Source organism: Oncorhynchus masou, chromosome 31 (assembly GCF_036934945.1).
Source record: "Oncorhynchus masou masou isolate Uvic2021 chromosome 31, UVic_Omas_1.1, whole genome shotgun sequence".
NCBI lineage: Eukaryota > Metazoa > Chordata > Actinopteri > Salmoniformes > Salmonidae > Oncorhynchus > Oncorhynchus masou.
Genome location: NC_088242.1, coordinates 57,077,051 through 57,221,229, shown reverse-complemented (window position 1 = coordinate 57,221,229; position 144,179 = coordinate 57,077,051). Strand labels below are relative to the sequence as shown.

Here is a 144,179-nt window from a genome sequence, read left to right as displayed (position 1 = left end):
GGCTGAAAAATCAAAGCAAACCCATCAGAGAGAAAACATCAAGTGTGGTCAAATCCACTATTTGGTACATTCTTAAAAAGAAAGAATGCACCGGTGAGCTCAGGAACACCAAAAGGCCTGGAAGACCATGGATAACAACTGTGGTGGATGACAGAAAAATTCTTTCCTTGGTGAAGAAAAACCCCTTCACAACAGTTGGCCAGATCAAGAACACCCTCCAGGAGGCAGGTGTATCTGTGTCAAAGTCAACAGGAAAGAGAAGACTTCACCAGAGTAAATACTGATGGTTTACCACAAAATGTAAACCGTCGGTAAGCATCAAAAACAGGAAGACCAGATTAGAGTTAGCCAAACAACATCTGAAAAAGCCTGTACAGTTCTGGAACAACATCCTATGGACAGATGAGACAAAGATCAACTTGTACCAGAATGATGGGAAGAGAAGGGAAGAAACTGCTCATGATTTGAAGCATACAACCTCATCTGTGGAAGTAGTGTTATGGCGTGGGCATGTATGGCTGCCAATGGAACTTGTTCCCTTGTATTTATTGATGACATGACTGCTGACAAAAGCAGCAGGATGAATTCTGAAGTGTTTAGGGCTATATCTGCTCAGATTCAGCCAAATGCTTCAAAACTCATTGGACGGCGCTTCACATTGTAGATGGAGAATGGCACGAAGCATACTGCGAAAGCCACCCAATACTTTTTTAAGGCAAAGAAGTGGAATGTTCCGCAATGGCCAAGTCAATCACCTGACCTGAATCCAATTGAGCATGCATTTCACTTGTAAAACTGAATGTAAAACACCCCAAGAACAAGCAGAAATTGAAGACCGCTGCAGTAAAGGCCGGGCAGAGCATCACAAGGGAAGAAACACAGCATCTGGTGACGTCTATGGGTTCCAGACTTCAGGCAGTCATTGACTGCAAAGGATTTGCAAACAAGTATTAAAACTCACAATTTAACAATTTAATAATTCAATAATTTTGACAACTCTTAAATTAAAGATGAAAGTCTGCACTTAAAGCACATCTTGATTGTTTCCTTTCAAATCCATTGTGGCGGCGTACAGAGACAAAATTACGCAAATTGTGTCACTGTCCAAATACTTATGAACCTGACTGTACATCTGAATCTCACTGTTGCTGTGCCACAAGAAAACATGTGTTTGCATGGTTCAAAACAGTTCAACTAAATTCAGATAGGATTATTAGAAGTGTTATTGAAAGTCCTCTTGAAACATTCAGCGAAACCTCAAAAACCTTTACATTTTGTTTAAGACATACACAACATTTAGAGAATGTTCTCCGAACGGTATATAATATCTTAAACTATCATTTCCGTTCTCAGAATGTTATAAAAGTTTCAGGGAACCAAAGCAAAACATTCTCAGAACCTGCCGGCAACTGCCGGCAAAAACTAACATTCCCAGAACAGGCAAAATTTTCAAAATGTTCAGAATGTTTAAAAAATCATTCTGTTTTACCAGTCAGTAAACTTATGGCTTCATTACCAGAACCAATAAGAAACTAAAAACATATGTTCCCACAACTTCCAAGAAACAAAATGTGCTAGCTGGGCAGTAACTGTGTACAAAGAAGGTATAATGCTGTAATGAGCTATTTTCAAAAGAAATTAACGAGTTGAACCTGTTTGTTTTGTATTCCAAATGTATCTCTCAGCTTTGTTTAATATATTTACAAATTTTTTCAATGGTGAATCCAAAGACCATAATAAGAACTGTGACGAGTGGATTATATGTATTAGGGAAAGATTAGTGACAAAATACTGGAATATGATAATGAGTTCAATCACTTTTACCTGCAATGATGTCATCCATTTGCTCCAAGGCCGCCTCCAACATGTGACTTGCATCTGAGGCCATGGCGACAGACTACTGCATCGGCCTCTATGCTTGATGTCCTAGGAAAGGAAGACCATTGTTAAATTCTAAGAATTAAGAATACTAGAAGAGTTCAAATCTAATATATGCTAGCTATGTTAGCTTTGTACACATTAAACAGTAAATAACATAGAAAAAAAGGTTTAAAAAAACAAAAAGATTAAAGATGCGCTGTGAAATACATTTTCCATAACCAAAAATATTGTATTTTCAGCTGTTTGAAGCTGGCGTACAAAAGTGAAAGTAAAAGACACAAAAACAAAACTTAAAAGCACACAGAACCGATCTACCGCTTCTTAGACTTGCTTTCAATGACAAAGACAGATCTGTAACTCATTAATATATGAATTTGGTTGGGTCGCCCAAAAAGTGACATATTGCAGCTTTAAGGAATGTCATATGGTACGATTACCCACATATACAGTGCCTTGCAAAAGTATTCGGCCCCCTTGAACTTTGCGACCTTTTGCCACATTTCAGGCTTCAAACATAAAGATATAAACTGTATTTTTTTGTGAAGAATCAACAACAAGTGGGACAAAATCATGAAGTGGAATGACATTTATTGGATATTTCAAACTTTTTTAACAAATCAAAAACTGAAAAATTGGGCGTGCAAAATTATTCAGCCCCTTTACTTTCAGTGCAGCAAACTCTCTCCAGAAGTTCAGTGAGGATCTCTGAATGATCCAATGTTGACCTAAATGACTAATGATGATAAATACAATCCACCTGTGTGTAATCAAGTCTCCGTATAAATGCACCTGCACTGTGATAGTCTCAGAGGTCCGTTAAAAGCGCAGAGAGCATCGTGAAGAACAAGGAACACACCAGGCAGATCCGAGATACTGTTGTGAAGAAGTTTAAAGCCGGATTTGGATATAAAAAGATTTCCCAAGCTTTAAACATCCCAAGGAGCATTGTGCAAGCGATAATGTTGAAATGGAAGGAGTATCAGACCACTGCAAATCTACCAAGACCTGGCCGTCCCTCTAAACTTTCAGCTCATACAAGGAGAAGACTGATCAGAGATGCAGCCAAGAGGCCCATGATCACTCTGGATGAACTGCAGAGATCTACAGCTGAGGTGGGAGACTCTGTCCATAGGACAACAATCAGTCGTATATTGCACAAATCTGGCCTTTATGGAAGTGTGGCAAGAAAGCCATTTCTTAAAGATATCCATAAAAAGTGTTGTTTAAAGTTTGCCACACGCCACCTGGGAGACACACCAAACATGTGGAAGAAGGTGCTCTGGTCAGATGAAACCAAAATTTAACTTTTTGGCAACAATGCAAAACGTTATGTTTGGCGTAAAAGCAACACAGCTCATCACCCTGAACACACCATACCCACTGTCAAACATGGTGGTGGCAGCATCATGGTTTGGGCCTGCTTTTCTTCAGCAGGGACAGGGAAGATGGTTAAAATTGATGGGAAGATGGATGGAGCCAAATACAGGACCATTCTGGAAGAAAACCTGATGGAGTCTGCAAAAGACCTGAGACTGGGATGGAGATTTGTCTTCCAACAAGACAATGATCCAAAACATAAAGCAAAATCTACAATGGAATGGTTCAAAAATAAACATATCCAGGTGTTAGAATGGCCAAGTCAAAGTCCAGACCTGAATCCAATCGAGAATCTGTGGAAAGAACTGAAAACTGCTGTTCACAAATGCTCTCCATCCAACCTCACTGAGCTGTTTTGCAAGGAGGAATGGGAAAAAATTCGATGTGCAAAACTGATAGAGACATACCCCAAGCGACTTACAGCTGTAATCGCAGCAAAAGGTGGCGCTACAAAGTATTAACTTAAGGGGGCTGAATAATTTTGCATGCCCAATTTTTCAGTTTTTGAATTGTTAAAAAAGTTTGAAATATCCAATAAATGTCGTTCCACTTCATGATTGTGTCCCACTTGTTGTTGATTCTTCACAAAAAAATACAGTTTTATACGAATACTTTCGCAAGGCACTGTACATACCTAAATGGAGTACTGAGGACCAATTGTACTGTTGTGATACATTCTCCATTGAAATGTTTTCAGATATTGTCTGTCTTCTTCCTAGGCATACATTTCAGTGTGATTGGCTTGGCCTGGTATAGCGAGTACTGGTATTTTCCCTGGATCATCACCGTCAGTAAGACAGGGCATGGCTTAGAGGCTGGTTCCCCCCACCCCTATGATGACTGTATAGCACAGATGACTGTATAGCCCTGTTCTAATGAGGCCTCCGAGCTACCCAGCAGGGTCTCCTCCCTCTGTCATTCTGCTTTACAGCCGTCAGCATCTACCCTCTTAAACAGAGAGAACAGCACGTCCCCTGAGTAAACCCCCAGGTTACAGGATTTAAACACAATGTGAATGTCTTTGTTCTTTCAGCTGTTGACAGAGTTGATGGTTTGTGGGCTTGGGGCAATGCTTCCTCTATACTAATTTAGCAGCTAAATTGTTGCCACTGCTGCAAGCAATCTGATTTTTCAGATTTTTTATATATACATTTACAGTTGAAGTCGGAGGTTTACATACACCTTAGCCAAACACATTTAAACTCAGGTTTTCACAATTCCTGACATTTAATCCTAGTAAAAAAATCCCTGTTTTAGGTCAGTTAGGATCACCACTTTATTTTAAGAATGTGATGTTGAGGTGTAGACCTTACAGTTAAATGCTTACTTGCAGGCTCTAACCAATAGTGCAAAAAAGGTATTAGGTGAACAATAGGTAGGAAAATAGATAAACAACAGTAAAAAGACAGGCTTTATACAGTAGCGAGGCTATAAAAGCAGCGAGGCTACATACAGACACCGGTTAGTCAGGCTGATTGAGGTAGTATGTACATGTAGATAGGTTAAAGTGACTACACATATATGATGAACAGAGAGTAGCAGTAGTGCAAAAGAGGGGTTGGTGGGTGGCGGGACACAACGCAGATAGCCCGGTTAGCCAATGTGCGGGAGCACTGGTTGGTCGGCCCAATTGAGGTCGTATGTAAATGAATGTATAGTTAAAGTGACTATGCATATATGATAAACAGAGAGTAGCAGCAGAATAAAAGAGTGGTTGGGGGGGCACACAATGCAAATAGTCTGGGTAGCCATTTGATTACCTGTCAGGAGTCTTATGGCTTGGGTGTAAAAACTGTGGAGAAGCCTTTTTGTCCTAGACGTGGCACTCCGGTACCTCTTGCCATGCGGTAGGAGAGAGAACAGTCTATGACTGGGGTGGCTGGGGTCTTTGACAATTTCTCCAACACCGCCTGGTGTAGAGGTCCTGGAAGGCAGGCAGCTTAGCCCCAGTGACGGGCTGTACGCACTACCCTCTGTAGTGCTTTGTGGTCAGAGGCCGAGCAATTGCCGTACCAGGCAGTGATGCAACCAGTCAGGATGCTCTCGATGTTGCAGCCGTAGAACTTTTGAGGATCTCAGGACCCATGCCAAATCTTTTTAGTTTCCTGAGGGGGAATAGGCTTGGTCGTGCCCTATTCACGACTGTCTTGGTGTGTTTGGACCATTCTAGCTTGTTGTTGATGTGGACACCAAGGAACTTGAAGCTCTCAACCTGCTCCACTACAGTCCCGTCAATGAGAATGGGGGAGTGCTTGGTCCTCCTTTTCCTGTAGTCCACAATCATCTCCTTAGTCTTGGTTACGTTGAGGGATAGGTTGTTATTCTGGCACCACCCGGCCAGGTCTCTGACCTCCTCCCTATAGGCTGCCTCGTCATTGTCGGTGATCAGGCCTACCATTGTTGTGTCATATGCAAACTTAATGATGGTGTTGGAGTCGTGCCTGGCCATGCAGTCGTGCGTTAACAGGGAGTACAGGAGGGGACTGAGCACGCACCCATGGGGAGCTCCAGTGTTCAGGATCAGCGTGGCAGGTGTGTTACTACCTACCCTCACCACCTGGGGGTGGCCCATCAGGAAGTCCAGGATCCAGTTGCAGAGGGAGGTGTTTAGTCTCAGGATCCTTAGCTTAGTGATGAGCTTTGAGGGTACTATGGTGTTGAACGCTGAGCTGTAGGCAATGAATAGCATTCTCACATAAGTTTTCCTTTAGTCCAGGTGGGAAAGGACAGTGTGGAGTGCAATAGAGATTGCATCATCTGTGGATCTGTTTGAGCGGTATGCAAATTAAAGTGGGTCTAGGGTTTCTGAGATAATGGTGTTGATGTGAACCATTACCAGCCTTTCAAAGCACTTCTTGGCTACGGACCGGTGCGCTAAGGGTTTGTAGTCATTTAGGCAGGTTGCCTTTGTGTTCTTGGGCACAGGGACTATAGTGGTCTGCTTGAAACATGTTGGTATTACTTGTGTCATGTACAAAGTAGATGTCCAAACTGACTTGCCAATACTATAGTTTGATAACAATAAATTTGTGGAGTAGTTGAAATACAAGTTTTAATGACTCCAACGTAAGTGTATGTAAACTTCCGACTTCAACTGTATATTTCTACCGAGACACGCTTTTAAATGGATAGTCGTTGGCTCAATGACTGGAAGTCTATGGGAAACGCTGGCATGTCATTGCACTAACTCTGTTAGCAATGCAACCCCCCCCCTTGCATCCGATGCTGAAAAGTACCAGGTTTGTCTTCAATACAGTTCAAAAAGGATCAGAGTAAAGCGTGACTGATCATTTGATTGTTGTGCCAAGAAATACATCTGTCTCACACATCAACCTATGATGAGTTCCAATTATCAAAGTCAATGGAAATATCTTGAACAGGGCTTTAAATACTTAAGTATTTAATTCCCCCAAACTATCATATGACAGAATGGAAACATATCTATTATTATTCAAGTAATCTTCTCTGGAAAAATTATAGATGTGACCATTGACTGTGAGACGTTGGTGAAACACAGGCATAGGCCTCTGAGACAAAAGGCAACTGTAGACGTCGGACAGGCAGGCAGGGACAAGCAGGCAGCGCGTTGAAAGGAGCCAGGCATCAACAGTGTTAATTATGTGGCTGTTCAGATTTAGCTGGACACGGCTGAGGGTGATGGCTCCATTTATTCAGAGCCTCTGTAGTGACAGCTCCTCTGTGTAACAGCAGCACAGTGGGCAGCAGACAGTAGTATTATAATAACTGGCCTGATTATACAAACCCAATTAAAGCCTGCAGTTAAAGGCCATGAGGACCTCAGGACTCCCTTGTACTGCAAACCTCTAATGGACAGGCCAGAGAGAATAATACAGTCTACTACCCCTATAATCAACTGGCACAGTGGGCAGCAGACATGGGGTCAATAGGGTCCGCGGGTCCCAAAAAAAATAATACAAATAAACATATATATATACAGTGGGGCAAAAAAAGTATTTAGTCAGCCACCAATTGTGCAAGTTATCCCACTTAAAAAGATGAGAGAGGCCTGTAATTTTCATCATAGGTACACTTCAACTATGACAGACAAAATGAGAAGACAAAAATCCAGAAAATCCCATTGTAGGATTTTTTATTAATTTATTTGCAAATTATGGTGGAAAATAAATATTTGGTCAATAACAAAAGTTTCTCAGTACTTTGTTATATACCCTTTGTTGGCAATGACAGAGGTCAAACAAGGTTTTCACACACTGTTGCTGGTATATATAGTATCGATCAAAATTTTGGACACACCTACTCATTTACTATTTTCTACATTGTAGAATAATAGTGAAGACATCAAAACTATGAAATAACACATACGGAATCATGTAGTAAACAAAAAACTGTTAAACAAATGAAAATATATTTTAGATACTTCAAAGCAGCCACCCATTGCCTTGAGCCAGCTTTGCACACTCTTGGCATAATCTCAACCAGCTTCACCTGGATTGCTTTTCCAACAGTCCTGAAGGAGTTCAGTTATGTTATGGGTCTCATTACCATCCCCCCTAGACTGTCGGGCCAAAAGGGATTCGTAACAGTCACCGATAAAAGACAGTACTGTGCAGCCTTATTCATCGACCTGGCCAAGGCTTTCGACTCTGTCAATCACCACATTCTTATCGGCAGACTCATTAGCCTTGGTTTCTCTAATGACTGCCTCACCTGGTTCACCAACTACTTTGCAGACAAAGTTCAGTGTGTAAAATCGGAGGGCCTGTTGTCCGGACCTCTGGTAGTCTCTATGGGGGTACCACAGGGTTCAATTCTCGGGCCGACTCTTTTCTCTGTATATATCAATGATGTTGCTCTTGCTGCGGGTGATTCCCTGATCCACCTCTACGCAGACGACACCATTTTGTATACTTCTGGCCCTTCCTTGGACACTGTGCTAACTAACCTCCAAACGAGCTTCAATGCCATACAGCACTCCTTCCGTGGCCTCCAACTGCTCTTAAACAATAGTTAAACCAAATGCATGCTTTTCAACCGTTTGCTGCCCGCACCCACTCGCCCGACTATCATCACCACCCTGGACGGTTCTGACCTAGAGTAAGTGAACAACTATAAATACCTAGGTGTCTGGCTAGACTGTAAACTCGCCTTCCAGACTCATATTAAACATCTCCAATCCAAAATCAAATCTAGAATCGGCTTTCTATTTCGCAACAAAGCCTCCTTCACTCACGCCTCCAAATGTACCCCAGTTAAATTGACTATCCTACCGATCCTCGACTTCGGCGATGTCATCTACAAAATAGCTTCCAATACTCTACTCAGCAAACTGGATGCAGTCTATCACAGTGCCATCCGTTTTGTTACTAAATCACCTTATACCACCCACCACTGCGACCTGTATGCTCTAGTTGGCTGGCCCTCGCTACATATTTGTCGCCAGACCCACTGATTCCAGGTCATCTATAAGTCTTTGCTAGGTAAAGCTCCTCCTTATCTCAGCTCACTGGTCACGATAACAACCCCCACCCGTAGCACACGTTCCACCAGGTATATCTCACTGATCATCCCCGAAGTCAACACCTCATTTGGCCGCCTTTCCTTCCAGTTCTCTGCTGCCAGTGACTGGAACGAATTGCAAAAATCTCTGAAGCTGGAGACTTATATTTCCCTCACCAACTTTAAACATCAACTATCTGAGCAGCTAACCAATCGCTGCAGCTGCACATAGTCCATCTGTAAATAGCCCACCCAATCTACCTACCTCGTCCCCATACTGTTTTTATTTAACTTTCTGCTCTTTTTCACACCGGTATCTCTACTTGCACATCATCATCTGCTCATTTATCACTCCAGTGTTAATCTGCTAAATTGTAATTCTTTGCTACTATGGCCTATTTATTGCCTACTTCCTCATGCCTTTTGCACACTGTATATAGACTTTATTTTTTTCTACTGTGTCATTGACTTGTTTATTGTGTTACTGGCTTGTTTATTGTTTATTCCATGTTATTCCTTTTGTAACTCTGTGTTGTTGTCTGTGTCACACTGCTTTGTTTTATCTTGGCCAGGTCACAGTTGTAAATGAGAACTTGTTCTCAACTAGCCTACCTGGTTAAATGAAGGCAAAATAAAAAATAAATAAATAAAAGTAACAAGATCTGATGAAACCAAGATTAAACTCTTTGGTCTGAATGCCAAGTGTCACTTCTAAATAAAACATATGCTAATGTTTCAATGCAATTCTATCTTAAATGGTGTAAGCGTAGTGCTCCAAATAATAATAACAAGTCAGAAATAATTCTTACAATATTTAAAGTGTGGCTGCTGTCACAAGACACATTGATAACATGGTTATATACAGGAAGTACCAGTACCAAGTTGATCAGTGGAAGCTCCTCAGAGGAGGGAGGGGAGGACCATCCTCCTCAGTGAATATTATAAAAAATAAAATGTTTAAAACATTTAAAAAGTTCATTTTGGGATAACACTATACAAAATATATTCACGTCACCAAATAATTGATTAACATGCACAGCTCTTGCAGCATTAACTGACATGTTGTCCACCCAATCAAACGATCCGGAGAATGAATCTAGTAGTGAAAATATAAGCTACAGCTAGCTAACACTGCAGTGCATAAAATGTGGTGAGTAGTTGACTCAAAGAGAGAGAAAGACAATAGCTGAACAGTTTTGAACAAATTGATTTATTCATAAATGAAGGAGAAGAAAGAGAGAAATAGAGAGAGAAATGTCATAATTTTCATTCACTTTCAAATTCAATTGCTTAGCTAGCAAATGCAGCTAGTGAATGAAAAAAGTGATTGAAATAAAGCTAGTTAGCCTACTCAAACACACTGCTCATGATGCTATGTTAAATAACTAGCTATGACTATCCAACAAAACACTGGAACTCTTCCAAGTCAAGGTAAGCTTTTGGTTTTACTAATTTATGTGCTAAACTGCTTACTGACTGTACAATATAACATTACTGCATGATTGTAGCGGGTTTACTAACGTGTTAGATTCTATATTGACTATGACGTTACTTTAGCTAATATGGAGAGAACGATGTAGGCTGTGTGTAGCATTTAGGATGTAGTTTGGCTTAGAATGGCTTTTTTGGCTGGTCACATACACCTAATGCGCTGTGCATTGAAGTCCACAAGTGAAGGGAAAAGGTGAGAGGAGGAGAGCGCATAAATGCAAGAAGGAATACAACGTGGCTGCCATGAAAGGTAACTGTGTTTACGCGTTGATTCTGTTTAAAGGAGTTTCTTTAATGGAAGCAAACGGAACAAAACGGAGATAAACATACCTGAATTTGTCCAACAGAAACTATAATTTGCAACTGTTGGACTAATGATTACACCCTAGATCAGATAGATGCAAGAGTGTGCAAAGCTGTATTGAATGTGTCACTATCTGTCACCTCAAATTTTTCTCCTGACCTGTGTGTACCTACGTTGTAAACCTGAATTCATAGGTTATGTTGTAGCAATCTCATGATGGGTATAGGGAAAATTAGAGGTTGCCTAAACCTATCGCTGTTACATTGAACTGGGTGAATGGAATATGAATGAGTCATCCAATATGCTGTAATTGAAATAATTCCATGCTTATGAAATAAAAAATTGTCCTCCTTCATCTTAAATGGCACCGACCGCCACTGGAGTCGATATGCAGAGGTACCAGGTAATTTAGGTAGCTATATACAGTTGAAGTCGAAAGTTTACATACATTTAGGTTGGAAATATTAAAACTTGTTTTTCAACCGCTCCACAAATTTCTTGTTAACAAACTATAGAATTGGCAAGTCAGTTAGGACAACTATTTTGTGCATGACACAAGTAATTTTTCCAACAATGGTTTACAGACAGATTATTTTACTTATAATTCACTGTATCACAATTTCAGTGGGTCAGAAGTTTACATACACTGAGTTGACTGTGCCTTTAAACAGCTTGGACAATTCAAGAAAATGATGTCATGGCTTTAGATTTTTCTGATAGGCAAATTGACATCATTTGAGTCAATTGGAGGTGTACCCGTGGATGTATTTCAAGGTCTACCTTCAAACTCAGTGCCTCTTTGCTTGACATCATGGGAAAATCAAAAGAAATCAGCCAAGACCTCAGAAAAAAAATTGTAGACCTCCACAAGTCTGGTTCATCCTTGGGAGCAATTTCCAAATGACTGAAGGTATCACATTCATCTGTACAAACAATAGTACGCAAGTATAAACACCATGGGACCACGCAGCCATCATACCGCTCAGGAAGGAGACGCGTTCTGTCTCCTAGAGAAGAATGAACTTTGGTGCGAAGTGCAAAGTGCAAAGTGCAAATCAATCCCAGCACAACAGCAAAGGACCTTGTGAAGATGCTGGAGGAAACAGGTACTAAAGTATCTATATCCACAGTAAAACGAGTCCTATATCGAAATAACCTGATAAGCTGCTCAGAAATGAAGAAGCCACTGCTGCAAAACCACCATAAAAAAGCCAGACTACGGTTTGAACCTGCACATGGGGACAAACATCGTACTTTTTAGAGAAATGTCCTCTGGTCTGATGAAACAAAAATATAACTGTTTGGTCATAATGACCATCATTATGTTTGGAGGAAAAAGGGGGACCGTGAAGCATGGGGGTTGCCTGCATCATGTTGTGGGGGTGCTTTGCTGCAGGAGGGATTGGTGCACTTCACAAAATAGATGGCATCATGGGGGAGGAAAATTATGTGGATATATTGAAGCAACATGTCAAGACATCAGTCAGGAGGTTAAAGTTTGGATGCAAATGGACAATGACCCCAAGCATACTTCCTGCATACTTGCAAAGTTTTGGCAAATTGGCTTAAGGACTACAAATTCAAGGTTTTGGAGTGGCCATCACAAACCCCTGACCTCAATCTCATAGAACATTTGTGGACAGAACTAAAAAAGCGTGTGCGAGCAAGGAAGCCCACAAACCTGACTGTTACACCAGCTCTGTCAGGAGGAATGGGCCAAAATTCACCCAACTTATTGTGGGAAGCTTGACCCACTGGGAATGTGATGAAAGAAATAAAAGCTGAAATAAATCATTCTCTCTACTATTATTCTGACATTTCACATTCTTAAAATAAAGTGGTGATCCTAACTGACCTAAAACAGGGCATTTTTACTCGGATTAAATGTCAGGAATTGTGAAAAACTGAGTTTAAATGTATTTGGCTGTAGTGTATGTAAACTTCTGACTTCAAATTTAGGTTTGGGTGAAATTACTAAGCAACAGAGTAGATTATATACAGTAGTAGCAGCATATGTGGTGTGTCTGAAAGTGTATGTGTGTGTGTGTGTGTGTGTGTGTGTGTGTGTGTGGAGTCAGTATACGTGTGTACCTATGTATGTGCGTGTTGGGGTGTAAGTATGTGAGTGTGTGGGTAGAGTCCAATGTGTGTGTATAGAGTCAGTGCAACAGAGTTAGTGCAAAACAGGGTCAATGCAGGTAGTCTGGGTAGCCATATGATTAGCTTTTGAGCTGTCTTGTTCAGCAGTTTTATGGCTTGGGGTAGAAGCTGTTCGAGGGCTGTTGGTTCCAGACTTGGCGCACTGGTAATGCTTGCCGTGAGGTAGCAGACAGAACAGTCTAGGGCAGGGATCATCAACTAGATTCAGCTGTGGGCCGATTCTTTCTTGAGTGGATGGTCGGGGGGCCAGAACATAATTACAAATCATTTGTACACTGCAAATTGACCACAATAAGCCCAAACAGATACAGTGGCAAGAAAAAGAATGTGGGTCCTTTTGAATTACCTGGATTTCTGCATAAATTTGTCATAAAATTTGATCTGATCTTCATCTAAGTCACAACAATAGACAAACACAGTCTGCTTAAACTAATAACACAAACAATTATACGTGTTTATTGAACACACTGTGTAAACATTCACAGTGCAGGGTGGGAAAAGTATGTGAACCCTTGGATTTAATAATTGGGTGACGAGCAATAACCTCAACCAAACATTTTCTGTGGTTACGGATCAGACCTGCCAACGGTCAGGAGGAATTTTGGACCATTCCTCTTTACAAAACTGTATCAGTTCAGCAATATTCTTGGGATGTCTGGTGTGAACTGCTCTCTTGAGGTCATGCCACAGCATCTCAATCGGTTTGAGGTCAGGACTCTGACTGGGTCACTCCAGAAGGCGTATTTTCTTCTGTTGATTTACGTCTGTGTTTTTGCCGTTGTCTTGTTGCATCACCCAACTTCTGTTGAGCTTCAATTGGTGGACAGATAGCCTTACATTCTCCTGCAAAAATGTTCCATCAATGATAGCAAGCTTTCCAGGCCCTGAGGTAGTAAAGCAGCCCCAAACCATGATGCTCCCACCACCATACTTTACCTTGGGGATAAGGTTTTGATGTTGGCGTGCTGTGTCTTTTTTTTTCTCCACACATAGTGTTGTGTGTTCCTTCCAAACAACTCAACTTTAGTTTAATCTGTCCACAGAATATTTTTCCAGTGTGCTCTTTTGTGAACCTCAGACATGCAGCAATGTTTTTGTTGGACATCAGTGGCTTTTTCCATGGTGTCTCCTGATGAATGGACTCCACTGTGAGGGTGAGTGGTTGGGTGATGCGTGTGATGGTTAAGGATCCTAGTGGCCGATTATCGAGGGCTTGAACCGGGAAAGGAGAGGAGAGCAGGTATGAGATGATGTTATGAGAGGAGGCAAGGGTCTGGTCAATAAAGTTCCCAACAGCACCGGAATCCACTAACGCTGTAGACACAGTATATGAGGGACAGTCAACTAGTGTTATGGACACCAAAAAGAGTTTTGCAGAAAGTGATGAAGATGTAATTCTCACTCCTGTCCCAGGAGGTTGAAGATCACGTGACTGTCTCTCTGCTCTTTTGGATCCCGGATTGGAAGTGCCGGACACCGCTGGAGCTGGTGCCCTCTTTAACCAAAATACAGACAAAGCCCCAGCTGTCTCCATCTGGGTCGCTCTGCTGCGGGGAGGCGTGTGACCCCTACCCCACAGTCTCTGATCCAGAGTGTTCACTTGAGGGAGGGAGAAAAGCGATGAGAGTACCGACGCTCCCGAAGTATGTTATCCAGACGGATAGTCATCGCAATGAGTGCTTCCAAGGAGAGGCTGTCATCGCGACAAGCCAGTTCCGTCTGGACCTACTCGCGCAGACCTCTTCTTAATAGTGTACGAAGCACCGACTTGTTCCATCTGCTGGATGCTGCTACTGTCCGGAAGGTGAGTGCTTACTCGGCAGCCGTCTGGTCCCCCTGCTGTAATTGGAGTAGGCGCTCACCCCTGTCTCTGCAATCCAGGGGATAATCAAAGAGTTATTTGAACAGAGCCATGAACCCCTCATATAAATCTATCTCCTCCTCTCCTCTCTCCCAGACTGCCGTGGCACATTTCAACGCCCGCCTAGTCAGCAGAGAAATAACCGTGGCAACCTTGGACCTCTCATCTGGTGCGTAAAGTAGAGGGAGCACTGATGTAGGAAGCCACAGCATTTAGATGGGGTGCCGTCATATTTATCCGGGAGGGACAAACGGGCATCACTGACCTGAGAGGGTTGCTGAATGGGAGGTTGTGCAGGCTCGCTGGGTCCACTGGTTGTAGAGTGTCCTTCGCTAGTTGACGGCAACACCTCCCGGGTATGTTCAAAATGTTGCACACTGCAAAGAACCTCTTCTATAGCCATCCCCAGTTGTGCCAGCTGGTCATGGTGTTGACGTAGAAGGTATCCCTGCTCGTCGACCGAGATTTTCTGTTGTCCTGCTGCTTCCCTTGTTGGGAGTCAGTATTCTGTAACAGAGATGCTGAGAGTCAAGAAGCAGGTGCAATGTTTAATAAAAACAACAAACATGGAACAAGACAGCGTAGCGTCTACGCATAAACACCAGAACAATACTGACTGGGGAAAGAACCTAAGTGAGTGCAAGATATAGGGGAGATAATAAGTGAGGTAGTGGAGTCCAGGTGTGCCTCATGATGACGTGCAGGTGTACGTAATGATGCCAGGTGTGCGTAATGATGGATCCCAGGAACGTTGGATAGTATACCGGTGACGTCGACCGCCGGAGGGGAGGAGCAGGAGTAGACGTGACAGGAGGAGCGAAAACCCACAGACACTCAGCCCTGCACATTTGACACGTGCAGTACACAAATAATCAATAATAAAATCATGAAATGTCGGAGGAAATATAATTAAGAAACCAAATAGCACTGTAAGAGTAATCCAAATGCAATCTATATGAATATACAGAGGATGCATTTAAACAAGATACACGACAAACCACTTCTGTATGGACCTCGCTTTGTGCATGGGGGCATTGTCATGCTGAAACAGGAAAGGGCCTTCCCCAAAATGTTGCCAAAAAAAGAAAACGCATAGGCTATTCTCATTGAGTGTGGAAACTTTTATCCACAACTCTCTGTCCATTGGTGTTGCATTATACTGGAGATTTAACCGATGATGCAGGATCCTCCAATTCCGGTTTATCGACCCCACCACTCGCCATTGTACAAAAGGACAGTTTGAAATGTTACTTTTAATTACAATGTGCTCATCTATTTTCTTTTCTGTTTAAAGAAAAATGTTTTTCAGCTCAGATTTACTCAAAAGAGGCATATAACATAGTGCAGGCATAGTCTATAGGTCTAGTGTTTTATTAATTTGTGTTCACAGTGTGGACAGAACCAAATAAATGTACTGTTAAAATCAGCCCCTTCGCGCCACCGACAATAATTCCGGTTGTGAAAATAGCTAAAATATTTCTGACCCACCCCCAAACGTATAACGCTACCACAAGCACTAAGATTTACCATTCCGTTAAGTCTTTAACATAGAGTCCATTATATGCCATCTGTAATAATAAACCTACAATTCCCTGGTATTCATAATCATAGTAAAACTATCTACTACTTTTTTCTCAACATTAGTCAACTCATATTTTATGTAGAAACTGCCAGTAAAACAAGTTTGACAACAGTCTGTTTCCTCCTAATACGTCCTGTCATGACACCAGTTATTTATAAGAATGGCATTTTCTGGCAGATTTGAAAATTATTTCTTGCTGTGAAAAGCATTGATGTTGTACTTACCAAATATGACTAATATTGTCACGTTCTGACCATCGTTCGTGTGTGTTTTCCTTGTTTTGGTGTTGGTCAGGACGTGAGCTGGGTGGGCATTCTATGTTGTGTGTCTGGTTTGTCCATTTCTATGTTAGGCTTGATATGGTTCTCAATCAGAGGCAGGTGTTAGTCATTGTCTCTGATTGGGAACCATATTTAGGTAGCCTGTTTTGTGTTGGGTTTTGTGGGTGATTGTTCCTGTCTTTGTGTTTGTGGCACCAGATAGGACTGTTTTGGTTTTTGCACGTTTCTTGTTTTGTAGATTGTCGTACTTTCATCTTTATTAAAGATGCATAAAACTAACCACGCTGCATTTTGGTCCGCCTCTCTTTCCCCACAAGAAAACCATTACAAATATACACTCACAAATATTACTAATATACACTCATATTACTAATATACACTAATATACATCCAGTATTTTAGGTACACCTATCTAGTACCAGGTCGGAGAGCCCTTTGCCTCCAGAACAGCCTGAATTATTCGGGGCATGGAAATGTTGCTCAATTGGTATCAAGGGACCTAACATGTGCCAGGAAAACATTCCCCACAACATAACACCACCACCACCAGCCGGTACCATTGACAACTGGCAGTATGGGGCCATGGACTCATGCTGCTTATTTCAAAACCTGACTCTGCCATTAGCATGACTCAACAGGAACTGGGATTCGTCAGACCATGCAATATTTTTCCACTCCTCAATTGTCCAGTGTTGGTGATCGCATGCCCATTAGAGACGCTTCTTCTTGTTTTTAGCTGATAGGAGTGAAACCCGGTGTGGTCGTCTGCTGCAATAGCCCATCTGTGACATCGCTGTTGTACTTTTCAATTATTTGCCTATTTGTGACCCGCCTGTTATTTTGCACGATTCTTGCCATTCTCCTTTGACCTCTCATTAACCTGTTGAAACTCTGGGGGCGCTATACCATTTTTTGGATAAAAAGACGTGCCCGTTTTAAGCGCAATATTTTATCACAAAAAGATGCTCGACTATGCATATAATTGGTAGCTTTGGAAAGAAAACACTCTGACGTGTCCAGAACTGCAAAGATATTCTCTGTGCGTGCCCTAGAACGTGAGCTACAGGCAAAACCAAGATGAAACGGCATCCAGGAAATGAGCAGGATTTTTGAGGCCCCGTTTTCCATTGTCTCCTTATATTGCTGTGAATGCGAGAGGAGTGAGTCTGCCCTTTCTGTCGTTTCCCCAAGGTGTCTGCAGCATTGTGACGTATTTGTAGGCATATCATTGGAAGATTGACCATAAGAGACCACATTTACCAGGTGTCCGCCCGGTGTCCTGCGCCGAAATTGGTGCGCAAAACTCAGCTGCAAGTATTTTTCCATGGAATTCAGAGAAGAATGCAGGCTTCCACGAACGATATATCAATGAAGAGATATGTGAAAAAACACCTTGAGGATTGATTCCAAACAGCGTTTGCCATGTTTCGGTCGATATTATGGAGTTAATTCGGAAAAAGTTTGACGTTGATGGTGACTGAATTTTCGGTTCGTTTCGGTAGCCAAATGTGATGTACAAAACGGAGCGATTTCTCCTACACAAAGACGCTTTCAGGAAAAACTGCACATTTGCTATGTAACTGAGAGTCTCCTCATTGAAAACATCCGAAGCTCTTCAAAGGTAAATTATTTTATTTATTTGGTTATCTGGTTTTTGTGAAAATGTTGCGTGCTAAAAGCTACTCAAAATGCTAAGCTAGCTTAGCATACTCTTACACAAATTAGTGAATTGCTATGGTTCAAAAGCAGATTTTGAAAATCTGAGATGACAGTGTTGTTAAGAAAAGGCTAAGCTTGAGAGTAGGCGCATTATTTTCATTTTATTTGCGATTTTCAGAAATCGTTAACGTTGCGTTATGCTAATGAGCCTGAGGCTTTATTCACGATCCCGGATCCGGGATGGGGAGTTTCAAGATTAATGAGCTGTTTTCGCCCACAGGACTGCTGCTGACTGGAGGTTATTTGTTTTTCACACCATTCTCGGTAAACCCTAGACACTGTCGTGCGTGAAAAGCTCAGGAGAACGGCCATTTCTAAGATACTGCAACCAGCTCGCCTGGCACCGACGAACATACAGTAGGTCACTCGTTTCGCCCATTCTAACATTCAATCGAACAGTAATGGAATGCCTCGATGCCTGTCTCCCTGCTTTATATAGCAAGCCACGGCCACATGACTCCCTATCTGTAGGATCTAATCCCTTTTCGTGAACTGCATGGTGTAACTAATAAACTGGCCACTGAGTGTATAACACAGCAATAAGACCTATCAATAACCTGACAGCACCTAGACCCAAACCCTTCTATTTAGCCCCATTCTCACCAGTCGGCTATCACAGGCATTCTTCCCACAGAGAAGAGGAGTACGCTGAGACTGTTTGAAGAGGATAACATTAGCCAACAGTTCAGTCTTGCAGTTTCTCATAATATTGTTCCATGGGTGAGCACCTTTCTCTGCCACGAGGTGTCTTCTCCATTCAAACACCTGCACATGCTGCTCACTGGATAAGCCATTGACTCGACAAATAGTGAGATCCAGCCCAGTGCCAATAAAGCACATTTATTTAAAATAATCCAACATTTCAGCAGTGGCTACATTTCAAAATGCAGAAAAGAACAGGTTCAGAACAATGTTTAGCTGTCTGGGGAAGGTATAAAGGACTTTCAACTACTCCAAATAACACATCAAATGTTGCATAACCTTGAGGTTCGGTGCTGAGCCAAACTGAGCTGCTGGCGCATTTTTGTGGTGTGCCTAAAAACTTTGAAGGTTAAAACGACAAACCTCCCCTATCCTGAAGCACATCATCCCCCTAAACAAACTCTGAATCAGATCTGGTTTGGATAAACATACATTACCCTACCATACACAACCCCTTTTAACTTCTCTGAGGTCAAGTTACATCTGTAGCCTAATACAATCATATCGGTTGTATGCTGTTGAAAATGATTAAATCTGGGCTAAACGAAAACCACTTATCAAGAATATGATATAAAGATTTTATCATCTCTTGCCGCTGTTTTAAAAAATGTGTGAACTGTAACACTATAACTTCCTAAAATATATCTTAAGAGGTTGTTGGCCTGGACGAACATATATACAAATCCATTGCACCTGTGCACAGTGCGTACAGCCCCAAACCGCTGTTTCTCCTATGTTTATTTTGTCCTGCTGCTCGGTCAGTGGCTTGCATAAGTGCATTTCTGAGCCACCCACAGTTTGGAGAGTCACCAAGCAGCTGAGTGCTTCTGCTGCTATCAGTAAAATGAGTAGTGACATCAGAAAACATCACATGCCGAACAGTGTCCTAAGTACATTACAGACATCCAAATCTGTATCTGGTTTCTGCAAATCATCCATTTGGAGAACTCTGATAAGCACTGTACGGGACATGGTTAAAAAGGTTGAAAACTTTCCTCGAAGGGGCAAAAATCAACATTCCTACAAGGGAGAAGGGCTGAACCTCTAAATAGTTCTTTGCATTTTCCATGACTCTGCCTAATACAAACAAACAAAAAATTGCCAGATTATTTTCTGTTTATTTTCCCTCCAGTCCTATCGAAGCACTATAAAAAGCAGCATATTTGAGCTCCCAGTTTGAAAAAAGAAACCCGGGTTTAATGCTGGTCAGATCCTCGTGGCCCTCTCTCTGTCCCCTGCCTGGTACGGTTTGCTGATGTAATTAAAGTGTTGTCCTGAGGCGGTCCTTCACGCTGGCCAAGAACTACTGTAGCCTTGTGAGTGTGTTTAGAGTCCTGTTCACACAGCACTAAAGTGATACTGCCCCCCCCCCCATGAACCTTGTTTTTTATCTGCAAGGACTAGGGTGTTTTTTGGGATAAAAAGAAACGGAATACAGCTATAAGCACAGGCAAAATCCTAGAGGAAAACCTGGTTATTTATTATCCCCAGCACAAGGTGCACCTGTGTAATAATCATGCTGTTTAATCAGCTTCTTCATATGCCACACCTGTCAAATGGATTATCTTGGCAAAGGATATATGCTCACTAACAGGGATATAAACACATTTCTGCACAAAATTTGAGAGAAACAAACATTTTTGCGCTTATGGAATATTTCTGGGATCTTTAATTTCAGCTCAATAAACATGGGACCAACACTTGACATGTTGCCTTTATATTTTTGGTCAGTGTGGTGGATGTCTAGCAATGATCAACAATCAACTTCACAGAGCTTGAAGAATTTTGAAAAGAATAATGGCCCAAAAAAGGTGTTTCTACAATGTATTGACTCAAGGGTGGAACTACTTATGTAAATGAGATATTTCTGTATTTAATCTTCAATAAATGTGCAAAAATGTCTAAAAACATTTTCACTTTCATTATGGGGTATTTTGTGGAGATGCGTGAGAAACAATGATATATTTCATCCTTTTTGAATTCAGTCTGTAACACAACAAAATGTGGAATAAGTCAAGGGGTATGAATACTTTCTGAAGGCACTGTATAAGGGCTTGTTTTTAATCAAACAAAATATATAAATACAAGTGTCACCAGACCATCTTATCTCTCGTTCCATGATGGGCATACAGCCTACATGGTAGGGTTTTTATGCACACCCAAAATAATAACTGGAGCTGGTTAAAATAATGTACAGTAGCCCACCTACATAGATAATAAAGGGGATGCTCCCAATTTAGGATTAGGATTTAGGATTTATTTCAAAGCGGTCTCATGAACCAAATCCTTTATGATAGATTTGACTACTTGGCGAATGCAGTGGACAGGACAAAAAAAACTGACTTCATTGAGAGGAGGTATTGCTATGCTTGGTTTTAAATCAATCAAATGAAATTGAATTTGTTACACTTTTTTTACACTTCCGTTGTCACCTCAGCACAAGTGAGCTCTTATAAAACAAGTAAATTGCCAATCCTGGCGTTAGGGTTTGAAAACGGAAGAGCGCCGGCTTTAACAGGTCGAAGTTGCAAACAAGCGTGCACTTGACAATTGCGCTGGGTTCACGCCATCCCCTTGTCTTTATCACTAGTTACCACAGGAATAAAGACATGGCACCTTTATCTGTAGGAGGAACAGTCAGATCTTATGGCTGGGCCTAAGAAGTGGTTCTTCTGTTTGAACAATTAGTCTGGTGGGAAATGTGAGCAGAAATGTCTGAGCAACCTGCACTTTTGTGAAGTCAGTTGAGAATTGATTTTTACTGTTTTCCCTCATTGACTCTGGCCTGTTTGGAGAGAGAAAGAGAGAACCCTGGAGGCCTGGCTGTCACAAACACAAATATAAGCGGGCTGAGCAGGAAACAGGAAGATGCAGGAAGAATTTAGACCACAAATGCAGAAGAGATGAACAGAAGATGACCGCACTGCCAAATTTTATGGATTCATTATATATGTTAGTGTTCTTGAAAAAATATTTATATTGGAAAAACATCCCAAGCATTAAAAGTACGCCTTGTAGAACATACATCCACTATTGGACGTCAAGATATCACCTCGCCAGTTGCGAGACACTTTATAGAACAAAATAATTCAATGAATGAATTGTGTCGCATTGGGATTGAAAAAGATCCTCCACCACGTAGAGGAGGTGATTACGACAATAAATTACTCCACAGAAAAGCCACGTGGATATACAGTGCCTTGCGAAAGTATTCGGCCCCCTTGAACTTTGCGACCTTTTGCCACATTTCAGGCTTCAAACATAAAGATATAAAACTGTATTTTTTTGTGAAGAATCAACAACAAGTGGGACAGAATCATGAAGTGGAACGACATTTATTGGATATTTCAAACTTTTTTAACAAATCAAAAACTGAAAAATTGGGCGTGCAAAATTATTCAGCCCCTTTACTTTCAGTGCAGCAAACTCTCTCCAGAAGTTCAGTCAGGATCTCTGAATTATCCAATGTTGACCTAAATGACTAATGATGATAAATACAATCCACCTGTGTGTAATCAAGTCTCCGTATAAATGCACCTGCACTGTGATAGTCTCAGAGGTCCATTAAAAGCGCAGAGAGCATCATGAAGAACAAGGAACACACCAGGCAGGTCCGAGATACTGTTGTGAAGAAATTTAAAGCCAGATTTGGATACAAAAAGATTTCCCAAGCTTTAAACATCCCAAGGAACACTAATACAAGCGATAATATTGAAATGGAAGGAGTATCAGACCACGAGTATCAGACCACAAGGCACTGTATACATTTAATTCTGTATCTCCACACGGTTTAAACGAAGAATTAGATTTCACCTCCTTCCTATAAGCCACATTTAGACTGTTATACAAAAACACTGTCCATATCAGATTTTCCATATCCGTTGTTCTTTGCAATTGCTGTTTTGAATTCAAATCAAATTGTACCTACACAATGAAGAAGGCTTTAAAGCCAAAACGTTTGTGTACGCTATCCCTGATGCAGTGAAAATTATTTGTAAAAAAAAATTGGAATAATGAAGTAAGCTTTATTTGACATTTCTTTTGAGTACGAGCCCGTTACACCTGTTTTGTTTGAGGATTTTCCCTTGTCTGACTTTTACCAACATTTCTTCACATGCTAAATCAAGCTCACAGAAAAGTAGGTCATCTTCAACCTTTAAAATGTGTAAATATCAAATCTAGAATATTAGTTTACAGTCAATTACATGGAAAAAGAAAAGTCCTCACACATTTGGCAATGCCTCCAATTCACACATCACAACTCTTAAGGCAGAAAAGACTGCTATGTGGTACTCTTGCTTTGCCTGTCAACAGAACCATGCATCCTCAGCAAATGTATTACAAATCACGAGGCATGACTATTCAATGATCAAATCTCTAACAGCAGCCTACAGAAGCTCTCCCTATAGGTGAGGATTGAAACATTCATTAACTAATAACTAACCAACATAATAACTAAGCTCTCAGTTAACTGATATGTTTTCAAAACGTGGGAAACCCTGCTGTAACCTTGGGTTTTCTTGACTTAGTCAGCCTTATATTTAGCCCCTCCACCTCTCCCCTCGCTGACGAAGCTTCGTTAGCTCGCTGAAATGTCAACATCAGACGGCCCGAGTGTAATCGTCCTGGCAGTGGATGTTACGTGGCCCTGTCATACTCATATCAGCAATCAAGCACAATCATGACAGAGCCTGTCAAGCAAACGTGAGATCTCAGCCACCTCACAACTGCATTGCTCCTTTCAGTGGCAGATAAAGCTACCTCCAACACTATAAAATAAAGTCAAGAAAACTCCGCAGCAATAAACACTACCTCATTGGTACCACACATGTAAGAGAACCCGGGAGAGTATGTGTGGACCAGGTTTTTACATGTTTCAGGTTTTACTAGCTCAGGAAAGTAGGAAAACATTTTAATCACATGGTTTGCATACTACAATAGTTTCACATTTTTTTATTTAAAATGCACTATGCAGAAATTGCTCCGCCATTGTCCTGGTTCTGCCATTCTAATGGATTACCTAAATTCAGTTTTTGAGACAAAACAAACAAGTATAGTGTAGAGAATCATTGTACCATCTAAACCGCTGTGAAATATATTTTCCATAACCAAAAATATTGTATTTTAAGCTGTTTGAAGCTGCTGTACAAAAAAAGTAAAATACACAAAAACAAAACTTAAGAACAAGAAGCATAGAAATAGCGCACATAGAACAGATCTACCACTTTTTTTGACTTGCTTATAATGAGAATTATTGGTTGGGCTGTACAACATGCAAAAAGGTAGGGAGCCTGGGTCTAAAAATGACTGGAGGGATTAAACTAGCAAAAGGGTGGGTGGGATGTACAGTAAATTAACATCCTATGCTTCAAACATTGAAAGAAACAACAGAAAGAAGGTTTTTGAACATACCCGAACTTCGGCGCATACTTGGTTGTACCTGGATTATGTACCAATTTCAGTTCAACAAAGGCTTTCTGCAAAGCAATGAAGGCAGATTGAAGCTCCGAAAAAGCCTGGTCAACCGTGGGGGCAATAGTACACATAACAGTGTCATTTGCATACAGGTGTATGTTACAATTTTTGCAGATAGATGAACATTGTTTATAAAGACAGCAAAAAGTACAGGACCTAAAATCGTTCCTTGTTGGACGCCTTTCCTAATATCAAGGAAACCTGAATTAACTCCATCAGAAAAAACAGTGTCCTCTCTGTCAAGTCATTTTCGAACCAATTACATGACGCCGGATTGCCTGCGGAAAAAGTCGACACCATAAAAAAAAAAATATGATCACACTAAACATTCTTTATTTTCAAACATAAAATATTTATCATGCGTTTAAAACTTTGCGTTTCAAATCTCTCTCACCTTCTGCCAACACAGCTTAATATACACTGCTCAAAAAAATAAAGGGAACACTTAAACAACACAATGTAACTCCAAGTCAATCACACTTCTGTGAAATCAAACTGTCCACTTAGGAAGCAACACTGATTGACAATAAATGTCACATGCTGCTGTGCAAATGGTATAGACAACAGGTGGAAATTATAGGCAATTAGCACCCCCAATAAAGGAGTGGTTCTGCAGGTGGTGACTACAGACCACTTCTCAGTTCCTATGCTTCCTGGCTGATGCTTTGTTCACTTTTGAATGCTGGCGGTGCTTTCACTCTAGTGGTAGCATGAGACGGAGTTTACAATCCACACAAGTGGCTTAGATAGTGCAGCTCATCCAGGAAGGAACATCAATGCGAGCTTTGCCAAGAAGGTTTGCTGTGTCTGTCAGCGTAGTGTCCAGAGCATGGAGGGGCTACCAGGAGACAGGTCAGTACATCAGGGGACATGGAGGAGGCCGTAGGAGGGCAACAACCCAGCAGCAGGACCACTACCTCCGCCTTTGTGCAAGGAGGAGCAGGAGGAGCACTGTCAGAGCCCTGCAAAATGACCTCCAGCAGGCCACAAATGTGCATGTGTCTGCTCAAACGGTCAGAAACAGACTCCATGAGGGTGGTATGAGGGCCCGACGTCCACAGGTGGGGGTTGTGCTTACAGCCCAACACCGTGCAGGACGTTTGGCATTTGCCAGAGAACACCAAGATTGGCAAATTCGCCACTGGCGCCCTGTGCTCTTCACAGATGAAAGCAGGTTCACACTGAGCACATGTGACAGACGTGACAGTCTGGAGACGCCGTGGAGAACTCCAGCATGACCGGTTTGGCGGTGGGTCAGTCATGGTGTTGGGTGGCATTTCTTTGGGGGGCCGCACAGCCCTCCATGTGCTCGCCAGAGGTAGCCTGACTGCCATTAGGTACCGAGATGAGATCCTCAGACCCTTTGTGAGACCATATGCTGGTGCGGTTGGCCCTGGGTTCCTCCTAATGCAAGACAATGCTAGACCTCATGTGGCTGGAGTGTGTCAGCAGTTCCTGCAAGAGGAAGGCATTGATGCTATGGACTGGCCCGCCCGTTTCCCAGACCAATTGAGCACATCTGGGACATCATGTCTCGCTCCATCCACCAACGCCACGTTGCACCACAGACTGTCCAGGAGTTGGCGGATGCTTTAGTCCAGGTCTGGGAGGAGATCCCTCAGGAGACCATCCACCTCATCAGGAGCATGCCCAGGCATTGTAGGGAGGTCATACAGGCACGTGGAGGCCACACACACTACTGAGCCTCATTTTGACTTGTTTTAAGGACATTACATCAAAGTTGGATCAGCCTGTAGTGTGGTTTTCCACTTTAATTTTGAGTGTGACTCCAAATCCAGACCTCCATGGGTTGACAAATTTGATTTCCATTGATCATTTTTGTGTGATTTTGTTGTCAGCACATTCAACTATGTAAAGAAAAGCATTTAATAAAAATATTTCATTAATTCAGATCTATGATGTGTTATTTTAGTGTTCCCTTTATTTTTTTGAGCAGTGTATAAGTACCAAAGCCAGAGGCCCGCTGACAGCTCCAACATCCTATCAGGGCCTCATTCTGCCACTTACATGTGTTCATGTGTAGTTGACAAGATGACTCGTCGGAGGGGTCTAGCTGCCTGCAGGCCTTTAGTTTAAACAGCCTTCCATTTCAACTGGTCCTGGTCAGTTCCTGGATGGGAGACCATATGCTGCTGGAAGTGGTGTTGGAGGGCCAGTAGGAAGCACTCTTTCCTCTGGTATAAAAAAATATCCCAATGCCCCAGGGCAGTGATTGGGGACACTGCCTTGTGTAGGGTGCTGTCTTTCAGATGGGACGTTAAACGGGTGTCCTGACTCTCTGAGGTCATTAAAGATTCCATGGCACTTATCGTAAAAGTAGAGGTGTTAACCCCAGTGTCCTGGCTAAATTCCCAATCTGGCCCTCAAACCATCACGGTCACCTAATAATCACCAGTTTACAATTGGCTCATTCATCCCTCTCCCCTGTAACTATTCCCCAGGTCGTTGCTGCAAATGAGAACATGTTCTCAGTCAACTTACCTGGAAAACAACAGATAAAACCCCCCACAAAAAACACTACATGACTCCTGCTGCACAGAACAGAGTAAAGTTACAGGGATTCAAGATCTTAACCTACGAGTCAGGACAAACCCAGTTCAAAAGACAGGATAACATTACACACTAAGCAAAGTGGGTCATAACCAGCGAGCAACATGGGCTCAGAAGAAATCAGCACATCCAAAGTGGGGCCATTGTTGGAGTGAGATACTTTTCTTTCAAATTCATACTGCATGAGCATGGCATGCAAACTGTATGGATGGGGAAATCAAACACAAAACAAAAGTCTACACCAAAAGTATATCATGAAAGACAAGTATGAAGACATAACAGTAGCTGCAGGCTGTTATTACTCATCCTCACTGAGCCTTCCTGAGTTGGGTGAGGACAGGTGACCTGGACCGGGTTGACTTTTTGCCAGCTCACTGGACCACTCATAGTTTTGCTCACCTGGCAGCTGTGATGCGGGGAAGTGCAGGTTGAAGGAGAGGAGAAATGTCACCCACAAGCAAGTGCAATCTCGTGTGCCAAAAACATCAGACAAAAGGATAGGAGGCAACTCAACTCTGGAAAGTCTAGCCAGATTCACATCACAGGCCAAAACATGACCTTCCTCTCTCTTTTCTCAGTTGGCTCTCCAAATCCATCATACTTTGTTCTTTAGAAATCAACCAATCCTATAATCAGGTTCTGTAGGTTTACATATTACAACATGGTAGTGTCACAATGGTTCAGGCTGTAAAAATATTGTAGTTATAGTTTAGTGGCATCCTTTAATCTCTGAGAAAGAATCAGATAGTGTGAGAGACTCTAAATTCTTGACATAGATAAATGGGCCAAGTCAAACACAGAACTTAGTGCAGTGTTTTCAAATCCACATTTTGTTAGAGCTCATCCGTCAGGCAGAACCCCATGCTTCACTAAGATCTGGGCTGGGAGTGGAGCAGTGATTGCTTTAGGGATAATATTCCTGGAGAACACTGGGATACCTGATTAGCTCAGGAACTCAAATTGTAACTGGAAAACAACCAACCTGCATGAAAAAAAACCATCAAACTGTCCACAGCCTTTCCCTCCCCCAATAACTCCCCACTCAACTCTTCCCTGCTCTGCTGAAGGCTTTGGCTTGATTGGCCTTGACAGGCGATGGTCATATAACTCTGTCAGATTAAAACAATGCTCACTTCAACCTCTCCATTTGGCTTCCGGCTGACTCTGGGCTGCCTGTTTACCATGGAGCAATTCTACGGTAACAGACTCAGCTTTTCTACTTAAAAATGTATGCCAAAAGAAACAACACTGAAATCAAAGTTCAACAAACCATACAACTCTATGCACAATGACTAATTTCAACAATTTACAGATAACATTTGACAAAAACACATTTACTGGAAGAACTGTGCAGAAGCAAAGGTTGATAACAGAATTTCGGTAAAGTCTCCCTTCATTTTTTTTTTTAATGTGACCACATTTTCTAAAAACTCATAAATAAGATTCAACGATGTCTGCAGAAAGAGTGGGGTGTCAGCTATGACATCTTGAGAAGAAAAAAATGGGTGATTGAACTAGAGTAAGTGACGTGGATTACCACTCAGTAACAGAATTGTTGTAACGGAACATCATCATGGGTCCCTGATCAGTACTACACAGAAATGCATGATTGTGGATATGAAGGTAATTTTCTACATGGTGATGTATCCTAAATAGTAAACAAAGGTGGAAATATGCAATATCCTCTGCATATGTGGGTATTATTCGACACACACAAGTGTGTACTGTGGAATAATATGGTTGGTCCGGACCAGACCAAATCTGAAACAATCAGACGTCTATGTTTCACAAGTTTGGACATCACAGTACAGGACAGTAGAGCTCAGTACAGTACAGTACAGTACAGTACAGCACAGGACAGTAGAGTTCAGAACAGTACAGTAGAGTTCAGTACAGTACAGTATAGTGCAGCACAATACAGTAAAGCATAGTTCAGTACAATACAGTACAGTAGAGTACAGTAGAGTATAGTTCAGTACAGCATAATACAGTACATTGTAGTGTACTCAACCCTAGTGTGCTCTACTGTATACTATACTGAACTCTACTCTACTCTACTCTACATTAAAGTACAGGAATGTACTGCACTGAACTATGACTAAAGATGACTAAAGATGTCATGGAAATCTCTGTTGGGACAAATCAAGGCTGGTCCGGAGCGGACCAAAAACGACATCTGTGGACAGTGAAATCAAGGACAGGGCGGACTGACCAAATTTCAACTACTTTTCAACATCCCTGAACATCCTGTGCCGGTCGGGTTAGGATGGGTTAGGATGCTGGTTACAGTAAATGGAAAGAGAAGGTGCTCATTGGGAGGTGTCAGTAAGAGCCGGGAGAGGTGACATTAACTGGAGAGAGGGGGGAGGGAGGGGTTGTCCAGACTTTTTTCACACTTACTTTGACCACCACAGAACAGAAATAGAAATAAAACAGTTATGGGTTGAACGTAACTAAATGCCAGTGGAAGGGAGGACAATAGCAGGTGACCCAAATGTGGTTTGTGACTACTATAATTTCCCATAGAAGTCAATTGCAGTAATTCCGTTACAGATTTTTTATGAAATTCTGTTACCAATTACGTAACAGAATTTTGAGTTTTAATCACTTAATAACTCAGAAACAAAATAGATATTTTTTACATGTTACTTCTGTGAACTTTCATTATTCTCCCTTCTCATGAGGGAGAGCAATGTGAAAATATCTTAAAGATACAGTGCATTCGGAAAGCATTCAGACTCTTAACTTTTTCAAAATTTTGTTTCATTAGAGTCGTACTCCTCATCAATCTACACACAATAGCCCATAATGACGAAGTGAAAACAGGATTTTAGTGATGTTAGGAAATGCATGAAACATAAAAATAGAAATTCTTTATTTACATAAGCATTCAGAACCTTTGCTATGAGACTTGAAATTGAGCTCAAGTGCATCCTGTTTCCACATCCTGTTTCCATTGATCAACCTTGAGACGTTTTTACAACTTCATTGGAGTCCACCTGTGGTAAATGCAATTGATTGGACATGATTTTGAAAGGCACACACCTGTTTACAGTTTAAGGTCCCACAGTTGACAGTGCATGTTGACAGTGCATGAGCAAAAACCAAGCCATGACGTCGAAGGAATTGTCCATAGGGTTGTGGTCTGGGAGGTTACTCTGACAGAGCTCCAGAGTTCCTCTGTGGAGATGGGAGAACCTTCCAGGAAAGACAACCATCTCTGCAGCACTCCACTAATCAGGCCTTTATGGTAAAGTGGCCATACGGAAGCCACTCCTCAGTAAAAGGCACATGACAGCCTGCTTGGAGTTTGCCAAAAGGCACCTAAAGGCCTATCAGACCATGAGAAACAAGATTCTCTAGTCTGATTTAACCAAGATTGAACTCTTTGGTCTGAATGGAAAGTGTCACGTCTGGAGAAAACCTGGCACCATCCCTACGTTGAAGCATGGTGGTGGCAGCATCATGCTGTGGGGATGTTTTTCAGCGGCAGGGACTGGGAGACTAGTCAGGATCGAGGCAAAGATGAACGGAGCAAAGTACAGAGAGATCCCTTGATGAAAACCTGCTCCAGAGCGCTCAGGACCTCAGAATGTGGCGAAGGTTCACCTTCCAACAGGACAACAACCCTAAGCACACAACCAAGACAACACAGGAGTGGTTTCGGGACAAGTCTCTGAATGTCCTTGAGAGGCCCAAACAGAGCCCGGACTTGAACCAGATCGAACATCTCTGGAGAGACCTGAAAATAGCTGTGCAGTGACGCTCCCCATCCAAACTTACAGAGCTTGAGAGCATCTGCAGAGAAGAATGGGAGAAACTCCCCAAATATAGGTGTGCAAAGATTGTAGCGTCATACCCAAGAAGACTCAAGGCCGTAATAGCTGCCAAAGGTGCTTCAACAAAGTACTGAGTAAAGGGTCTGAATACTTATGTAAATGTAATATACGTTTTTTTAAATAAATTTGCACAAAAAAAACTAAAAACCTGTTTTTGCTTTTCATTATGGGGTACTTGTGTAGATTGATGAGAAAAAAAATCTAATTTAGTACTTTTTAGAATAAGGCTGTAAAAAATCAGGGTGTCTGAATACTTTCCGAATGCACTGTATGCTGGTTTTTGGTAATGGAATTTAAAGGCACAGGGCAATGTTTCTTAAACTTACACAAGGCAAATAATAATAATAATAATAATAAGTATTGATATTAGTTGACAGGGGTCTTTAGTCCAACAATATTGTGTTCTGATGAATCTTTTATTCCTTTTAAGACTTTTTCTGGTAGATGTTTTCGAAGACCCCTTCTCCATATCTTTGACCAGGAATCAAATAATTTGCTTATTCCTTATATTCAGTATAGAAAAAGGTAAAAAATGTATATATGCCTTAATTTCTCCAAAATAGAGACTTTTTAACTTTCATTTGAAACCAGATTTGACATGCCCCTTTGAGCTTCACATGTTGGTGCTGATGGGTCCTTTTAGATGGAAATTACCCTAGAGTATGCAACACCAATAGAAACTCTCTGCTCTATCGATCGGTATATACATTCTGTCTTAATCTGCCTCCTAATCAGCGATTGGATCATCTCTAACAAATCTAACCAATCAATGTTGGCATTCTAGAAATCTTAGACTCATCATGGAGAAGAAACGTCAGTTTTGCCAGAGTGATGTGGATGGGTTGCTAGGCATCCTCTTACATGGAAATGACCCATGGAGCTATAAACCTTTTGTCAAGCAGGGAAAGAGTTAATGGCCTGGTGGAGGTGGCTCACCGATGTCTCCTAAATTCTCATTACAGTTAAAGGGGTAGCACACAGGTTGAAGAATGTCACTGGTGGAACCCAGGATCAATAACTTAGGTAAAAATTTATTTTATTTACAAAATGAGTCATTTCAACAAAGCATGGATGTTAATTTGTTTCCAATACAGAACATATACAGGCATAGCAGTCCAAATACCATGCAAACATAAAATCCTGCTTATTTAAAAAAAAAATGTAATCCAGTCATGCTGTGGGGGAAGTTGCTAAACAATCGCAATATCTGTTGCATTCGGCCTGAGTCCTGGGATGGAATGTCATCTCAAAGGCATACAATCGCATACTGTTTCCTATGGGCTGGGGAGTGGGACAAGGGAGCTGAGGACAAATAATGTGCTTTATCCATTTTGTCTGAGCACATGATCCTCGGCGCACAACCCCGCAGCCTGCCGCCCAACACACTCTTTACCGAGGGAAATTTACACCCTGGAGCTGTGGGATCACCAACGTGTTGTCTTGACTTTTTCCAGAAATATGAGTTTTAAATGAGATAAGTGAGTTTTTTAATAATAACACAGCGGATCCCCATCACAGGCTTGTCTTTATCTTAGGTATCTTCACCACCTCAAAACAGACGTGTCCAGCACCATCCATAGCCAACCCAGGGGTCTGTCCATGAGTATTATTCACTGAGTGAACTCTGGTAGAACATTCCTTAAAGGCCCGGTGCAGTCAATGTATTACCATACTATTAGGTTGAAATAATACAGTGAAATTTTAGCCTGTTTTAGTGGGATTGAGTTGTGGCCTTCCATGGTGACATCACCACGTGGTAAATTAGTTAATAGACCAATAACAAAGTGACTTACAAAATAGCCAAGATCCTGCAACCTTGGAGAGGTAAATACCTGTCTATTTATGGAAAAAATTGCCCTGATTAACTCCTTAGTCATATCTCAGTTTACTCACTCACTTACTTCCTACTCCTGATGATTCGTTTTTCAAATCATATAAGCAAAACATATTTCACTTAATCTGGGAAGCTAAAACAGACTATCTGTATAATGAATATGAATTGGGTGGGTTGAGATTATTATTATTACTTGAACCCTAGATGGTTCTCAAGTAGATGACTAAGAAAAGCTCATCCATTGTTTAAAAATGGCCTTTTGCCTTTGTGCAGATTGCCATGTCTCATTTGCGATTAATTCAAAGTGTCTCCCTTTTTCAAACAAGCATTGCGGAGCTAGCTACAATTTCAATTTCACCCCCCTGAAAAGATAGAACCAATATCACAACAAATATTATGGCTGAACTCAAATGTACTGGTTGATAAAAGACCTGTATTTAAGGGAAAGATGTTTGAAAATGGTATTTTGTTTTTAAATCATATTGTAATTTGGAATGGTAGAGATGTCTTTCATGAAGTTATCTGAATTGTACGGGAAGGTCTGCTCAATCCAAGATTGCAACCAATTGATTAAACCATTACCCCAAACATGGAGGAGGCAGGTGGAAGCGGGAGGAAGTATGGAACTGGTCTGTCTGCCCAATATAAAGGATCAATGGAATACAAAAAGCATAAATAGGTATACCAGTAAATAAAGTATATCAGTTTCATGAGGACCAGGATGTTGACAGCTGTGCCATACAGATGACAAAATAGTTGGTACAGGGTGTATGAGTTGATATATAAAACAACGCAAGATTCAAGACTTTGGAGGGCTAGTTGCCTGGCGGTTGGGAGCTTGGGCCGGTGGATGATGGATCGCTGGTTCGGGTCCCCGTTTTTTTTTTTACCTTGCGGGAGATCTGTCGACGTGCCCTTGAGCAGGGCGTTGACCCTGGTTCCTTCTGTGTGTCGCTCCGGATGGGAGTCTGTTAGATGACTAATGTGATGTAGTTGTTGAGTGGCTTCACTGCAAGTATATTGTATGTTTTAAATATTCAATAATAAAAAAAATACTTCCAAACCACTCTGCCAATAACGGCTAACGTTTAGTTTTCCCCTCCCCAGTCAGACCACTCCCAGACAGTCCAAAATTCATGCCTGACAAATGTCCCTTTGCTCAGAACCTATTTTTGTTTCTTTAATTGAAAACAATCACAGTAAGGTACTTAATTGTTACCCAGAAATAATTTGATATTTGACTTGTTAGAAAAAGGCTCCGTTGAACCTTTAAAGGAGACATAAACAGAGCAGCAATAACCACATTTCTCTACTAGAAGTATGAAAATAATATATAATAACTTGATTATGTGGTGCAAAATCAACACGAAAGAGGTAAAGAAACGTTATTCCCTCGGATTTGTTAAGTCCTCCTGGGAGTAGTAAGCTCTCTCCTCTCTCTGACATCCAATATCTGACTAAAGATTACCTCCTGTAGATGACTGACAGAGCCATAGCTGTGTGAGTTGACGTAATAAGGATCCAAACCTAAGGTTGGAGGAGGACTACTCCCATTGGTATTAACCACACTCTTTGATCATCCGAACATAATACCCTGATCTGCAGCTATGGTTATGGGCAATTCCACAGTAACTGAATAAAACAAAACATTTATTTGAAGAACAGTGCAGATGCAAAGTTTGGTTAAGAGAATGATGGCACAAACAGCACAAAACATAATTCTGTTACTAAACTTTGCATCTGCACTGTTCTTCAAGCAAACGTGTTTTTTAAAAAAAGAAGAAGTTGTCAGTGGAAATTATTAAAAGGAGTCTTGTGCATAGAGTTGTATCATTCGTTTAACTTTGCAATCATTGGTTTTTGTTTGACATACATTTTTTGTGTGTCTCAGTGTCCCTCCATTTACCATGGAATTGTCCTTAGGTATCATCTCCCTCATTATATGACTTAGTGCAGGACATAAGCTTATGCTGCACGTGCAAACTCTCTTTTGCATGCTGTTCGTATGTTGGAAGAAATCGTTTTTCTTCATTTGAAATTTCATTCCAAATTGATTATACAAAATCCGAGACAGACCATGGTTTCACCATGCATCAAATTAGTTATTGATCAATCAAGGTATCATCAACATAATGTAACAGGCAATCTCTGTGATACCAACAGCATTGTGAATTATTTAGGAGGCCAAAGAACCACTGGTGTTTAGGTGAATTCTAGTCAAATTTATGCCACCTGTGCCACTTCAGATGAGCATGGCAACAGAATACATTGTATCCTGAGTGCAAGTCCCCTCCAACTCTTTGTCCATATTCAAGACACTCAAGCATTTTCTGATCTATGAATCATCTTTGTTGTTTGATGACAAGCACACACAGCTGGGTGCCATGATATTCAAAAATGACCATATCGTTCACAGCAAGAGATATTTAGCTGCTTGTCATGTAGTCCATAATGGATAGTCTGCAATTAAACTCTGGTGAGTGGGGCTGCAATATCATTTAATGCAACATAGGCTTCTATAGCATAAGGAAAACAACACAATTGCATTTCATCAACAGAAGCCATAACACTCAAACCAATGTACATGGGGAATTACTTTTGTGTGGATCAAATGTATTTGCTCCTCATAATTCTTACACTTTTAAACATCAAAAAGCAACTGCAACATAAAGTTGAAACAATAACAAAGTGTACTCCCTGCTTCTGTTTCTGGTAAAACGCTGAGCAATGGGGTTGAAGACATGTAACCACGCTCAAATGCATAGACAGAGCTATGGACGCAAGGACTGACCATCCATGATATCAACATTATAATTTCAATCATGTTTTGAGGCTATATAGTGCTTGTTACGTTTACTTTGTTTACAAACATTGTAGTAAAACAAGTTTATATTTAGTGTTCTGATGGGGTACGGCAGTTGAACTAAGCTCATGGGGCATTTATAAGTTATATTCTTAAATAATCTTTGGGTACATATCATAAATGTATAAGTCCAAAAATATATGTAGAAACAGCAGATTACCATTTTAAACAAAGTGAGGGGGAAAAAACGACGTATTTATTTGAATAACGCTACAGTACATGCAAAGTGCTATACGATGCTACAGTAGCCTATGGAATGCTGAGAAACAGTGGTGAAAGCTATAGTACGTGTCATGTTCAGACAGATTTTATTCTGTAGTCTGTGCGACCCAGTGCTCATCCACAGGTGGACATCTACAGGTATGTTCCGTATGTAAATCGGTATATTGAACATATACTGAAAAAAATCTGTATATGACTGGCAAAATATGGTTTATTGGCAAAGTCGAAGTACATTAGGCAATATGTAGACTTTGAATCGATCTACTTCTGTTTATGACTACCTTCGAATGGGATAGAAAATGTAAACGATATGAAAACAAGTGCGTCTCTGGCATTACTTACTATATGCTGGACTTCGGAGACTTGCTCTCCAACGCGAATTATTCCCCTGCACCCTTTGAAAATACTATTTTGACCACTTTGGATTAAAAAATGTCCTTGACACGGACAGTGGTGTCTTTTCCGATGGGATGCTCCGCACCTTGTCCGAATGTGCGCTCCGGGTGTCATTAGTGGGTTCATGGTAAAGACGCTCCACCAATCATCTGTCATGGTATTCTAGGGGCGTGCCATCCCATCAAACTACACAGTCCACGTGCTCTAGCCCACCGTTTACTCCGAGTCGATTATCATGTAATAATAAGGAAATCCCCTTGACCACACACGAAAATTGGGGGGAAATTAACATTCCTTCATATTGTAACCAATTGTAAGAGCCAACCTCGTTGCAGATTTTTTTGTTATACAGAAATAACAAATCATGCCGAAAAGCTGCGGTGTTGTCCAATGTGCATGTAACCATGTAAAGAATCAAGACCATCGGTTCGCAACGCTCCCACGTACAAAGAGCCTGCGAGAAGAGCTGTGACTTCAGGATTTCTGTTCTCCTAGTAGCAGAATAGGAAGCACAATCGCGGATAATTAAAATAAAATAAGAGTCCCACTGCAAAGGCATGCTAAACTTTGTGAATATCGATTATTTTTGCACTCTAGTGCGGTAAAACAGTTTTTCATAGTATTGCAACCATCTTTGAAAAAAAATATATCGATAATTTGACCTATTTTATTTTATATTGTATTATTTATACCAGCGAATCTTTGGAAAGTTTACACAAATACTGGTATGTTGAAAGCTATGGCGTAGGTAGACTATATTTGAAAAAATACAAATATGTGTTTGGAATTACTCAATAGAGCCTGCGAAACTTAAATGGGTCTCTTGTGCTGGGCTATGGGCTTAATACCGAATACTGGTGATTCCTAACTCCACCCACTCCATTCACTGCAGTGCAATACACTGTATATGGAATACTCATTGACAGAGAGTCAGCTACCATCCTCAGTAGCTTTCCATTTAAGTTGTCAATGCGAGGAGGTTTGTCCTTATTGATCGATAACAATATTTTTTCCACCTCTACCACACTAACTTGACAAAATGCACACTTACAATGCTTTTCTATCATTATTTGTTTTTAATATGCATGAATACTATGGCTCACTGTTTGTTGTTGGCCTATTAATTTGCCAATTAAGTAATCATACAAATCAAAAATCATAAAAATAATTGGCAGCATGAAATGGTTTTGTGATGAATAAGCCATCTGATTCAATGAAAGATGGAGTTGAATTTGTCTTTCTGCCTTTAATTTTGTTTAAAGTACTTCATTTAAAATGGTTTCATAATACAGTTTCTTCTTCTTTTTGTTGAGTTGAGTCACATACTTTCTCAATTTTCAGTAAGTCAGCCAGTCAGATGTGCAGCCAGACTTATTAGCCACTCCTTTTGCCCCATCTCTTTCAACCATACAGTTTTACAATTCCTCATCAATCCAAGGAGCATTAACAGTCCATTTCTCAAAAGGTACATGTTTATAAATATTTGGAAGAAGCAATTTCATAAAGTCATCAAGTGCAGTGTCTGGGTGATCCTTATTAATCACATCAGACAAACAAATATTTTTTTAAACATAATCCACAGAAGAGTCACACAAAAAAAATTGTATGATCTCTATTTTAGGCCCAGATTTTGGAACTTTGACTTTCCTGGATATAGCCACTATATTGTGATCACAGCATCATATGGGTATGGATACAGCTTTAGAACAAAGTTCTACAGTATTAGTAAACATTTCATAAATATATGAGGATCAACTTGTTCCTGTAGTGTTTTTAAGCACTCTGGTCGGTTGATTAATAACCTGAACCAGATTACAGGCAATGGTTACAGTGAGGAGCTTCCTCTTAAGCGGACAGCAAATCTCCGCTTTTGAAAATGAAACGTTAGCCCAAAAGAAATGCCAGATAATGTCTAGAGGCTTTTTATAGCGGAGATCAAGTTAATAAATTGCCTGGCTGGACCGATAACACAGTGGATTGCGCAGTCAGATGGAACAGAGTAAATAGGAATTTTAACGTAATAGATTTAGCCTGTGGTAACTTGTAGATTAGACACCGGATGGAATGTGGTTTTAACCAAACAGCATTCAGGATTAGACCCACCCGTTGTATAATTAAGCAATAAGGCCAGAGGAGGTGTGGTATATCAGGGGTTTGTGCTGTATCGCCAATAAACCTCGGCTAAGGGCTGTTTCCAGGCACTCCGCGTTGCATCGTGCTTTAGAACAGCCCTTGGCCGTGGTATATTAGCCATACGGGGCGGCAGTGTAGCCTAGTGGTTAGCGGCAGTGTAGCCTAGTGGTTAAAGCATTGAACTAGTAACTGAAAGGTTGCAAGTTCAAATCCCCGAGCTGACAAGGTGCAAAATCTGTTGTTCTGCCCCTGAACAGGCAGTTAACCCACTGTTCCTAGGCTGTCATTGAAAATAAGAATTTGTTCTTAACTGACTTGCTTAGTAAAATAAAGGTTAAAAAAATAAGAAATACAGCACAAACCCCCAAGGTGCCTTGTTTCTATTATAAACTGGTTACCAACTAAATTAAATCAGTAAAAATAAATGTTTTGTCATACCCATGGTATACGGTCTGTCAGCCAATCAGCATTCAGGGCTCAACCACAAAGCTTATAATACTTTTTAAACTCTACAGAAAGTGCCTTTGATTGATAATCAACGTGTCACTAGTATGTATTACTTTTTAATCTTGTCACTGTTATTGGTTTTGAAAACTGTTTAATAGGACTTTACAGTATACTGCTAACCTTGGTAGATAAAAAAAGGCCTATAACTTGTAAATAATGTTCTCCATTGTTGTTCTGAAAGCTTGATTACACTGTGTATTGCTAGACTTGTAGCCTCGTTGTCTCTTGTAATACATATTAAACTCTACAAAAAGTGCCTTTGCTGACCTTGATCAATAATCATGCCAATATAGCTTGCAAATAATCTTGTCTCTGTTATAATAGTTTTTTAAAACTAGGTAATGGGCCTTTACTGGGCCTTTTACTGCCTTTTTCTGCAAACCTTTGTAGATAAGAAGCACATATAGTCCAACAACATCAAAATAATCTCAGTGGGTGATCCTGGCTTCCCAGTGGGTGGGCCTCTATGCACTCCTAGGCCCACCCATGTCTGCGCCCCTGCCCAGCCCAGGCTGTGTGAAATCCATAGATTAGGGCCTAATGAGTTTATTTAAATTGACTGATTTCCTTATATGAACTGTAACTCAGTAAAATCTTTGAAATGATTGCATGTTACTTTTATATTGATATATATATAGATAGATGTTTATATATAGATGTTGCCTATATATGGCTACAACTGTCCAGTGTGACTTTAAGTTCACAGGCATAATGACAAGCTCAAAACACTCACCAATTGTGCACTTTTCCAGGCACATTTGACAAAACCTCTTTGCTGTCACAAAACAGACTCCGTAATTCCTTCAGATGTGACTTCAAAAGACAATTGTATACGTCAATTATTTGCTAATTGAACCACTTGTTGTCATTGCTTAATATTTTATAATCATCTTTAGTAACTGGAGATGGAAGAGTTTTGGTTGTCTTTGGAATTAGAAGTTTAGACACATTCTTTGTCATTCTTTGTGCATTTTGTCAGAGCACAGATGACTTTTGTATTTCTTGAAGAAAATGTAGTGTGCTACTTTTTGTATGATAACAGATAGAACACAGCTTGCTTCATGAATTATTGTACCTTCCCTAAGGTAAAGCCCGCACCTGATTTTGATACTTGAGCGCAGTCGATATACCAGAGCTTGCCATGTAGTGTGTACGACTTCACAAATGGGTAAATAATAGATCATTCAAAGAGGTGTATGTTATACTGTTGGATATGCAGGATAGATTCAAGCTCTTGGGTAACCAGCTCTTTTCTGGCCTTTCTACCTTCATTAGTAATGTCTTTAAAGCATAGATTACCTTAAAGTTTGACCGTTGAAAGTTGTTCTTAAAGGCATTCTTAAGTGCCTCTTTCTGAAATATGACTTAGTTCAGCTATTTGTGTTTTAACCCTGGCTATACATGGCTTTTGCACTGACTGCAATTTTGAGAGCATAAACTGTGAATGTGGAGGAGATCTTTGGCAAAAGAAAATTGCAGGTAGCATTTCCTACACAGAAGATTCTATAATGTCACACATATCGCTGTTCTAAAGCCTCTGTTGAAGCAATGGTCATGTAGTCTATCCTGTTTTCACTCCATCCAACCGTGAAATGACTTTGCTGAATTGTTGATTTGGACTCATTCTGTTAGCTTTAACTAATCTCTGTAGAGATCATCTTAATATTGGAAAGAGTCAAATATAAACTTTGCCCAGTAGAGCCCTTTTTTGGCATTTTTCCCTGAATGACAGATTAATGAGCTCAGTAACTGATGGAAGATCAATAAAGTGAGATGGGGATACAGGGTTTCACATAACAGTGGTGACCTTTGACCTTTTGACAAAAAAACATAAAGTAGAAGAATATCATGAGTGCTTTTCCAAATTGTTTCTCTACTGAGTACTGCTGCACATTTAATGCATGTGCGCGTTGCTTCTCCCTTTGTAATAATTTGCTTGTAAAGAATGTCAAGCACACCTTTTATGTTTGGAAGTGGAATGCTAAACATTGATGTTTCTAATAAGACCAAGGCCAAGTAATTTTCTCACAAATGACAATTTAGAGAGATGGGCTATGATCCATACTCAGTCCAAGAGGCGAGTCTAGGTTGTTAACAGGTATGTCAGTCAATCATCGTTTACATGGTGTGTTTGTCTTTGTTTTCATTTTGTTTCACACTGGAGCAAACAGGGTAAGCAAGTGTTTGGTCTTTACAACTAATATTCAACACAACAGTACATGCATTTATTTTTTGGGAATTAATATAACACACAGGACTAAATGCATATGTCTATAACACAGTGTCCCTTCAAAACTAAACATATTTGGTTAGTAGAGACCCTGCTGAGTATTTACCATCCCACTGTAGCTGAGAAGTAGAACAGTTTTCTCTCTACAAGCCAGTATGTTGCCCACGTACGTTCTATACAATGTATTGCTTTGGAGGGGTTGGAGAACAAAGAACAAAGTCCTGCTGGGTATGTACAACACAGACCCCTCCACAACTAACCATATTTGGTAAGTAGAGACTCTACTGATTATTTTCCACCAGACTTTAGTTGAGACAGGTAGAAAAGTTATCATTGTACAAGTCAATATGTATGCCATGTACAGTCTTATCACAGTGTACTGACCTGGGGGCTATGGAGGGGGCGGAGTGAAAAGCCAGCAGCAGGCTCAATCCGCTGAAGTTCTTGACAACAGTGTCATCTGGTGGTTATTAGTGAGACAAGCATAGTTACATCAGAATATATTGGGTTACATTTAGGGCTAGTGTCTTCCTTTCCTTCCCTTTCACCTACACTTCTGCCCATGCGCAATTAGCCTGGTGAAGAGGTTACTAGATATCATATATAATAACATGTCACGTGCTGCCTATCAAAGGGCTCCCAAGTGCAAGAATGGGAGAAACTCCCCAAATGCAGGTGTGCCAAGCTTGTAGCGTCATACCCAAGAAGACTTGAGGCTGTAATTGCTGCCAAAGGTGCTTAAACAAAGTACTGAGTAATGGGTCTGAATACTTATGTAAGTGTGATAAATCAGTTTTGTATTTGTAAGAAATGTTCTAAAATATTTAAAAACCTGTTTTTGCATTGTCATTATGGGGCATTGCGTGGAGATTGATGAGGAAAAAACAAACAATTTAATCCATTTTAGAAAAAGTCTGTAACGTAACAAAATGTGGAAAAAGTCAAATGGTCTGAATACTTTCCGAATGCACTGTTGTCACGCCCTAGTCTATATTTATTATGTTTATCTTCATTTATTGGGTCAGGCCAGGGTGTGACATGGGTTTATTTGTGGTGTGTTTTGTCTTGGGGTTGTGTGGGGTGTATAGCATAGTCTATGGCTGCCTGAGGCGGTTCTCAGAGTCAGGTGATTATCGTTGTCTCATATTTAGGCAGCCATATTCTTTGAGTGTATTCGTGGGTGATTGTTCCTGTCTCTGTGTTTAGTTTTACCAGACAGGCTGTATAGTTTTTTCACGTTTCCGTCTGTTGTTTTTTGTTCATGTTCAGTTATTTCACGTCTAGTCTACTTTCATTAATAAATATGAGTAACTACCACGCTGCATTTTGGTCTGCTCCTCCTTCAACAGAAGAACGTCGTTACAGAATCACCCACCACAACAGGACCAAGCGGCGTGGTAACAAGCAGGTGCAGCGAAAGGAGGAATGGACATGTGAGGACGAATTGTTTGGAGAAGGACCCTGGGATCAGCCTGGAGAATATTGCCGCCCCAAAGAAGAACTGCAGGCGGAGAGAGCTGAGAGGCGCTGGTATGAGGAGGCAGCGCGGCGACGCGGATGGAAGCCCGGGAGTCAGCCCCAAACATTTCTTGGGGGGGGGCTCAGGGAGAGTGTGGCAGAGTCAGGAGTCAGACCTGAGCCCACTCTCCCTGTTTATCGTGAGGAGCCAAGGAGGAGACCCAGAACCAAAACCGGTGTTGGAGGTGAGCGAAGCAGAGACTGTGAAGGAGTTAATGGGGAAATTTGAGGAGATAGAAATGAAGGAGTTGCTGTGTTGGTGCTTTTTGCATGGAATTCGCCCGACGGAACGTGTCAGGGATTTGATGGCACCTGGGTCAGCGCTCCATACTCGTCCTGAGGTGCGTGTTAGTCGGCTGGTGAAGTTGTTGCCAGCCTCACGCACCAGGCCTCCTGTGCACATCCCTAGCCTTGCACGTCCTGTGCCATCACTGCTCTCAAGATCTTCTATACGCCTTCACGGTCTAGCCCATCCTGTGCCACCTCCACACACCAGTCCTCCGGTGGCATCTCCCCGCACCAGGCTTCCTGTGCGTGTCCTCGGCCCAGTACCACCAGTGCCAGCACCACGCATCAGGTCTACAGTGCGCCTCGCCTCTCCAGCGCTACCGGAGCCTTTCTCCTCTCCTGGCATGTCGGAGCCTCTCGCCTCTCCTGCGCTGCCGGAGTCTCTCACATGTTTAGCGCAGCCAGAGCCTTCCTCCTCTCCTGCGCTGCCGGAGCCTCCCGCCTGTTCAGCGCTGTCGGAGCCTTTCTCCTCTCCTGCGCTGCTGGAGTCTCCCGCCTGTTTAGAGCAGCCAGAGCCTTCCTCCTCTCCTGCGCTGCCGGAGTCTCCCGTCTGTTTAGCGCAGCCAGAGCCTTCCTCCTCTCCTGCGCTGCCGGAGCCTCCCGCCTGTTCAGCGCTACCGGAGCCTTCCTCCTCTACAGCGCTGCTGGAGTCTCCCGCCTGTTTAGTGCAGCCCGAGCTGTCAGTCTGCATGGAGCAGCCAGAGCTGTCAGTCTTAATGGAGCAGCTAGAGCTGTCAGTCTACATGGAGCAGCCAGAGCTGTCATTTTACATGGAGCAGCCAGAGCTGTCAGTCTACATGGAGCAGCCAGAGCTGTCAGTCTACATGGAGCAGCCAGAGCTGTCAGTCTACATGGAGCAGCCAGAGCTGTCAGTCTTCATGGAACAGCCAGAGCTGTCAGTCTGCATGGAGCAGCCGGAGCTGCCAGTCTGCATGGAGCTGTCAGTCTGCAAGGAGCTGCCAGTCTACAAGGAGCTGTCAGTCTGCAAGGAGCTGTCAGTCTGCAAGGAGCTGTCAGTCTGCAAGGAGCTGCCAGTCTGCATGGAGCTGCCAGTCTGCATGGAGCAGCCAGAGCTGTCAGTCTGCAAGAAGCCGCCAGAGCTGTCAGTCTACATGGAGCAGCCAGAGCCGCCAGTCAGCGTGGAGCAGCCAGATCCGTCAGTCAGCCAGACTCTTCCAAATCTGCCAGTCAGCCAGACTCTTCCAGATCCGCCAGTCAGCCAGACTCTTCCAGATCTGCCAGTCAGCCAGACTCTTCCAGATCTGCCAGTCAACCAGATTCTTCCAGATCTGCCAGTCAACCAGACTCTTCCACATCTGCCAGTCAGCCAGGATCTGCCAGAACCGTCAACCAGCCAGGATCTGCCGGATCCAAATACCTGGCTGAGCTTCCTCTCAGTGCTGGGCTTCCTCTCAGTGCTGGGCTTCCTCTCAGTGCCGGGCTGCCCCTCAGTCCCGAGCTGCCCCTCAGTCCCGAGCTGCCCCTCAGTCCCGAACTGCCCCTCAGTCCCGAGCTGACCCTCAGTCCAGTGGGGTTCTGGGTGAGGACTACTAGGCCATGGTCGGCAGCGAAGGTGGACTATCCTAGGACATGAGGAGGGCGGACTAAGACATTTATAGAGTGGGTTCCACGTCCCGCGCCGGAGCCGCCACCATGGACAGACGCCCACCCGGACCCTCCCTATTGTTTTGATGTGCGTCCGGGAGTCCGCACCTTAGGGGGGTGGGGTTCTGTCACGTCCTGGTCTATATTTATTATGTTTATCTTCATTTATTGGGTCAGGCCAGGGTGTGACATGGGTTTATTTGTGGTGTGTTTCGTCTTGGGGTTGTGTGGGGTGTATAGCATAGTCTATGGCTGCCTGAGGCGGTTCTCAATCAGAGTCAGGTAGATTATCGTTGATTGGGAACCATATTTAGGTAGCCATATTCTTTGAGTGTATTCGTGGGTGATTGTTCCTGTCTCTGTGTTTAGTTTCACCAGACTGGCTGTATAGTTTTTTCATGTTTCCGTCTGTTGTTTTTTGTTCATGTTCAGTTATTTCACATCTAGTCTACTTTCATTAATAAATATGAGTAACTACCACGCTGCATTTTGGTCCGCTCCTCCTTCAACAGAAGAACGTCGTTACAACTGTATGACGCTGTACTTACTATAAAGTCAGACACCTTTGGTCATTCATAACACATACATAAAGGCGTAATGATAAACACAAATGTATTAACACTTAGGGAATTATCACTAACAGCAAAAACACATTAACATTATAGACATGTTTAAACCCTACATTTCCTTTTATTTTGACATGTTTAATACAATACAAATACATTAAGTTTCAAAAAGTCCAGCAATGCAATTGATTACATTGAACATTACACAGGGCTGTTAATAGTGTAGCTTGTCCTTGAGCCAACAGACGAATGGTTCTTGCCTCTCTGCCTGCAGATGGTACTGCATGATGGTTCCAACCTTAAAGATAACAACAAAGAAAGTTAGCTGGTCTATTCCTCTTTTGTTTACAAATCTCATGACGTGACAATGAAACATGGCTGTATCTAGGGGGATTATTATTTAGCTGAGCCTGCTAGCTAGCTAAATTTAATTTGCTAGCTAGCAAGTGCTGTGAAGTCACCAAACGTATTTGAAATAACAATTTAGGTAGCTCTGTGATATAACTCCTCACTTAACTACTACAAATATAATTTAAATTACAATAAATGAAGGTTAACTTACTGGTTTCCCGCTGCCCGCTGGCACCACAAGAAGGCATTTGATCTGCGAACTCATCACATATGCAAATGTTGTGCTACATAAACATCGCTATCCAAACAACAGTGCAGGTCATGCACACAGAATTAAATTACATTCAAAAATCTAATTTTATTTTCCCAGAGCTCAAAAGTCATCCCCTGATGTGGTTTAAGCATTGTTTTGAACACTCTAAATTATTTTATCTGGTTCCTTTTTGCCAGGTTTTAGATTTTTTATTTCTTATATGTGTCATCCTGCAGCACAGCATTTTGAGGAAAGTTAAGGTTCAGTCCAATATTGGCTATGCACCCAAGAGGGAAAGAGGTTGGGCCACCCTAGAAATGTTTTAGAGTAATATAATACAATATATATATAAATTTAGCAGACGCTTTCGTCCAAAGCGACTTACGTGCATCCATTTTTATGTATGGGTAGTCCCGGCAATCGAACCCACTATCCTGGCATTGCAATGCTCTACCTAGATGCATGACAAGGTTCTAAATGCTTTGTGAAGCCTCAATTTAATATGATATATAAAGCCTTTATTAAGCAGTGCTCATGCCACTCTTTATAAAGCACAGGTTTATGTCATATTTGATCTTGGTGGTTATGTCACACAGTTATGCAACATTTATCAACCCTTTACGGAGCATGACATAGTTCTAGATGATTTGTGACACATTTATGTAGTGTTTATGAAGTACGACTGAAACTAGTCTTTTTGGGTATCTGTACTTTACTTTATTATTTATATTTTGGACAACTTTTACTTTTACTCCAATGGATTCCCAAAGAAAATATGGATTTTTTATTCCCATACATTTTCCCTGGCATCCAAAAGTACTTATTACTGCTCAGGCAGGACAGCAATATGGTCCAATTCACACATCTATCAATATAACAAGTTGTCATACCTACTGCCTATGATCTGGCAAACTTACTAAACACAAATACTGCATTTGTAAATTATGTCTGAGTGTTGGAATGTGCCCCAGTCGGTCTGGAAAAAAAAATACATAAGGAATTTGATGTATAGCATTTACTTTTACTCAAGTATGACTTTTGAATTCTTTATCCACCACTGTTCCTACAAAGGTTCTAATGATGAACTAAATTCTTCCTGATTGGTTGTGAGTGGAACTTGAGTTCCAGAGGCATCTGGCTGTGTTTGTTGTTCTGTAAGAGATGGTTCTAGGAGGTTCTGGATCAAACAGGCTCTGGGTCCTTCTTCTGAGAGAGAGTTTCGCTCAGGCTGCTGTGACTTTAGTTCTAGTATTATCCGGATGGGCCTTTGACACATCCTCAGTCCTGCAAAAAGATACACCTATGCATGATCAAAAAGTCTCATGAGTTTTATAGTGCACTCATGCAGGCATTGATGTATTGTTTTTTCCCCCCATGGTACAAAGAATTCCCAAAATGTAAAGGCCTGTTGTCTATTTTGGATATTGTAATAATATAATGTATTCATTAAATAATTTAGGTTTTGGCTGTTATTTCACTGTTATAGATCTTGAAGTGTTAGTCAGATAACTGCTGAAAAGGCACAGGCTCTGAATAGATTTCTTCCTCTTGTTTATAGTTTTAGGAGATCACTTTTGGCCCCTTCCAGTAGGGTTGATTTCAGTGATTCCAGCATAGTGACCTTGCTCCTACCAGCAGGTGGTGCCACATTATCCGAAGAAGATTGATGTTTTCATTTCCTCCTGAGGACCTGCATTCTAGCTGTATCCAGTGCAGTAAATCCATGTGATTTTGGTAGATTAATAGAGTTTGTGTACTTTCAGCAATCACCACTTCCTGTAATACGATATGTATCATTGCCAGATTGTTTTGCTACTTTAATAGTTTGCTATTGAGAATTTGATATAGGCTACAACTGTTAGCAAAATCTTCATCCAGATAATTCATCCAGATCGCACCGCTGATCAGTCCCACTTAACAGTTAATGTAGTGATAGATACAGTGTGCATTATGAATGCAAAAGGCATAATTGCATTTCAAATCCTAATGATCAATTATGTATGCTGTTGTGTAATGCAATTGGTGAGATGTGGGTTTTAACTTGAATAGTAATAACTAGACATGGGTTTCTACATTAACCTTCATGTAAGGCGGAAGCACTTTATGTCTGGAGTGGAGATCAGGTTGCATCTGTTTGAATGTGTTTTTGCCCTTGTGCCTGTCTGTCTGTTGTGAATGAGGAACAGTATCGTCTGTTTGTCTGTGTGATATGGTAAACAACCCCTCAAAAGCTGAATTGCATAGAACTTGTTTTATGAGGTATTATACAACTGGTGGGTCTAATCCTGAATGCTGATTGGTTAAAATCGCGTTCCAGACGATGTCTATTCCATAATTTACCACTGGCTAAATCTACGACATAAATGCTTTTTTACCCTGTTCCATCTGACTGCACAATCCACTGTCTCATCAGCCCAGCCAGGCAATTTGTAAACTTGATCTCCACTATAAAAAGCATCGAGACATTATCTCACATTTTTTTCAGACTAACATTTTGTTTTCAACAGCGGAGATTTGTATAAACCTTGCAGTCTGTCTCTATGGCACTTGCAACATACAAATTTGATCCTCAGCTGCCCCATAGTAATGAACGTGTAATGAGTGGTGACGAGACAGACAGGCAGGCTGCGTTTCTCATCCAATCAAAATCATGAATCACCTTTCATCATTTTTATGAATTTAAACAAATAAATGCAAAGTGTACATTTGCAGTCTTTACAGCTTCAGTTTAAAGTGATTGTGTTAGCTGTGTTTTTGGATAGCTCCTCTTAACAACAGTGTCCTGGCGAGAGAGCACATTTTCTATGGCAGGCGAAATCACGCCACATTAGCTCATTGCTATGGATGCATACAAATAAATGTCACTAGAAAACAGCTTAAACAAATGCCAATGCAGCTACTTTGCTGTTATTCTGGCTGCACTTTTTGACGTGACTGTGGGTTAGCCGGAGCTGGCCAATTAACAAGCAAGGGATGAGAACGTTGCCAGCAAGTATGGCTATGGAACATTTAGACGGAACGACTGAGTCGTGTAGATAGATACAGAGCAAAAAGCCTGAACAACTGGGTCGCATCTTTGGCAACGGAACCAATAAAATGAATGACCAGCTGGCTTGGGTAGCAATCCTAGATTTGTGTCGGGACTATATCTTGGTGAAGGATGAAATAGGATGAATAAATTCATAAAAATAGAGTTAATGAAAATATGTAAATCATTATAGGAATATGTTGATAACCCATTGTATAAAAGTGATAATGCCCTCGAAGCTGGTGTTTGGATGATTTATTGCCACGGTTTGCCAGCACTCAACTTTGTCTCAGGCCTAACAACACCCGAGTGTATGGAAATGCTTCTAGATTTGACAGTGCAGCAGTATGTAACAGGTAATATCTAACAATTCCACAACAATACCTAATATTTAACAAATTCCACAGCAAAACCTAATACTGTAACGAGTTTCTTCTAACTCCTCCTCTGACGAAGAGGTGGAACAAGGATCGGACCAAAATGCAGCGTGGTTAGTTAGATACATCTTTAATGAAGATGAACCACGAACAATACAAAACAACAAACGTGGAAAACCGAAACAGCCCTATCTGGTGCAACAAACACAGAGACAGGAACAATCACCCACAAACACACAGTGAAACCCAGGCTACCTAAATATGGTTCCCAATCAGAGACAATGACTAACACCTGCCTCTGATTGAGAACCATATCAGGCCAGACATAGAAATAGACAAACAAGACATCCAACATAGAATGCCCACTCAGATCACACCCTGACCAACCAAAACATAGAAACATACAAATAAACTATGGTCAGGGTGTGACAAATACATACAATCTAGTTAAGGAATAGGATGAGAAAATATACAGTTGAAGTCGGAAGTCTACATACACTTAGGTTGGAGTCATGTGGGAAAAAGCTACCTAAGTATGGTTCCCAATCAGAGACAACAATAGACAGTTGGCCCTGATTGAGAACCATACTCGGCCAAAACAAAGAAATACAAAAACATAGAAAAAAAGAACATTGAATGCCCACCCAAATCACACCCTGACCAAACCAAAATAGAGACATAAAAGCTCTAAGGTCAGGGTGTGACAATGACACAAGTAATTTTTCCAACAATTGTTTACAGACAGATTATTTCACTTATAATTCACTGTATCACCATTCCAGTGGGTCATTGACATAATTTGAGTCAATTGGAAGTGTACCTGTGGATCTATTTCAAGGCCTACCTTCAAACTCAGTGCCTCTTTGCTTGGCATCATGGGAAAATCAAAAGAAATCAGCCAGGACCTCAGAACAAAATTGTGGCCCTTCACAAGTCTGGTTCATCCTTGGGAGCAATTTCCAAACGCCTGAAGGTACCACGTTCATCTGTACAAAAACTAGTACACAAGTATAAACACCATGGGACCACGCAGCCGTCATACCGCTCAGAAAGGAGATGCGTTCTATCTCCTAGAGATGATTGTATTGTGGTGCGGAAAGTGCAAATCAATCCACGAACAACAGCAAAGGACCTTGAGAAGATTCTGGAGGAAACAGGTACAAAAGTATCTATATCCACAGTAAAACGAGTCCTATATCGACGTAACCTGAAAGGCTGCTCAGCAAGGAAGAAGCCACTTCTCCAAAACCGCCATAAAAAAGCCAGACTAAAATGGCTTAAGGACAACAAAGTCAAGGTATTGGAGTGGCCATCACAAAGCCCTGACCTCAACCCCATAGAAAATTAGTGAGCTGAACTGAAAAAGCATGTGCGAGCAAGGAGGCCTACAAACCTGACTCAGTTACACCAGCTCTGTCAGGAGGAATGGGAAAAAATTCACCCAGATTATTGTGGGAAGCTTGTGGAAGGCTACCCGACACATTTGACCCAAGTTAAACAAATTAAAGGCAATGCTACCAAACACTAATTGTGTGTATGTAAACTTCCGACCCACTGGGAATGTGATGAAATAAATAAAAAGCTGAAATAAATCATTCTCTCTACTATTTTTCTGACATTTCAAATTCTTAAAATAAAGTGGTGATCCTAACTGATTAAATTTGACTAGGATTAAATGTCAGGAATTGTGAAACTGACTGAAATTTGGCTAAGGTGTATGTAAACCTCCGACTTCAACTGTAAGTTTGTGACAAGTGTTACTGACCACCGAACTTCCGGCGCCGACAGAGATGGCCGCCTCGCTTCGCGTTCCTAGGAAACTATGCAGTTTTTTGTTTTTTTTACGTGTTATTTCTTACATTAGTACCCCAGGTCATCTTAGGCTTCATTACATACAGCCGAGAAGAACTACTGTATATAAGATCAGCGTCAATTCACCATCAGTACGACCAAGAATATGTTTTTCGCGACGCGGATCCTGTGTTCTGCCTTACAAACAAGACAACGGAATGGATCGCATGGAGCCACCCAAAAAAACGACTCCGAAAAAGAGGGAAAGGTGGCGGTCTTCTGGTCAGGCTACGGAGACGGGCACATCGTGCCCCACTTCCTAGCATTCTTCTTGCCAATGTCCAGTCTCTTGACAACAAGGTTGATGAAATCCGAGCAAGGGTAGCATTCCAGAGGGACATCAGAGACTGTAACGTTCTGTGCTTCACGGAAACATGGCTCACTGGAGAGACGCTCTCGGATGCGGTGCAGCCAGCGGGTTTCTCCACACATCGCGCCGACAGAAACAAACACCTTTCTGGTAAGAAGAGGGGTGGGGGTGTATGCCTTATGGCTAACGAGGCATGGTGCGATGAAAGAAACATACAGGAACTCAAATCCTTCTGTTCACCTGATTTAGAATTCCTCACAATCAAATGTAGACCGCATTATCTACCAAGAGAATTCTCGTCGATTATAATCACAGCCGTATATATCCCCCCCCAAGCAGACACATCGATGGCTCTGAACGAACTTTATTTAACTCTTTGCAAACTGGAAACCATTTATCCGGAGGCTGCATTCATCGTTGTTGGGGATTTTAACAAGGCTAATCTGAAAACAAGACTCCCTAAATTTGATCAGCATATCGATTGCGCAACCAGGGGCGGAAAAACCTTGGATCACTGTTACTCTAACTTCCGCGACGCATATAAGGCCCTGCCCCGCCCCCCTTTCGGAAAAGCTGACCACGACTCCATTTTGCTGATACCTGCCTACAGACAAAAGCTAAAAAAAGAAGCTCCCACGCTGAGGTCTGTCCAACACTGGTCCGACCAAGCTGACTCCACACTCCAAGACTGCTTCCATCACGTGGACTGGGACATGTTTCGTATTGCGTCAAATAACAACATTGACGAATACGCTGATTCGGTGTGCGAGTTCATTAGAACGTGCGTTGAAGATGTCGTTCCCATAGCAACGATTAAAACATTCCCTAACCAGAAACCTTGGATTGATGGCAGCATTCGCGTGAAACTGAAAGCGCGAACCACTGCTTTCAATTCGGGCAAGGTGTCTGGTAACATGACTGAATACAAACAATGCAGCTATTCCCTCCGTAAGGCTATCAAACAAGCTAAGCGTCAGTACAGAGACAAAGTAGAATCCCAATTCAACGGCTCAGACACAAGAGGCATGTGGCAGGGTCTACAGTCAATCACGGACTACAGGAAGAAACCCAGCCCAGTCACGGACCAGGATGTCTTGCTCCCAGGCAGACTAAATAACTTTTTTGCATGCTTTGAGGACAACACAGTGCCACTGACACTGCCTGCAACGGAAAAATGCAGTCTCTCCTTCACTGCAGCCGAGGTGAGTAAAACATTTAAATGTGTTAACCCTCGCAAGGCTGCAGGCCCAGACGGCATCCCCAGCCGCGCCCTCAGAGCATGCGCAGACCAGCTGGTTGGTGTGTTTACGGACATATTCAATCAATCCCTATATCAGTCTGCTGTTCCCACATGCTTCAAGAGGGCCACCATTGTTCCTGTTCCCAAGAAAGCTAAGGTAACTGAGCTAAACGACTACCGCCCTGTAGCACTCACTTCCGTCATCATGAAGTGCTTTGAGAGACTATTCAAGGACCATATCACCTCCACCCTACCTGACACCCTAGACCCACTCCAATTTGCTTACCGTTCAAATAGGTCCACAGACGATGCAATCTCAACCACACTGCACACTGCCCTAACCCATCTGGACAAGAGGAATACCTATGTGAGAATGCTGTTCATCGACTACAGCTCGGCATTCAACACCATAGTACCCTCCAAGCTCGTCATCAAGCTCGAGACCCTGGGTCTCGACCCCGCCCTGTGCAACTGGGTACTGGACTTCCTGACGGGCCGCCCCCAGGTGGTGAGGGTAGGTAACAACATCTCCTCCCCACTGATCCTCAACACTGGGGCCCCACAAGGGTGCGTTCTGAGCCCTCTCCTGTACTCCCTGTTCACCCACGACTGCGTGGCCACGCACACCTCCAACTCAATCATCAAGTTTGCGGACGACACATCAGTGGTAGGCTTGATTACCAACAACGACGAGACGGCCTACAGGGAGGAGGTGAGGGCCCTCGGAGTGTGGTGTCAGGAAAATAACCTCACACTCAACGTCAACAAAACTAAGGAGATGATTGTGGACTTCAGGAAACAGCAGAGGGAACACCCCCTATCCACATCGATGGAACAGTAGTGGAGAGAGTAGCAAGTTTTAAGTTCCTCGGCATACACATCACAGACAAACTGAATTGGTCCACTCACACAGACAGCATTGTGAAGAAGGCGCAGCAGCGCCTCTTCAACCTCAGGAGGCTGAAGAAATTCGGCTTGTCACCAAAAGCAATAACAAACTTCTACAGATGCACAATAGAGAGCATCCTGGCGGGCTATATCACCGCCTGGTACGGCAACTGCTCCGCCCTCGACCGTAAGGCTCTCCAGAGGGTAGTGAGGTCTGTACAACGCATCACCGGGGGCAAACTACCTGCCCTCCAGGACACCTACACCACCCGATGTTACAGGAAGGCCATAAAGATCATCAAGGACATCAACCACCCGAGCCACTGCCTGTTCACCCCGCTATCATCCAGAAGGCGAGGTCAGTACAGGTGCATCAAAGCTGGGACCGAGAGACTGAAAAACAGCTTCTATCTCAAGGCCATCAGACTGTTAAACAGCCACCACTAACATTTACATTTACATTTAAGTCATTTAGCAGACGCTCTTATCCAGAGCGACTTACAAATTGGTGAATTCACCTTCTAACATTGAGTGGCTGCTGCCAACACACTGACACTGACTCAACTCCAGCCACTTTAATAATGGGAATTGAATGGGAAATGATGTAAATATATCACTAGCCACTTTAAACAATGCTACCTTATATAATGTTACTTACCCTACATTATTCATCTCATATGCATACGTATATACTGTACTCTATATCATCGACTGCATCCTTATGTAATACATGTATCACTAGCCACTTTAACTATGCCACTTTGTTTACATACTCATCTCATATGTATATACTGTACTCGATACCATCTACTGTATCTTGCCTATGCTGCTCTGTACCATCACTCATTCATATATCCTTATGTACATATTCTTTATCCCCTTACACTGTGTATACGACAGTAGTTTAGGAATTGTTAGTTAGATTACTTGTTGGTTATTACTGCATTGTCGGAACTAGAAGCACAAGCATTTCGCTACACTCGCATTAACATCTGCTAACCATGTGTATGTGACAAATAAATTTGATTTGATTTGATTTGATTTCTTATTTTTCAGAGTAAACAACTCACGGACACTAGAGAAGCTTAACCAAGTTTAATTTTTCCCAAAGGGTCGACACAGCTGTATTCAGACAAAAACGTTTCCCCCACCACAAGTGTATATACTCAACTTTAGGCACTCCTCCTTATCTCCAATCCCTACATCTTATGGTTTGACAGGAAGAGGGTAATGAACCATAATTTCTTCCTTCAGGGGATCTGACCTGACCTCAACCCCTCCTTCACCTAATCCACAGATGTCTCACCACTTCCCCTATAGCAATCCTGTGACTTCCTCCTGTCCACCCAACACATTCCAAAGCCATCTGTCTTTCTCCCGAGAACCATTAACTTCTGATGTAAAAACCAGTCTCTTTCACTCCTTTATATACTATGCTTCTGATCTATCATATCTCTAGTATATCAATGTTCAAAGTTTACCCCGAATCCAACACAACCAGTATTGAATGCAAATGTCAACTTGACATTGATTTACTGATCACATGGCTGCTATCTTGCTGCTGCTACACCTGCTACCACCAACTGTGCAAGGATATAGGAAGCCAGGAAAGATGTCTGCATGTCAAGCGGTAGATCAGCTTATCAAATTTCATAAGGTGTGTTGAAAAGTTGTCTGAAATGTATACACCAGACACCAGAAATGGCTCAAGTTTAATACATCTGTCCCTACCTCAAGCCCCTATGCATAGTGTGAAGTGAGCTGATGTTCCTATAAAGTTTGTCAGAAGTTAGTCACTAAATGCATGTGGTTCCATGCAAAGGCAACGGCCTCAGTGGGAGCCTTTGAGGAACTCTTTAAAGCTCACTTTGTCTTTGGTACGTTAATAAGTTATTGCCTGAGTAACTCCTTCACTTTTGTGCAAACAACCATCTATAAAATTGATATGGGGGAAACAAAGGAGACTCCCCAAGTTGCTGAGTTGAGAGCAAGAATGTTGCTTTGGTGTAGATCTGGCTGAGGTGAAATGATGAAGTGTTTTCAATGCAAGACTGAGCATAAAAGTTCAAACACCCTTGTCAAGCACCTTAAAGTAAAGTAATTCATGGACTCTTTCCAGGGAAAACTATTAATCTAAAATGTGGTCAAGTGGGATGTTCAGATTCCTTTGGTAGCTTTTCTGCTTTTAGAAAGAATTTAAATAATTGCCACATTTGCAGTTCATTTGGTTCAGTCGGTGATGTTGATTTTTCAAACGCTCAAAGTACCTTTAACACATAAGGGTAGTGGTGTTGGAGAAGTGTTGACTGAAAATATAGAGAGTGAGTCAGCGACGTCTTCCCCAGACATTGTAAATAGTTGTGCATCCGTAATTGCTGAGCTAAAGGCAGCAGGTGTAGGTCAAAGTACAGTTAATTCTGTTGTGAATTCCATAGAAGAGAGAGTTCCTGATATCTAACAGCGAGCTAAAGAAACTGTAATTAAGCATGTTCTGTGTGATGAAGGACAAACTGAAGTGTCCAAGAAAGTTGAGGCATGTTTTGAAGGGTTAGAGAATCCTTTCACTGTGCTAAATTCTGAACACAAAGAGGTCCACATTTTTCACAGAGAAGTGGGAAACTGTAGTACCAGTTGAACGTGTCACTGGCTCAAGATTTGACACAAGACGAAGCAAAAAGACTGGAACAAATGACCAGATTGTAGTTCAAGACAAATTCATGTATGTTCCAATATTGTCTACCTTTCAGTCAATATTAAAAAGCCATGTTTCATGTTTCAGAGATGTTGCAAAAATGCGATACCAGTGACACAAGACTCTGTGATATTTGTGTATATTTACCTCAACAGAAAGGCACGCCGTACAGATTCCATTGTTCTATGATGATTTTGAGTTTTCAAACCCTCTGGGTTCCAATGATTTGGAAATGAATGCAATTCAGTCATGGTGCCTGCTGAGAAACGTTGCTCTTATTTTGGGGGATTTGGTAACTTCTACTGACCAGCACTGAGGCTTACTCCTTTTATTACTTCAAATACTTAATATAATATTTTCTCCTATGTTTATTTAAACCATTTGATTGTGAGCACCACAAACTATTTAAACAGTTGTTTCACCAGATTTAAAAAAAAATAAAGCACCATTCTCTAATCCAATATCCCTGCTGCATCCAAAATTTGATCTGTAATTCATAGTTGGTGTATGCGGTATGAAAGTACGCATAATTGGTTTTTAAAATCTTTACAAAATCTTACCAAAACTTTGGCAAAATAACACAAACTATATTGTGTACAATTGGCAATCCTCCACACTTTTTAGTCAATTAGACATTGGTCCTGGGAAAATGGTGTCTTGAATATGGTGGTTGTATGATTGTTATGGCAATGCAAGTGTCCATTAGCACTCAGGTTATGAAAGTGCACTGGATTAAATACCATGGCTTTGTTTACCGCCCACTCCTGGTTATCTGTGGTAAAATTGAATCTGAAATGCCTCTGTTTTATAAGAACATTTCCATGCGTACAATGTAAAAACATGGTTTTGTTTCCTTTCATGTCTACAACCTGCATTATCATAGACCATTTGATATACAAATGTCATATGGATTGAATGACTTTATTTGTTGTCCGATATTGCTTTCACTGATGAGCATGTCACTTGTTATGTTCACATTGATGTGTAAATGGTTACATTTTTAGAATCCATAATTTCACCAGGTAAGTTAACTGAGAACACATTCTCATTTGCTGTAACAACCTGGGGAATAGTTACAGAGGAGAGGAGGGGGACGAATGAGCCAATTGTAAACTGGGGATTATTAGGTGACCATGATGGTTTGAGGGCCATATTGGGAATTTAGCCAGGACAACAGGGTTAACATCCCTACTCTTACAATAAGTGCCATCTTTAACAACCTCAGAGAGTCAGGACACCTGGTTAACATCCAATCTGAAAAACAGCACCCTACACAGTGGGATATATTTATTTAGACCAGAGGAAAGAGTGCCTCCTACTGGCCCTCCAACACCACTTCCAGCAGCATCTGGTCTTCCATCCAGGAACTGACCAGGAACAACACTGCTTAGCTTCAGAAGCAAGCCAGCAGTAGTATGCAGGGTGGTATGCTGCTGGCATATTGATTGAAGGCAAGGTCAGGTGTGGGTTGATGTGCATTAACTTTGAAATTGATGACATTTACAATAAATGTTGGACTTTTATCGTGTGTAATTGTGTTTACTCACATACATTGACACCAAGTCAAGTAATTGGGTAGCACTACTGTGCAGTGGAGCTTTCTGGATAACAATAGAGGAAAAAAACAAGTGTACATTTTAACAGTTGTTGAGGATAAAAATCTGTTACACACACACACAGGGAAATTTGTAAGTCGCTCTGGATAAGAGCGTCTGCTAAATGACTTAAATGTAATGTAAATGTAACACAACTTTGAGTATACTCGACTCTGAAAAGTGTGTAACTAAACCAGTATTAAATATTTTGACACATTTATGTGTGAATTTGAACACCATTGCGTCAAATTAACTCTGAAAATGTGACACAACCTGTGGAATAACTTGAACATTTGGTTCCAGTCTACATAGTGTTATCTGAAACAGTGTTGAATTCAACTCTATGGGAGTTATATTAACACTATTGTTTATTCTTACTGTTACATTTTGAATTCTTAGCAGGACATTCACATACTTATCAAGAGAACATGCCTGGTCATCCCTACTGCCTATGATCTGTCGGACTCACTAAACACACATGCTCCGTTTGTAAATAATGTCTGGGTGTTAGAGTGTGCTCCTGGATGTCCGTACATTATAAAAACAAGAAAATGGTTGGCTTAATATAAGGAATTGTACTTTTGATACTGAAGTATATTTAAAACCAAATACTTTTAGACTTTTACTTGAGTAATTTTCTATTCAGGTATCTTTACTTTTACTCAGCCCTCAAGTGTTGAGAAATTGGCTGCAACAGTGAAGGCGAGCGAGCAAGGTGTCCTTCCGCTACCAAGTGAAGGCACTAGCAATTCCCCACTTAGTCCTCTGAACCAGCACAACCCTCTCCCATTTCCATAATTCCCCCACATCTTTGTTTTTCACGCTTCCACCACTATCTCCCATCAGTGTGGATCGAAATAGAAAATGATGACATTTTCTGGAACTTTAAAGGACATTAATCCCAAATTCCCTATGGAAAGATGCTCCTTTGCTCAGTACTTTGTTAGACAAACTTTGAGTGGGAGAGATGGACGTGTAACAGCGTGGATAGTGAGAGGACACCGTGTGTGTGTGTGTGTGTGTGTGTGTGTGTGTGTGTGTGTGTGTGTGTGTGTGTGTGCGTGCGTGCGTGCGTGTGTGTGTCTATTTCCTGTATATTGCAGGAAATACGTTTTAATTTTCTCTCCACCAACAAGAGGGGTGTGAATAGTTTCTGTCATGGACAGTGCTTGTGCCTCAAGAAATATACCTGCATATGCAGCCTATATTCTCCCATTTGTCTGTATACACAATCTACAATAGAACATGGCAACCCAATTAGAACTATAAAAAAATGTGGTTAGTTAATTTGATGCAGTGTTATCTGATATATTTCTACAGTCCTAAAATATGTAGTCTACCTGTTTTCTTTAATTTAATTAACTAGGCAAGTCAGTTAAGAACACATTTTTATTTTCAATGAAGCCTCAGGGGTAGAATGACATATTTTTATTTTGTCAGCGCAGGGATTTGATCTTGCAACCTTTCAGTTACTAGTGCAACACTCTAACCACTAGCCTACCTGCCACCCTGTACTCTACGTGTACTCTACATTCTCTAGATGTACTCTACATACTGTACTGAATGTACACCTGAACTGGCTGACCCCATTGTGCCTGTTAATGTCTTGCAAATGACTGCTGGTCTCGCGGTAATTTACCACAAATTAACATGAACATGTTTGGCATCTCCAGACCTCCACGCATACAAGCCGCTGATGCATGCCTTTGAAACATCTAGGCCCCTACATTTAAAAAAGTTTAAATCCATTTAATATACACCATCGCAATAAATCAGGTTTCAGAAACATTATGATATAAAGAAAATGTATTTCAGATTAACCAAATACGAGTCAGCCTACTGTTATCTGGCTATGTTATCAAGCTTGTTCATTTAGCAGACAATATATGCTTAATGGTCCTGTGCCAACATTTTATATCATATAATTTTATAGTAAGAAGAATATAATTGAACTTAATTGAATAAAATAGAAAGGACAAGTGCGCATATGTAGTGGCTATGTTGAGCCTAAAAGTGATCATTTCAAACTGGCTCTATGCGCTAGATTTAGAGTTATTTGGCAAATGTTGTCGTGAATGATACAAACCTTAGAATGTCTTAGAAATACAAAAATATATGGGCTGCATGATGCGACCTTAGGCCATTGACTATTTGAAAAAGTTACCTCAGGCTGCACACACTCTTCTCTCATCAAGTGATCGTACTCAACCTGATTTAGTTTTTACTATGATGTAAAATTTGTTTAGATTTAGAATGGCCCATTAGCAAATGGGCAGGAACAGTGGCAGGGGAAAAATACATGTCCTCCGTATGCACTCGAATAGCGAACTCTTTCCCTTAGTTAGATTTTCAAACATGTTGCTTAATTTAGCTTAATATCAGCAGCTGAGAAGTAAATATAGCAGCAGCTGGGATCCTCCTCTTTTTAGTGGCAACCATCAAAGCTGCTTTCACATGAGATTGCATATGGAAATGTCTGGGCTTATACTGTACATTGCTGTGGAAAGTAGGTGTGCTGAGGGTGCTGCAACACCCCCTGAAAAATCATAAAAAAATATATTAATTAAAAGAAATCTTCACAAAAGTAGAACACAGTATTAGTCTTCAGCATGGGGGGACATACATTTTTTTTAATCTCCTACCCCAACTCTTGGTTGTTGCTGATGACTGGGATGAATGCAGGAGCAGATTTGACACCCTCTTTTTGACTGATGACTGACATAAGGGCATACACGTAATAGGTCTATCTGGCTTATATGATTATAAAGGTCATGATGCTTCTTGACAGTGTCATAAAGTGTGTTTTCTTAGTCCAAGTAAAGTGACACAGGATGGTCATAATTCATCTTGGCAGTGTCAAATTGTATTTTCTACAAGGTATTTAAAATGTGATGAAACAAACATAACAGTAAAGAACAACCAAGTATTTCAGAAAAAAACTTTCAAACTAAAGGAAACTTCATGGCTGGGAAAAAAACGAATTTGAATAAATGTGGGGTTTGAAACTTATGTACTGTAGGTGTCATAACCAGCCATAAAATAACACAATATATGTCACAACAGGTGTAAACACATTGAATTCGTAAAATAGTCAAACCTTGTGACTTTTTCCACACTTTGTTACGCCTTATTCTAAAGTAGATTAAATCAAATTTGTTCCTCATTAATCTACACACAATACCCCATATTTTTTTTATTTTTTATTTTATTTTACCTTTATTTAACTAGGCAAGTCAGTTAAGAAAAAAAATCTTATTTTCAATGAGGGCCTAGGAAGTGTGGGTTAACTGCCTGTTCAGAGGCAGAACTACAGATTTGTACCTTGTCAGCTTGGGGGTTTGAACTTGCAACCTTCTGGTTAATAGTCCAACACTCCAAACACTAGGCTACCCTACCACCCCACAAAGCCACAACAAGTTTTTGCACATGCATTAAAAATAAAAAACAGAAATACATAAGTATTCAGACCCTTTGCTATGACTCTCAAAATTGAGCTCAGGTGCATCTTCTTTCTATCGATCATCCTTGAGATGTTTCTGCAACCTGATTGGAATCCACCTGTGGTAAATTCAATTGATTGGAAATTATTTGGAAAGGCATACACCTGTCTATATAAGGTCCCACAGTTTACCGTGCATGTCAGAGCAAAATCCAAGCCATTCGGTCGAAGGAGGAGCTCCAATCCAGGATTGTGTCAAGGCTCAGATCTGGGGAAGGTTACCAAAAAAATATCTGCAGCATTAAATGTCCCCAAGAACACAGTGGCCTCCATCAGTTTGGAACCACCAAGACTCTTCCTAGAGCTGACCCCCGGCTAAACTGAGCAATCGGGGAAGAAATGCCTTGGTCCGGGAGGTGACCATTGAACCCGATCACTCTGACAGAGCTCCAGAGTTCCTCTGTCGAGATTGGAGAACCTTCCAGGAGGAGAACTATCTCTGCAGCACTCCACCAATCAGACCTCTATGGTAGAGTAGCCAGACAAAAGCCACTCCTTAATGTCATCCGTCCTCCCACTGAAGAGAATATGTTTGTTTTTTTGACAAGTTTCTCTGGTCTGATGAAACCAAGAAGTGTTGAACTGTTTGGTCTAAATACCAAGTGTCACGTCTGGAGGAAACCTGGCACCATCCCTATGGTGAAGCATGGTGATGGTAGCATCATGTTGTGGGGATGATGTTAAGCGGCAGGGACTGGGAGACTACTCAGGATCGAGGGAAAAATGAATTGAGCAAAGTAAAAAGAGATCCTTGATGAAAACCTGCTCCAGAGTGCTCAGAACCTCAGACTGGGGCAAAGGTTCACCTTCCAACAGGACAACGATCCTATGCACACAGCCAAGACAATGCAGAAGTGGCTTCAAGACAAATCTCTGTATGTCCTTGAGTGGGCCAGCCAGAGCCCAGGCTTAAACCTGATCGAACATCTCTGGAGAGACCTGAAAATAGCTTTGCAGCGACACTCCCCATCCAACCTGACAGAGCTTGAGAGGATCTGTAGAGAAGAATGGGAGAAACTTCCTAAATACAGGTGTGCCAAGCTTGAAGTGTAATACCCAAGAAGACTCAAGGCTGTAATTGCTGCCAAAGGTGCTCCAAAAAAATACTGAGCAAAGGGTTAGAATACTTATGTAAATGTCATATTTCAGAAAAAACAACAATTGAATCCATTTTAGAATAAGGCTGCAACGTAACAAAATATGCACAAAGTCAAGAGATCTGAATACTTTCTGAATTCACTGTAAATGTCAAAAAACATTATTCTATATGTGTACCCCTTCACCACGCTTGGCTAGTACGTGGGTTTGATTATCTAATTTCTTATACCCAATTACCTTGAAAGTAGCCGAGGCGATCTGAGTCCAGTAACGTCTTACTTAGTTGCGGTATTAATTCATAAAACAATGAAGTGACAGTCAAAATATAACTCGACAATATGGATCAAGCAATAGACTTCAAAATAAACCAATCCCTATGATGTCATGCTCAAGCAATAGACTTCAAAAATACATAGCAACAACTCAGTGTCATTTGCCATCAAATAGAAAAGGTACACATTCAATAGCAGTCAATAACCGGTTGCAACCTTATATAAAGGTGGGCATATGGTGGTACAGAGAGGGGTCAGATATTCATTCTCAATTCACTTAGATGCACCAAAAACATATTTACGCCTATCACTGTCAGAAATAAAGTTCAGGCATATTGTTTTCCAATCTATTGGGGACAGCTTTTCCTGGTGGATATGACAGACAACATGGTTCAATCTGCTTTGTGTCATTGTTGAGCGCAGCCACGTCTTCACCTGTTGTTTACGAAGCATGTGACAAATACATTTTGATTTGATTTGTCTTCGGCCTCCATGACAACCAAATGAAATCAGAATGCAGGAAACAACATTTATTTATTATCACTTGGGCGACAGTCAGCAAAGAGGAGGAGTTTTAACTTATGGTTCCAATCGGTGTGCGAATTGCTGTGCAGCGTGCTTTACTCGACTACTTTAGGACTCAAATGTGAAATTCTCACCTGGTGATCTGTCCCTGTGCCTTTAACATGGGTAGTGCTCTCCTAGTCTCTACTGACTGCCTCTGACCCCTGCCATGACAGCCAAATGAAATCAGAATACAGGCAATCTCTTACAAAAAAAGATGGCAGTTTTGAAACTGCAGTGAAGGTGCAGTACCTGCAGTCGACTGTGGGATTTTGGATGCAGTAATTACAGAATAACTGCAGTGTACTGCAGTTGAACTGCAGTTATACTACACTGTAACTGTAGTTACACTGCAAAATTACTGTAGTAATTTTATTTTATTTTGTACGCAGTATTTGCAGCACACTGCAGATAGACTGCACTTTAAATGCAGTTCTACTGCATTGTACTGCAATCTTTTTGTATGGGAACAACTATTTTGTTATAGCACTTTAGCAACAGTCAGCAAAGATGAGGAGTTGAACTGATAATGCCTTATAACGCAAATTCTCATCTGATGACCTGTTCTACCTCTCGCCTTCTCAACACGGGCCATGTTCTCTCTCTCTATTGCCTGTCTTTGAACCCTGCCATAATCATATGACCAAATACCATTAACATATGACAAAAATGGCTGGCATTAACAATGATGGGGTCAGCTTATTAACATGAATTAGATTCTGCTTTTTATTAGATAAATTATTGATTTACTGTCTGGCAATAGGTATTGCTAGCTAGCTGAATAGATAGTACCAGTCTATTATGAATGGTACAATGTACTTAGCTTGCTGGCTAAGTAGCCATTTATTCATTTACTACAGCCCTCTGTACTCCCCCCAAAAATCTAATGTACTGCACTTTTCTCCTCTTTGGCATTCGCACCATTAGGGCACTTGCTACTTTTTCACTAGAGTGAACACTGACTCACTGTGTGCAGCTCATCTGAAACTGCAGTTGGAAAAGGGGAAGATCCAGATATTGTGCTAGTTTTAACATTAGCCTAGCTAAAATAGCCAACCTAGCATTGCATCACTCTGTATAAAACCATTTTTACACAATATTATCTCATCACCAATAGTTCGTTAGTTACACAACAACATAAGATTACAGTAGTGAAATGTTCATGCACTTTTATTAATTTTAAAATTTCAGAACATTTATAGATTGCACCGATCGTGAACACAGCTACCCAGGGCTTGAGACTATCATCCCGAAGTGCAATTTCAACTGTCCCAAATTAAAATTATGTGTTTATTTTTATGTTTTGACATGCCAACATGGGTCTACTTTGGACCTAGGTCATTCGCTGTGATTTAGAAGTCAACTCAGGGCTTCCGAGTGGCACAGCGGTCTAAGGTACTGCATCTCATTGCAAGAGGCATCACTACAGACACCCTGGTTCAAATCCAGGCTGTATCACAACCGGCCCGTGATTGGGAGTCCAAAAGGCCAGCCAGTGTAGGCTGTCATTGTAAATAAGAATTTGTTCTTAACTGAATTGCCTAGTTAAATCAAGTAAATAAGACTAGGCCTATTACTGAAATAGATAAGTGGGGCTGTCAACTGAGCCAAAATTGTGCCTTTAAAAGGCCAACTTTGGAATAATGTTAAATCTATTTTGCATACATGTACAGGTAGCTGACAAAATAAATTAAACACTTGAGTAAATGAGGCATACAAAGTATATTGAAAGCAGGTGCTTCTGCACAGATGTGGTTCCTGAGTGAATTAAGCAATTAACATCCCATAATGCTTAGGGTCCAGTTGCACATTATTTTGGAAGAGATCTCAGTGTCTTTGAAAGAGGGGTCTCAAAGGAGCATAGGGGGTGTAAAGGGTTTGTGTGTGTGTGTGTGTGTGTGTGTGTGTGTGTGTGTGTGTGTGTGTGTGTGTGTGTGTGTGTGTGTGTGTGTGTGTGTGTGTGTGTGTGTGTGTGTGTGTGTGTGTGTGGGCGTGCGTGCCTCAGTCACCAGATCTCAACCCAATTGAATAATGTCAAAGTTGAATTTTAAAACAGTTACAGAGTTTAATGGCTGTAAAGGGAGAAAACTGAGGATGGATCAACAACATTGTAGTTACAACAACAATACTAGCCTAAATGACAGAGTGAAAAGAAGTAAAAAAATGTATATATATTCCAAAACATACGTTCTGTTTGCAACAAGGCACTGAAGTAATACTACAAAAAAAAACGTTCTGTCCTGAGTACATGAATTACATCGACTAACCGGTGCCCCTGCACATTGACTTTGTACTGGTGCCCCCTGTCTATAGCCTCGCTAATGTTATTTTACTGCTGCTGTTTAATTATAACGTCCTAAAGCATTGTTGGTTAAGGGCTTGTAAGTAAGCATTTCACTAAGGTCTACACTTATTGTATTCGGCGCATGTGATGAATAAAATTTGATCTGTTTTTACATGTTTGGGGCCAATCTAATACAACACATCACTGAGTACCACTCTTCATATTTTCAAGCATGGTGGTGGCTGTATCATGTTATGGATAAGCTTGTCATCGGTAAGGACTGGGTAGTTTTTGGGGGGTATAAAAAGAAATGGAATAGAGCTACGGTATAAGCACAGGCAAAATCCTTGAGGAAAAATCTATGGCATGACATGAACAGATCTCTCGAGCAATGATCAACAATCCACTTGACATAGCTTGAAGAATAAAACATAAAAAAGGGCAAATATTGTACAATCCAGGCGGGCAAAGCTCTTAGAGGCTCACCCAAAAAGACTCACAGGTGTAATTTACTGCCAAATGTGCTTCTACAAAGTATTGACTCAGGGGTGTGAATACTTATATACATGAGATATTATCTGTATTTAATTTTCAATAAATCAGCAAACATTTATAAAAACATGTTTTCACTTTGTCATTATGGGGTATTGTGTGTAGATTAATATTGAATCAATTTTGAATTCAGACGGTAACACAACAAAATAAATGAACTTTCTGACATTGTTCAGTAGCCAAAGACACAGTCATAGTCATATGAGCAACCCATGCTAGTTGTTGCATCTTTAGAACTCCCCTCTAAATTTATAAAGATATTTTAATTTCTGTCACATAAAACCATTTGCATGTGCTGTGTGCTTTGTAGAACTGTGTTCCCGCTAATTGCATTTTGGAAGATTTGCGTGTAGGCTTCTGCCATGTGCGCTTTTCTGAGGCTTGGCTGTGCTTACCAAGCAAAATTATATACACTACCGGTGAAAAGTTTTGGAACACCTACTTATTCAAGGGTTTTTCTTTATTTAGACTTTTTTCTACATTGTAGAATGATAGTGAAGACATCAAAACCATGAAATAACACATATGGAATCATGTAGTAACCAAAAAAGTGTTAAACAAATCAAAATCGGCAAATACTGGGGAGTTTTTCAGGATAAAAAGAAACAGGATGGAGCTAAGCACAGGCAAAATCCTAGAGGATAACCTGCTTCAGTCTGCTTTACAACAGACACTGGGAGAGGAATTCACCTTTCAGCAGGACAATAACCTACAACACAAGGCCAAATCTACGCTGGAGTTGCTTACCAAGTAGACAGTGAATGTTCCTGAGTGGCCAAGTTACAGTTTTGACTTAAATCTGCTTGAAAAGCTATGGCAAGACTTGAAAATTGCTGTTTAGCCATGATCTTCAACTTCTTGATAGATCTTGAAGAATTATGAAAATAATAAAGGGCTAATATTGCGCAATCCAGGTGTGTAAAGATCATTGAGACTTACAGAAGAAAACTCACCATCGTATTCGCTGCGAAAGGTGTTTCTAACATGTATTGAGTCACGGAGCTGAATACTTATGCGATAACTATATTTTAGTTATTTCATTTCTATCAATCGTAAAAAATATATATAAATACATAATATTCTTGCACTTTGACATTATAATCTATACATACTTTTTGTTGACTTTTTTTTTAAATCCATTTTAATCCCACTTTGTAACAATAAAATTTGAAGAAATCCAAGGGGTATGAAGACATTTGCAAGGTAAATAGTTTAAGTGCCAATAATTCATTTTTAAGTACTTTCTGAATTCCTGTTCAGAAGTGTGTAGAGAAAGTTGATAATGATTGTTTATTCCACATATGTAAACATGCACAGCCGATGAACATGCTTCCGGAGAGTATACTTTTTCTTACATCAAGAAAATAGGCTTAAGTATACTTTCAACAACGTATATTTAACTTAAACGTCCACAAAATCATTTTTGTATATTATCTAGCATCCTTTTCTGCAGCTTAAGTTTTGATTTATTATTAGATATTGCTACTCATATTTAGCTTATTCAAATGTTTTGATGTTCATTTTCAAACTAAATAATGTTGTACTTTTAATTACACTTGACATATTACACATTTTATTTAAATGTTCATTTATCCCTGTAATGTGAACAACTAATGTGTCAAATGCCACTGGTGCACAGTTATCAAACACATTACTTATAAATTGCTGGTCCAGCCACAACTGCTTTGTAAATATCATGTTTACTAACATTGGCCGAGAAGATGCCTTGATCAATCATGGTAACCCTTACATGGCTAATTACAACAGCTAATGTCGTTACTGGGTAGAGTGTATTTGTAAAAGTATACTTGATACACATTATAAATACATTTTATTGTAAAGACAATACAGGAATTCTCATTCAAATTCCATTTGAGTATATTCCTAATTTATGATACATATACATAAAATATACTTAAAATGAATTCAAATTATATTTGTTTTGCTCTTTATCTAATATACAAAGAATATACTTAAGTACAAAAAAGTACAAATTTAGATCACTTTAAATTGATTTAATATGCATAAATGTCAATAAAATATAAATAGAATTGATATTAAATGCATATAATATTTAAATGTGTTTATCACAGATATACTTAAATATATACAACTACATTAATGAAGTATGATTTAAGTAAATACAAATAAAAAATAATCCTGCTTGGGATATGTTGAGAAATAATATGCTGAAAAAATATATAAACACAACATGTAAAGTGTTGGTCCAATGTTTCATTAGCTGAAATAAAAGATCCCAGACATTTTCCAAATGCACCAGAAGCTTATCGTTCTCGAATTTTGTTCACACATTTTTTTACATCCCTGTTAGTGAGCATTTATTCTTTGCCAGGACAATCCATCGACCTGACAGGTATGGTATATCAAGAAGCTGATAAAACATCATGATCATTACACCAGTGCCCCTTGTGGCGGGGACAATAAAAGGCCACTCTAAAACTTGCAGTTTTGTCACACAACACAATGCCATAGAAGTCTCAAGTTTTGAGGGAGCGTGCACATGGAATTCTGACTGCAGGAAAATCCACCAGGGCTGTTGCCAGAGAATAGCATGTTTATTTCTCTACCATAAGCCGCCTCCAAAGTCATTTTAGAGAATTTTTTGTATGTCCAACCAGCCTGACAACTGCAGACCACGTGTAACCATGCCAGCCCAGGAGTGCCACGTACGGCTTCTTCACCTGCAAGACCTGCCACCCGCACAGCTGATGAAACTGTAGGTTTGCACAGTCAGTTTTTGTCAGTAACCATCTCAGGGAAGCTCATCTGCGTGCTCGTGGTCCTCACCAGGGTCTTGACCTGACTGCAGTTCGGTGTCGTAACCGACTTCAGTGGGCAAATGCTCACCTTCGATGGCCACTGGAAGGCTGGAGGATGCTCTTCATTTTATGAATCCCGGGTTTCAACTGTACCGAGCTTGTGTGGTCGAGCGGTTTGCTGATGTCAATGTTGTGAATAGAGTGCTCCATGGTGACGGTTGGATTATGGTATGGGCAGGCATAAGCTACGGACAATGAACACAATTGCATTTTATCGATGGCAATTTGAATGCACAGAGATACCATGATGAGATCCTGAGTCCCATTGTCATGCCATTCATCCGCCCCCATCATCTCATGTTTCAGCATGATAATGCACAGCCCCATGTCGCAAGGATTTGTACACAATTCTTGGAAGCTGAAAATAGTCCTAGTTCTTCCATGGCCTGCATACTCACCCATGTCACCCATTGAGCATGTTTGGGATGCTCTGGATCAACGTGTGAAACACCCTTTCCAGTTCCCGCTAATATCCAGCAACTTCGTACAGCCATTGAAGAAGAGTGGGACAACATTCCACAGGCCACAATGAACAGCCTGATCAACTCTATGCGAAGGAGATGTGTCACGCTGCATGAGGCGTGGTCACACCAGACAGTTTTTGTGATCCACCCCCCTACCTTTTAAAAAAAAGGTATCTGTGACCAACAGATGCATATCTGTATTCCCAGTCATGTGAAATCCATAGATTAGGGCCTAATTTATTTTTTTCAATTGACTGATTTCCTTATATGAATTGTAACTCAGTAAAATCTTTGAAATTGTTGCATGTTGCGTTTATATTTTTTTCGGTGTAGTTTATCAATATTTTAACCTAATGTTCTGATCTGTTGTTACATCAGCCTGATTGCTTTGAATTTTGGATCTATCATCCCATAACTGTCCCAGAGTCTGTTTTGAACCATCCCAGACATGTTTTTTATCGCCCCCAGTAGGTCGGGATGCCCTTCACTTTAGCCTCTCCTCAGCAAGCACCACACAGTAATAGAGAGAGTGCACTGCTGTGTGTCATTTTCCAGGAAGAATGTGTTCAATAGTGCACGTTGCTGAACTGTTAATGCAGACCAAAGCAGTACATCGCAGACTGATGAAAAGGGAAAGAGAAGAGAAATTGTGAGTTTCTCCGGTTTCTCCTAACAGGCTGGCTGCCTCTGGGGGACCAGCGTAACCAAAATTGTACTTGGCAACTGGGGTATCCAATAATAAAATAAGTAACTGAGTCACTGTGGTGCAAAGCCATGGCACTTTACAATAGGGATTTTATTTCTTCAAATCAATCAAACTCATCATGGTATATTATTGAGGGGGTCCAATTGACTTGTTTCAATCTCTTGAGCCCCTGAAGGTGTCCCTCTGAAAGACAAAAATGCACTGCTATGAGTCCTTTTCCTGGCCCAATGTGCTCAATAACAAGAAGAGAGCCTTTTATCAACCAGGTCTCAGAGCATTTTAGATTTTTCTGTACATAAACCCAAAATTCAAAAGGCACTCACACATCTGAGCAATCTTTTTTGCAGGTGCATGGTAACAGTTGAACAAGATGAATGAAAAAGGAAACCGAACACTTTAATAATCTTACGTATCGGCCTCACAGCCTCCGTCAGATGCCAATACGTAAGCTTATTAAAGATCAGTGATACTATCAAGATCTGTACGTAAATCTGAAATACTCCATTTAGTTAGATATGCTATATTTCATATGGTACATAAGACAGATGGTTACTTAGGGCAAAAAACAACGTAGGGTGACTGGGTTGGCGTATAGCCCGAACATCTAGTGATCCAAAGGTTATTACAGACAACTTTAGTATTTTAGCAAATTAGCAACCTTTCAACTACTTACTACTTTTAGCTACTTTGCATGTTAGCTCACCCTTCCCCTGACCCTAACCGTAACCCTTTTAGCCAAACCTTCCCTTAACCCTAACATAATTTTTTATTTAACCTTTATTTAACTAGGCAAGTCAGTTAAGAACAAATGCTTATTTACAATGCCGATGCTGGGCCGATTGTGCACCACCCTATGGGACTCCCAATCATGGCCAGATGTGATACAGCCTGGATTCAAACCAGGGACTGTAGTGACACCTCTTGCACTGAGATGCAGTGTCTTAGACCGCTGCGCCACTCGGGAGCACAAACCCTTTAACCTAACTCCTAAACTAACCTTAACCCTAACCCCTAACCTTAACCCTAACCCCTAACCTTAACCCCTAGCCTAGCTATCGTTAGTGAGCAAGCTAATGTTAGCCACCTAGCTAGAATTTGTAACATATCATACATTTTGCAAATTCGTAACATATTGTACGCTTAGAAAATGTATAACATATAATATATTTGCATATTCGTAACATATTCAAATTTGTAACATATAACATGAATAGTAATTCGTAACATATCATACGAATGGGTGATGGACATCCACAAATTTACATTTACATTTAAGTCATTTAGCAGACGCTCTTATCCAGAGCGACTTACAAATTGGTGAATTCACCTTCTGACATCCAGTGGAACAGCCACTTTACAATAGTGCATCTAAATCATTTAAGGGGGGGTGAGAAGGATTACTTATCCTATCCTAGGTATTCCTTGAAGGGGTGGGGTTTCAGGTGTCTCCGGAAGGTGGTGATTGACTCCGCTGTCCTGGCGTCGTGAGGGAGTTTGTTCCACCATTGGGGGGCCAGAGCAGCGAACAGTTTTGACTGGGCTGAGCGGGAACTGTACTTCCTCAGTGGTAGGGAGGCGAGCAGGCCAGAGGTGGATGAACGCAGTGCCCTTGTTTGGGTGTAGGGCCTGATCAGGGCCTGGAGGTACTGCGGTGCCGTTCCCCTCACAGCTCCGTAGGCAAGCACCATGGTCTTGTAGCGGATGCGAGCTTCAACTGGAAGCCAGTGGAGAGAGCGGAGGAGCGGGGTGACGTGAGAGAACTTGGGAAGGTTGAACACCAGACGGGCTGCGGCGTTCTGGATGAGCTGTAGGGGTTTAATGGCACAGGAAGGGAGCCCAGCCAACAGCGAGTTGCAGTAATCCAGACGGGAGATGACAAGTGCCTGGATTAGGACCTGCGCCGCTTCCTGTGTGAGGCACGGTCGTACTCTGCGGACGTTGTAGAGCATGAACCTACAGGAACGGGCCACCGCCATGATGTTGGTTGAGAACGACAGGGTGTTGTCCAGGATCACGCCAAGGTTCTTAGCGCTCTGGGAGGAGGACACAATGGAGTTGTCAACCGTGATGGCGAGATCATGGAACGGGCAGTCCTTCCCCGGGAGGAAGAGCAGCTCCGTCTTGCCGAGGTTCAGCTTGAGGTGGTGATCCGTCATCCACACTGATATGTCTGCCAGACATGCAGAGATGCGATTCGCCACCTGGTCATCAGAAGGGGAAAGGAGAAGATTAATTGTGTGTCGTCTGCATAGCAATGATAGGAGAGACCATGTGAGGTTATGACAGAGCCAAGTGACTTGGTGTATAGCGAGAATAGGAGAGGGCCTAGAACAGAGCCCTGGGGGACACCAGTGGTGAGAGCGCGTGGCGAGGAGACAGATTCTCGCCACGCCACCTGGTAGGAGCGACCTGTCAGGTAGGACGCAATCCAAGCGTGGGCCGCACCGGAGATGCCCAACTCGGAGAGGGTGGAGAGGAAGATCTGATGGTTCACAGTATCGAAGGCAGCCGATAGGTCTAGAAGGATGAGAGCAGAGGAGAGAGAGTTAGCTTTAGCAGTGAGGAGCGCCTCCGTGATACAGAGAAGAGCAGTCTCAGTTGAATGACTAGTCTTGAAACCTGACTGATTTGGATCAAGAAGGTCATTCTGAGAGAGATAGCGGGAGAGCTGGCCAAGGACGGCACGTTCAAGAGTTTTGGAGAGAAAAGAAAGAAGGGATACTGGTCTGTAGTTGTTGACATCGGAGGGATCGAGTGTAGGTTTTTTCAGAAGGGGTGCAACTCTCGCTCTCTTGAAGACGGAAGGGACGTAGCCAGCGGTCAGGGATGAGTTGATGAGCGAGGTGAGGTAAGGGAGAAGGTCTCCGGAAATGGTCTGGAGAAGAGAGGAGGGGATAGGGTCAAGCGGGCAGGTTGTTGGGCGGCCGGCCGTCACAAGAAGCAAGATTTCATCTGGAGAGAGAGGGGAGAATGAGGTCAGAGCACAGGGTAGGGCAGTGTGAGCAGAACCAGCGGTGTCGTTTGACTTAGCAAACGAGGATCGGATGTCGTCGACCTTCTTTTCAAAATGGTTGACGAAGTCATCTGCAGAGAGGGAGGAGGGGGGGAGGGGGAGGAGGATTCAGGAGGGAGGAGAAGGTGGCAAAGAGCTTCCTAGGGTTAGAGGCAGATGCTTGGAATTTAGAGTGGTAGAAAGTGGCTTTAGCAGCAGAGACAGAGGAGGAAAATGTAGAGAGGAGGGAGTGAAAGGATGCCAGGTCCGCAGGGAGGCGAGTTTTCCTCCATTTCCGCTCGGCTGCCCGGAGCTCTGTTCTGTGAGCTCGCAATGAGTCGTCGAGCCACGGAGCGGGAGGGGAGGACCGAGCCGGCCTGGAGGATAGGGGACATAGAGAGTCAAAGGATGCAGAAAGGGAAGAGAGGAGGGTTGAGGAGGCAGAATCAGGAGATAGGTTGGAGAAGGTATGAGCAGAGGGAAGAGATGATAGGATGGAAGAGGAGAGAGTAGCGGTGGAGAGAGAGCGAAGGTTGGGACGGCACGATACCATCCGAGTAGGGGCAGTGTGGGAAGTGTTGGATGAGAGCGAGAGGGAAAAGGATACAAGGTAGTGGTCGGAGACTTGGAGGGGAGTTGCAATGAGGTTAGTGGAAGAACAGCATCTAGTAAAGATGAGGTCGAGCGTATTGCCTGCCTTGTGAGTAGGGGGGGAAGGTGAGAGGGTGAGGTCAAAAGAGGAGAGGAGTGGAAAGAAGGAGGCAGAAAGGAATGAGTCAAAGGTAGACGTGGGGAGGTTAAAGTCGCCCAGGACTGTGAGAGGTGAGCCGTCCTCAGGAAAGGAGCTTATCAAGGCATCAAGCTCATTGATGAACTCTCCGAGGGAACCTGGAGGGCGATAAATGATAAGGATGTTAAGCTTGAAAGGGCTGGTAAGTGTGACAGCATGGAATTCAAAGGAGGCGATAGACAGATGGGTAAGGGGAGAAAGAGAGAATGACCACTTGGGAGAGATGAGGATCCCGGTGCCACCACCCCGCTGACCAGAAGCTCTCGGGGTGTGCGAGAACACGTGGGCGGACGAAGAGAGAGCAGTAGGAGTAGCAGTGTTATCTGTGGTGATCCATGTTTCCGTCAGTGCCAAGAAGTCGAGGGACTGGAGGGAGGCATAGGCTGAGATGAACTCTGCCTTGTTGGCCGCAGATCGGCAGTTCCAGAGGCTACCGGAGACCTGGAACTCCACGTGGGTCGTGCGCGGGGACCACCAGATTAGGGTGGCCGCGGCCACGCGGTGTGGAGCGTTTGTATGGTCTGTGCAGAGAGGAGAGAACAGGGATAGATAGACACATAGTTGACAGGCTACAGAAGAGGCTACGCTAATGCAAAGGAGATTGGAATGACAAGTGGACTACACGTCTCGAATGTTCAGAAAGTTAAGCTTACTTAGCAAGAATCTTATTGACTAAAATGATACAAATTAATACATACCATACGAAACATAACATATCATACTAAATGTAGTGTCTTGGATTTACGTACATAATAATACAAAATGTTTCTGAGACCAGGTTGCTTTTATGTGGGGAAATTGCCTTGATAGGCTATGGTATCTCTTTGCTGGAAAAAGTATGATTATACTTAAATGAGATGTCTCTATTTGTTCATATTGTTTTGTTTTTTCGAATCACGTTTCTTCTGTTTGATATCTAGTGACTAAAAAAGGAGAGATTAACTGCAGGGAGTGATAATTCATTTTCTGATCCAAAATAAAGAGAAGAGCGCCATACTGTGAGCTGAGCTTAGCGTGGGTGTGTCCCTTTAATAGAGATGGATGGGGTAAACACTGGCAGACTGACTTTAAAGTGCTATCTGTTTCTTATTGGGATGCTGCTGTCTGTTCCCTGTTTGTCAGCCCCCACAGTCGTCTTGGTCAAAGCACATGGCTGGATAATCCTGTTTGTATCTGATTCCATAGTATGTCTGGTCAACATCTGGGCTGTATGTCGATGATGCATCAAGACCAGCTTCAGAATTAACTCTCGACTCTTATAGACTGACGCCTGTAGAGGAGACCACACTCACAGCATGTGTAGATGGTTGTATTTACCAATAGAGAACCTACTCTGAGATCAGATGTTCTAAAACCTGCTGAGTGTGAAATGAAATAGAACAAATAAGTCTTACACGAAAGCTTTTAAACATTGTTTGATAAATGGATGAAAGAGTTTCTGTCACCTAGAAGAACAACAGCCATGTTGCAGCTTCTCAACATGAATGAAGGATACATTCATTTCCATTGGCATTTAGAAAAACATTGTTTTTATCAGATATGCTAAGAACCAGCTTCAACCAACCTCATCTCCCTGTATGTTCGCTGAGTACCACATTGGTACCAGTGTGCCCTATGCATCCCAGAGTGGTATTCATGGTGTAGTGAACAGGGGTCCCAGGGGAAGGCCGGTGTTTCTGTAGCTGTCCACGCCCACTGCACCGAGCTCTCTGTCAGTCCCAGGACTCCGGAGGAGCTCTGAGGCTTCTCAAGTGCCTCACTGAGGATCCAGCGCTCTGATCCCTGAGTAATATGAATAATGCAACTACTTCCCCTCGACTCATTTACCTAACACATTTTAGTGGCCGGCCCATCTGAACACCTATTATGACATTTATCAAAAAAGTACACTCCTTTTTGCTCTTTAGAGTGATCAACCTCTTTGCCTCATTCAAATTTCTTGGTGGGCAATCTATCTCAACCCGTCAATGTTTTTGTTTTTGTTCTCAACCCCAATAGATCACCTATAATTCTATGAGCAACGGGTCAGACGATAGCAAGCCATTCATGTGCTGTGAAATAGGCAGGACAATTATCTGCTAATAGTCAATGTGTGCAATCTCTTGATGATATCGTAGTGTTTGCAGGCTAAGTGACCTCTTTGCTGCTCTTTCAATTAAGTGCTGCTCGCTGGTGGAATAATCTAAATTCTACCTCTGATCCAGGCTGGCTGCAATTTACAGTGGTGTAGATAGCAGGAGCTTCATATGGCCACTTCTCTGATAGCCGTCCATTTAGATGAGAACATGAAAGTGGGCCACACTTTCCTTCCTGCCGTAATGAGCTGAGAGTCAAACTGGCTGATGAGGAACCATTATGATCAGAGCACGCCATTGAGTAAAGCAAGCCTCATGGGCATGTTTACTACTGGAGAATACAATGTGTACGTGCATGCATGCATGTGTGTATAGAGGTGAAACGGATGTCTGCGATTTAAGTAATTTATTTATTATTTCAATAATCAGTTTATCTAACTTTACTTTATGTAATATTCTGAAGTTATAAGTTATTCAAACAAATAGTGGCCAACTTGCACTACATGACCAAAAGTATATAGACACCTGCTCGTCGAACACTAAAAAATCATGGGCATTAATATGGAGTTGGTCCCCATTTTGCTGCTATAACAGCCTCCACTCTTCTGGGAAGGTTTTTCACTAGATGTTGGAACATTTCTGCGGGGACTTACTTCTATTCAGCACAAGAGCATTAGTGAGGTCGGGCACTGATGTTAGGTGATTAGGCCTGGCTCGCAGTCAACGTTGTTCGATGGGGTTGAGGTCAGGGCTCTGTGCAGGCCAGTCAAGTTCTTCCACACCGATCTCGACAAACCATTTCTGTATGGACCTCGCTTTGTGCATGGGGGCATTGTCATGCTGATACAGGAAAGGGCTTTCCCCAAAATGTTGCCACAAAGTTGGAAGCACAGAATCATCTAGAATGTAATTGTATTCTGTAGTGTTAAGATTTCCCTTCACTGGAAGTAAGGGGCCTAGCCTGAACAACGAAAAACAGCCCCAGACCATTATTCCTCCTCCACCAAAACTTGGCACTATGCAGGTATCGTTCTCCTGGCATCCGCCAAAGCCAGATTCGTCCGTCCGACTGCCAGATGGTGAAGCATGATTCATCACTCCCGAGAACGCGTTTCCACTGCTCCGGAGTCCAATGGTGGCGAGCTTTACACCATTCCAACCGACACTTGGCATTGCGCATGGTGATCTTAGACTTGTGTGCGTCTGCTCAACCATGGAAACCCATTTCATGAAGCTCCTGATGAACACTTCTTGTGCTGATGTTGCTTCCAGAGACAGTTTGGAACTCAGTAGTGAGGGTTGCAACCGAGGACAGACGATTTGTATGCGCTACGTGATTCAGCAGTCGGTGGTCCCATTCTGTGAGCTTGTGTGGCCTACCACTTCGCGTCTGACTTGTTGGAAAGGTGGCATCCCATGACAGTACCATGTTGAAAGTCACTGAGCTCTTCAGTAAGCCCATTCTACTGCCAATGTTTGTCTATGGAGATTGCATGGCTGTGTGCTTGATTTTATACACCTGTCAGCAACGGGTGTGGCTGAAATAGCCGGATCCACAAATTTGAAGGGGTGTCCACATACTTTTGTATATATTGTGTATTTCATGAAAGAGCTGTTACACAATTCATCCTTTCCAATCTGAAATGGGTTTCTCCCACAGTCCTGGTGTGTGGAGACGGTTTTTATTATTATCTTGCAAATTGAATGAAGTGAGAGAAATCACAGAAAACAGTGTGATTCCTGAGTCTCTAAAAGGAAAAGGCCCTTGTTAAACAGCCCTATCGTGTCTGGGTTTCATTTAATTTGAGGGCAGAAGGGGAGAAAAATTGAAGTAATTAACGAGAACACCCTAGGAGTCTAGACTAGTCTACCAGAACATTATGAGTCTGCACGTCTGGGGACCCTAGATAATTACATTTTAGTCCAAGGAAGTGGCTTGAGTTTGATAATTGAGTCCATCGTTCTTTTGAAGTTGAACCTTTGTAGCCCAGTAGCTATCAATTGCAACAGTTTCTCTGCCAATAGGTAACAGTTACTCTGTAAAGAGACATACGTGTAGCGTGTTAGTAGTTGAAGTATCACTGAGATACTCCGAGGAAAAGTAGTGGAGGTCAACTAGGTGTAGCCTCCTGTTTGAAAGGACCCAGCTCAGAAGCATGTGCACAGATATGCATGGGGAATGTTTTGAAATAGACTATAGATTTAGCAGTGTTGGAAATTGAAGTAGTCATTTAGGTCAGGCTCTACCAAGGGGATGGTGTATGTGAAGCACATCAGATGACCACCTCCGAACATACAGTACGGTGGGCAGCAGCTGACCTGTGCAATGTGTGAGAGATGTATTCATGTGTGTGTGAATGTGTGTGTGCATGCTTAGGTGTGGCTGTGTGTGCGTGTGTGTGCGCGTGTGCGTGCGTGTGCGTGCGTGCGTGCGTGTGCGTGCGTGTGTGCGTGCGTGTGTGTGTGTGTGTGTGTGTGTGTGTGTGTGTGTGTGTGTGTGTGTGTGTGTGTGTGTGTGTGTGTGTGTGTGTGTGCGTATACGGGTAACTGTCAAAATAATGGAAACACTTGAGTAAATGAGGGATACAACGTTTATTGAAAGCAGGTGGTTCCACACAGGTGTGGTTCCTAAGTTAATTAAGCAATTAACATCCCTTCAAGCTCATGGCCGTGTATATAAATGCTGGGAAGGCCATTATTTTGGCTACCATGACTATGGCCCCGTAGGGTGATAATGCCCCCATCCACAGAGCACGAGTGGTCACTGAATGGTTTGATTAGCATGACAACTATGTAAACCATATACCAAGGCTGTTTCAGTCAACATATCTCAACACAATTGAACACCTATGGGAGATTCTGGAGCGGCGCCTGAGACAGTGTTATCCACCACCATCAACATAACACAAAATGATGGAATTTCTCAAGGATGAATGGTGTCACATCCCATTCATCCCAATATAAAATAAATACTACAAATACTGAGATATATTGTTTGCAAAAGTACATTATTTTATATTAATACAATTGCTCAGACAAAGAGATTTTATTTAACAATTAATACGGGGTTCTTTTGATGCAAAACCCACCACTGGTGTGCGTGGACAAAGAACTATATTTTCATGTCATCTGACCATTGCACCGGGTTCAATCGAAGTGCCAATATCGTTTAGCTTGATATCCTTAACTCCAGGCATTTACATTTGTTGGATTACATTAAAATAGAGCTCTTTGGTTGGTCTTTGATGTTACGGGGCTATTTTGCTTCCACTGGTCCTGGGGCCCTTGTTAAGGTCAACGGTATCATGACCTTTACCCTGTACTGGGCCATTTTAGCCAAAAACCTGGTTGCCTCTTCCAGGAGGCTGAAACTGGGCCGCAAGTGGATCTACCAGCAAGACAGTAACGCCAAGCACACATCAAAATCAACAAAGAGATGGTTCATTGACCACAAAATCAGTCTCCAGGACTTGAACCCCATTGAAAACCTGTGGTTTAATTGAAGAGGGAAGTCCATAAGAGCAGACGAAGGATATCAAGGATCTGGAAGGATTCTGTATGGAGGAATGGTCTAACCTCCCTCCCAATGTGTTCTCCTCGTAAAACAGTTAGAAAAAGGCTCAGTGCCATTATCCTTGCAAGGTATTGAACGGTATAGAAACAGGGGTGCCAATCATTTTGACCCCTATCTTTTTGAGAGATTTTTCGTTTTACTTGTTCTCTGAGCAACTGCATTCGTATAAACAAATATAACTTTCCCTTTGCGTACACTATGTGCCAGTATTTGTGTTATACATTTTACACAGTGTTTTCTGCTCATCATTATCAAGGGTGCCAAAAATGTTGGACCTGACCGTGTGTGAAGAGGCTGGGTTAGAATGTCAAGTGTGACGTAAAGAGGTCACATTAGTCGTGAGCACAGTACAATTTAAGGTTGTTCAAAAGGTAACACACAAATCAGATGTCTTGCAGATGCTGTCTTTGAGAGCAGAATAAAAAGCGCAGAATTAGTTTAAGGCCAATTGTATTTTTTATATTGCACTTATACAGGTGTGTAGGAGGAGGGAAATGTTGAACAGGCTCCCAACCACTGTCACTAAGGATACCACATTTTCACTTTTCAGCTGTAAAGAGTCATTTGCCTTGTACATGGACTCATCCAATGGTAATAATCCAGTGTGTCTGTTGAGTGTGAGCTTCTCTTCTGGTGAAACTGAAAACCAACATTTTCTACCCATTGCGTTATTGCAGTAAGGTCTCATCTGTCAAATCCTCATTGTGGATGGCTCTCTATACATGCTTGTTTTCCCTAGGCACCTTATGTGTTCTTCCTATCTTGTTCATCAATTGTTTTCCTGGGAGATCTACTTGGGGGCATTTTGTCCCCTGACAGGCCACATGTTTTCAATTAGCACCTGACTATGAGCAGACTGCAGCCTGGGAGCATCTCAGGTCTCCCAACATATCACATGGCTCTGCCTGTCTGCCGGGGGATTCTTATTCACACTTCCTCTGTTGCTCTGACACACACCATTAGGCAAACCACGACTGAAGAACCACGATAGATTCAATTACAAACCACGATAGATTCAATTACATTTTCATTAAACAAGAGGTTTCATTAAAGTAAGATTAGACTGAAGGGTAAAGAGTGGAATGAAGATATGAATTTAAACAAGGATAAATTACTTTGTCCATATTCCCGCTTTGCCCCCAAGTCCCTTTTCAAAGAGTGGGTCCCCTCAGCTCTCTAATGGTGGCTGTGTTGTTAAGAAGTAGTCATGAAGAGAACACCCAGTTTGGCACCGCTTTGCACTTCAGAGATATCCTGCTGTTAAATGATTTATTTTCCAAACAGTAATTACTGGAACAGAGGGGCCTGGATGCTAAAATATGTGATTAGTGAGAGCGCATGCGCACCACGGAACCCAACCCCCGTCGGCCCTAAAACCTCAACCAGGTGCTCCTGGTCTCCCTCTCCTGTAGTGGTATTACTACTACCGTCATAACATGCTTGTTCACTGACTCTATTTCCCGGAAGAACATGCCAGACGTGTCAGTGCAAAATGTCCCAAAATGGGGCCCTGTGCAATGAGTCGAGAATGTTCACCAAATCAGCTGTCTGAGCTGCGTTCTGACTACCTCATGTTTTCTGCTGTCTAACGGTTGGTCTTCATTGTGAGAAGCAATTCCAGTTGTGTATAAAACAAAGACAGACAGAAAAAAACAAGGGCCTTCCGTCGTGTGTTTGAGTACAGAAATATATTGCCATTTGCCTCTATTCATGCCGTTTGGCATTTCATGTCAACATTAATATTAATTAATATTGACGTGTGTTTAACTCTGTGATAAATGTTGAGATGTGTGTTTGAGCTATTTAAAAAAAATGTTTTTATCTGACCCTGTGTAGTAGTAATCAGTCGTCTTGTTCTGATTAATTGAGATCTCCATGTGGCTGCTGGTGGGGCCCCATCCTACTCATCAGAGGACACCTGTTGACTACCTGCAGACTGCACAGTGCTGGGTGTGATTTCACTGAGGGAGGGGACTGATTCTAAACCTGGCTCCAGCACTGCAGATGGATCTGTCTCTGTTCCTGTGTTGTGTTCCCATCAGCAGCTCAGACGGCACTCTGATTGGAGCGCTCCCCACTGTCTGTCAGTCACATCTCATATGTTTTGATATTTTATCATCCTGCTGCAACCTCGTTGCTGTTTGTTTGGCCGTCAACTGGTTCGGTGCAGGGCTCGGCATCTGTCGTGTGTCTGTGGCCTGTTGGGGACTTGTCACTGCAGGTGTGAAGAGAGCGTCTTTGTGGAGAAAGGTGTCGAGGACAGGCTCTAAGGCCTCTCTCTTCTTCCTGACACAGAATTTCACTCTTGAGATCATAAAATCACCCATCTGTCTTTGTGTGGTAAATTTATAATATAAATATTTATTTAGTAACATCTGAATGGACAATTTACATACTAGGTCTTAGTTTCATGGTACATTTTATGTTTACAGTATGTTAGTATCTCACAAAGTAATCAACCAAAGAGCAATATTACGCACAAAGAACCATGCACTGTACCCAAATAACAAAGATCAATTAATTGTAACAATGTGTTATTAAACAAGACATAAACAAGACTATACTATTACCTCTCAACTGAAACTTTAACACTTTTTAGATTTCTGTAGTTTTTTAAACAAATAGTACTAATGAATGGCCACTGGACATGCAGTTGACTAAACATACAGTATATTCTTAGTGCCATTTGAAAGGAAACACTTTTTGTGGAAATGTGAAAGGAATGTAGGAGAATATAACACATTAGATCTGGTAAAAGATAATACAAAGAAAAAAACATTTTTTTTTTTACATTTTTTTGTACTATCATCTTTGAAATGCAAGAAAAAGGCCATAATGTATTATTTCAGCCCATTATTTAGATTTTGGCCACTAGATGGCAGGAGTGTATGTGCAAAGTTTCAGACTGATCCAATGAACCATTGCATTTCTGTTCAAAATGTTGTACCAGGCTGCCCAAATGTGCCTAATTTGTTTATTAAACTGTGCACTCTCCTCAAACAATAGCATGGTATTCTTTCACTCTAATAGGTACTGTAAATTGGACAGTGCAGTTAGATTAACAAGAATTTAAGCTTTCTGCCAATATCAGATATGTCTATGTCCTGGGAAATGTTCTTGTTACTTACAACCTCATGCTAATCACATTAGCCTACTTAGTGCAACTGTCCCGCACGGGACCCACCAATCCTGAAGAAGTTTTAAGCCTGTCCTGGATCAGTAAGCACTTTCAAATTGAGCATGTTTTTTAGTTCAGCACTAAACTTAATCTATGTCGGGGAAACCATGTGTAACATCTACCATTACTAGCATACTGATCTCTCCTCCTCTCTTGATGCTTGGTGTCTCTGCTGTTCCTCTCCTTCACCACTCTGTGTTCTCTTTATGGTGAGGGAGGAGTCTTCAGAGAGTTGGTGGAACCGCCCTGGCTTTCACCTGCAGTCCCCTGACCCATCCACTGGAGAACACAGAGAGGAAACACAGTCAGAGAGATGAGCATAACCAGGTTATATCAGGTAAGGGAATACAATTTGACAGCTGAATTGCACAAAGAGGGAAAAAGTCGGAGGTGAAATTTAATTTTGGTAAATAGAAGCTGTGAGGCTGAAGTCACAAGCACTCTGTAGTTGTAATTCATCTTACAAAAAAAATGGCCTCGGTGTGTGTAGAACCCCTGTGGGTTCTGTCGTGCCTCTGTCTGAAAATCAATTGTCACCGCACTGTGTCTCCGAAATTCCTTCTCCGTTTAATAAGAAACATACTCTAAAAAAATTGTCCTACTTTCAAGAAACACAAAATCAGTAGGTAGCAAACATTTTTATTTTTTTATTTTCCTCATAGAAGGAATTGAACAGCCTAAAAAAGCAGCCCAGGGGAAGACAGGGAGTGAAAGAGAGATGTAAAGCACAGTTTAAATGGCTGTTTTAGCAGTTCTGTGTAGCGGGAGCACAACCTTGGCTCAAGTGGCCTGAGATGTGAATTATTGATGAGAACTGTCTGTGGCCTTGAGGGTCAGCGAGTCTTGCACTAAGATTTCCAAACACCAATCCATGAAATGATACGAGCGAAAATAATGAAACGTCAAGTGTGTGTGTGTGTGTCTATAACAATAATAATTAGGTGGGTGCTTATTTTTGTCCGAGTGTGTGTATGTGTATGTGTGTGTGTGTGGTTTATGGGTTATTAAGCCTTATACACAAAGAGCATCTTTCCATTCTTGAAGTAACACAAATAAGCTATAATCCCGAGCTTGAGTCCTCTGCTATGTCTTCTTCAGTTTAATGGGAGGAACAGGGTTGTATTCATTAGACGAAGACCGTGGCAAACAGTTGCAAAAACATTTTGCAATGGCAACCGTTTACTCCCAAAAAGTTTATATTGAACAAATTCAGGAAGGTCACTCCCCATATCATTCCGTTTGCTTTTGTTTGGCTCTGTTTGGTTCCAGTGAATACACCCCAGTGCTTCTGACTGTGCAGCTTCAATGATATCCAATGACAAGCACTTCAGTTATATCACTGTGTAGGCAACATTACTGTTCCAATTTCTGCTTTTAACCTCTCAGATGAATATGAATAGATTTGGTGTCAACAACTCCAAATAAATGTTGATCTATTTCTGGTGTCCATTAATGAGGGTGGAGGAGTAGTGTTTTTAAATAGCAATAAAGCCGCCTTCTCCGCTCCTCTCCCACTGCAGGAATGGATTGTTCTGATGATGGCACAAAAACAAGTCAAGCAGACGTGTGTTTTATGTAATCCTGCTTGTGTTTTATTGTCCCTATACAAGCTAGAGAAGTAGAGCTTTACCGCTTGCTGTCTGCTTACACCTTGCGCGCACACACACACACACACACACACACACACACACACACACACACACACACACACACACACACACACACACACACACACACACACACACACACACACACACACACACACACACACACACACACACACACATACCTCTACCAGGGGGTGCCAGTGGGCGATGGGCTTGCGAGGGTATGACAGCATCTCGTTCCAGTGGTCTCGGCCCAGGCTCTCCGCCTCATTGCCCACCCTACACACTCCAATGACCTCATTGTGACCTACCCTGTGAGAGGGGAGAAAAAACATATGGTCATTTTAAAACCTTTTGTTGTCCAACATCGTGCTCCTTCGTGTAATTATTATAGTGATGTTCGGCAGATAATTTTTAACTTTTCTAATATTTATTCTGAACAGCATTTGGAGGAAAAGAGTCTGTACTCTATACTCTGTGCTTTTTCGTCAGTATTTTTGTATTCTAATGTTGTTTCCTCCTCTCTTGAATGCCAGCTGCTTTCCAGGCCAATGATCAACTAAAACATGTTACACTTAGGGAGTCTCAGCGATGTGCTTGTATAGGGGAAGAAACAGGATAATAAAGTTGAGGAGCTCAGGGCAAGGATTTCTTCCAGAGCGACATCAGGAATTGTAACATACTCTGTTTCATAGAAACATGGCTCTCTCAGGATATACTGTCTGAGTCCGTCTAGCCAGTTGGGTTCTCAGTTCATCGCGCAGAAAGGAATAAATATCTCTCCGGAAAGAAGGGTGGGGGTGTATGTTTCATCATTAACGACTTTTGGTGTGATTGTGATAACATACAGGAACTCAAGTCTTTTTGTTCACCCAACGTAGAATACCCCACAATCAAATGCCGACTGTCTTATCTCCCAAGAGAATTCTCTTCGGTTATAGTCACAGCCGTGTATATCCCCCCTCAAGCCAATACCACGACGGCCCTCAAAGAACTTAACTGGACTTTATGCAAACTGGAATCCACATATCCTGAGGCCACATTTATTGTAGCTGAGGATTTTATGAAAGCACATTTGAGGAAAAGGCTGCCGAAGTTCTATCAACACATTAACTGTAGTACTCACGTTGCTAAAACACTCATTGCTACTCCAACTTTCTGGATGCCTACAAGGCCTACAAGGCCCTCCCCACTGCCCTTTCAGCAAATCTGGTAATGACTCCATTTTGCTCCTTCCTTCCTATAGGCAGAAACTCAAACAGGATGTACCTGTGCTAAGGACTATTCAAAGCTGGTCTGACCAATCGGAATTCACGCTTCAAGATTGTTTTGATCATGTGGACTGGGATATGTTCCGGGTAGCCTCTCAGACGATATTATCGAAGTATACACTGATACGGTGACTGAGTTTATCAGGAAGTGTATAGGAGATGTTGTACCCACGGTGACTATTAAAACCTACGCTAACCAGAAACCGTGGATAGATGGCAGCATTCACACAAAACTGAAAGCGGGAACCATCGCATTTAATTATGGCAAAGTGACTGGGAATACGGCCCAATACATACAGTGTCGTTATTCCCTCCATAAGGCAATCAAACAGGCAAAACGTCAGCATAGAGAAAAAGTGGAGTCGCAATTCAACGGCTCAGACACAAGACCTATGTGGCAGGGTCTACAGACAATCACGGACTACAATGGGAAAACCTGCCATGTCGCGGACACCAACGTGTTTCTTCCAGACAAGCTAAATACCTTCCTCACCCACTTTGAGGATAACACAGTGCCACCAAAGCGGCCTGCTACCAAGAACTGGGAGCTCACCTTCTCTGTGGCCGACGTGAGTAAGACATTTAAGCATGTTAACCCTCGCAAGGCTGCCGGCCAGACGGCCTCCCTAGCCATGTCCTCAGAGCATGCGCAGACCAGCTGGCTGGAGTTTTTACGGACATATTCAATCTCTCCCTATCCCAGTCTACTGTCCACACATGCTTCAAGATGTCCACCATTGTTCATGTACTCAAGAAAGCAAAGGTAACTGAACTAAATGACTATCGCCCAGTAGCACTCACTTCTGTCATCATGAAGTGCTTTGAGAGACTAGTCAAGGATCATATCATCTCTATCTTACCTGACACCCTAGACCCACTTCAATTTGCTTACCGCCCCAATAGAACCACAGATGATGCAATCGCCATCGCACTGCACACTGCTCTATCCCATATGGACAAGAGGAATACCTATGTAAGAATGACTACAGCTCAGCATTCAACACCATAGTACCCTCCAAGCTCATCATTATCTTGAGGCTCGGTCTGAATCCCACCCTGTGCAACTGGGTCCTGGACTTTCGGATGGGCCGCCCACAGGTGGTGAAGGTAGGAAAAAACACCTCCACTTCGCTGATACTCAACACTGGGGCCCCACAAGGATGCATGATCAGCCCCCTCCTGTACTCCCTGTTCACCAATGACTGAGTGGCCACGCATGCTTCCAGCTCAATCATAAAGTTCGCAGACGACACAACAGTAGTAGGCCCGATTACCAACAATTATGAGACAGGGAGGAGGTGAGGGCCCTGGGAGTGTGGTGCAAGGAAAATAACCTCTCAACCAACGTCAACAAAACAAAGGAGCTAATTGTGGAATTCAAGAAACAGCAGAGGGAGCATCCCCTATCCACATCGATGGGACAACCGTGGAGAAGGTGGAAAACTTCAAGTTCCTTGGCGTACATATCACTTACAAACTGAAATGGTCCACCCACACAGACAGTGTTGTGAAGAAGGCGTATCAGCGCATCTTCAACCTCAGGAGGCGTAAGAAATTTGTCTTGGCACCTAAAACCCTCACAAACTTTTACAGATGCACAATTGAGAGCACCCTGTCGGGCTGTATCACTGCCTGGTACGGCAACTGCACCTCTCGCAAACGCAGGTCTCTCCAGAGGGTGGTGCATTCTGCCCAACACATCACCGGGGGCAAACTACCTGCCCCCAGGAACGCCAAAAATATTATCAAGGACAACAACCACCTGAGCCACTGCCTGTTCACCCCGCTATTATCCATAAGGCAAGGTCAGTACAGGTGCATCAAAGCTGGGACAGAGAGACTGAAAAATAGCTTCTATCTATAGAGGCTGCTGTCCTATATACATAGACTTGGAATCACTAGCCACTTTAATAATGGAACACTATTCACTTTAATAATGTTTACATATTTTGCATTACTCATCTCATATGTATATATTGTATTCTATCCTATTTTACTGTTTCTTAGTCTATGCCACTCTGACATTGCTTGCCCAAATATTTATTCTTAATTCCATTCCTTTACTTTAGATTTGTGTGTATTGTTGTGAAATTGTTAGATATTACTGCACTGTTAGAGCTGGAAACACAAGCATTTCGCTACACCCGCAATAACATCTGCTAAACAAGCATATGTGACAAATAATATGTTATTTGATTTGTAAACAGCAAAGATACTGTCCACTCAAAAGCGTGGTTTCAGAGTCCTTTTCAGTGCACCATAGTCACCACAACCTTGCAGGCTATTTTCAGAATAAAAAAACCCAAACTGCTGTCATAATTATAGGAAGTTCAGTTCATAAAAAGCGTTGCAAAACAACATTTATTTACCGATCGTAGTCCATCACTGCTATTAGGAGACTGATCTGATCAATGTTCTCAGGAGGGACATCAAATACTATGGCTTCGTTGTAGACTGGATTCAGAGTGTTTCGCTTGGTGGATGTTTTCCTCTTCTTCAATCTCCGTCCCTCACACATCAAAGACACCTTCACATAAGGATCTAGAGAGAGTTGGGACACAGTGGAAAGGGTAAACCCAAGGAGTAACACATGGGATGCATCCACACAGGCCTCTGGTCAAAAGTAGTGCAGTATACAGTTGAAGTCGGAAGTTTAAATACACCTTAGCCAAATACATTTAAACTCACAATTCCTGACATTTAATCCAAGTAGAAATTCCCTATCTTAGGTCAGTTACAATCACCACTTTATTTTAAGAATGTGAAATGTCAGAATAATAGTAGTGAGAATGATTTATTTCAGCTTTTATTTCTTTCATCACATTCTCAGTGGGTAAGAAGATTACATACACTCAATTAGTATTTGGTATCATTGCCTTTAAATTGTTTAACTTGGGTCAAACGTTTCGGGTAGCCTTCCACAAGGTTCCCACAATAATTTGGGTGAATTGTGGCCCATTCCTCCTGATAGAGATAGTGTAACTGAGTCAGGTTTTTAAGCCTCATTGCTTGTTCAGTTCTGCTCACAAATTTTCTATAGGATTGAGGTCAGGGCTTTGTGATGGCCACTCCAATACCTTGACTTTGTTGTCCTTAAGCCATTTTACCATAACTTTGGAAGTATGCTTGGGGTCATTGTCCATTTGGAGCACCCATTTGCGACCAAGCTTCAACTTCCTGACTGATGTCTTGAGATGTTGCTTCAATATATACACATATTTTTCCATCTATGCCATCTATTTTGTGAAGTGCACCAATCCCTCCTGCAGGAAAGCACCCTCACAAAATGATGCTGCCACCCCCGTGCTTCACGGTTGGGATGGTGTTCTTCGGCTTGCAAGCCTCCCCCTTTTTCCTCCAAACATAACGATGGTCATTATTGCCAAACAGTTCTATTTTTGTTTCGTCAGGCCAGAGGACATTTTTCCAAAATGTACGATCTTTGCCCCCATGTGCAGTTGCAAACCGTAGTCTGGCTTTTTTATGGCGGTTTTGGAGCAGTGGCTTCTTCCTTGCTGAGCAGCCTTTCAAGTTATGTCGATATAGGACTCGTTTTACTGTGGATATAGATACTTTTGTGCCTGTTTCCTCCAGGATCTTTACAAGGTCCTTTGCTGTTGTTCTGGGATTAATTTGCACTTTTCGCACCAACGTACGTTCATCTCTCGGAGACAGAACGAGTTTCCTTCCTGAGCGGTATGACGGCTGCGTGGTCCCATGGTGTTTATACTTGCGTACTATTGTTTGTACAGATGAATGTGGTATCTTTAGTCGTTTGGAAATTGCTCTCAAGGATGAGCCAGACTTGTGGAGGTCTACAATTTCTTTCTGAGGTCTTGGCTGATTTCTTTTGATTTTCCCATGATGTCAAGCAAAGAGGCACTGAGTGTGAAGGTAGGCCTTGAAATACATCCACAGATACACCTCCAATTGACCCAAATGATGTCAGTTAGCCTATCAGAAGCTTCTAAAGCCATGACATCATTTTCTGGAATTTTCCAAGCTGTTTAAAGGCACAGTCAATTTAGTATATGTAAACTTCTGACCCACTGGAATTGTGATACAGTGATACAATTATAAGTGAAATAATCTGTCTGTAAACAATTGTTGGAAAAATTACTTGTGTCATGCGCAACGTAGATGTCCTAACGGACTTTCCACAACTATAGTTTGTTTACAAGAAATTTGTGGAGTGGTTGAAAAATGAGTTTTCATGACTCCAACCTAAGTGTACAGTATGTAAACTTCCGAATTCAACTGTATAGGGAATAGGGTGCCATTTCGGACGCCTCAATAGTTATGCTCCATTGATATGTTTCGTCATGGCTTCTACTTATTGGGCCATATTATTAAAAGACTGGGAGACAGAAATGACCATTCCATTTCATATACTAGTCTGTCATATAATTTATCCATCCAGTGATGACTAAGCAGAATTCACATCGCATTTGTACCCCAGTCCCCATATTAAGGACCCCCTACCTGAGGCTCCAGTGATGTCCATGGCTTTGAGGTTCCTAGCCTTGATCATTGTGATGGTTAGCCTTCCAGCCGTTGGTAAGTAACACAGGGAGAACATGAGATCCCCCAAGTCCACATTGTCCTACAAAGCAACAAAAACATCAGTGAAATGTTTAGTAACTGAATGTCTCATGATGTCACCATATTGCTCTGGCTTCGCTGTTAGAGATTCCGCTGGTTTACAGTAGACTATGTGAACAGTCGGGACCTCAACTTACTGCTGAGAGTTAGAATAATAGAATGCACAGCGTGCAATGTCTAAGCTTGGTTGTGCATCAGCAGTTTTCATCTTGTTATATGTCACTTATTGACAATCACTCAATTAACCCAAGTCAGTAAAAATGTTTTTATTGGTACTGCTTAGTGTACTTAGACTAGCCAGCTATCTAAACTTGCTGAATTACTGACAGGGCACACAGAGCACGTAACCAGAGGCTCTGACCTCCAGGGGGCCCCCATTTATTTTATTCGGTTCTTTCAATCAGATATCATATTAACATGGCATAAGACATGGGGAAATGGGTAGAATTTCAGGGAATTGGCTGTAAAATTGCAACAACAAAAATAACAGTTCTGTAAAGCCAACCGATTTGTTTACCTTTTGTGAATAAAATATTATTTTCTGCTAACAGATCCCTCTGTACGTATTAAATTATAGTTTTAAATCCCGGTGCTGAGGTAATGTGCATAAATGTGTAGCGGCTAACTGTGTAACTACTGTAATAGGCTGTGTGTTTGTAGATCGACTGAAGTGATTGAAGTTACAGCAACCAATGTGATAATCACTGGGGTAATTGTCGCTGGTTTTTGCTGGCTACGGCCCTGCGTATGCAAGTGAACAGGAATAGAAGCGCTCCAATTATCACCTCTGAAAATAGCATGTCTGTGAGAGAGTGTTGTGTTCGTTAGACACATGGACTATGAAGGCCACGAGTCTCACCTCCAGTTGAGGCATGCACCTCACGTTGTAATGTAACCTTGACAAACCTGTTACCACTGTACGTTTCTCTCAGATTGAGGTAGGAGCAGTAAACACCCAACATAGTTAAGATGCAGACTACCGAACCATAAACTTGATCAGAGCCCCTGGTTTTAGAAGCTGGGAGCCTACTGTAAATAAGCAGCATCTCCAGGATTGGCTGACACTAGCCTGACATCTGAATTAGTCTTTGTGTGTGCGTGCATGTGCATGCGCGTGTGTGCTCCTTAGCCCTGAGCTGTATGGGCCTGTTATAACAGATCATTCTCTCTGTGTGAAAGTTCCCATTGGCAGGCCCCTGGGCTCAGTGGGAAGCCCCAGTATTCTGCATCAGCAGGAAAGGTCAGTGCAGCTCTCCACAGAGAACCGCTCATTATCATGTCTGGCTTGGTCACCAGCCTGGTCAGTGCTCAGTCCCAGTCTCACACAGACACAGCCTCCCCGAGAAGCTATCTAGCTCACACCCTGCTGGAGCTCGTTTGCCAGGGCTATCAGGTCTTTCTGTCTAGCTGCCATGGCTTTGACAAGCCCATTGTCAATAGTGGCAACAGGTTTTAGTTCTCCAAATAGCAGAGGTTTACCAGAGTTGTCCCCCCCTAGCTTATGACATGTTCATATCCTGGGTTGGGTGCCCCACAGTTACAGTGCTCTCTGTGGGTTGGGTTTTACTAGGGGGATATGTTCAATGATGAAATTATTAATGAAGTTTGAATACAGTGCCTTCGTAAAGTATTCAGATCCCTTGACTTTATTCGCATTTTGCTACCTTACAGCCTTAATCTAAATTGATTAAATAAATACAAAATTCCTCACCTATCTACACACAATATCCCATAATGACAAAGCGAAAACAGGTTTTGAGAAATATTTGCAAATGTATAAAATGGGTGCTCAGGTGCATGCTGTTTCCATTGACCATCCTTGAGATGTTTCTACAACGTGATTGGAGTCCACCTGCGGTAAATTCAATTGATTGGACATGATTTGGAAAAGCACATACCTGTTTATATAAGGTCCCACAGTTGACAGTACATGTCAGAGCAAAACCAAGTTGAAGGAATGTTCCGTAGAGCTCCGAAACAGGATTGTGTCGAGGCTCAGATCTCGGGAAGGGTACCAACAAATTGCTGCAGCATTGAAGGTCCACAAGAACACAGTGGCCTCCATCATTCTTAAATGGAAGAAGTTTGGAAGCACTAAGACTCTTCCTAGAGCTGGCCGCGTGGCTAAACTGAGCAATCAGGGGAGAAGGACCTTGGTCAGGGAGGTGACCAAGAACCCGATGGTCACACTGACAGAGCTCTAGAGTTTTACTGTGGAGATGGGAGAACCTTCCAGAAGGAAAACAAACTTGGCAGCACTCCACCAATCAGGCCTTTATGGTATAGTGGCCAGACAGAATCCACTCCTCAGACAGAATCCACGCCTCACTCCTTTGGAGTTTGCCAAAACGCACCTAAAGACTCACAGACCATGAGAAACAAGATTCTCTGGTCTGGTAAAACCAAGATTCAACTCTTTGACCTGAATGCCAAGCGTCATATCTGGAGGAAACCTGTCACCATCCATTCAGTTAAGTATAGTGGTGGCAGCATCATCCTGTGTTTTTTTTTCAGTGGCAGGGACTGGGAGACTTGTCAAGATCGAGGCAATGATGAACGGAGCAAAGTACAGAGAAAACCTACTCCAGAGCGCTCAGGACAATCAGACTGTGGCAAACATTTTCCTTCCAACAGGACAACGACCCTAAGCACACAGCCACGACAACGCAGGAGTGGCTTCGGGACAATTCTCTGAATGTCTTTAAGTGGCCGAGCCAGAACCCAGACTTGGACCCGATCTAACATCTCTGGAGAGACCTGAAAATAGCTGTGCAGCATCGGTCCCCATCCAAACTGACAGAGCTTGAGAGGATCTGCAGAGAAGAATGGGAGAAACTCCCCAAATAAAGATCTTGCCTAGCTTGTAGCATCATACCCAAAGTGACTCGTGGCTGTAATTGCTGATAAAGGTACTTCACCAAAGTACTGAAAAAAGGGTCTGAATGCTTATGTGATATTACTGGGGGGTTTCTTCAGACATTTGCAAATATTTTTGAACCTGTTTTCGCTATGACATGATGGTGTATCGTGTATAGATTGATGAGATTATTATTTTTTTTAAATCCATTTTAAAATAAGGCTATAACCTAACAAAATGTGGATAAAGTCAAGGGGTCTGAATACTTTCCGAAAGCACTGCATATTGAAATGCAATCACAGCTACATTTGTGCTCACTGCTCACTCACAACAACCATGAACCTCAATTGGAAAATGTTTTTCTGTATGAATAGAGCCCAAATAGACTCCAAAGTTAATACTAACATTTAAGAATAACAACACATGCTGTCTGATATGCTGCATTGTTCTAATGTTCTGTACATGAAAATGCTTGTTACTATAAATGGCTCAATTCACAGTTAGCTACTTACTTTGATGTTCCATTTAAAAGCGTCTGTGTAAAACACCTCACATCATATCCAACAGAGATCAGTGGACATGGTTGCTAATGACTTGAACTAATAATGGGTGCGACTTGTTCTGCTATTCTTTGTGCATTATAAATCATGTCCTGCAAGGAATGACTTTGGTGGTTGTTGTTGGATATTTGTTTTTTAGACAACGGCATTGATAGGGACATTGAATGGGAGTGTAATAGTGGAAAATGTAGAATTGGCACATCCATTCAAGCATCAATAAGTTCTCTATGTGGTTGATTGAAATTACAGATCTAAAGCGATCTATCACTGCTCTCTGGCCTGTGTCCAAAATCACTGTAAATGTAATCAAACAAAGGAGTTGATTTATCAAGGCTGTCAACATAGGGCAAGACACCACAGTGACCTCTAACCTACAGTACATCATCATCGGTCCACACTTTGCTACACTGACCTGGTCACTCAGAAGGCGCGGCAGGAGGTCTCCATCGTAAAGTGGTACATATCACACGCGCGAACGCACACACACACACACACACACACACACACACACACACACACACACACACACACACACACACACACACACACACACACACACACACACACACACACACACACGAGCACGTGCGTACACACACACGCAACCTCCCCACACATACTTACAAAGAGATTAGGGGTGGACCATGTAGCCCATCCCTCTCAGGCTAAATAATCCAATTACCCACTTCCATTTGCAGACTATAGGATAACAGTCTCCTCCATCCATTGAAGTACTTAAATCAAGTCAGTGGTGGAATTATCGTCACTTGTGCTCTTTCAATGAAATTAAACTGGAGCTCTAAAGGCCCCCAATATGGCTGAGAGAGAAGGCTGACAGTCTATCTTGTGTAATTATCCATCTTTCACCTTCCCCCCTAGGATCTCTCTCTCTTTTAAGGGCCTCTTAACATACAGGGTTTGCTACCACCATGTTTGTAGAGATAAACACAGGGAGACAAAGAGGGAGGGAGATAGAGAGGGAGGTGAAAATGGCTTTGCAATAGCCAGCACGTGTAAGACCATGTCTTGGCATGTTATCCTATTACGTCAGCAGACAGTAAGTCAGCAGCTGTGGAACGACATGATTCAGCACTTTAGATGTGTTTCACTGGGCTTCTAAATGAACACAGACACAATCAGGGTAAATAAACACATTTCAATCACTCATAAATGTAGTACTCATGTAATAATAACGGACTTTGGAATGATTCTGTTGTCATCTTGAAAAAGTAGTTTGTTATTGTTGTAAACCCATTTGATCTTTCCTCCCTTCTTCATCAGTCATTCCTCAAATTTTATATTCAGCCCATGTCTGTTTCAGCAAAGCAGATCAATAAGACATAACGTAAGGAGATGTGATGTGCTCATCAGTTAGACCACTGCACCACTGGAGGCTCCCGAGTGGGTCAGTGGTCTAAGGCACTGCATCGCAGTGCTAGAGGCATCACTACAGACCCTGGTTCGATCCCGGGCTGTATCACAACCGGGAGTCCCACAGGGCGGTCCCATAGGGCGGTGCACAATTGGCCCAGTGTCGTCCGGGTTTTGTTCTTAACTGACTCACCTAGTTAAATAAAGATACTGTTATGCTGCAGTGATGGTTATTGTGGAGCTAGGTAGTAAACCTGCTGCATTGGATCAAGCCACAAACATATTTTTATTTTATTTTTACATTTACGTCATTTAGCAGAAGCTTTTATCCAGAGCTACTTACATGAGCAATTGTGGTTAAGTACCTTGCTCAAGGGCACATCAACAGATTCTTCACCTAGTCAGCTCAGGGATTTGAACCAGCAACTTTTCAGTTACTGGCCCAATGTTCTTTACCGCTAGGCTAACGGTCACCCAAGTTGGCTCACATTAATACTATCAACTGCCATTGCAGGGACACAGATTACAGTGCTCTTGAAATCTTAGTTCTAACAGAGACCAACCAGGGCCAACCCTGCGTAGCTTCAATCGTGAGCCAGCAGTGGGATACAGGGTGGTATGCCTCTGGCCTAAACCACCAGTGATTCTGTTCTGTTGTCTAACAGTTTAATTCAACCCTCATAAAGGTGGATTTGAGACCTGCTTGTAGAAGCTTACATAGATCATATAAATGATTTAGAGCTGGTCACTTGTATGGGTATTTGTATAGCTCTCTGTCACTGGAAGGTGTCCTGTATTTTAGAGGTATGTTAAAAACATGTAATAAACACGCTACATGACTTGTAATTGATGTTATCTAAGAAGTAGATGTTGGGTTATTCTTGACCCTGTTCATATGGTCCTACAGTTCAGTTACGGAGATGTAGCACTTCAATGTCAGACTTGATGCCGGTTTACACTTTGTATGTGTTTGAAACCCAACTTAGCGCTGAGGTATGATTTATGCATAGACTAGTGGTTGGACTTGTGATGTCACATGCTCTGTGTCCCAGAAGGGCTGGCCCAGTTCTGGGATGGAGAGTGGCTGTGTGTGTGTGTGTGACTATATGTGAGTGTGCGTGTGTGATGTTTGTGTTTCCTAGATGGTCTGGGTTGCATCCCCAGATACTTTGAAGCTCCCCAGTTAGCTCACCCATGTCACACAGGTAACTCAGGGACTCTGTCCAAGCTGATTCAAACAACCAAACAACCAACTCATCATCGAGCTTTGATTATTTGTTTCAGCCGTGTAGTGCTTGGGCAAAAACTAAAACTCGTACCCGGGTGGGCCCCAGCCCCGAGTTTGGCAACCCTGACCTATGAAGTCGCCAAGTTTGACAGCCTTGAAACAAAATACTAGCTTCAGACCTATTCATTGTCTGAGCCTAATCTGTAACGCCAAACACAGGAGATGAGTAGCAGGTACAGGGAGTGAACCATGTAATATAGACGGACATGTAACGGAACAAGAACAGCGTCTGGACATAAACACGACAAACAATGCTACTACAGGGAACAACACAGAGGAGCAGACATATATGCAGGGGCAATCAACAAAGTGAGGGAGTCCAGGTGAGTCCAATGAGCGCAGCTGCGCATAATGATGGTAACAGGTGCGTATGATGACAGGAGCCTGGCGCCCTCAGGGGGGAGCAGGCATGACATAATCAGGGAAAGGGGGGGGGATAGCTAGTCAGTTGTACAACTGAATAAATTCAACTGAACTGTGTCTTCCACATTTAACCCAACCCCTCTGAATCAGAGAGGTGCGGGGGGGCTGCCTCTAAAAACATCCATGTCTTTGGCACCTGGGGAACAGTGGGTTAACTGCCTTGCTCAGGGGCAGAACAACCTATTTTTACCTTGTCATCTCGGGGATTCAATCCAGCAACCTTTGAGTTACTGCCCCAGCGCTTTAAACACTAGGCTAATCACACATGTTTGATGAACTCAAACCCTACATGTTGACGGGAAGTAAAAATGAACCCATCTAAAAAAAAAAGAAGTGGCCCTCAAGAGAGACAGTATAGAGATATATCACTGAGACATCACTCAGACTACAGTCCTCCCTTGAGACTGCAGACAACCTACACTCCTTCAATGACACCATAAGTCCTTATTTCCACAGTGAGACTCCAATGAGACTGACATCTATTGAGACCGCACTTTGACCAATTGAGACTAAAGAGCCTTTCTGACATCAGTGAGAGTCCAGCGAGATTCCATCAGACAGGTGAGACCTTCAGTATGTCACACCTCACAGATACGAATGGGATCCATGTGAATAATGGAGAGAGGAGCTCCAGCTTTGTATCCTCGTGTCAAAGCAGTCACTGCTGCCAACTCAGATGTATGTCTCCACTCTATGTGTTTCCTTGTGTGGTCATGTATTATTCATTCCATCTAAGTATCATTATATGTTAGTCTTCTTTTTTTTATTAAACCAGGGGGGGGGGGTTCTGTGGGGACATACATACTTACACTTTGGTATTTTCCTCCCTGCCTTGCTGTTACATGGCCTTTACACATGTTTTTTTTATTGTTTGGACAGTTTTTGGTAGGGGAGGGCAGAGCTGGTTCCGATATGCTTCTAAGGGTTTAACGCTTTCCAGTCCCACTCCTAAACTGACTTAGGTGAATGATCAGGGACCAGAACTGAAGTGACTTCCAACTAAACTCTCTCAGATAATGTACCCTTATTCACTACCTCATTTCAAGTCACAGCGTTGCATTTATTGTTGCATGTCCACGTACCCAAGCAGATATTATGATACTGTACTGAGACTGATATAGAGGTTAGCTCACCGAGGTGACGTACTGGATGTCCCTACAGAGTTTAGTCTCTCTGGGAAAGTCTGCAAGGTCCAGGAAGTTATCCACCTGCACCTGGCCAATGATGTCGTGGCGGGAGAAGCGGTCAAAGTCGTAGACGCTGAAGTGCAGTTTGCGTGTGGGCAGCTCAGTGTAGGCCACAGGGAACAGGAAGACCTCGTCGAACACAGGGTTGAGGGTCTTGCGGTGCACCTTGGTCTGGTGCTTGGTCTTACGGTCGGGGAGCAGGTAGATTTTGACGTAAGGGTCAGAGGTTCCTGAGAAATCCTTGGCCGGTAAATCCTGGGCCTTGTGGATCTTGATGATGAGCTGCTCCAGGTCACAGTCGAACTTGAGGATGAAATGTATGCGGCCGCAGCTGTCCGTCTTCCTGCCGTCGTCCGTGTCCACAGAGCGTTGCTTATAGAGCTCGGGTTTGATCCGGCCCAGAGTGGCCAGGGACTCCTGTCTCTGGAACTGGCCAATGTTGAAGTCTGGGTTGGATAGGTTCATTTGGCGGCGGATGGAGTTGTGCCTGCAGAGGGTAGAGAAACCAGTTATCATTAGCTATAGACACACTGCAACATGGTTAGTTGAATTGACTTGTTCATTTTTTTTCTGTGCTGCGGGACTGACCGGACAGAGGAGGTGGGCTCAGTGATCTGGCGCTGCACGCGGGTGATGTGGCGGACATGGTTCTCCTTGAGCTTGGACTGGGCCTCCAGGGGGATGTCTGGAGATGTGTGGCTGATCTTCATGATTGCCTCGGGGACTACCAGGCCTGAAGGCTCCTTGACACAGTCCTCACTGTACTCATTCTCCACCCCATCCACCTCCATCATGACTGGCTGCTGGTCCCCCTGGCCATCCTTCAGGCCGCTGGGGAGGCCACGGTCGCGCCATGGCACCCAGCACAGCTTCCACGAGACGAAAAGTGAGACCCCGAAAAGGGCTAGGCCACAGGTGGTCACCACCAGAGACAGCAGGCTCACTGACACATCTGCAATAGACAGACCCAGGGAGAGAAACACGTTAGCAGGGAACTGTGGGACGATATATTTTCTATTGATAGCAAGATATTATAATATGCTATCAACTTTTCTTTCAATCTCTCCCAATGTGCTGCTCAAATTGATATTGTACAAACGTTAGTATTAGTATGACAGACATGACAATTGTTTCCATTAGCAAAGGAAGAGAAACTCATTAGATAGGTAGCATTGTTCAGTTCAATCAACATGAACTCATCAGTAAGTGCTCTCATCTCAAATATCCGCTCACAGATAGTAAAAGGGAAGTGGTTGGTGTCTGGAATAGCCTGGTGTATTCCACCGGAATATGTTATGTTTCTCAGAAAGAGCATCTCACTATCTGATGAATGAGCTCACTCTGTCTCCATGTCTCCTCTCCAATACCCAGTCATTACGAATCAGGCCATGCAGACACAGAGCGGGCTTTTAGTCCACAGTGAATAAGCCCTTGCCAGAGTGTCCTGCCACTAGCTTCCCATCAGATCTACTGTCTACGTTGTCTGTACCTGGAACATGTGTCCTCTCGACCGTACTTCCCTGTCATTATCTAGACCAGTGGAGGGAAATGGAGCCTCATGTGATGTTGAGTTATTCCTCCCACCAATCCATCCTGTTTGGGCTTTACCCATGAGAAGATGTGGGATCCACAGGCTCATTGGGCTGGCCCACATACTGCACTGGAAACCAGCTGGGACTTTTGCGCTAAGCCACAGAGATAGATGGCATGCCCAGACATTGCGGCACTTCATTTTAGTGGTGACACATTTTTTTGAGGATTCACTCATCTAGTTATCTGCTATTTTGACAACCTTTGGTACATCTCAATGTGGCTGTTCTAAAAAGCAAAAATAAATTCAAGATAAAATATCAAAGATCCTATATGAGTTTGGAAGCAGAATATCTCTTGCCCATGTTCATTGAATGCATGGAATGATAGACATTGGGACTATGTGTGTTGTCCCACCAACCTTCAAGCATGGCTGAGACTACTGCACTTCCTATCCTAATACTGACAAAGTGCCATCAACACAATGAGTTCTAAACACCACTCACTTTAATTGATTCTGCAGCTCAATCAATTACAAACAGGACACATGTCTAAAGTTTGAACTTTCTCAAAGCAACACTGTCTGGAAAGTTCAATTAGCATGGGCTAATTTACTTTCATTATCAATATTGTATTATTCAAATACCCAGCAACCACCCAACACTGCACTGCCACTCTCTCTCTCACACACACACACACACACACACACACACACACACACACACACACACACACACACACACACACACACACACACACACACACACACACACACACACACACACACACACACACACACAACCCAAATGTGTAAACATGCTGATTTGTGCGAATTCTTAAATGATCTTTGCATTGTTATTTATAATTGTATATCCAGTATGTATAGGCCTATGCATATTCAATGTGCTGTGTAGGTGAAATAATGCAGTGGTTCCAAAATTGTGGGTCGGGACCCACTTGTGGGTCTTGGCAGGGGTCCATGTATGTCGCAAGGATGACATTGGCATCATTTTCAAACTAGCTACACACAGCCTGGTCCAGGCCAATTGATGCAAGCCTCTGAATAAGTAATGAGTGATCCAAATTATCGAAGGCTTTCGACAGGTCAATAAAAAGGACCGCACATTGTTTCTTCTTATTTCAAAAAAATTAAGATAATTTAAACCAAAGAAGTAGCAGAGATGGTGCTATGACCTGGTCTGGAACCGGACTGGTGTATAGTTGAAAAGGATCTAAGTTAACCTCTTGAAACTCCCCATCCCGGATCCGGGATTGTGACTAAGCCTCAGGCTCATTAGCATAACGCAACGTTAACGATTTCTGAAAATCGCAAATAAAATTAAAATAATGCGTTTGCTCTCAAGCTTAGCCTTTTCTTAACAACACTGTCATCTCAGATTTTCAAAATATGCTTTTGAACCATAGAAATTGACTAATTTGTGTAAGAGTATGCAAAGCTAGCATAGCATTTTGTGTAGCATGTAGCACGCAACATTTTCACAAAAGCCAGATAACCAAATAAATAAAATCATTTACCTTTGAAGAGCTTCTGATGTTTTCAATGAGGAGACTCCCAGCCACATACCAAATGCGCAGTGTTTCCTGAAAGCGTTTGTGTGTAGGAGAAATCGTTCCGTTTTCTACATTGCGCCTGGCTACCGAAACGAACCGAAAATGCAGTCACCTACAACGTGAAACTTTTTCCGGATTAACTACATAATGAAGCGTCGGGATTCTTTCATTGTGGAGAGGACTTGAGCAGGAGATGATCTAAGAACATGTTGGAAGCACTTCGAGAACCTGTGGACCCCAGGCTTCTGGTTCACCTAAACTAAAACCCTGTTCCTCATCGACCGAAACATGGCAAACGTTGTTTGGAATCAATCCTCAAGGTGTTTTTTCACATATCTCTTCATTGACATGCAGTTCGTGGAAGCTTGCTTCTCTCTCTGTGCCCCATGGAAAAATACTGGCAGGTGACTTTTGCGCACCAATTTCGGCGCAGGACACCGGGCGGACACGTGGTAAATGTGGTCTCTTATGGTCAATCTTCCAACGATCTGCCTACAAATACGTCACAATGCTGCAGACACCTTGGGGAAACGACAGAAAGGGCAGACTCATTCCTCTTGCGTTCACAGCCATATAAGGAGATCATGAAAGACATAGCCTCAAAAATCCTTGTCATTTCCTGGATGCCAAGTCATCTTGGTTTTGCCTGAAGCTCACGTTAAAGGGCACGCACAGAGAAGATATTTGTATTTCTGGACACGTCAGCGTGTTTTCTTTCGAACAGTAGCAATTATATGCATAGTCGAGCATCTTTTTGTTACAAAATATCTTGTTTAAAACGGGAACGTTTTTCTTCCAAAAATGAAATAGCGCCACCATAAGTGTAAGAGGTTAAGTACTGAATCTACCGAGGATTTTTGCTAGGCAACAGAGTTTGGAAATGGTGCGATATTTATTTCAATCACACAGGTCCCCAACTTTAAAAACATATCTTTTTTTAGTTATTCTTTGGTCTGTGTATGTTTTTTTAACCGTTGTGTTGGGTCGCGACTCAAAACGTACCTCAATTGGTAGGTCACCAACAAAAAAAAGGCTGTCCAAGCATGCATGAAAAATGAATTAGTTGTACAATAGCTGCTAAACTATCTAATTTGTTTTAGACTTTTTATGGAATCACACATGTTCCAATACAATATTTTATAAATTCTGTGTGGAGAAAACACAGTCAAATGTAAAGGTGCCAACTGTCTTGGTAAATAACAACAGCATAGCATATATTTTTCTTAACAATGTTTTAATAGATCTCCTAGCAAGGATGTTATGTCACTTTTGAAGTTAACCAAACTGCTCAGTTTCATTTGACTGTGCCGAACTCTCTCTTTAATGAATCAATTGTACAAAACATGACAAACGAGGGTTCTTGTTGCCAAAGTTGTCTGATGATCAAGCTAGGGGTGTGAATGTTTAAACGCTTAAATTAAATTGGGATCGTTAACGTTTAGAAAAAACCTCTAACCTCTCAAAAATGGTTATGTTTGTTTTCCCCATACAACAGGTCCTGATCAACATCATCATCATCATCATCATCATAAAGGAAAAGTGTTTTATTTAACCTAACGCAACAATGATGTAACGTAAGTAGGTGGAGATACTGTATGCATCTTTCAAATGATTTGCCACGGATATAAAATGCTCGGCACATCATTGTCATTAACAGTTGGAAAGATGGCAGAGAGTGAGACAGGGAAACGACAGCAGCGAAGTCTTGTATGGCAATACTTTGAGAAGTTCAATGAGGAGGTAGTGAAATGCAAACTTTGCGAGGTCGAATTGAGCTCAAATGACAGTACAGGTGCAATGCTTAACAATCTGAAAGGGGCGGCACCATAAGACCCAAACCGTTGCTGGCAGCATCACAGGCCCCCCAACAACAGATATTAGACTGGCTCTTCAAATAAAATGTATGTGCCACATGCTTCCTAAACAACAGGTGTAGACGAACAGTGAAACGCTTACGGACCCTTCCCAACAATGCAGAGAAAAAAATATAAATAATAGAAAAATAATAACACAAGGAATAGATACACAATGAGTAACGATAACTTCTACACGGGGTACCAGTAGCTACTGTATGTATATATAAGTAGGGATATAGGTAGGGGTAAGGGTATAGTGACTAGGCAACCGGATAGATAATAAACAGTAGCAGCAGTGTATGTGATGAGTCAAAATAGTTAGTGGAAAAAAGGTCAATGCAGATACTGTAGTTCACACGAAAGAAGTGCGACAAGGGAGTGAGAAAATCACAGCACTGATTACAGAAATGATTGCTGTTGATATGCAGCCATTGTCAATGGTAAAGGATGTTGGCTTCAATGCCTTGATGGCATATCAAGGACCAGACTACAAGATGCCAGGTCTCAAAACTGTGATGGCCGAATGAACAAATTGTACAATGATTGCTCTGCAAGTACAAAGCACGAGCTCTCAAACACCCCGTACATGAGGTTAACAACCAATTGTTTGACGCCTATGAACACGCTGTCATACATCACTGCAACGAGCCATCACATTGACCAGACGCGGGACACGAAGTCCCATGTACTGGCCTCTGAGAACATGGAGGAGAGGCACACAGCAGAGAACCTAAAAATGGCATTAACTACCATCATTGCTGAGTGGGTGGGGGACAGCAGTAAGATGAGTGCCGTCTGGTAGCCAGGACTGCGGTAGATTGAACTGCATCACCCCCTAGCGGTCATATGCAGGACCATATGTGCACTGTGAATTCCCATGTAATTTTATGATTTTTTTCTTACAGTTTAAACAACAAAAAATGGCTGTTTAAATGTTTAGAACATTTTACATTTGTCACATCCCTAGATCAAACAAATATTTCACAGGAATGATTGGCGTTGATCTTCAAAAAGAGAGCAAAAAGTTGAAGATTGGATTAACAAAAGGCTAAGCTTGTGTTTGAATATATTTATTTGATTTCATTTGCGATTTTCATGAATAGGAAATGATGCGTTATGGTAATGAGCTTGAGGCTATGATTACGCTCCCGGATACGGGATTGCTCGACGCTAGAGGTTAAAGATGAGAAGGCACCGTAAGAGCTGTCGAGCGCACCTAAAAGCTATGTGCAGTTGCACACGCGATAGAAGAGCACAGCTACTGATGTTTTTTTTACAATGCTGTGCGACGCTCCTCAGACAAAAACAATAACTGCGGTGGTGGGGCGGCCAGTACTGCGGATTCATCTTTAAATCTAAAGATGTGATACACATGATAATCCAGTCACATACAGTACTGACATATCAAACAGGTGTCACCTTCATCCTCTCTTTCATAATGATTTCTCCTGTCAGGCACGAACACAAGCGTGTTCCAAATGCATGCATGATGTATGAGGACTTATTGATGGTGTGTGTGTGTGTGTGTCTGTGTGTTGAGGTGGCATCCTGCTGAACCAAATGGATTACAGACGTGTCTCCATAGTAGGATATCACTCAGTGTGGGGAATACACATAATTGTGACCTCTAGCATACGTGCTGCTGCTGATTGCAAAGTTATTTGGTCTTCGCCCCTTCACATGCATGCTGAATCAAACCCATTCACCTATTGTATTCAGTGATTACCAAAGGAGCAATCAAGCTGACAAACCTATGATTTAATCTTGAAATTTTGTTAAGGATATTTTGGATAGACGCAATGGAAATTAAGTAGATTGAGAACCACTAAGCAGGTTCACGTGGGACATACAGTACTAAAGCAGATGAGCTCTTATGTATTTTGTGTACACTGTATTGTGATGTTCTGTTTTGTGGCATAGAAGATGGCATTGCATTGGACAGCTGCCATCTTACGGGCTCCTGACCAACTCTGCTATTTTGTGTTTTTTTTTTTTTTTTTTTACTCTGATCGTAACACCATATTTTCGCCATCATTTCCTATGGCCGAAAACTATTTCTGGACACCAGTTCAGCGATCACCAACCTCGATATGGATGAAGATTTGTAAACTCCCTGCTGAGACTACGTCAGCGACTAAACAAACCGCCGACATTAGCGCTTTTCCCAGGACAAGGAAAATAAATTGTTGGATAAAAGGATAATATGAACAAAGCTTGTCCAAATGGACAAGCAAAAACAAAATCACCCAAAAATATAACTTCCTAACAATTAATCTGATCCATTGGATCAAAGTGTCCAAGGGATGCTTGTTGACACCTCACACCCGGTCATATGTTTTTTATGCAGCAGCGAACACTCTGTATCAACCAAAGGAATGTCTTAGCCTCCAGAAGACTTTTGCCGCCCAAAGAATCTAACATCCAAAAAGTGAACACTGGAACAATATTCCTAACATCAGAATGTGGGGAATGGTCAGTGGGGACGTAAAGAATAATCATGTCGTATTGCTTTTCATTTTGTGATGTCATTAGTAAGGTTATAAAGGGAATACTGTAACTTGAAAAGTATTTACACTATAGGTACAGTGGTTCCTCCTTTTAAAGTTGTCATACTGCGCCACACCTTGCGGGCTGCTGCAGCATTCTGTTTGACCACCAGAGGGCATATTTGAGAAGCATCTGATAGTCTTCCGTATTGGCATTACCAAAGAATTTAAAACCTTTTTTTGTAATAAAATAGAATATGGGATTGATTTGAAGAAAATTGGCTTAATTAACTTCTTGACGCTACCCATCCCTCAGCGGGATAATTGTCATCAGCAACCGCTGAATAGCATAGTGCCTCAGTCAAATAATATTACTAAAAATATTCATATTCATGAAATCACAAGTGCAATATTGCAAAACACAGTTTAGCCTTTTGTTAATCCACCTGTCGTCTCAGATTTTGAAATTATGCTTTACAGCAAAAACAATCCAAGCATTTGTGTAAGTTTATCGATTGCATGACAAAACAAAATAAGTACACTTAGCATCAGGTAGCTTGGTCACGAAAATTAGAAAAGCAATCAAATTAATCGTTTACCTTTGATGATCTTTGGATGTTTTCACTCATGAGACTCCCAGTTACACAACAAATGTTCATTTTGTTCCATAAAGATTATTTTTATATCCAAAATACCTCTGTTTGTTTGGCGCATTATGTTCAGAAATCCACAGGAAAGAGCGGTCACAACAACGCTGACAAATTCCAAATAATATCCGTAATGTCCACAGAAACATGTCAAACGTTTTTTATAATCAATCCTCAGGCTGTTATAAATATATATAATCGATAATATATCAACCGCAAATATCTTTCACAGTAGGAGAGGGAAAAGCAATACCTATCCAAACTCTGTTGCGCGAGCAAAACTCATGTGACCAATTGACGCGATGTTATCGTTCTGGCTCATTTTTCAAAATAGAAGCCTGAAACTATGTCTGAAGACTGTTGACACCTTGAGGAAGCGATAGGAAAAGGAATATGGTTGATATCGCTTTAAATGGAGCAATGGGAGGCTATGGAACATGGAGTTTTCAAAATAGAAGCCACTTCCTGGTTTGATTTTTATCAGGGTTTTGCCTGCAATATTAGTTCTGTTATACTCACAGACAATATTTTGACAATGTTTTCTATCCTATTCTGTCAATTATATGCATATTCTAGCATCTGGTCCTGAGAAATAGGCTGTTTACGTTGGGAATGTTATTTTTCCAAACATAAAAATAGTGCCCCCTAGCTTCAAGAGGTTAATTTGATTAATGTTATGGTGTTTCTATTCCGAGAAAAATGAAGAACAAAACAGAAGGGTTTTTATAAGGATGGAATGGAAAATATGGCGTTGTACAATGTGACGTAGGCTACAGCATGAGGTTTGGAGGATTCTAAATTATTTTCCTTCATTAGACAACTTTGTTCCTATATTTCTGTATATCAGTGATATTTATTCCCATAGTAATTCATTATGGATCCATAACTAAATCAACATCTGTATTTTTTATCATTATTTAATTAATGAACGTATAAAGAAGCTGATAATGAAATACAGTAATGTACAGTATATTCTTTTACATTTGGATAATAAAGCATTTAAGCATCGAATACATTGAAAGTAGAGGGATTTTCACGACAGTAGCCGGGCTATAAAAAGTCTATTGTCCTGCTAATAGGAAACATTTGTATGATGGGCTACACCTGCTGCAGTTGTGAAGACACAGCATCTTGTTTACATTCTTTATTATAATCACAATGTCACATATTATTTGTATCTACCTTTCCAATTAATTTTAGAGTTTAGGATTTACAAATGTGCGCTTTTCATTATTACTTACATTGTTTTAGGTTTAACATGCAGACTTTTTTTCTTTAAATGATTGTTTTATGTAGGATGCCACATATTAGGCCTCAGTAGGCCTAATAAATAAAAGAATCCTGCTTCTATTAGGCTCAGCCAGTTAAGTTATTTTATATAAGTCTAGGCTCCGAAGAAATAGACTCCAATAAATACCTCTTGTTGTTTGTGAAGTCAAATTAAAATTAAGATTACTGTTGAAATGAATTGCCCGATTGGTGTAGGTTTTCTCCATCTGTTGGTGTGCAACACTTGCATAACAAGTTTGCTATATTTGCAGCACCAGCCACTGTTAACCTCCTATTGATTGCGCTGTGTTTTCTGCCAGATGTTTTTTAAATTGTACCTTTATTTAACAAATTATTATTTGCAATGGCGGCCTACACCGGCCAAACCCGGATGATGCTGGGCCAATTGTGCGCTGCCCTATGGCACTCCCAATCACATTCAGATATGAAACAGCCTGAATTCAAACCAGGGACTGTAGCGAAGCTGCTTGCGCCGAGATGCAGTGCCTTAGACCGCTGAACCACTCAGGAGCCATGACCAATACCCTGTAAATATACAGGTGAAGTCGGAAGTTCACATACACCTTAGCCAAATACATTTCAACTCAGCTTTTCACTATTCCTGACATTTAATCCAAGTAAAAATCCCTGTCTTAGGTCAGTTAGGATCACCACATTATTTTAAGAATATGAAATGTCAGAATAATAGTGGAGAGAATGATTTATTTAATCTTTTATTTCTTTCATCATATTCCCAGTGGGTCAGAAGTTTACATACACTCAATTAGTATTTGGTAGCATTGCCTTTAAATTCAAACGTTTCGGGTCAGCCTTCCACAAGCTGGTGTAACAATAAATTGGTTTGTATTTTTGGCCCATTCCACCTGACAAATTGTCTGTAACTGAGTCAGGTTTGTGATGGCCACTGCAATATCTTGACATTTTTTTCAGTTCTGCCAACAAATTGTCATTGTCAGGACTGATTTGGTCAGGGCTTCCTGGCTGATGTCCACTGTTGCAATATCTCCACTTTGTTGCATCCTTAATGCCAATTTTGTGAAGTGCACCAGTCCCTCCTGCAGCAAAGCGCCCCCATAACATGATGCTGCCACCCCCGTGCTTCACGGTTGGGATGGGGTTCTTCGGCTTGCAAGTCTCCCCCATTTTATTCCAAACATAATGATGGTCATTATGGCCAGACAGTTCTATTTTTGTTTCATCAACCATGTGCAGCTGCAAACCATAGTCTGGCTTTTTTTATGGCGACTTTGGAGCCGTGGCTTCTTTCTTCCTTGCTGAGCGGCCTTTCAGGTTATGTCGATATAGATGTGTGGATATAGATACTTTTGCTGTTGTTCTGGGATTGATTTGCACATTTCGCACCAAAGTATGTTCATCTCTGTCAGGAGACAGAACGTTCCTTCCTTTTGGTCATAGATGTCCCCATTGTGCTTTTTGTCCCTAAATTTTATTGTCAGTACAGATGCACCTGTGTCTCTTCCCCTGCATTTGGAAATACCCTTTGTTTCCCTCAGTTCTGTGCTCTGTGTTTGGTCCACCATGCCCTTTTCTGTGGTCTTGCCTCGATTCTGATTTCTTTTGAATTCCCCATTTTGATTTTGTTTATTTTTGAAAGAGTTTCTTTTGAGTTTTTTGGTAGTTTTTACAGCCACCTTTTGGATTTGCCAATTTTTGACTTTAATAATGTTAATTAGCCTATCAGAAGCTTCTAAAGCCATGACATAATTGTTTGGCATTTTCCAAGCTAATTAAGGCACAGTCAACTTAGTGTATGTAAACATCTGACCCATTCGATTTGTGATACAGTGAATTATAAGTGAAATAATCTGTCTGTAAACAAATGTTGGAAGAATGGTCCCATATGTATGTCCTAAATACTATTGTCAAAACAGATGAACGTGGAGTTGGCATTGAAAATACAAGTTTTAATGACTCCAACCAAGCGTATGTCCAAACTTTTCGAGGTCTTCAACTGAATTTTTTTTTGGATATGCATGATGTCAAAAAGAATGGAGTTTAACACCTGGTATTGATATGACTGCCAAAAACCTCCAATTGACTAAAATAATGTAATTTTCCTAAATTAACTTGATGACAAAAAAATTTGCACATTCCAAGTTTAAGTCTCTCACATGTATGTAAACATATTCCTCTCAATTGAATTATAAGTGAAATAATCTGTCTGTAAACAAATGTTGGAAGAATTACATATATATGTCCTAACCGACTTCAAAAAATAAATTTGTGGAGTTGTTGAAAAACAAGTTTTAATGACTCCAACCTAAGCGTATGTAAACTTCCGACTTCAACTGAATATTTTTTATTGGATATGCATCATTCAAAGAATGGAGTTTTATACACCTGGTTTCGGATATGATTAATTGATTTGTTGAAAGTTGGGGGGGGGGAGTCACACCTAGTTCAAGCTGGGGGGGGGTCACACCTAGCTCCAGATGGGGAGGGAGGGTTTTACACCTAGCTCGGCTATTAGACAATTCTTTAGTAAAGGTTGAATAGTCTATTGTTCAGCTACTAGCCCATCCTGCTATGCTTGTGAAAAACGAATAATAATCATTTTTCCCCTTTCCACATGTTAAAGATTCCAATTGATAAAGTGTTTTTAGCCACAATCGGCCTCAAACCCAATTAATACATTTGGGCACAGTTGATAGCGTGCTGGACTTCAGGCTAGAATGTTGAGGGTTCAAAACCTTCTCCCTGCTTGTTTCATTACATTATTATGCCGGTCTCAGAGCAAATAGCCTGGATTGTTACTCCCTTCTCGTTCCTCACTCTCTTTCACGCATCATTCTCCACCTGAGTGACTCGCTTGTGGGCGTGCTAGCAGGATGTACTGTTTTTTATTCTGTATATATGAATTACAAATCAGCCTTTATTTAAATCATGTTTCTAGTCTATTGCATAGTTACAATGTGTAATCATTGATGTCCCAGGAGCAGGAGTGGTTTACACTGTTGCAGTGTATAATTGTAATACATACATGTAGACACATAATCATTCAAAGAATGGAGTTTGATACACCTGGTATTGGATATGACTGAAAAAAACATTTCGTAAATTAACTTGATGACAAAAAAATATGCGATGGTCTGGAGCAATGAAACTGTGATGCTGTGTATCTCTAAGTGCCGCGGTGTAAGCTCACAACTTTTTTTAAATCAGGGAGGCAGGTAGCCTGGTGGTAGGAGCATTGGACTAGTAACCAAAACGTTGCAAGATAGAATCCCCGAGCTGACAAGGTAAAAATCTGTCGTTCTGCCCCTGAACAAGGAAGTTAACCCACTGTTCCTAGGCTGTAATTGAAAATAAGAATTTGTTCTTAACTGGCTTGCCTAGTTAAATAAAGGTAAAATGAAGAACCACTGTATGAAGTCTCCATCCTTTACGTTGTGTAGGGAAAATGATGAGAGTATTTTTGTTAAGATATGATTGTGATTTTAGTTTTCTAATAAGATAATTGTTTTTGAGAATACCTTGCACAGTACCTAGCTATGCCCCGGAGTGAGGTCAGAAGAGCGTGTCATTGTGATGGAACAGCCCTTTTCGACTAGCGTGTTTAATCAGGACAACAGTTTTCAGCTGTGCTAACATAATTGCAAAAGAGTTTCCTAATGATAAATTAGCCTTTAAAATGCTAAACTTGGATTCACTAACACAACATGCCATTGGAACACAGGACTGATGGTTGCTGATAATGGGCCTCTTTATGCCTATGTAGATATTGCATAAAAAAATCAGCCGTTTCATGTTACAATAGTCATTTTCAACATTAACCATGTCTACACTGTATTTCTGATCAATTTGATATTATTTGAATGGACAAAAAAGGATATTTCTAAGTGACCCCAAACTTTTGAACGGTAGTGTATATCTTCCAGAGTTTAATTTAGGAGATCGTAACTCGTTAAACAACTTGTTTCGTGATGCCCCTAATCCTAATGAGTTAATTGTTAAGTGATTAATTGAATCGAGTAACAATTAAACATAGTTAGTGGATTATATAAATAACAGTCATCAAATTAATGAAAGTAAAGTCACGACAGTGTGAACGTGGTTTCTCAACAATGAAGAGGATCAAAACAGATTTGCCATCCAGTCTGACTACCCCACAACTGCAAATTCTCATGTTCCTGTGGTGGAGGGTCCTCCCATGGAAGACTTTACAGCTGCCGCAGCTGCCCAAAGATAGTGGTCTTCAAGTCTGAGAAAACGTAGACCAGGGTTCAACCCCTGGTTGTCCAGACAACAGCGACAGAGGGGAGACAAGGTAGAGGAGAGTGAAGAAGGAGATGAGCTGGAGGAGGACTGATCACACACACCCACACGTGTCTATGTATCTCCGTCTATGTCGGCCTGCCTGCTAGAATGATATACAGGAAAGCTATCCTCATTTAAAGCAGTAAGTAGGTATACTCCATATCTGACTTCCTTCCTTAGTCTTATAAGTACTGTACACACAGTACATACTGTATAGTCAATCATAATTCATGAGTAAAGTATATTTGATCAAATTTAACTTGGTGGGTATTTGTATGTTATTCATCAACATGTAGACTTGAACTTCATTGTGTGAGTCATTGTGTTCTGTGACATTTTGATGTCTGCGTTTTAGAGATGCATCTCTTTATCTATGTGTGCTGCTATTGTGAGGTTAACAGACAGCAAGCAGCTTTAATTAGCCTGCCATAGGTTGTCATATATGGTAATTCATCCATTCTAACCCTCTAGGGAAAATGTCAATGAATTCACTGATTAACTGATGCACTTTATTGTATGCAGGTTCCATTTGTTATAGTTTTCAAATAGTTGGAGTCAGGAAATGTACACCGTTATTAAAATAACAATAATGATCAAATCGCATCTGTGAATAATAGTTGTTTAACTACAACAGAATTTTCAGTTTTGGACAAGTACTTTTAGCTATTGATCAAGTAAAAAATAAGTCCCACCCAGCAATCTGCTCCCCATGTCTGGTACAGGTACCTCCGCCACTCTCCCCTCTCTCCCTAGCCTTTGCTCGCCTCCAGCACACATGCACATACATTCACACACACCGCAGACTTTGCACTGATCTGAATTTTATGTAGGCTAATTAACTTGTGAAGCTTATTATGTGAGCTCACTCAGAAACACTTTAATTAACTAGCATAGACCTAGTATTTTATTTTATAGCCTACTGGACTCATTGAGAGCTACTCTCTTATGTTGTTGGGGCGAGTGACTCTTTTAACTTACAATGCCTAGCCCCAAGTAATTTTTGTTCTTGTGCTTTGTGCCATTTGCTCCATGACTCCTTCACACTTTGGTGACTATAAACTTTCTTGTTTACCCAACCGTGGGACAGACAATGTTTGTTCCCACACTTGCGACTCAGACTATATATCTGTTACATGGTCTCTTGACCTCCCATACTATTTTAACCCCCTCTAGCTGGATTTGCATTCATACTACCTAATGAAAGTGCTGTACAATTTCATCTTGTTGCCATCTGATGCACATTCACATTCTAATAAATAATCAACACCTCAAAGCTCTCCCTGTCCTCTGCCGTGCCCTAAATGTATTACTGCTGGTGATATCTGGAAATGTACACCTTGGCCCGTCTACTGTTGCAAGCCCCAATTCTGTCTTGCGCTCTGGTGATTTCTGCTTCACTGATTTCTTCTCTCGTAAAAGCCTAGTTTTTTTTTACGTTAACACTAGAAGCTTATTATCTAAAATTTAGCAATTGAAAGTGTGGGTTCACAGCTCCAATCCAGATGTGTTTTGTCATTACTGACACATGGTTAAGAAAGACTGTTCTGAACACTGATGTTAACCTTTCTTGTTATAATCTTTGACTGCTATACAGATCTTCCAAAGGTGGTGGAGTGGCAATCTTTACCAATTTAACACCTTCAGTGCTCAGTTGTCTCCATCAAGTCTGTCCCCAAACTATTTGATTTGCTGGTTTAAGCATAGATAGCTCTTTGTTGACTTGCTGGGTGTTATCAAAATCCATCAGCACCGGCCTGTACCCTACCTGCCCTAGGCTCTCTCCCCTTATACTAATTCTGAATTTATTCTGCTATGTGAACTAAACTGTGACATGTTTAAACCATCAGGCCAAGTCTAAAAACAATGGGACTTCCTAAATCTCTCTCAGATTATTATCAATCCCACAAGGTATGACTGCAATTACCCAGGAAAGACTACTCTCCTTGATGTTATCCTCACAAATAATCCTGAATGGTATTAGTCTGGTGTTTTCTGTAATGCTTTCAGTGACCATTGTTTTACGTCCTGTGTTCGTAATGGCTGCTCAGTGAAATTACCTGTCCTGTTTTGTCATAAATGCTTGCTGACAAACTTTAATGAGCAAGCCTTCCTTCATCACCTGGCCTCTGTAAATTGGGATAGATTCAGTTTGATCCCCTCTGTTGAAGATACTTGGGGCTTCTTTTTAAAATATTTTCAGTGGTATTGTTAACAAGCGCGCCCCCATCAAGAAAATGTCAATTTAAAAACGTTTCAGTGCCTGATTTGACGGTAATCTGGCAGAGTTAGTCCACCTCAAAAACACCATTTGGCGAAAAGCTTGGCACACAAATACTCAGGCTGACTGGCTCTCGTTCAGGCAAATGAGACGTAAGTGCACTCCGGCTATCCCGAAGGCCAGCGTTAGTTACTATAAGGAGCAGTTCTCTCTCTGTGGGTCTAACACCAAGAAGTTCTGGGAAAAAGTGACAGACCTGGAGAATAAACCCTGCTCACAGCTGCCCATGTCCCTTAAGGTTGATGATGTGGTTGTTACTAACAAGGAGCGTATGGCTAAGCTCTTTAATCACCACTGTCAGGATTTGGCCAGGGTTGTTCCGGGTTTTGGTCAGTAGATGCCCCCATTGTGCTTTTTGTCCCTATGTTTTTCCCTTGATCCCCATTATTATTTGCACCTGTGTCTCGTTTCCCCTGATTGTATTTAAACCCTTTGTTTCCCTCAGTTCTGTGCTCTATGTTTGTATGTTAGCACCCTGCCCTAGTGTTCTGTGTGCTCTTGTCGATTCCGGGTGACGTTCTTGTGGTATTCTGTTTTTTGTTTTTGTTTATTTTTGGTGAGTTTCTTTTGAGGTCTTTTTGTGTTTTACCTACCACCTTTTGGATTTGCCATTTTTTGTATTTTAGGATTTTTCTTTATTAAATACACCGTCTTAAGTACTGCTGTGTCTGCCTCATCTTCTGGGTTCTGCTGTCTATTCGTGGCTCAGTTGGTTAAGTGACTATTTCTCACTCCGGAGACCCAGGTTCGAAACCGGGTCCTGACAGAAACACAGAGCCAAAAATGAACCCAGAGGCAGCCAGTTCCCAGGACCTTTTGCCACGCTGTCCCACCACCAGGAGACTGTCCAACGCCACGAAGCCGCCCTGGTTCAGCAAGAGGCCTTAATGGCTAGACATTCTCATCTTCTGTCGGAGATGCTGACTTCCATTAAGCAAATATCTGATCGACTTACCCCGGCAACAGTTCCCGTCCCAGTACCTCAAGTTCACGTACCCATGGCAGTTAACCCCCTGGCTGAACCTCGTCTTCCACCTCCCCAACGGTTCTCAGGTGATCCAAGTGCTTGTAAAGGGTTTCTCACTCAATGTTCTCTCTCCTTTGAGCTGCGACCCTCGTCGTTTCCCACCGACCGGTCTAAGATCGCATATATCATCACCCTGCTGTCGGAAAAAGCCCTGGCCTGGGCTACTGCTGTGTGGGATGCCCATAGTTCCTGCTGTGCCAGCTACTCTGCCTTTGCTGAGGAATTCAAACGAGTGTTTCAAGGCCCAAGCAGTGGTTCTGACTCAGCCAAACAGCTCCTGACTCTCCATCAAGGTTGGCGCAGCGTGACGGACTATGCCATCCAGTTCCGCACGGTGGCAGCAGCGAGTGGCTGGAACAACGAGGCGCTCACGGTGTGCTTTCTGAAAGGCCTTTCCGACACTATCCAAGATGAACTGGCCACTCGGGAACCACCGGACAATCTCGAGTCCCTGATCAAGTTGGCCTCACGCATTGACCAGCATCTGAGAGAGAGAAACTCAACCGTAGACCTCTAGCCCCTATCAGTCCCAGCTCCGAGTCCCCACCTTTATCATCGCTGGCTCCACCGGAACCCATGCAGATTGGACGCATCTCCCAGGCTGAGAGAGACCGCCGGATGAGGGAGCGACGCTGTCTATATTGCGGCAAACCGGGCCATTTCCGTTCCACGTGTCCCGGGCTCCAGGGAAACGCTCTGTCCCGTACAGACCGGGGGAACTGTAACGGAAACAACCTCCTCCCATCCGTCCAACTCCCGTCTGCTCATTCCAGTCACCCTCTCCTGGGACAACCACAAGCTTCACCTTCAAGCCTTGGTAGACTCTGGAGCCGCAGGTAACTTCATGGATGGTGTCTGGGCGAAGGAGAATGGCGTTCCATCTGAACCTCTAAGTGACCCCATGAGGGTTACTACATTGGATGGAAGCCCTTTGGGATCTGGACTTGTCACTCATGTCACTACCTCCTTGAGACTTTCAGTTTCACAACACCAGGAATTGATGAACTTTCATTTGATCTCCTGTTCCGAGTTCCCTCTCGTCCTTGGATACCCCTGGCTTCACAGCCATAACCCTCACATCGACTGGTCTGTGGGCACTATCAAGCAGTGGGGTCCTCGTGCCAAGCTACTTGTATTTTCCAGAATTCCCCGAGTTCTACTCCCGAGTCTTTAGAATCCATCGACCTGACCCGAGTTCCCGAGTGTTACCATGACCTCAAACTGGTGTTTAGCAAACAGAGGGCCACCATGCTACCACCCCATAGACCTTACGATTGCCCCATCGACCTGTTTCCGGGCACTTGCCCCCCAGGGGTCGGATCTTTTCCCTATCTCCACCCGAACGAGCTGCTATGGATACCTACATCAAGGACGCTCTGGAAGCAGGCCTCATGAGTCCATCCACCTCCCGGCGGGAGCAGGGTTTTTCTTTGTGGCCAAGAAAGACGGTGGGTTACGTCCTTGCATCGACTACCGGGGACTCAATGACATAACCGTCCGTAACCGTTACCCGCTACCCCTTATGGCCACAGCCTTCGAGCTGCTCCAGGAAGCAGTTGTTTTCACTAAGCTTGACCTGCGGAACACATACCATCTTGTGCGGATCAGACCTGGTGACGAGTGGAAGACCGCTTTCAACACGCCTACTGGTCACTATGAATACTTGGTGATGCCCTTCGGCCTGACCAACGCCCCAGCGGTGTTCCAAGCGCTCATAAACGATGTGCTTAGGGATATGCTTAACATATTTGTGTTCATTTACTTGGATGACATCCTCATCTTTTCGAGCTCCCTTCAAGAACACACTAAGCATGTCAGACAAGTACTCAAACGCCTCCTGGACAGCCATCTGTACGTTAAGCCGGAAAAATGTGAATTCCATTCATCCCGAGTACAATTCCTGGGATTTGTAGTGGAACCTGGTCGAATCCAAATGGACCCTAGGAAGGTAGGGGCGGTAGCGGATTGGCCCACCCCCAAATCCGTTAAGGATGTTCAGCGTTTCCTGGGCTTCACAAACTTTTACCGCAAGTTCATCAAGAACTTCAGTTTGGTGGCAGCTCCTCTCTCAGCTTTAACCAAAGGTGGCAATGCAAGGTTTTTTTGGGGAAGAGAAGCTGAGACGGCCTTCCAAGGACTCAAGCAGCGCATCCTCTCTGCTCCCATCCTGATACTGCCGACTACGGATGAACCATTTGTGGTGGAGGTAGACGCATCAGAGGTTGGTGTTGGAGCTGTCCTGTCTCAGAGGGGTGAAGACAAGAAGCTTCATCCGTGCGCTTTCTTCTCACACCGGCTTACCCCGACTGAGAGGAACTACGATGTGGGGATCGTGAACTCCTAGCGGTTAAGATGGCATTGAAGGAATGGAGACACTGGCTCGAGGGGGCTTCTCACCCGTTTCATGTGCTTACGGACCACAAAAATCTGGAGTATATCCAGCAGGCGAAGCGATTGAACTCTAGACAAGCTAGATGGTCTCTTTTCTTCAATCGATTCCAGTTTATCCTCACCTATCGGCCCGGGTCGAAGAATCTCAAACCGGATGCCCTGTCCCGAGTCTACGCTCCTGCCATTCGAGATGACACGGACATGCCTGTCCTTCCTGCTGCTAAGATTGTGGCTCCGATCTCGTGGCAAGTTGAGGATACCGTGAGACGTGCTCAAGCTAGCGAACCGGACCCTAAAGGAGGCCCTGCCAATCGGTTGTTTGTCCCCAAGGCAGTGAGGACTCAGGTCCTTCTGTGGGGGCACTCCTCTCGCCTCACCTGTCATCCGGGCGTAGGTCGCACCTTGGAGTTCATCCAGCGTAAGTTCTGGTGGCCTACCATAAGAGAAGACGTTGCCACTTTCGTCAATGCCTGCCCCGTGTGCTGCCAGGGCAAATCTTCTCACCTCCGCCCTCAAGGACTCCTTCACCCTTTACCTGTTCCCCACAGACCCTGGTCCCATATCTCATTGGACTTTATTACTGGACTTCCTCCATCCCATGGCAATACTACTATCCTAGTCATAATCGACAGGTTTTCAAAGGCGGCCAGGTTCGTCCCTCTGACTAAGTTACCTTCTGCCAAGGAAACGGCTGAGTTGGTAATTCATCATGTGTTCCGAGTCTTCGGCATTCCTCAAGATGTGGTTTCTGACAGAGGTCCCCAGTTCGCCTCAAGGTTTTGGAAGGCCTTCTGCCAACTCATGGGGGCTTCTGCCAGTCTATCTTCAGGGTACCATCCGGAGTCCAACGGCCAAACAGAGAGGATGAATCAAGAGCTGGAAACCACCCTCCGATGTATGACTCGTGACAACCCGTCCACATGGTCATCCTTTATTGTTTGGGCCGAATACGCGCACAACACCTTGCGCTCCTCCTCCACTGGTATGTCCCCGCACGAGTGTCAGTTTGGCTATGCTCCTCCATTGTTCCCGGACCAGGAGGCAGAAGTCAGAGTGCCTTCAGCCTTGAAGTTCGTCAGACGCTGTCGGCTTATGTGGAGGAAGACCCGTCTTAATCTTATGCGTTCCTCACAGAGGTATCAACAACAAGCCAACAGGCGTCGCCGTCCCGGGCCTACCCTGCGCCCCGGCCAGAGAGTCTGGCTCTCCACAAGAGACTTACCTCTACGGGTGGAGTCTCGCAAGCTGTCCCAAAATACATCGGTCCCTTCAAGGTTGCCAGGAGAGTTAACCCAGTTTCTTATCGCCTACACTTACCCAGATCCCTTAAGATTAATCCCACATTTCATGTGTCATTGTTAAAACCTGTTGTTTTTTCTCCCCTTGTCCCGGCAGACAGACCTCCCCCTCCGCCTCGTGTCATTGGAGGCCAGCCGGCTTATACCGTCCACCGGATACTGGATTCCCGCCGGGTGCAGCGGTCCTGGCAGTATCTGGTGGACTGGGAAGGCTACGGTCCTGAGGAGCGCTCCTGGGTTCCTGCCAAAGACATCCTGGACCCTGACCTCATTCGTCAGTTCAGGGTCCTCCACCCTGAGAGCTGGTAGGAACGTCAGGAGCCGTTCCTAGGGGGGATTCTGTCAGGATTTGGCCAGGGTTGTTCCGGGTTTTGGTCAGTAGATGCCCCCATTGTGCTTTTTGTCCCTATGTTTTTCCCTTGATCCCCATTATTATTTGCACCTGTGTCTCGTTTCCCCTGATTGTATTTAAACCCTTTGTTTCCCTCAGTTCTGTGCTCTGTGTTTGTATGTTAGCACCCTGCCCTAGTGTTCTGTGTGCTCTTGTCGATTCCGGGTGACGTTCTTGTGGTATTCTGTTTTTTGTTTATTTTTGGTGAGTTTCTTTTGAGGTCTTTTTGTGTTTTACCTACCACCTTTTGGATTTGCCATTTTTTGTATTTTAGGATTTTTTCTTTATTAAATACACCGTCTTAAGTACTGCTGTGTCTGCCTCATCTTCTGGGTTCTGCTGTCTATTCGTGGCTCAGTTGGTTAAGTGACTGTTTCTCACTCCGGAGACCCAGGTTTGAAACCGGGTCCTGACAACCACTTCATTAAGTCAGGATTCCTATCTGACTCAGCCATCACTCGTTGCCTGTCCAACACTTCCTCATCTCCCAGCCCTTATAATGCATCTCACCCTGATGCTCCTCCCTCGTTTTTCACTCGACCGCTACACAGCTTCTCCCTGCAGGTGGCGGTCACTGAGTCTGAGGTGCTAAAGGAGGTCCTTGAACTTGACCCCAAAAGACATCTGGGTAAAATGGTTTAGATCCTCTCTTCTTTTAAGGTTGCAGCCCCTATCATCGCCGAGCCCCTATCACCTTTTTAAACTGTCTCTACTCTCTGGGGAGTTTCCCATTGATTGGAAGGAAGCCACAGTGAGTCCTTTATTTAAAAAGGGGAGATCAAGCTGATCCTAATTGTTATAGGCCAATTGATGTCTTGCCCTATTTATCAAAAGTGTTGAAAAACTTGCCAATATTCAGCTGATGTCTAGTATTCTCACTGGTATGCAATCTGATTTCTGTTTAGGTTACAGATGTGTCACTGTAACCTTACATGTTCTAAATTATGTCACCTCTGCCCTTGATTCTAAGCAATGTTGTTTTGCTATTTTTATTTACATTTTAAAGCCAAAGCTTTGATACGGTAGACCAATTACCTCTCAAAGATGTCAATGTGTAAAGTCAGAACATATCATGTCTCAGCTACCAAGGGAGTACCCAAGGCTCAATCATAGGCCCCAAGCTCTTCTCAATTCACATCAACAACATAGCTCAGGGAGTAGGAAGCTCTCTCATCCATTTATATGCAGATGATACAGTTTTATACTCAGCTAGCCCCTCCCCGGACGTTGTGTTAAACGCTCAACAACAAAGCTTTCTTAGTGTCCAACATGGTTTCTATGCCCTTAACCTTCTTTTGAACTCACCAGTGTGATTACTACCTCTGAGGATGTAGAGCTGGAGGTAGTCACCTCATACAAGTACTTGGGAGTATGGCTAGACGGTACACTGTCCTTCCTTCAGCACATACAGTATCCAAGCTGCATGCTAAGGTTAAATCTAGACTTGGTTTCCTCATTTATAATCGCTCTACTTTCACCCCAGCTGCCAAACTAACCCTGATTCAGATGACCATCCTACCCAGAGATGTAATCCTACAGAGATGTAATTTATAGATCGGCAGGTATGAGTGCTCTCGAGCAGCTAGACGTTCTTTACCATTTGACCATCAGATTTTCCACCAATGCTCCTTATAGGGCACATCCCTGCACTCTATACTCCTCTGTAAACTGGTCATCTCTGTATACCTGTCGCAAGACCCACTGGTTGATGCTTATTTTAAAAAACCTCTTAGGCCTCACTCCCCCCTATCTGAGCTACCTACTGCAACACTCATCCTCCACATACAACACATCGACGGGGCATTAGTGGAGCGGGTTAAGAGATTCAAGTTCCTCGGTGTCCACGTCACTAAAGAATTATCATGGTCCACGCACACCAACACAGCTACCCTACTATCTGCATTGACCCTTTTTGCACTAACATTTTTTTTAATCACGTACGCTCTTGCTACTGCTTATTATCTATCCTGTTGCCTAGTCACTTTATCCCTACCTACAATATATGTACATATCTACCTCAATTACCTCGTACCCCTGCACATCGACTCTACCAGTATTCCGTGTATATAGCCAAGTTATTTATACACATTGAGTATTTATTATTTGTGTTATTATTTTTCTATTTTTCAAGTGTTTTCTCTCTGCATTGTTGGGAAGGGCACGTAAGCATTTCACTGTTAGTCTACAGCTGTTGTTTACAAAGCATGTGACAAATAAAATGTGATTTGAATTGATTCTTTGAATGCTGAAAAGAGCAATATCAACCACAGGGAATATAAGAGCACTAAAAGGTTAGTAGATTAACAAAGGGAAGAACTCATTGAACCAGAGGGCAACAGCACAGTTCGACCGGCCACATTTTTTCCCAGCTTGAGTGGAAAGCTATGAATATGTTATACTTTCTCAAGGAGCCCCTCTGGTCTGACCTGTGTTTTTCCTACACTTGGCTGCTGGCTACACTCTGCCTGCTGGGGGTGACCTCGGTTTGGGAGAAAGAAGCTCTTTGAAGTGCCTCATTCTGATGAGATGAGGGAAATCCCCATAGTCCTATAATGTTTGATCAAATAATAATCGTCTTCACAGATCCATACACATCCACAACCCACAGTAGGTTTAGATCAACGAAAGTTGATATTTTCATGAAGGTGAAATTATTTGGCGAATTATAGAAGACTCCTAACATACAAGCCTGGGTCATATAGGCCCTTCCATTATACCCATTGTGTTGTTTATATTGGTCTGCTAGTCATCCATAGAGAGGGCAAGCCCAGGTTGTGACAAACAGCAGCACAGGCAACAATATGTCAATAAGGGACCATTGCAAAAGTGAGAGGTCATTTTAACATGGGGGATTGAGAGACTGGCGTTAACACCCAGGCACCTCTGATGGATCTTTAGAACAGATGTATTGCTCCCCTAGAAGGGCTGTGATAACAGACTGTTCGATCCACAAAGAAAACTACTTGTAACTGACAATGCTTGCTCCACTGGATGCTGCTGCAGTGGTACAACTGGCCCAGAGGCTTTGTTTAGCATGAGAAAAATGTGTGAAGACCACGGACAAAAAGGTTTTCTTAACGTCTTGGCAAAGTAGCTACAATCTCTGTCGTTTGATTGTAGCTACTTTGCCAAGCAACTTCTATTGCATAATCAGATGATATGAGATGGACTTCTTAACTGTCCAATTATTACAAATGTTGTTTGTATAGTTAGTGTAAGTAAGCCCATTGCCCTTAGGCATTTAATGCCAGCAGTTTATGTAGCTTTATGGCCAGTTAGTTTCCTACTAGAAATCCCATTTGTGACTGTCCAGACCAGACGAGGCTCTCTCCTCAAGTGGGCCTGACCAAAACCAAGGATCAAGTTTCATTGTGGTCCTCTATTATTCAGACATGGCTGGCAATATGGGAGGGTCAAAAATAGTTTCCACACTTTCCGTGGTGTTGTTATCATTTTGCGTCTATAGAACCTTGCTTATGTGGAGTAATGTGCAATAAATAGGTCACAGAGTCTTTCAGGAAAATATCTGTTCGCAGAAGTTCCGTAGGATCATGAATGTTTAATGGAATTTGTATCGTGTTTAAACGCATCAGTCAAGCCCAGCATCTAATATTGAGCCTACTGTGACAAAATGACTCGCAAACGACTCTGGTCTGTGACTTGATAGTATAAGGTGGTTAGACTGGGGTACCAGCTCAATTTCAATTTGCTCAATAATCACTATTTGTCACTTAAAGCTAGAATCCTTCACTGAAACAATTACAAAGCAGACACTGTTTCTGTTTTGGTAAAAAGCTGGGACTAGAGAAATGTAACGACTCTCAAACTCATAGACAGAGCTATGGAGGCAAGGACTGACCATCCATTATATCAAAATTATAGTTTTAACCATTCCAAATAAAATGTGTTGCAACTACCCAGCTAACAACAAATGTTTCCACAACTTTAGAGAACGTTCCCTTAAGAGTTTCATTAGGTCATAAAATAAAGTGTTCATATGAATGTTCCCGTGATGTGCAAGGAATGTTTCCAAAGACCATTCCCTTAATGTGAAATAGAACTTACCCAGAACGCGGTTACGATGTTCTCAGAATTTAAAATATTAATGTTCTAGACACATCTCATGGGAACGTTGCAAGAACATTCATGTGTCCAGGTTTCTAAGGGTTGGGAGAATATTCCATCAACGTCCCACCAAACATAGACAGAAAATGGTTGCAATGCTCTCAGAATATAAAATACAATTGTTGAAGACACGTTTCATGGTAACGTTGCAGGAACATTTATATGTATCAGTTGTCAGAATGTCGCCTGATGGTCCCAAAGAAACGTTCTCCAAAAAAAGTTACATCACACATCGCACCTTGATTGGTGAACTGTGAACCACTGACCCGTTCATAGTTCTTTGTCTGTTGGCAATGTTAGGGATATGACGTACACACCGACAATGCTTTTAACATACATACTTAAATATTTGACACACTTTAACATAAATGGCTACATTGTGCATGTTCAGCTGTACTGTAATTATTATTCAACATGTCCTAACCTGGGATTTGAACAGTAGATGTGTGTGGGTAAAATCACTGGGGAAGCCGAGCCAGGAAAAACTTGCCATAATACAACCCATGTGTTGTGATGATTGCGTTGTTTGCTCTTTAACCTGCTTGTTCATGTGCCTTGCCACTGTGATATATATAGGCCTAAGGCAGAGAAAATAAGAAGACACAGTGGCAGTATAAAATTCAATTACAACGGTGTTTCATCAAAAACCGGAGAGTAACATTTGTCTGGTGAAGGAGGCTGGTGGCACCTTAATTGGGGAGGACGGGCTCATAGTAATGGCTGGTGCGGAATCAGTCGAATGGCATCAAATATATCAAACACATGGTTTTCATGTGTTTGATGCCATTCTATTTACTCCGGTCCAGCCATTATTATCAGCCATCCTCCCCTCAGCAGCCTCCGATGTGGTAAAGTCCACAAAGCGTATTGCATGTAGGCTGACAGTGTCACCAGCAAAGCACCCCCACAACATAACACCTCCTCTTCCATGCTTTACGGTGGGAAATACACATGTGGAGATCATCCGTTCACCGTTCATCCGTCTCACAAAGACATGGCGGTTGGAACCAAAAGTCTCCAATTTGGACTCATCAGACCAAAGGACAAATTTCCACAGGTCTAATGCCCATTGCTTATGTTTCTTGGTCCAAGCAAGTCTCTTGTTCTTATTGATGTCCTTTAGTAGTGGTATCTTTGCAGCAATTCGGCCCCACGCTTTTCAATTCACATCAACAACATAGCACAGGCAGTAGGAAGCGCTCTCATCCATTTATATGCAGATGATACAGTCTTATACTCAGCTGGCCCCTCCCCGGATTTTGTGTTAAACGCTCTACAACAAAGCTTTCTTAGTGTCCAACAATCTTTCTCTACCCTTAACCTTGTTCTGAACACTTCCAAAACAAAGGTCATGTGGTTTGGTAAGAAGAATGCCCCTCTCCCCACAGGTGTGATTACTACCTTTGAGGGTTTAAAGCTTGAGGTAGTCACATCATACAAGTACTTGGGAGTATGGATAGACGGTACACTGTCCTTCTCTCAGCACATATCAAAGCTACAGGCTAAAGTTAAATCTAGACTTGGTTTCCTCTATCGTAATCGCTCCTCTTTCACCCCAGCTGCCAAACTAACCCTGATTCAGATGACCATCCTACCCATGCTAGATTACGGAGACGTAATTTATATAGATCGGCAGGTAAGGGTGCTCTCGAGCGGCTAGATGTTCTCTGCCATTCAGCCATCAGATCTGACATCAGTGCTCCTTATAGGACACATCACTGCACTCTATACTCCCCTGTAAACTGGTCATATCTGTATATCTGTCGCAAGACCCACTGTTGGATGCTTATTTATAAAACCCTCTTAGGCCTCACTCTCACCTATCTGAGATTTCTACTGCAGCCCTCATCCTCCACATACAACACCCGTTCTGCCAGTCACATTCTGTTAAAGGTGTCAGGATTTGGCCAGGGTTGTTCCAGTTGTTTGTCAGTAGATGTCCCCATTGTGCTTTTTGTCCCTGTGTTTTTCCCTTGATCCCCATTATTGTTTGCACCTGTGTCTCGTTTTCCCTGATTGTATTTAAACCCTTTGTTTCCCTCAGTTCTGTGCTCTGTGTTTGTATGTTAGCACCCTGCCCTAGTGTTCTGTGTGCTCTTGTCAATTCCGGGTAAAGTTCTTGTGGTATTCTGTTTTTTTTTGTTGTTTTTGTTTAGTTTTGGTGAGTTTCTTTTTTTGGTCTTTTTGTGTTTTACCTTCCACCTTTTGGATTTGCCATTTTTTATTTTAGTTTTTTTTTCTTAATTAAATACACCGTCTTAAGTACTGCTGTGTCTGCCTCATCTTCTGGGTTCTGCTGTCTATTCGTGGCTCAGTTGGTTAAGTGACTGTTTCTCACTCCGGAGACCCAGGTTCGAAACCGGGTCCTGACAGAAACACAGAGCCAAAAATGAACCCAGAGGCAGCCAGTTCCCAGGACCTTTTTGCCACGCTGTCCCACCACCAGGAGACTGTCCAACGCCACGAAGCCGCCCTGGTTCAGCAAGAGGCCTTAATGGCTAGACATTCTCATCTTCTGTCGGAGATGCTGACTTCCATTAAGCAAATATCTGATCGACTTACCCCGGCAACAGTTCCCGTCCCAGTACCTCAAGTTCACGTACCCATGGCAGTTAACCCCCTGGCTGAACCTCGTCTTCCACCTCCCCAACGGTTCTCAGGTGATCCAAGTGCTTGTAAAGGGTTTCTCACTCAATGTTCTCTCTCCTTTGAGCTGCAACCTCGTCGTTTCCCACCGACCGGTCTAAGATCGCATATCATCACCCTGCTGTCGGAAAAAGCCCTGGCCTGGGCTACTGCTGTGTGGGATGCCCATAGTTCCTGCTGTGCCAGCTACTCTGCCTTTGCTGAGGAATTCAAACGAGTGTTTCAAGGCCCAAGCAGTGGTTCTGACTCAGCCAAACAGCTCCTGACTCTCCATCAAGGTTGGCGCAGCGTGACGGACTATGCCATCCAGTTCCGCACGGTGGCAGCAGCGAGTGGCTGGAACAACGAGGCGCTCACGGTGTGCTTTCTGAAAGGCCTTTCCGACACTATCCAAGATGAACTGGCCACTGGGAACCACCGGACAATCTCGAGTCCCTGATCAAGTTGGCCTCACGCATTGACCAGCGTCTGAGAGAGAGAACTCAACCGTAGACCTCTAGCTCCTATCAGTCCCAGCTCCGAGTCCCCACCTTTATCATCACTGGCTCCACCGGAACCCATGCAGATTGGACGCATCTCCCAGGCTGAGAGAGACCGCCGGATGAGGAGCGACGCTGTCTATATTGCGGCAAACCGGGCCATTTCCGTTCCACGTGTCCCGGGCTCCAGGGAAACGCTCTGTCCCGTACAGACCGGGGGAACTGTAACGGGAAACATAACCTCCTCCCATCCGTCCAACTCCCGTCTGCTCATTCCAGTCACCCTCTCCTGGGACAACCACAAGCTTCACCTTCAAGCCTTGGTAGACTCTGGAGCCGCAGGTAACTTCATGGATGGTGTCTGGGCGAAGGAGAATGGCGTTCCTCTGAACCTCTAAGTGACCCCATGAGGGTTACTACATTGGATGGAAGCCCTTTGGGATCTGGACTTGTCACTCATGTCACTACCTCCTTGAGACTTTCAGTTTCACAACACCAGGAATTGATGAACTTTCATTTGATCTCCTGTTCCGAGTTCCCTCTCGTCCTTGGATACCCCTGGCTTCACAGCCATAACCCTCACATCGACTGGTCTGTGGGCACTATCAAGCAGTGGGGTCCTACGTGCCAAGCTACTTGTATTTTCCAGAATTCCCCGAGTTCTACTCCCGAGTCTTTAGAATCCATCGACCTGACCCGAGTTCCCGAGTGTTACCATGACCTCAAACTGGTGTTTAGCAAACAGAGGGCCACCATGCTACCACCCCATAGATCTTACGATTGCCCCATCGACCTGTTTCCGGGCACTTGCCCCCCAGGGGTCGGATCTTTTCCCTATCTCCACCCGAACGAGCTGCTATGGATACCTACATCAAGGACTCTCTGGAAGCAGGCCTCATGCGTCCATCCACCTCCCCGGCGGGAGCAGGGTTTTTCTCTGTGGCCAAGAAAGACGGTGGGTTACGTCCTTGCATCGACTACCGGGGACTCAATGACATAACCGTCCGTAACCGTTACCCGCTACCCCTTATGGCCACAGCCTTCGAGCTGCTCCAGGAAGCAGTTGTTTTCACTAAGCTTGACCTGCGGAACGCATACCATCTTGTGCGGATCAGACCTGGTGACGAGTGGAAGACCGCTTTCAACACGCCTACTGGTCACTATGAATACTTGGTGATGCCCTTCGGCCTGACCAACGCCCCAGCGGTGTTCCAGCGCTCATAAACGATGTGCTTAGGGATATGCTTAACATATTTGTGTTTGTTTACTTGGATGACATCCTCATCTTTTCGAGCTCCCTTCAAGAACACACTAAGCATGTCAGACAAGTACTCAAACGCCTCCTGGACAGCCATCTGTACGTTAAGCGGAAAAATGTGAATTCCATTCATCCCGAGTACAATTCCTGGGATTTGTAGTGGAACCCGGTCGAATCCAAATGGACCCTAGGAAGGTAGGGCGGTAGCGGATTGGCCCACCCCAAATCCGTTAAGGATGTTCAGCGTTTCCTGGGCTTCACAAACTTTTACCGCAAGTTCATCAAGAACTTCAGTTTGGTGGCAGCTCCTCTCTCAGCTTTAACCAAAGGTGGCAATGCACGGTTTTTTGGGGAAGAGAAGCTGAGACGGCCTTCCAAGGACTCAAGCAGCGCATCCTCTCTGCTCCCATCCTGATACTACCGACTACGGATGAACCATTTGTGGTGGAGGTAGACGCATCAGAGGTTGGTGTTGGAGCTGTCCTGTCTCAGAGGGTGAAGACAAGAAGCTTCATCCGTGCGCTTTCTTCTCACACCGGCTTACCCCGACTGAGAGGAACTACGATGTGGGGGATCGTGAACTCTAGCGGTTAAGATGGCATTGAAGGAATGGAGACACTGGCTCGAGGGGGCTTCTCACCCGTTTCAAGTGCTTACGGACCACAAAAATCTGGAGTATATCCAGCAGGCGAAGCGATTGAACTCTAGACAAGCTAGATGGTCTCTTTTCTTCAATCGATTCCAGTTTATCCTCACCTATCGGCCCGGGTCGAAGAATCTCAAAACCGGATGCCCTGTCCCGAGTCTACGCTCCTGCCATTCGAGATGACACGGACATGCCTGTCCTTCCTGCTGCTAAGATTGTGGCTCCGATCTCGTGGCAAGTTGAGGATACCGTGGAGACGTGCTCAAGCTAGCGAACCGGACCCTAAAGGAGGCCCTGCCAATCGGTTGTTTGTCCCCAAGGCAGTGAGGACTCAGGTCCTTCTGTGGGGCACTCCTCTCGCCTCACCTGTCATCCGGGCGTAGGTCGCACCTTGGAGTTCATCCAGCGTAAGTTCTGGTGGCCTACCATAAGAGAAGACGTTGCCACTTTCGTCAATGCCTGCCCCGTGTGCTGCCAGGGCAAATCTTCTCACCTCCGCCCTCAAGGACTCCTTCACCCTTTACCTGTTCCCCACAGACCCTGGTCCCATATCTCATTGGACTTTATTACTGGACTTCCTCCATCCCATGGCAATACTACTATCCTAGTCATAATCGACAGGTTTTCAAAGGCGGCCAGGTTCGTCCCTCTGACTAAGTTACCTTCTGCCAAGGAAACGGCTGAGTTGGTAATTCATCATGTGTTCCGAGTCTTCGGCATTCCTCAAGATGTGGTTTCTGACAGAGGTCCCCAGTTCGCCTCAAGGTTTTGGAAGGCCTTCTGCCAACTCATGGGGGCTTCTGCCAGTCTATCTTCAGGGTACCATCCGGAGTCCAACGGCCAAACAGAGGATGAATCAAGAGCTGGAAACCACCCTCCGATGTATGACTCGTGACAACCCGTCCACATGGTCATCCTTTATTGTTTGGGCCGAATACGCGCACAACACCTTGCGCTCCTCCTCCACTGGTATGTCCCCGCACGAGTGTCAGTTTGGCTATGCTCCTCCATTGTTCCCGGACCAGGAGGCAGAAGTCAGAGTGCCTTCAGCCTTGAGATTCGTCAGACGCTGTCGGCTTATGTGGAGGAAGACCCGTCTTAATCTGATGCGTTCCTCACAGAGGTATCAACAACAAGCCAACAGACGTCGCCGTCCCGGGCCTACCCTGCGCCCCGGCCAGAGAGTCTGGCTCTCCACAAGAGACTTACCTCTACGGGTGGAGTCTCGCAAGCTGTCCCAAAATACATCGGTCCCTTCAAGGTTGCCAGGAGAGTTAACCCAGTTTCTTATCGCCTACACTTACCCAGATCCCTTAAGATTAATCCCACATTTCATGTGTCTTTGTTAAAACCTGTTGTTTTTCTCCCCTTGTCCCGGCAGACAGACCTCCCCTCCGCCTCGTGTCATTGGAGGCCAGCCGGCTTATACCGTCCACCGGATACTGGATTCCCGCCGGGTGCAGCGGTCCTGGCAGTATCTGGTGGACTGGGAAGGCTACGGTCCTGAGGAGCGCTCCTGGGTTCCTGCCAAAGACATCCTGGACCCTGACCTCATTCGTCAGTTCAGGGTCCTCCACCCTGAGAGAGCTGGTAGGAACGTCAGGAGCCGTTCCTAGGGGGGGGATTCTGTCAGGATTTGGCCAGGGTTGTTCCAGTTGTTTGTCAGTAGATGCCCCCATTGTGCTTTTTGTCCCTGTGTTTTTTCCCTTGATCCCCATTATTGTTTGCACCTGTGTCTCGTTTCCCCTGATTGTATTTAAACCCTTTGTTTCCCTCAGTTCTGTGCTCTGTGTTTGTATGTTAGCACCCTGCCCTAGTGTTCTGTGTGCTCTTGTCAATTCCGGGTAAAGTTCTTGTGGTATTCTGTTTTTTTTGTTGTTTTTGTTTAGTTTTGGTGAGTTTCTTTTTTTGGTCTTTTTGTGTTTTACCTTCCACCTTTTGGATTTGCCATTTTTTATTTTAGGTTTTTTTTCTTAATTAAATACACCGTCTTAAGTACTGCTGTGTCTGCCTCATCTTCTGGGTTCTGCTGTCTATTCGTGGCTCAGTTGGTTAAGTGAGTGTTTCTCACTCCGGAGACCCAGGTTCGAAACCGGGTCCTGACAAAAGGTCACACACATCCCTGGGTCGCTCGTCTTTTCAGTTCACTGCAGCTAGCGGCTGGAACGAGCTGCAACAAACAGTCAAACTGGACAGTTTAATTTCAATATCTTCATTCAAAGACTCAATCATGGGCACTCTTCCTGACACTTGTGGCTGCTTTGCGTGGTGCATTGTTATCTCTACCTTCTTGCCCTTTGTGCTGTTGTCTGTGCCCAATAACGTTTGTACCATGTTTTGTGCTGCTACCATGTTGTTGTTATGTTGTGTTGATACCATGCTGTATTGTCATGTGTTGCTGCCTTCCTATGTTGTTGTCTTAGGTCTCTCTTTATGTGGTGTTGTATTGTCTCTCTTGTCGTGATACATGTTTTGCCAGTGGGGAGAACAACTATTTGATACACTGCCGATTTTGCAGGTTTTCCCACTTACAAAGCATGTAGATGTCTGTAATTTGTATCATAGGTACTCTTCAACTGTGAGAGACAGAATCTAAAACAAAATCCAGAAAATCACATTGTATGATTTTTAAGTAATTAATTTGCATTTTATTGCATGACATAAGTATTTGATCACCTATCAACCTGTAAGAATTCTGGCTCTCACAGACCTGTTAGTTTTTCTTTAAGAAGCCCTCCTGTTCTCCACTCATTACCTGTATTAACTGCACCTGTTTGAACTCGTTACCTGTATAAAAGACACCTGTCCACACACTCAATCAAACAGACTCCAACCTCTCCACAATGGCCAAGACCAGAGACATCAGGGATAAAATTGTATACATGCATAAGGCTGGGATGGGCTACGGGACAATAGGCAAGCAACTTGGTGAGAAGGTAACAACTGTTGAAGTTCAAGATGACGGTCAATCACCCTCGGTCTGGGGCTCCATGCAAGATCTCACCTCTTGAGACATCAATGATCATGAGGAAGGTGAGGGATCAGCCCAGAACTACACGGCAGGACCTGGTCAATGACCTGAAAAGAGCTGGGACCACAGTCTCAAAGAAAACCATTAGTAACACACTACGTCATTATGGATTAAAACCCTGCAGCGCAGGCAAGGTCCCCTTGCTCAAGCCAGCGCATGTCCAGGCCCGTCTGAAGTTTGCCAATGACCATCTGGATGATCCAGAGGAGTAATGGGAGAAGGTCATGTGGTCTGATGAGACAAAAATAGAGCTTGCCGTGTTTGGAGGAAGAAGAAGGATGAGTACAACCCCAAGAAGACCATCCCAACCCGTGAAGCATGGAGGTGGAAACATCATTCTTTGGGGATGCTTTTCTGCAAAGGGGACAGGACGACTGCACCGTATTGATGAGAGGAAGGATGGGGCCAAGTATTGTGAGATCTTGACCAACAAACTCCTTCCCTCAGTAAGGGCATTGAAGATGGGTCGTGGCTTGGTCTTCCAGCATGACAACGACCCGAAACACACAGCCAGGGCAAATAAGGAGTGGCTCTGTAAGAAGCATCTCAATGTCCTGGAGTGCCTAGCCAGTCTCCAGACCTGAACCCAATAAAAAATCTTTCGAGGGAGCTGAAAGTCCGTATTGCCCAGCGACAGCCCTGAAACCTGAAGGATCTGGAGAAGGTCTGTATGGAGGAGTGGGCCAAAATCCCTGCTGCAGTGTGTGCAAACCTGGTCAAGAACTACAGGAAACGTATGATCTCTGTAATTGCAAACAAAGGTTTCTGTACCAAATATTAAGTTCTGCTTTTCTGATGTATCAAATACTTATGTCATGCAATAAAATGCTAATTAATTACTTTAAAATCATACAATGTGATTTTATGGATTTTTGTTTTAGATTCCATCTCTCACAGTTGAAGTGTACCTATGTCAAAATTACAGACCTCTACATGCTTTGTAAGTAGGAAACACTGCCAATTTTGCAGGTTATCAAATACTTGTTCTCCCCACTGTATATACAGTACATGTATATATTCATTTTTCAATCCCAGCTCCAGGAGGCCTTTTGCCTTTTGTTAGGCCGTCATTGTAAATAAGAATTGGTTCTTAATAAATTAAGGCCTGATTTATACAGTCTGCTCTGAACAGTTGATGTTGAGATGTGTCTGTTACTTGAACTATGTAAAGCATTTATTTGGGCTGCAATTTCTGAAGTTTGTAATTTATTTAACTAGGCAAGTCAGTTAAGAACAAATTCTTATTTTCAATGACCGCCTAGTGGGTTAACAGCCTTGTTCAGAGGCAGAATGACAGTTTTTTTACCCTGACAGCTCAGGGATTTGATCCTGAAAAATTCCAGTTCCAAGTCCAATGCTCTAACTACTAGGCTACCTGCCACCCCACTTGTAGTTATACGTTGTATGTACTAAGACACCTGTATGTACCTTTAATGAACTTATCTTCTGCAGCAGAGGTAACGCTAGATTTTCCATTACTGTAGCGGTCCCCATGAGAGCCGGTTCCATCATAGCGCTTGATGGTTTTTGCGACTACACTTGAAGAAACTTTAAAAGTTATTGAAATGTTCAGTGTTGACTGAACTTCATATCTTAAACTTCTTCAGGCTAGGGTCCTTTTTTCTGAATTTCCGCCTGACTGACGTACCAAAAGTAAACTGCCTGTTACTCAGGCCCAGAAGCCAGGATATGCATATAGATTTTGTACCATTGGATGGAAAACACTTTGAAGTTTGTAGAAATGTTAGAATAATGTATGAGACTATAACACAATAGATATGGTCAGAGAAAATCCAAAGAAAAACCAACAGGATACTTTTTTTAGAGTCCATGCTCTTACAATGGAAAGCATAGGGGCATATGCAATTCCAGCTCCCAGATTGCAATTCCCAAAGCTTCCGCAAGCTGTCCACTAGATGTCCCGCTAGCCTGAGAGGTTTTAAAGTAATGATGGACTGTCATTTCGCTTCTCTTATTTGAGATGTTCATAATATGGACTTGGTCTTTTACCAAATAGGGGTATCTTCTGTATACCCCACCTACTTTGTCACAACACAACTGATTGGTTCAAATGCATTAAGAAGGAAAGAAATTCCACAAGTTAATTTTTAAGATGGCACACCTGTTAACTGAAATGCATTCCAGGTGACTACCTCATGAACCTGGTTGAGAGAATGCCAAGAGTGTGCAAAGCTGTAAGGCAAAGGTTGGCAACTTTGAATAATCTCAAATATAAAATATATTTTGATTTGTTTAACACTTTGTTGGCTACTACATGATTCCATATCTGTTATTTCATAGTTTTGATGTCTTCACTATTATTCTACAATGTAGAAAATAGTACAAAATAAAGAAAAACCCTTGAATGAGTAGGTGTTCTTAAACTTTTGACCGGTAGTGTACATTCAGCCTCTCCCAAATTGAAGGAAAATGATGATGCACAGAGAGATAAAATACATTATTTCATATGTTTTTTTGTTGGTACATTTTTTGGGAAACCTGACCTTCTTTGGTATCCATGAATACACACCACTGGATTTGAGCTCACAACCTCTTGGATCACAGTACTCCAATCTTCCCACTACAACACCATTGTCCGTGTCAGGTATCGGTTGAGCTCAGCAGTCAACACCATAGTGCCGTACAAACTCTTCCCTATTCTAAGGACCCTGTCATTAAACATCTCCCTCTGCAATTGGATACTCTTCTTCCTGACTTCCACCCAAGTCACAGTCTGTGCTCTCTGGTACCGCATGGCAAGCAGTACCGGAACGGCAAATCTGGGACCTAAAGGCTCCTGAACAGCTTTGACCCCAAAGACATGACTGCTGAACAGTTAATTAAATGGCTACCCAGACTTTCTGCTGTTCCCCCCCCCCCAAATGGCGTTGAGGAGTATGCCATATCAGTCACCGGATTCATCAATAAGTGCTTCGACGATGTCATCCCCACAGCGACCACACATACATATCCCAACCAGAAGCCATGGATTACAGGCAACATCCACGCTGAGCAAAAGGCCAGAGCTGTCGCTTTCAAGGAGCGGGACACTAATCCCGCTATGCCCGCAGACAAACCATCAAACAGGCAAAGTGTCAATGCAGGTCTAAGATTTCATCCTAATACACCGGCTCTGGCGCTCGTAGGACTACAAAGGAAAACACAGCCGCGAGATGCCCAGTGACACTAGCCTATCAGATGTGCGCTTTGAGGCAAGCAACACTGAAGCATGCATGAGAAATCCAGCTGTTCCAGACAACTGTGTGACCACGCTCTCCATAGCCGATGTGAGCAAGACCTTTAAACAGGTTAACATTCACAAGGCCGACACGCCAGACGGATTACCAGGACCTGTCCTCAGAGCATGTGTAGACCAACTGGTAAGAGTATTCATTGACATTTTCAACCTCTCCCTGACCGAGTGTGTAATACCTTCGTTTCAAGCAGACCACCATAGTCCCTGTGCCCAAGAAAGCAAAGGTAACCTGCCTAAATGACTACTGCCCCGTTGCACTGCAGCCATGAAATGCTTTGAAAAGCTGGTCATGGCTAAAACCAACACCAACACCATCATCCCGGAAACCCTAGACCCACTCCAATTTGCATACCCCCCAACAGATCCACAGATGCCGCAATCTCAATTTCACTCAACACTGCCCTTTCCTACCTGGACAAAAGGAACACCTATGTGAGAATACTGTTCATTGACAACAGCTCATCGTTAAACACTATAGTGCCCACAAAGCTCATCACTAAGCTAAGGACTCTGGGACTAAACACCTCCCTTCTGCAACTGGATCCTGTACTTCCTGACGGGCCCCACCAGTTTGCTGACTACACAACGGTGGTAGGCCTGATCACCGACAACGATGAGGCAGCCTATAAGGGTGAGGTCAGAGACCTGGCAGTGTGGTTTCAGGACAACAACCTCTCCCTCAACGTAAGCAAGACGAAAGAGCGATTTGTGGACTATAGGAGAAGGAGGGTAGAGCATGCACCCATTCACATTGACAGGGCTGTAGTGGAGCGGGTTGAGATTTTCAAGTTCACCAATAAACTATCATGGTCCAAACACACCAAGACAGTCATGAAGAGGGTACGACAATGCCTTTTCCCCCGCAGGAGAATGAACAGATTTGGAGTGGGCCCTCAGATCCTCAAAAAGTTCTACAGCTAAACCATCGAGAGCATCCTGACCGGTTGAATCACCTCTTGGTACGGCAACTGCTCGGCTTCCGACCGTAAGGCACTACAGATGGTAGTGCGTGCGGCCCAGTACATCAATGGGGCCAAGCCAAGACTCCAGTCACCCAATTCATAGACTGTTATCTCTGCTAACGCACGGTAAGTGGTACCGGAGCGCCAAGTGTAGGTCCAAAAGGCTCCTTAACAGCTTATACCCCAAAGCCATTAGACTGCTGAATAATTAATAAAATGGCCACCCGTACTATTTGCATTGACACCTGCCTCCCCCAATTGTTTTTACATTGCTCCTTTCACTGTTTATTATCTGTGCATCGTAACTTCACCCCTACCTACTGTACATGTACAAATTACCTTGCCTAACCAGTACCCCCACACATCGACTCGGTACCGGTGCCCACTTATATAGCGTCATTATTGTGATTTTAATGTGTTACCTTTAAAAAAAAAATGTTTTTAGTTTATTTAGTAAATATTTTCTTAACTCTATTTTGTTGGTTAAGGGCTTGTAAGTAAGCATTTCACGGTAAGGTCTACCTGTTGTATTTGGCGCATGTGACAAATAACATTTTATTTGATTTTACCTACATGTACATAGTACTTAAATCAATCACCTAACCAAAACTATATGTACATATTACCTCAATCAATCACCCTAACTACCTTGTAACCCAGTACACTTACTCGGTACCGGTACTCCTTGTATTTAGTGCTATTTTTTTGTGTAACATTTTATTTTTTATCTATTTGTAAATTTTCGTACTTTTAACTGCATTGTTGGGAAAGGGCTAGTAAATAAGTATGCTGAGGAGTATTTCTGTCTGTAATAAAGCCCTTTTTTGGGGAAAGACTAATTCTGATTGGCTGGGCCTGGCTTCCCAATGGGTGGATCTGGCTCCCAAGTGGGTGATGCACCCCTGCCCAGTCGTGAAATCCATAGATTAGGGCCTAGTGAATGTATTTCAATTGACTGATTTCCTTCTATGAACTGTAACTCAGAAAAGTATTTTAAATTGTTACATATTGCGTTTATATTTTTGTTCAGTATATTTAATTTCAGACATGCTTCACAAAAAAACTAAAAACAATTCAAATTAAAACTGAAATATTTACTACGCAACAAACATAACAGGATAAAAAAAAACACACAAAAAAAACATCTGAATGGCTAAAAAGCCACCTAAGGAAAAGCAAATCTAAAATGGTATGTTTTAAGATCTCTTTGAAATATGTCCACAGTTTCGGCCCACCTCAGGTTTTTCTTGCAGGCTATTCCAGAGGCTGGGAAAAAGAATGACTAAAGGCTGCCTCTCTATGCCTCTTGATCCTAGGCTTAGGGATAGTTAAACGGCCAGTGCCAGAGGACCTGAGAGACCTACTGGGTACGTAACTAAAAAGCATGTCTGACATGTATTGGTGTGCACAGTCGTGGATTGAATTAAAAACCAACAGAATAATCTTAAAATTATTTCTAAAACTCACAGACAGCCAGTGCAGAGATCTTAAAATTGGTGTAATGTGTGCTCTGGTCTTGCTAAGTACCCTTGCTGTAGCATTCTGTATCTTTTGCAGTTGACCAATGGCCTTCTTGGGTAGACCAGACAGGAGAGCATTACAGTAGTCAAGCCGGCTTGTTATAAAAACATGGATGAGTCTCTCTGTATCAGCCTGAGAGAGAAACAGCCGCACTTTGGCAATGTTCCTCAGTTGGTAAAAAGCTATTTTGGTCACATTCCTAATGACTGATTAGAAATTGAGTTCAGAATCTTAAATACTGTAACACCTAGGTTTTTTACCTGGTGTTTCATTTTTATTGCCATGAATTAAAATTTGCTGCCAGAATCTCTCTGTGCTTTAGCTCCAACAATCTCGCTGTGACTTGGGCTCCCGAGTGGGGCAGTGGTCTAAGGCACTGCATCTCAGTGTCACTACAGCCACCCTGGTTTGATTCCAGGCTGTATCACAACTGGCTGTGATTGGGAGTCCCATAGGGGGGTCCACAATTGGCCCAGCATTGTCCAGATTTGGTCAGTGTAGACTGTCATAGTAAATAAGAATTTGTTCTTAACTGACTATCTGGTTAAATAAGCACCATGTTCTTGGCACTTATTTAGGGATTAGGGTTTCTTCTGGTCAGGGCCTAACTATACTGGCCCCATAAGCATATGTCCTAGAGAAATCCCTTATTTGGACAGTGGTTACAGTGTTTGACATTGGTGCTGGTCACCCTACTCTCACATTCTTAGCAATTATACAGTACCAGTCAAAAGTTTAGAAACACTCATTCAAGGGTTTTTCTTTATTTTTCTTATTTTTTACATTGTAGAAAAGTAGTGAAGACATCAAAACTATCATGTAGTAACCAACCAAGTTTTAAACAAATCAAAATATATTTTATATTTGAGATTCTTCAAAGTAGCCACCCTTTGCCTTGATGACAGCTTTGCACACTCCTGGCATTCTCTCAACCAGCTTCATGATGTAATCACCTGGAATGCATTTCAATTAACAGGTGGGCCTTGATAAAAGTTTGTTTGTGGAATTTCTTTCCTTCTTAATGCGTTTGAGCCAATCAGTAAAAGACCAAGTCTATTTGGTAAAAGACCAAGTCCATATTATGGCAAGAACATCTCAAATAAGCAAGGAGAAATGACAGTTCATCATTACTTTAAGACATGAAGGTCAGTCAATCTGGAAAATATCTGGAACTTTTAAAACATTTTCAAGGGCAGTCGCAAAAACCATCAAGTGCTATGATGAAACTAGCTCTCATGAGGACTGCCACAGGTAACGAAGACATAGAGTTACCTCTACAGAAGAGGATAATTAGAGTTCATTAGAGTTACCAGCCTCAGAAATTGCAGCCCAAATAAATGCTTCACAGAGTTCAAGTCACAGACACATCTCAACATCAAGTCACAGAGGAAATTGCATGAGTCAGGCCTTCATGGTCGAATTGCTGCAAAGAAACCACTATTAAAGGACACCAATAAGAATAAGGGACTTGCTTGGGCCAAGAAACACAAACAATGGACTGGTGGAAATTTGTCCTTTGGTCTGATGAGTCCAAATTTGAGATATTTGGTTCCAATCGCTGTGTCATTGTGAGACGCAGAGTAAGTGAACGGATGATCTGAGGAGGTGTGGGGGTGCTTTGCTGGTGACACTGTTGGTGATTTATTTAGAATTCAAAGGCACACTTAACCAGCATGGCTACCACAGGATTCTAAAGCGATTTTCCACCCCATCTGGTTCGCGCTTAGTGTGACTATCATTTGTTTTTCAACAGGACAATGACCCAAAACACACCTCCAGGCTGTGTAAGGAATATTTGACCATGGAGAGTGATGGAGTGCTGCTTCAGATTTTCTGGCCGCCACGATTACCCGACCTCAACCCAATTGAGATTGTTTGGGATGAGTTGGACTGCAGAGTGAAGGAAAAACAGCCAACAAGTACTCAGCATTTGTGGGTACTCCTTCAAGACATTTGGAAAAGCATTCCTCATGAAGCTGGTTGAGAGAATGCCAAGACGGTGTAAAGATGTCATCATGGCAAGGGTGGCTACTTTGAAGAATCTAATATCAAAAATATATTTTGATTTGTTTAACACTTTCTTCCTACATTATTCCATATGTGTTATTTCATAGTTTTTACAATGTAGAAAATAGTAAAATGAAGAAAAACTTTTGAATGAGTAGGTGTGTCCAAACTTTTGGCTGGTACTGTATGTTAATGTCATTATAAGGCAAGAGTTACAACACACCTACACTGATCTAATTATAATGCGTTTGTCATTTGGCAGATTGCTATAGACCCAGGTATTTTCTAAAATTGCAATGTCGCCAAAAATTATAATTTGTGACGTGTAATGGAAATGACAGACATAGGAAAAAATGTGTAAAGAGCGGTGACACCGTTACACTATGCAACCACGTGTGACATGTTTTGCTATGGCCCTGGGTTGTTTTGAGTTTGTTCCTGCTAGTTAGTATACTGTTATAGTCAGACATGAGTTATCTATTACCATCATAGCTGCATCCATTATACATTCGTGCATCAACTATTAAAATCATACCCATAACATGATGCAGCCACAACTATGCTTGAAAATATGGAGAGTGGTACTCAGTAAAGTGTTCTATTGGATTTGCCCCAAACATAGCACTTTGTATTCAGGACAAAAAGTTGCTTTGCCAATTGTTTTGCAGTATTACTCTAGTGCCTTGTTGCAAACAGGATGCATAATTTGGAATATTTTGATTCTGTACAGGCTTCCGTCTTTTCACCCTGTCAATTAGGTTAGTATTGCAGAGTAACAACAATGTTGTTGATCCATCCTCAGTTTTCTCCTATCACAGCCAATAAACTGTTTTAAAGTCACCAGTGGCCTCATGATGAAATCACTGACTGGTTACCTTCCTCTCCGGCAAGTTAGGAAGGACGCCTGTATCTTTATAGTGACTGGGTGTTTTGATACACCATCTAAAGTGTAATTAATAACTTCACCATGCTCAAAGTGATATTCAATGTCTGCTTTTTTTAACACATCTATCAATAGGTGTTCTTCTTTGTGAGGCATTGGAAAACCTCATTGGTCTTTGTGGTTGAATCTGTATGTGTGGGGTACTGAGATTAAGTAGTAATTCAAAAATAATGTTAAACACTATTATTGCACACAGAGTCCATGCAACTTATTGTAGGACTTGTTAAGCAAATATTTTACTTATTTAGACTTGCCATAACAAATGGGTTGAATGCCTATTGACTCAGGACATTTCAGTTTTTATTTTTTTTTATACATTTGTAAAAATGTAATTCCACTTTGACGTTATGGGATATTGTGTGTAGGCCAGTGACAAACACATCTAATTTGAATACATTTTACATTCAGGCTGCAACAAAGCAAAATGTGGGAAAAGTTAAGTGGTGTGAATAGTTTCTGAATGCACTGTAAGACAGAACGTTACTTAAGCCAAAAACGAAAGTCGGGTGGTTGCTCTGGGTGGATGGGTCAGCGAATAATGCAAACGTCTAGCACGGGGGTTTCGAGTCTTATCACGGACAACTTTAGCATTTTCGATAATTAGCAACTTTGCAACTGCTTTTTTGTGTGTTACTTTGCAACTAGCCAACTTAGCATGTCAGCTAACTCCTAACCTTAACCCATAACCCTTAGCCTAGCTAACGTTAGCTACCTAGCCACCTAGCAAGGAATTAGAATTCATAACATTTCATACATTTTGCAAATTCATAACATATTCTATGAATTGCAATTCGTAGCATGTTGTACCAATTTAAATGTGTAATATAACTTGTAATTCATAACATATCATACAAAATGGATGATGGACATCCACAAATTAAAATCAAATCAAAGTTTATTTGTCACGTGCGCCGAATACAACCTGTGTCGAACTTACATTGAAACGCTTTACTTACAGGCTCTAACCAATAGTGCAAAAAAGGTATTAGGTGAAAGTTAATATAAATTAATACATATATAAACATATAACATATCATACTAATTGTTGTGTCCCGGATTTATGTATCTATGTTACATATACCCCTGAGTCCAGGTTAATGCCACATAGGCCCTTTTCAAAGGGATTAGTTGGTTTTTAGGGGCAGTTGCTCTTTATAGGTAGTTTTATTATCATAGTCAATATACAGCAATATAAATCATAAATAAACAGTCAAATTAACATTTAGAATACAAAACATTTAGAATAATTTAGAATGATACTGCCACTGGAATACTGTGTCATGCAATCTTCAAAGCATTATGTTATCTAGGCTATGGAGAATGGGTGGGGCTCATATCCCCTCCACAGGCAAGCTCATGTAGGTCGTTTAAATTGAAATACACAATGCACTGATATCCAGTTTTAATTTATATAAAGCATATGCAACAAGTTCCTAAAGCTCCTAATCAATGGAAAAGTGTCTTAAAAGCAGTTTTAAAAACCACTGAAATCGTTGCAATTTTCAGTCTATTTTCCAAGATGTAGTCTACATTAACTTCTGAAATTGAGTTGGCATAAGTTTAAAATCTCACAATGCAAAAGAAAATCTATTTAAATACATATCATGATTTGTATATTAGTTACAACATTCCACAACATACCTGAGTCTGAGTGTCTTGGTCTGGCAAGATCTCGAAAATAGTATATAAAATCCACACAGTTGTCGTTTTGCACTTCGCCCCTAGAACAGAGATCCGACAGCAGTTCCAGAGCCTTTCGAAAAATCTCGTCCTCTCTGTCTCCAGGCATTTCCCACCAGCATCCTTCTTAATAATGAAGGGGCTCTCCGGCAGCTCCACAACACTCCTAACGCCTACAGTATCTAGACCCCGATTCCAGGCGCCTGGCGCATTCAGTCATCCCAAATATCACTTTTGCCTACACCAGCATTACGCAAGCGAAGAGTGGCTAAACTCTTTATCCAACGAAGTTTTCCTCTGAAAGATGACTTTAGTTAAGCCTATGTCAAAACTTTGTATTCTATCTTGAATATATTTTAAGTCTTAGAATTGTACCACTGGTTGAATCCATCCACTGGAATTTGCTGTCCTCCTTTGCGTTGTGTGTTGTGCGGTGTCCACTAGACTGCGGTGCTGAATTACTGAGCTGTGCTCCTCAAGGTCTTGAATGAATGGCTTTGACTGCGTGCGATTATTTTCCAATGCACACTCACAGGAATCTCCTTTCTGCCTACCCACGGTACCCTGCACTATCGTTCCCTGCAGAGCCAGGGATGGAACAGGCAATAAAAACACAGACATTTTGGTGAATCATTCTTTCGAGGTTTGTTATTAATTGATGAGTTGTGGATTTTTATTGTGACAGAAGGCTGCTTTCTATGTTTAACAATTAACTAGAGTTTTGATCAACCTGGCATTTCTGTGTTTTTTAAATTTCAGCACATCTAGCACGTACCGTTCTGGGAACCATATGTTTCTTAGAGCTTGGTGAGAGCATGGTTGTCCTATGTTTTTTTTTTTGCATACAACCTTCCCACAACTTTCGGGGAATGATGTAGGATAGTTGCTTGACGAAAAACATACTTTTCTTGGTATTTCATTACTTACTTTCCTAAACATTTAAACACGGTTACATTTAAAAAGAAATGTGGTAATATTCTAGGAACGTTCTCCAACTGGTTTGACATTGAGAATGTTCTCAAATAGTTCAGAGAACGTTAAAGAAACAACGTTCTCTGTGGGAGTTTCAGTACTTCAGTATAACATTTCCTGCAGTTTTCCTCAAAGCTCTACTTTAAGTCATGATCTCAAATTGTTCTGAGAACGTAATAAAAACGTTCAATAAAAATGACAGGAAAACTTTAGTAACTTTCAGAGCACGTTCCAAGAATGTTATTTAAAAACATATACATTCCATTCTCAGCAATAACAAAACTCTCTATCCTCAAAATTGTTCAGTGTGTTGGCTGTGCTCAATAATTGGCCACACCTGACCTTAATGAGTGCTTGTATACTTAAAAAAAGGGGGGGGGGTGATTGAATAGACAAAAATTAACAGCTTTGTATGTGTAGAAAAAATATGGCATGCTAGCTCCATCCTGGTTGAACACGAGATAATAGGTTCAAATCTCACTGATGCCTTGTCAGAATAAAAAATAAGTTTGTTTGCATGATTAATGCCTAAGGAACTGCATTGTGTGTTCTATCTGTGCTTGGAGTAAAAAAAATGCTAATTCCAAATAAGATAGCAGTGCTTACAAAGTTTTACTGAAACATTAAGTGAACGTTTTAAGGAAGTTACTCAAAACATCAAAATAACCTATCATTTCTGTTCTCATAGCGTTAACAAAACCTCCCAGGAACACTTTCAAGGAACCAGAGTAAAACGTTCTCAGAACCTCCCTGCAACCTAAAAATAAACATTCACAGAACAAACAAAACATTAACTTCTCACTGGACGAAAATGGTTCATATAAGGGGATGTCTTTACATGACATGTTTTTGATATTCTACAGAATTACAGACCATTTCCAAAGTATATTTTGACTTTTGAATATGCACCATTTCATGACAAATTCTGAATTCATGTGTCTTTTAGACATATATGATATTGGGATTACTCAAAAAATCCACATGGACATTTCCTATGGCGGATATGGACTCATTCAATATCCTGAGATAATGTATGTGACACTGTATTTTCTCTCTTCATTTTGACAAATACTAACTGTTTACATCACATACAGTATCTGTGTTTTCTCAGCATATTCATGATATGAAGCTATATTGATTCATGCTTCTCTTGGCTGAGGTCCATTTATGAATCTTGATATGCTTTTTGATATGCTGAAAATAAGGACAATTTCTTATGCATTTCTGAGTTTACACGCTTAATAATTTGACAAATATGAAATCCATATTTTTCATCAATGAACAAATCATTTTTGGGCATCACACTTGGTATTGATTCCTTAGATATCCTAAGACAGGCCTATGTGGAGATCTTATTTTCTCTATATGGTGACAAATACTGACAATAGGCCTACATAGTGTCAGGACCCGGTTACGAAGCTGGGTCTCCGGAGTGAGAAACAGTCACTTAACCAACTGAGCCACAAATAGTCAGCAGAACCCAGAAGATGAGGCAGACACAGCAGTACTTAAGACAGTGTATTTAATAAAGTAAAAAGGAGAAGTCCTTCAATACAAAAATGGCAAATCCAAAAGGTGGTAGGAATAGCACAAAAAAGCCTCAAGAGATACTCAAAAACAAAAACAGAATTCCACAAGAGCATCCACCGGAATCGCCAAGAATACACAGAACACTAGGGCTGGGTGCTAACATACAAACACAGAGCACAGAACTGAGGGAAACTAAGGGTTTAAATACAATCAGGGAAAACGAGGCACAGGTGCAAATAATAATGGGGAACAAGGGAAAAAACATAAGGTCAAAAAGCACAATGGGGGCATCTAGTGACCAAAACCCGGAACAACCCTGGCCAAATCCTGACACATAGTGTATGTTCTCAGCACATACAATGCATATGCTCTTGACTGAGGTCCATATCAGGATCTTGATATGCATTTTTATATGTTAAATAAGGACAATTTCTAATGCTTATTTGAGTTTTGAGGACATGCTCAATAATTTGGCAAATATGAAATCCATATAATTCGTTCAGACACGAGCTATAATTTTGGTATTCGCTCTGGATAAAGGCTTGCAAACCGCCAGG

The 144,179-nt window shown here is 42.3% G+C and overlaps 2 protein-coding genes across 5 annotated transcripts in view; both read right to left on the bottom strand.

The window, feature by feature from the left end:
* LOC135524159 (liprin-beta-2-like) overlaps positions 1-36,157 on the bottom strand; it is a 126,400-nt gene extending 90,243 nt beyond the window's left edge. For 3 of the 4 annotated variants that reach the window (XM_064951419.1, XM_064951421.1, XM_064951420.1), the window contains exon 1: positions 1,825-1,906. In XM_064951419.1, coding sequence (XP_064807491.1) covers positions 1,825-1,888 — 64 coding nt within the window. In that variant the 5' untranslated portion in view covers positions 1,889-1,906. Of the gene's footprint in view, positions 1-1,824; positions 1,927-14,817; positions 15,060-35,982 lie in introns of those variants that run through there. The other variant, XM_064951418.1, reaches the window with a different exon arrangement.
* A 45,367-nt stretch (positions 36,158-81,524) lies between these two features.
* On the bottom strand, positions 81,525-141,588 carry LOC135525244 (synaptotagmin-9-like). The gene is made up of 7 exons (XM_064952963.1): positions 141,082-141,588; positions 98,111-98,474; positions 97,469-98,009; positions 89,717-89,837; positions 87,604-87,775; positions 84,146-84,275; positions 81,525-82,635 (listed from the first exon to the last, which is right to left on the bottom strand). Exons 1-7 carry the CDS (start codon positions 141,227-141,229, stop codon positions 82,561-82,563), a joined length of 1,551 nt encoding a protein of 516 aa, XP_064809035.1. The 5' UTR covers positions 141,230-141,588; the 3' UTR covers positions 81,525-82,560.
* Positions 141,589-144,179: the final 2,591 nt, after the last annotated feature.

Bases quoted from the DNA above. Each gene is read 5' to 3' on its own strand.
- LOC135525244 (XM_064952963.1), bottom strand. From the start codon at position 141,229: ATGCCTGGAGACAGAGAGGACGAGATTTTTCGAAAGGCTCTGGAACTG. The intron at 89,838-97,468 runs GTGAGCTAACCT...GTTGCTTTGTAG, and splicing joins ACATCCAGTACGTCACCTCG to GACAATGTGGACTTGGGGGA. The intron at 84,276-87,603 runs GTAAATAAATGT...CCCCTCTCACAG, and splicing joins GCAGTGATGGACTACGATCG to GGTAGGTCACAATGAGGTCA.